The sequence below is a fragment of the Hyla sarda genome, chromosome 9 (genome assembly GCF_029499605.1).
Source record: "Hyla sarda isolate aHylSar1 chromosome 9, aHylSar1.hap1, whole genome shotgun sequence".
Classification (NCBI taxonomy): domain Eukaryota; kingdom Metazoa; phylum Chordata; class Amphibia; order Anura; family Hylidae; genus Hyla; species Hyla sarda.
Window position 1 is genome coordinate 6,979,995 of NC_079197.1, and position 107,071 is coordinate 7,087,065.

Consider the following 107,071-nt stretch of genomic DNA (forward strand, 5'->3'; position numbering starts at 1 on the left):
CTACAAATTTACAGGCAAGTTCCAGGGATCAGACACATGAGATGTGTTACAGGGTATATAATACAAGTGCTATATGTGATCAGAGAAAATCCTATAATTAAAGGGGTTCTCCACCATAAGGTGATTTTAGTATGTACCTGGCAGACAGTAATGAACATACTTAGGAAGGATCTGCGCTTGTCTTGGGGCTAAATGGATATGTCATGAGATTACCACAATTCTATGGCTAGCTGTCTGTGAACTTGTATTTCCTGTTCGACTTTTCTTTTTTTGACTACAAAACCCATAATTCCATTTTCCTCCCTCCCACACATCAGCCACCCCACCCATTGAAACAAAAGACCTGTGGTTTTCAATCAGGGTGCCTACAGCTGTTGCATTAGTTGCAGATTGATCGCTCCACCCATTGAAGCAGACAGGCTCCCTGTCATCAGCTGACTAGTGAGTCAGGTCTCAGCTGCATTGCAAGCTGGGAAAAATCTGAGACAACAGTCATTTTGTATGCTGGTAAAAATAAATATTGTGGTGAAAAACACAGATGAATTGTGAGAAAACTGTCACACACTATATTATAAACTACACTAACTTTACAGCCCCTGTAGCATAGTCAAATAAAAAAAATTCCTGGAATTACCCTAGTATAAGGGGTTGTCCAGCATCAAAATTGTGGAGTCTGGGTCGGGGCATGAAACGGGAAAAAAATGTACAATCACCAGGATTCCAGTGTTCACCGATCCCCCCCCCCCCCTCCCTAAACACTGTTTCCTGCTTTTCCTGATTTTGGGAAAATTACAGCAAAAAACAACAGAAAAAATGCTGCAAAAAAAGCAATGTGTTAGCACAGCCTCAGGAGAGGCGTATAACTACTACACTGCTCAACACCTAAACCACACAATGTAACTCCAAGTCAATGACACTTGTGTGAGATCCCACTGTCCACTCAGGAAGAACACTGATTGACAATCAATTTCACATGGAACAGACAACAGGTGGAAATTATAGGCAATTAGCAAGACACCCCCAATAAAGGAGTGGTTCTGCAGGTGGTGACCACAGACCACTTCTCAGTTCCTATGCTTCCTGGATGATGTTTTGGTCACTTTTGAATGCTGGCGGTGCTTTCACTCTAGTGGTAGCATGAGACAGAGTCTACAACCCATACAAGTGGCTCAGGTAGTGCAGCTCATCAGGGATGGCACATCAATGCGAGCTGTGGCAAGAAGGTTTGCTGTGTCTGTCAGCGTAGTGTCCAGAGCATGGCGGCGCTACCAGGAGACAGGCCAGTACATCAGGAGACGTGGAGGAGGCCGTAGGAGGGCAACAACCCAGCAGCAGGACCGCTACCTTCACCTTTGTGCAAGGAGGAGCAGGAGGAGCACTGCCAGAGCCCTGCAAAATGACCTCCAGCAGGCCACAAATGTGCATGTGTCCACTCAAACTGTCAGAAACAGACTACACGAGGGTGGTATGAGGGCCCGACGTCCACAGGTGGGGGTTGTGCTTACAGCCCAACAATGTGCAGGATGTTTGGCATTTGCCAGAGAACACCAAGATTGGCAAATTTGCCACTGGCGCCCTGTGCTCTTCACAGATGAAAGCAGGTTCACACTGAGCACATGTGACAGATGTGACAGAGTCTGGAGACGCCGTGGAGAACGTTCTGCTGCCTGCAACAACCTCCAGCATGACCGGTTTGGTGGTGGGTCAGTAATGGTGTGGAGTGGCATTTCTTTGGGGGGCCGCACAGCCCTCCATGAGCTTGCCAGAAGTAGCCTGACTGCCATTAGGTACCGAGATGAGATCCTCAGACCCCTTGCGAGACCATATGCTGGTGCGGTTGTCCCTGGGTTCCTCCTAATGCAAGACAATGCTAGGCCTCATGTGGCTGGAGTGTGTCAGCAGTTCCTGCAAGAGGAAGGCATTGATGTTATGGACTGGCCCGCCCGTTCCCCAGACCTAAATCCAATTGAGCACATCTGGGACATTGTTACGCCGAGCGCTCCGGGTCCCCGTTCCTCCCCGGAGCGCTCGCCTCATCTTCGTTGTTGCAGCGCCCCGGTCAGATCCACTGACCGGGTGCGCTGCGGTCCCGCCTTCAGCCGGGGTGCGATTCGCGATGCGGGTAGCGCCCGCTCGCGATGCGCACCCCGGTCCCCGTACCTGACTCGCTCTCCCTCGGTCCTGTCCCGGCGCGCGCGGCCCCGCTCCCTAGGGCGCGCGCGCGCCGGGTCTCTGCGATTTAAAGGGCCAGTGCACCAATAATGGTGCCTGGCCCAATCTTCCCAATTAGCTTAATTGGCTCCCACCTGTGCACTTCCCTATATCACCTCACTTCCCCTGCACTCCCTTGCCGGATCTTGTTGCCTTAGTGCCTAGTGAAAGCGTTCCCTAGTCTGTTCCTAGTCCGTGTTCCTGACCTCCTGCCGTTGCCCCTGACTACGATCCTTGCCGCCTGCCCCCGACCTTCTGCTACGTCCGACCTTGCTTCTGCCTACTCCATTGTACCGCGCCTATCTTCAGCATCTTCAGCAGCCAGAGAGGTAAGCCGTTGCTAGTGGATACGACCTGGTCACTACCGCCGCAGCAAGACCATCCCGCTTTGCGGCGGGCTCTGGTGAAAACCTGTAGTGGCTTAGAACCGGTCCACTAGCGCGGTCCTCGCCATCCCTCTCTGGCACAGGGGATCCACTACCTGCCAGCCGGCATCGTGACAGTAGATCCGGCCATGGATCCCGCTGAGGTTCCCCTGCCAGTTGTCTCTGATATCGCCCGACAGATCGCCCATCTAACCCACCAGCTGTCGGAAGTGTCCACCATTTTGCACCAACATTCGCAACTTCTTCAGCAATCATCTCCTCCGCCAGCTCCTGCACCTCCTCCGCAGCGAGTGGCCACTCCTAGCCTCTGCCTGTCCTTGCCGGACAAATTTAATGGGGACTCTAAGTATTGCCGTGGCTTTCTTTCGCAATGTTCCCAGCACTTGGAGATGATGTCGGACCAGTTTCCTACTGAAAGGTCTAAGGTGGCTTTCGTGTTCTGCCTTCTGTCTGGAAAAGCCCTGTCATGGGCCGCACCGCTCTGGGACCGCAATGACCCCGTCACTGCCTCTGTACACTCCTTCTTCTCGGAAATTCGAAGTGTCTTTGAGGAACCTGCCCGAGCTTCTTCAGCCGAGATTGCCCTGCTGAACCTGGCCCAGGGTGTTTCTTCCGTTGGCGAGTACGCCATTCAGTTCCGTGCTCTTGCTTACGAGTTGTCCTGGAATAGTGAGACTCTCTGCGCGACCTTTAAAAAAGGCCTATCCAGCAACATTAAAGATGTTCTGGCCGCACGAGAGACTCCTGCTGACCTACATGAACTCATTCATCTAGCCACTCGCATTGACATGCGTTCTTCCGGATGGCGTCTGGAGCTCCGCCTGGATATGGACTTTGTTCGCACGAAGCGTTTTTTCTCTCCGGCTCCTCTCTCCTCTGGTCCTCTGCAATCTGTTCCTGTGCTTCCCGCCGCGGAGGCTATGCATGTTGACCGGTCTTGCTTGACACCTCAAGAGAGGACACGACGCCGCATGGAGAATCTTTGCCTGTACTATGCCGGTACCGAACACTTCCTGAAGGATTGTCCTATCCGTCCTCCCCGCCTGGAAAGACGCACGCTGACTCCGCACGAAGGTGACACAGTTCTTGATGTCAACTCTGCTTCTCCACGCCTTACTGTGCCTGTGCGGATATCTGCCTCTACCTTCTCCTTCTCTACTATGCTCTTCTTGGATTCCGGATCTGCAGGAAAATTTTTTTTGGCCTCTCTCATCAACAGGTTCTACGTTCCTGTGACCAGTCTCGCCAGACCCCTCTACATCTATTGTTTTTACAATAAAAGATTGGACTGTCTCGTACGTTTCCACACAGAACCCCTCCTAATTTGCATCGGACCTCTTCACGGAAAAATTGAGTTTTTTTTTCTCAGGTTCTTTGGCCCCAAGAAGAGGGGGAGACCCAAGGGGGGGGGTACTGTTACGCCGAGCGCTCCGGGTCCCCGTTCCTCCCCGGAGCGCTCGCCTCATCTTCGTTGTTGCAGCGCCCCGGTCAGATCCACTGACCGGGTGCGCTGCGGTCCCGCCTTCAGCCGGGGTGCGATTCGCGATGCGGGTAGCGCCCGCTCGCGATGCGCACCCCGGTCCCCGTACCTGACTCGCTCTCCCTCGGTCCTGTCCCGGCGCGCGCGGCCCCGCTCCCTAGGGCGCGCGCGCGCCGGGTCTCTGCGATTTAAAGGGCCAGTGCACCAATAATGGTGCCTGGCCCAATCTTCCCAATTAGCTTAATTGGCTCCCACCTGTGCACTTCCCTATATCACCTCACTTCCCCTGCACTCCCTTGCCGGATCTTGTTGCCTTAGTGCCTAGTGAAAGCGTTCCCTAGTCTGTTCCTAGTCCGTGTTCCTGACCTCCTGCCGTTGCCCCTGACTACGATCCTTGCCGCCTGCCCCCGACCTTCTGCTACGTCCGACCTTGCTTCTGCCTACTCCATTGTACCGCGCCTATCTTCAGCATCTTCAGCAGCCAGAGAGGTAAGCCGTTGCTAGTGGATACGACCTGGTCACTACCGCCGCAGCAAGACCATCCCGCTTTGCGGCGGGCTCTGGTGAAAACCTGTAGTGGCTTAGAACCGGTCCACTAGCGCGGTCCTCGCCATCCCTCTCTGGCACAGGGGATCCACTACCTGCCAGCCGGCATCGTGACAGACATCATGTGCCGCTCCAGCCATCAACGCCACTTTGCATCACAGACTGTCCAGGAGTTGGCGAATGCTTTAGTCCAGGTCTGGGAGGACATCCCTCAGGAGACCATCCTCCACCTCATCAGGAGCATGCCCAGGCATTGTAGGGAGGTCATACGGGCACGTGGAGGCCACACACACTACTGAGCCTCATTTTGACTTGTTTTAAAGGGGTACTCTGGTGGAAAACTTTTATTTTTAAAATCAACTGGTGCCAGAAAGTTAAACAGATTAGTAAATTACTTCTATTAAAAAATCTTAATCCTTCCAGTACTTATTAGCTGCTGAATACTACAGAGGATATTATTTTCTTTTTGGAACACAGAGCTCTCTGCTGACATCACGAGCACAGTGCTCTCTGCTGACACCTCTGTACATTTTAAGAACTGTCCAGAGTAGGAGAAAATCCCCATAGCAGACATAAGCTTCTCTGCACAGTTCCTAAAATGGACAGAGATGTCAGCAGAGAGCACTGTGGTCATGATGTCAGTAGAGAGCTCTGTGTTCCAAAAAGAAAATAATTTCCTCTGTAGTATTCAGCAGCTAATAAGTACTGGAAGGATTAAGATTTTTTTAATAGAAGTAATTTACTAATCTGTTTACCTTTCTGGCACCAGTTGATTTAATTAAAAAAAAAAAAGTTTTCCACCGGAGTACCCCTTTAAGGACATTAAATAAAGTTGGATCAGCCTGTAGTGGGGTTTTCCACTGTGGTTTTGAGTGACTCCATATCCAGACCTCCAGGGGTTGATACATTTCATTTCCATTGATAATTTTTGGTGATTTTGTTGTCAGCGCATTCAACTATGTAAAGGCAAAAGTATTTCACACGATTAGTTCATTCATTCCGATCTAGGATCTGTTATCTTAGTGTTCTCTTTATTTTTATGAGCAGTGTATATATCCGGATCCCATAGAGATAGCAGCAGTATACAGATAGAGCTGGAAGGGGAGGTGTATAACTACTATATATCCTTATACCATATAGATGGCAGCAGCTGGATACAGATAGAGCTGGGGGGGAGGTGTATAACTACTATATATTGTGATCCCGTAGAAATAGCAGCAGTATACAGATAGAGCTGGAAGGGGAGGTGTATAACTATTATATATCCCGATCCCATAGAAATAGTAGCAGCAGTATACAGATAGATCTGGAGGGGAGGGATATAACTACTATACATACTGTGACACTTAGCAGGATTGGGGCAATGAAAGGGTGTTTTTCTCAGTCCTTTATCCTAGGTGAGCTAGCAGAGATGCTCATCAGGTGCCTAATCAACACAGAACAGCAGGAAGGGCAGATATTTAAAGGGGTACTCGGCGCTTAGACATCTTATCCCCTATCCAAAGGATAGGGGATAAGATGCCTGGTTGCGGGGGGCCCGCTGCTGGGGATCCCCGTGATCTTGCACCCCAGTTAAAATCAGTCCCCGGAGCATGTTCGCTCCGGGTCTGATCACCGGCGACCACGGGGCAGGCGGCGTGTGACGTCACGCCTCCTCCCCCGTGTGATGTCACGCTCCGCCCCCTTAATGCAAGCCTATGGGAGGGGGCATGACAGCTGTCATGCCCCCTCCCATAGGCTTGCATTGAGGGGCAGAGTGAACACGCTCCGGGGACTGATTTAAACTGGAGTGCTGCGTGCAAGATAACGGGGGTCCCCAGAGGCAGGACCCCCGCGATCAGGCATCTTATCCCCTATCCTTTGGATAGGGGATAAGATGTCTAAGCACCGGAGTACCCCTTTAAGGGTCCATAAGGTGTAGACTGGACTCTCCCCAGAAGACAGCAAGGTGGCTGTGAGGGAGAGGCAAGGGGTTCTTGCAAGGAGCACACATCCAGGTGCTGTGAGTGACCCACAACAGTGAAGTGGACTGTGACAAGTTGTGGTAACACAGGTGAGGTGTTAGTTCTCCTGTATGAGAAAGACAAGGGGGTCTAAGAAGTAAATGCAACAGGCCGCAAACGCTCTGTGTGAACAGTGAGTAAAGGTTGCAGGATGCATGTTTTAACTGGCAGAGGAAAGCCCACCAGTTAATAGTCAGGGATGCTGTATTATACAGTTAGTCGCTGGACGGCCTAGGTTTTTATTATGATTCCTGTGTTATGTTTTTGTTTATCCTGAAACCGATCTAATAAAGCTGGCGAGGAACCAGACTGCATAAAAAAATTGTTGTTTTCTGCGGAATGAAGTAGAAACGTGTCCTGCGGCTGTGTCAAGGACGATCCCAGAGCTAATCACAGAGAGAAATTCCCACAATACTCATATACAGTGGTCCCTCAACATACGATGGTAATCCGTTCCAAATGAACCATCGTTTGTTGAAACCATCGTATGTTGAGGGATCCGTGCAATGTAAAGTATAGGACAGTGGTCTACAACCAGCGGATCTCCAGATGTTTCAAAACTACCACTCCCAGCATGCCCGGACAGCCAACGGCTGTCAGGGCATACTGGGAGTTGTAGTTTTGAAACATCTGGAGGTCCGCAGGTTGAAGACCACTGGTATTGGAAGTTATACTCACGTGTCCCCGCCGCTCCAGACCGTCACCGCTCGTCACCACTGCCCTGGATGTCGCCGTCCATCGCTGTCGCCGCGTCCGGTTGTCATCTGGTTGACCACGAGCGCAGTGGATTAGTCTTGTGCTGTTCTCTAATTTCCTTTTAGCAGCAGTTTACAGAACGAGCTGGAGGGGAAGTGTATAACTACTATACTGATCCCATAGAGATAGCAGCAGTAGTATACAGATAGAGCTGCAGGGGAGGTTTATAACTACTATATATCCTATACCCGTAGAGATAGCAGCAGTATACAGATAGAGCTGGAGGGGATGGGTATAACTATTATATATTCTGATCCCATAGACAAAGGAGCAGCATACAGATCTGGGTGGGGAGGGGTCTGAGAGCTAGCAGGTGCAATTTACCAGGTGATTACATAATCTGGTAGTTCACAGGGAGTCAGTACTGACTTCTTTTTGAGGTGGTGGGAATTTGCGTAACTCCCATTGACTTTAAAGGGGTACTCCGGTGAAAACCTTTTTTCTTTTAAATCAACTGGTGGCAGAAAGTTAAATTGGGTTCAAATCCCACTAAGGACAACAATAAATAAAGTGTTATTATTATTATTATAATAATGTCTGCAGAGAGAACTGTGCTCGTGATGTCATCAGAGAGCATTCCAAAAAGAAAAGAATTTCCTCTGCAGTATTCAGCAGCTAATAAGTACAGGAAGGATTACGATTTTTTAATAGAAGTAATTTACTAATATGTTTAACTTTCTGCCACCAGTTGATTTAAAAGAAAAAAGGTTTTCACCGGAGTACCCCTTTAACGAGAGTTGATGAAACGGCATTGTCAACGGCTGTCCGGGCATGCTGGGAGTTGTACCAGTTAGGAGTTAGGCTGGGTTCAAATCACGTTTTTCCCCCATACGGGAGCGCATACGGCAGGGGGAGCTAAAAACTTGCGCTCCCATATCCCTGCGTATGCGGTCCCGTATGTAATTAATTTCAATGAGCCGACCGGAGTGAACCGGCTGGCTCATTTTTCACCGTATGCGGTTTTCTACCGGACCTAAAACCGTAGTCTACCATGGTTTTAGAACCAGTAGAAAACCGCATACGGGGAAAAATGAGCCAGCCGGTTCACTCCAGTCGGCTCAATGAAATGAATTACATACGGGACCGCATATGCAGGGATACGGGAGCACAAGTTTTTAGCTCCCCCTGCCGTATGCCCTCCCGTATGGGGAAAAAATGTGATGTGAACCCAGCCGTACCCTGGTTGGGAAACACTGCTATAGTCCTTTCCCTCCTTTTTTGTTACTATGCAAATGAGGCTGAAGCGCTCAAGGGGCGTTCCCCAGCATGGCAAGTGTCCAGGTAAGGCCCCTGCTGTGGCTCAATGTCAAGAACGGCCACGCCCCCTCCTGTAGACTTCCATTGAAGGGACGTGGTGTGACGAAGGGCGGGGCTATGACATTATGACCCCCGCAGCCCGCAACCAGAGTTCGGAACAAAATGTTCCAAATGCTGGGGCAGAAGATCCTGTTCTTTATTGCAGATGAATAAAACAAACACAAATCTTCACATAAAGCCACGAGATAGAACAAAGACGCTTCCAGCCATGTGGTTTTATGTGAAGATTTGTATTTGTTTTATTTATCTGGAATAAAGAAATTGTAAAATACTCCGACACCTAAAAAAGAATTATAGGGGCCAGAGTCCAGTTTGTTCCAGAAATCCGTCAGACTGTGACGTTACAAAAGACGCAGAAACGATATGGACGCCAATTCGTAAAGTCATCAAGTTGCACAATTATATAACGGCATTATAATTAAAAACAATTCATGTGAATAAGTTAATTGAAAAAGAAAAACAAACATCTCTGAAATGATAATCGTGCAAAAGCTTCAGAGGTCTCATTCCTGGGCTTTGTGTAAGAGAATAGCGTCATTAGAAAAAAAACGTAGTGGTACACTGAGGAGTCGGGTTACACACTCAATGAGGTAACTTCAGGGACTACTACCCTCATCATCACCCACAGCATTCTCCCAGGGACCACCAGAGACGGGCACTTGCCATGCTGGGGAACGCCTCTTGGGCTCTTCAGCCTCATTTGCATAGTAAAAGAAAGGCTGGAAAGGTCTATAGAAGTGTTTCCCAGCCAGGGTGCCTCCAGCTGTTGAAAAACTACAACTCCAAGCAAGCCTGGACACTGTCATCACAGCCCCTCCCATAGACATGAATGGAGGGGGCGTGGCATGATCTCACGAACACGGCCACCTGAATCTGGCCCGAAGATCGCGGGGGGTCCAGCATCTGGGATAGGGGATAAGATCTCTAGGAGCGGAGTGCCACTTTAAAATTATATTTTGATAGTTCTGACATTTACACGCGGGCCGATACCAAATATGTTAATTTTTTGACACCTTTTTTGGTACAATAGGAAAAGGGAGAGATTTTAACTTTTATTGGGGCATAGGCTTATTTTTTATTTATATACAGAGATCCCTCAACTTACAGTGGCCTCAACATACAATAGTTTCAACATACAATGGTCTTTTCTGGACCATCGTAAGTTGAAACCAGACTCAACATACAATGCTACAGACAGTCCAGATCTGTGAAATGTGTCAATGGACGGAAGATCTGACCAATCAGGATGGGCATTCACTGGTAAAACCCCTGTATTACTGAAGTGTATGCACTGACTGGTGTCTGGTAGCGCCCCCTACAGTACAGGGAGGTATTACATGTTCTGTACACTTTACCTGTATTACTGAAGTGTATGCACTGACTGGTGTCTGGTAGCACCCCCTACAGTACAGGGAGGTATTACATGTTCTGTACTCTTTACCTGTATTACTGAAGTGTATGCACTGACTGGTGTCTGGTAGCGCCCCCTACAGTACAGGGAGGTATTACATGTTCTGTACTCTTTACCTGTACCAGGGTTAGCTGCTCCTTTGGACACCAGGTGAAGGCGACTCCATTACTTTTTTAGGACATTGCGTGTACTGTATAGGACCCTGAAGAAGCTCCTGTCCTCTACATAGACCAGTGTTTCCCAAGCAGGGTGCCCCCAGCTGTTGCAAAACTACAACTCCCAGCATGCCCTGACAGCCTTTGGCTGTCCGGGCATGCTGAGAGTTGTAGTTTTGCAACAGCTGGAGGCTCCCTGCTTGCAAAACACTGACATAGACAGTGATTACAGCTCCCAGCAGATCTTTCTTACTTTTATATGTAAGGATTTGCTTTATCTGTATTAGTTATCTACTTATTTTTCTTTAATTCTCACTTTTTCCTATTTTTTCCATTTTGGGCCTTTAGAACCAATTACCAGGTTTCCATAGAGTTCTGGTCTCAACATACAATGGTCGTCCCAGAACCAATTAATATTGTAACTTGAGGGACCACTGTACATATATATTTATTTATATATATATATATATATATATATATATATATATATATATAAAATGTATTTTTTTTTTTTTACTTTTTCTTACATTTATTTTACACTTTTTTTTAATTTTTTATTTTTCCCAAGCAGGGTGCCTCCTGGGGGACTATTTATAGCAGTCATTAGATTTTGCATTGCATAGCACTGATCAGTATTATCGGGGATCTACTTCTCTGGCCTGCTGGAAGGCAGACCAAAGAAGCGTCTGGGAGAGCTGGGAGACCTCTGCCCCCCATCTTGGCTGATAGGATCCCTGTGTTGTGCCACAGGTAATCCGATTAGCCATTAGAAGAGCCACATTGCTGAAGATGCTGTTATCAATATGGATCACGGCATCTGAGCGGTTAAAGGGGTACTCCTGTGGAAAACTTTTTTTGTTTTTTTAAATCAACTGGTGCCAGAAAGTTAAACAGATTTGTAAATTACTTCTATTAAAAAAATCTTAATCCTTCCAGTACTTATTAGCTGCTGAATACTACAGAGGAAATGGTTTTCTTTTTTGGAACACAGAGCTCTCTGCTGAAATCACGACCACAGTGCTCTTTGCTGACATCTCTGTCCATTTTAGGAACTGTCCAGAGCAGCATATGTTTGCAATGGGGATTTTCTCCTACTCTGGACAGTTCCTAAAACGGACAGGGATATCAACAGAGAGCACTGTGGTCATGTCAGCAGAGATCTCTGTGTTCCAAAAGAGAAAATAATTTCCTCTGTAGTATTCAGCAGCTAATAAGTACTGGAAGGATTAATATTTTTTAATAGAAGTCATTTACAAATCTGTTTAACTTTGTGGCACCAGATGATTTAAAAAAAAAAAAAAAGTTTTCCACGGGAGTACCCCTTTAGTGGTGGACATCAGTGCGATTGCTGATGTCCACCATTACCAGCGGGTTCCTGGCTTCTGCATGAAGCGAGCGTAGCTCCTGTGTTCGCTTCATTTACGGCACGTAAATGTACATCCTGGTGCGTTAAGTAAAGGGACACCAAAACTTAGGGGTTGAACTAGACAAAGTCTTTGTTTGGTTAAAAACGCCTAATTTCTCTGCTTAAGGGTGCATTCTCACACGGCGTATTTTGCTGCGTATTTGCTGCGTATTTGGTGCTGCGTATTTTCCTACCCATTGACTTCAACAGGGAAAATAAAATACGCAGCAGCAAATACACAGAAAATACGCCGTGTGGGAACGTACCCTTAAGATGAAGTTTTTATGGCTTTTTTGTTTCCAAAATAGTTTGCAATAGGCTAAAATTTCATACAACTTATTTTTTGCGTTTTTATGACCTAAATAAAATTTAAAAAAAACACACTTAAAAAATAAAAACTTCTGCCTTATTTTGCACTCCCTTACTTGATTCCCTTACTGTTAAAATGAAAAATTGTTTATACAATATAAAAATAAACAGTTCTATATATATTAAAAAAAATAAAAACTTCTGCCTTATTTTGCACTCCCAAGATGCAGTTTTTGTGGCCTTTTATTTAAATAAAAATAAATAAATAAAAAAAAATTGTGGATTTTAGTCTTAGCGTTTTTCCTCTGCTTTTTTTAAGTCATGTGATTTATTCATCATGTGACTTTAGAATTTCTATTGAACAATTAGGGGGAAAAAATCCTGCCAATGTTAAAGGGGTTATCCAGGAAAAAACTTTTTTATATATATATATATATATATATATATATATATATATATATATATAAATCAGCTGGCTCCAGAAAGTCAAACAGATTTGTAAATGACTTCTATTAAAAAAAATCTTAATCCTTTCAGTACTTATGAGCTGCTGAAGTTGAATTGTTCTTTTCTGTCTAAGTGCTCTCTGATGACACGTGTCTCGGGAGCTGTCCAGAGTAGAAGCAAATCCCCATAGGAACTGCACAGAGTAGAAGAGGTTTGCTATGTGGATTTGCTTCTACTCTGGGCAGTTCCCGAAACACGTGTCATCAGAGAGCACTTAGACAGAAAAGAACAACTCAACTTCAGCAGCTGATAATTATTGGAAGGATTACAATTTTTTAATAGAAGTAATTTACAAATCTGTTTAACTTTCTGGAGCCAGTTGATCTAAAAAAAACATGGCCTTAGGGAAGTGTTTCCCAAGCAGGGCGCCTCCAGCTGCTGCAAAACTACAACTCCCAGTATGCCCGGACAGCCTTTGGCTGTCCGGGCATACTGGGAGTTGTAGTTTTGCAACAGCTGGAGGCACTCTGCTTGGGGAACACTGCCTTAGGGAGTAAGAACGCCAAGATTCCCAGGAAAAAAAAAAAGCCATAGTCTCAGCACGTTGCGATTTTAGAAAACCAACGCCGATGAGCCAAAAAAATGCCAAAAAAATTTTCAATTTAAGGAAAAATTGCCAGGTGGTTCTGGGCTTGTAACTGGGAAAAAATGGTCTAATTAAAAAACACAACTTTAAAGGAATTCTAAAAAAAAAAAAAGTTCTGGTTCTCAGAAAACAACGAAGACTCCGTCGCCAAAAACCCCTGCGGTGGGAAGGGAGGGGTTAAATCACCTGACTGTGCCCCTGGGGATCATTATAAAGTGATTATAACCAGAATACAATGAGGATCATTGAGAATTGTCAGGATGAAGGATGTGAATAAAAGTGAAGACAGAGCTGCAATACCCAGAAGGGCCAGAGAGGGAGCTCCATCACCCACAACTAACTACCAAATACGTCATCACCAAAACTCCGCCCCTCTGCAGAGTTCTCGGCTAGGAGCAGTTCTCGCGATAGTTGTGCCGTGACTGGTTGCCTTGGTTACACCTCAAGCTTCTGCACACTCTGCTGTACTGTGTGTGACGGGACGCGCGGCCGGGGCTCAGGTGAGGGATCCTACCGGATACAGAGCGGCGGATAGAGGGAGGAGGGTCGGGGGCCGAGTGTCCGGTCAGCACCTGTGACGCCCCCCGAGTACTGGAGGCGAAAGCTTCATCCGGGCATCAGTGTGGGACCCAAAGTCACGTGACACAATTCTTCTCCTCACTGTCATATGACACAAATCGGCGATTTTTCCTCAAAAACGCCGAAAAAAATAAACTGCACTGGGCGGAGCCATAGCTGTATCCTGAGGGAGTGCACTGGGCGGAGCCATAGATGTAACCTGAGGGAGTGCACTGGGCGGAGCCATAGATGTAACCTGAGGTAGTGCACTGGGCGGAGTCATAGATGTAACCTGAGGGAGTGCACTGGGCGGAGCCATAGATGAAACCTGAGGGAGTGCACTGGGCGGAGCCATAGATGTAACCTGAGGGAGTGCACTGGGCGGAGCCATAGATGTAACCTGAGGGAGTGCACTGGGCGGAGTCATAGATGTAACCTGAGGGAGTGCACTGGGCGGAGCCATAGCTGTAACCTGAGGGAGTGCACTGGGCAGAGCCATAGAGGTAACCTGAGGGAGCGCACTGGGCGGAGCCATAGATGTATCCTGAGGGAGTGCACTGGGCGGAGCCATAGCCGTAACCTGATGGCGTGCACTGGGTGGAGCCATAGATGTAACCTGAGGGACTGCACTGGGCGGAGCCATAGCTGTATCCTGAGGGAGTGCACTGGGCGGAGCCATAGATGTAACCTGAGGGAGTGCACTGGGCGGAGCCATAGATGTAACCTGAGGGAGTGCACTGGGCGGAGTCATAGATGTAACCTGAGGGAGTGCACTGGGCGGAGCCATAGATGTAACCTGAGGGAGTGCACTGGGCGGAGCCATAGATGTAACCTGAGGGAGTGCACTGGGCGGAGCCATAGATGTAACCTGAGGGAGTGCACTGGGCGGAGTCATAGATGTAACCTGAGGGAGTGCACTGGGCGGAGCCATAGATGTAACCTGAGGGAGTGCACTGGGCAGAGCCATAGAGGTAACCTGAGGGAGCGCACTGGGCGGAGCCATAGCTGTATCCTGAGGGAGTGCACTGGGCGGAGCCATAGCTGTATCCTGAGGGAGCGCACTTGTTGGAGCCATAGATGTAACCTGAGGGAGTGCACTGGGCAGAGCCATAGAGGTAACCTGAGGGAGCGCACTGGGCGGAGCCATAGATGTATCCTTAGGGAGTGCACTGGGCGGAGCCATAGCCGTAACCTGATGGCGTGCACTGGGTGGAGCCATAGATGTAACCTGAGGGACTGCACTTGTTGGAGCCATAGATGTAACCTGAGGGAGTGCACTGGGCGGAGCCATAGCTGTAACCTGAGGGAGTGCACTGGGCGGAGCCATAGCTGTATCCTGAGGGACAGCACTGGGCGGAGCCATAGCTGTATCCTGAGGGAGTGCACTGGGCGGAGCCATAGCCGTAACCTGATGGCGTGCACTGGGTGGAGCCATAGATGTAACCTGAGGGAGTGCACTGGGCGGAGCCATAGATGTAACCTGAGGGAGTGCACTTGTTGGAGCCATAGATGTAACCTGAGGGAGTGCACTGGGCGGAGCCATAGCTGTATCCTGAGGGAGCACACTGGGCGGAGCCATAGCTGTAACCTGAGGGAGTGCACTTGTTGGAGCCATAGATGTAACCTGAGGGAGTGCACTGGGCGGAGCCATAGCTGTAATCTGAGGGAGTGCACTGGGCAGAGCCATAGCTGTATCCTGAGGGAGCACACTGGGCGGAGCCATAGCTGTAACCTGAGGGAGCGCACTTGTTGGAGCCATAGATGTAACCTGAGGGAGTGCACTGGGCGGAGCCATAGCTGTAACCTGAGGGAATGCACTGGGCAGAGCCATAGCTGTATCCTGAGGGACAGCACTGGGCGGAGCCATAGCTGTATCCTGAGGGAGTGCACTGGGCAGAGCCATAGCCGTAACCTGATGGCGTGCACTGGGTGGAGCCATAGATGTAACCTGAGGGAGTGCACTGGGCGGAGCCATAGATGTAACCTGAGGGAGTGCACTTGTTGGAGCCATAGATGTAACCTGAGGGAGTGCACTGGGCGGAGCCATAGCTGTATCCTGAGGGAGCACACTGGGCGGAGCCATAGCTGTAACCTGAGGGAGTGCACTTGTTGGAGCCATAGATGTAACCTGAGGGAGTGCACTGGGCGGAGCCATAGCTGTAACCTGAGGGAGTGCACTGGGCAGAGCCATAGCTGTATCCTGAGGGAGCACACTGGGCGGAGCCATAGCTGTAACCTGAGGGAGCGCACTTGTTGGAGCCATAGATGTAACCTGAGGGAGCGCACTTGTTGGAGCCATAGATGTAACCTGAGGGAGTGCACTGGGCGGAGCCATAGCTGTAACCTGAGGGAGTGCACTGGGCAGAGCCATAGCTGTATCCTGAGGGACAGCACTGGGCGGAGCCATAGCTGTATCCTGAGGGAGTGCACTGGGCAGAGCCATAGCCGTAACCTGATGGCGTGCACTGGGTGGAGCCATAGATGTAACCTGAGGGAGTGCACTGGGCGGAGCCATAGATGTAACCTGAGGGAGCGCACTGGGCGGAGCCATAGCTGTAACCTGAGGGATCGCACTGGGCGGAGTCATAGATGTAACCTGAGGGAGTGCACTGGGCGGAGCCTTAGCTGTAACCTAAGGGAGCGCACTGGGCGGAGCCATAGATGTAACCTGAGGGAGCGCACTGGGCGGAGCCATAGATGTAACCTGAGGGAGTGCACTGGACGGAGCCATAGCTGTATCCTGAGGGAGTGCCCTGGGCGGAGCCATAGCTGTATCCTGAGGGAGTGCACTGGGCGGAGCCATAGATGTAACCTGAGGGAGCGCACTGGGCGGAGCCATAGCTGTATACTGAGGGAGTGCACTGGGCGGAGCCATAGCTCCCTGTACAATTTATATAATATGTTACCTCCCTGTACACTGTATATGGTCATATTTGACCTCCCTGCACACTGTATATATTAATATGTGACCTGTACACTGTATATAATAATATGTGACCTCCCTGTACACTGTATATAATAATATGTGACCTCCCTGTACACTGTATATAATAATATGTGACCTCCCTGTACACTGTATATAATAATATGTGACCTCCCTGTACACTGTATATAATAATATGTGACCTCCCTGTACACTGTATATAATAATATGTGACCTGTACACTGTATATAATAATATGTGACCTCCCTGTACACTGTATATAATAATATGTGACCTCCCTGTACACTGTATATAATAATATGTGACCTCCCTGTACACTGTATATAATAATATGTGACCTCCCTGTACACTGTATATAATAATATGTGACCTCCCTGTACACTGTATATAATAATATGTGACCTCCCTGTACACTGTATATAATAATATGTGACCTCCCTGTACACTGTATATAATAATATGTGACCTCCCTGTACACTGTATATAATAATATGTGACCTCCCTGTACACTGTATATAATAATATGTGACCTCCCTGTACACTGTATATAATAATATGTGACCTCCCTGTACACTGTATATAATAATATGTGACCTCCCTGTACACTGTATATAATAATATGTGACCTCCCTGTACACTGTATATAATATGTGACCTCCCTGTACACTGTATATAATAATATGTGAACTCCCTGTACACTGTATATAATAATATGTGACCTCCCTGTACACTGTATATAATATGTGACCTCCCTGTACACTGTATATAATAATATGTGAACTCCCTGTACACTGTATATAATAATATGTGACCTCCCTGTACACTGTATATAATAATATGTGACCTCCCTGTACACTGTATATAATAATATGTGACCTCCCTGTACACTGTATATAATAATATGTGACCTCCCTGTACACTGTATATAATAATATGTGACCTCCCTGTACACTGTATATAATAATATGTGACCTCCCTGTACACTGTATATAATATGTGACCTCCCTGTACACTGTATATAATAATATGTGAACTCCCTGTACACTGTATATAATAATATGTGACCTCCCTGTACACTGTACAGTGGGGATCAAAAGTTTGGGCACCCCAGGTAAAAATGTGTATTAATGTGCATAAAGAAGCCAAGGAAAGATGGAAAAATCTCCAAAATCCATCAAATTACAGATTAGACATTCTTATAATATGTCAACAAAAGTTACATTTTATTTCCATCATTTACACTTTCAAAATAACAGAAAACAAAAAAATAGCATCTGCAAAAGTTTGGGCACCCTGCAGAGTTAATATCTTGTACTGCCCCCTTTGGCAAGTATCACAGCTTGTAAACGCTTTTTGTAGCCAGCCAAGAGTCTTTCAATTCTTGTTTGAGGTATCTTTGCCCATTCTTCCTTACAAAAGTCTTCCAGTTCTTTGAGATTTCTGGGCTGTCTGTCACGCACTGCTCTTTTAAGGTCTATCCATAGATTTTCAATTATGTTGAGGTCAGGAGATTGTGAAGGCCATGGCAAAACCTTCAGTTTACGCCTCTTGATGTAATCCCCCGTGGATTTTGAGGTGTGTTTAGGATCATTATCCATTTGTAGAAGTCATCCTCTCTTTAACTTCAGCTTTTTCACAGATGGCATCAAGTTAGCATCCAAAATTTGCTGAAATTTTATTGAATCCATTTTTCCTTCTACTCGTGAGATGTTCCCTGTGCCACTGGCTGCAATACAACCCCAAAGCATGATTGATCCACCCCCATGCTTAACAGTTGGACAGAGGTTCTTTTCATTAAATTCTGTTCCCCTTCTTCTCCAAACGTACCTTTGCTCATTCCGGCCAAAAAGTTCAATTTTAACCTCATCGGTCCATAGAACTTTATAGTTCTTTATAGTGGAATAGTGTACCACAACTCCAGTGTCTGCCAGATCTTTCTGGAGGGATTGTGCAGTCAAACGTAGGTTTTGAATTGTTTTTCTCACAATCCTGCGAGCTGTTCTGTCTTATATTTTTCTTGGTCTTCCAGATCTTGCTTTAACTTCCACTGTTCCTGATGACTGCCATTTCTTAATTACATTCCGAACAGAGGATATTGACATCTGAAAACATGTTGCTATCTTCTTATAGCCTTCTCCAGCTTTGTGAGCGTCAACTATTTTCAGTTTCAGATTTCTAGACAACTGCTTAGAAGAACCCGTGGTGCTGATTGTTGGGGCAAGGTCAGATGAGTCTGGGCATTTAAAACCTTTGAGATTGACATCACCCGGTCTTCCCAGATGATGATTGAGAACAATCCATGACACTGGCAGGTCTCAGCTTTGCAAAGGGGGCAGTATAAGATATTAACTCTGCAGGGTGCCCAAACTTTTGCAGATGCTATTTTTTTGTTTTATGTTATTTTGAAAGTGTAAATGATAGAAATAAAATGTAACTTTTGTTGACATATTATAAGAATGTCTAATCTGTAATTTGATGCCTTTTGGAGATTTTTCCATCTTTCCTTGGCTTCTTTATGCACATTAATACAAATTTTTACCTGGGGTTCCCAAACTTTTGATCCCCACTGTATGTGATCCCCTGCCGGTGGCTTGGGTTTTGAATCTTTCACGCTGATCTTAGTGCCCTAAAGCAGCAGCCTAAGCTGCCTTATGGTAACACCAACCCTTTTCATAATGGTCCTAGGTGAACCTGAGGTTTCAGTTTTTTCGGAGCTGGAGGTAATATGACTTATGGTGATCTGGTTCTGGGTCATTGTGTGTAGCGATTTGTCTTTCTATTTACAAGATGGCGGAGGAGGACTCATTCCCTGGACTGGTATTCCTGAGCTGAGGCTATGGCTCTTGTCGGGGAGGTCCATGTTGTTCCCAGTGGTAAGGTGTACAGACAGATCTTTGATGCGGAGGTGAGGACACAGTTCACCCGGCCATGTTGTCTTTTCTGTGTGTTCCCCTCTGTATTCCTCTGTTCTGATTCCTTTGTTTTTGCCATGGGCCTGAATCTTGAGGCTGCACTACTGAGAGATTCCTACGGTAACATATTCCATTTATTCTGTTCTACACTTCCTCATTCTATCTGCTGCCCGTTATACCTTTTAGACTTGCAGGAGTGTTATAGTGCCACATTGTGTTACCCCCTGCCCTGCTACTATAAGAGTTTGTTTTTTTGTCTCTGATGGGATTGCTATGAAGCCTCTTTCCTATTGTTACAGGTGCAGCTTGTGCGGTCCCTTGGAGAGGTGCGGGCTCGGGGGATCCAGCATGGAGGAGGGTTTGATAGTGGAAAGATTCCCCTCATCAGGGACGAGGACACCCGCTCTGCTGGAATGTTATCCACTCGCCAGCGTCAGTGGGTGGACAGCATGCCCTACGATGGCTTCACCGAGAACCCCACTGTATACAGGTGAGTATAATGTGTGGTGTCATCTGTGTATACTATGATTCCAGTATATTTGTCTGTACTGTTCTCTTCCATTATGCAATTTTCCCTATAGGGATAAAGCTACAGTGGCTATTAGGAAAATTCAGGAAAATGAAGAACTGACTGCAGCACGAGAAGTGAGAGGCCTGTGCGATATTATTGGTAATATATGTTACTTTCAGAGTTGTTTAATAATACAAGGTCGGAGGCTGTTGGTTGATGCTGCGGAAACATTTAGGGGACGTTCACAAGCATATTTTGCTGCAGATTTTGCAGTCTCAAAATCTGCTGCAGAAAATCTGCAGCACAATATGCACGTGCGAATGTACCATATGGTTGTGTTCACACATTCACAGTTTTTTTATTGTAATTGTTGAATATAGAGCCAGAAATGGATCTAAAAAAAAGACAAAGTCTCAGTCTTTACATGTGTCCTCATTTTATGATACATTCCTGGCTTTTACATTTATGATACATTCCTGGCTTTTACATTTATGATACATTCCTGGCTTTGATCCCAGATTTAATCTTTATTATACATAAAGTTGCTTTAAACGAGTACTGCAGCCTAATACCCTATCCTGCAGACCCCCGCGATCTCCCGTATGGGGACCCGGCACTGGAGCGGCTCTGAGCTGCTAATGCTCGTGTCGTCGACCTCACTAAGAGGTCAACGGTCACACCCCCTCCATTCAGCTCTATGGGAGAGGCAGGGATGCACGAACGCTCTCCCATAGAGATACATGGAGGGGGTTTATCGGCTGCGGGTCATCCTGCGGCCGACACGCCTCTTGCACAGGGAGACCTGCGGCAGAGCCAGGGCCCCATACAGGAGATCGCGGAGGGTCCCATTGTTCGGACCCCCCGCTATCAGACACGACACGAGTGTTAGCAGCACAGAGACGCTCCAGTGCCGAGTCCCCATACGGGAGTTCGCGGGGGTCTGCAGGATAGAGGATAAGTTGTATTATGCTGCAGTACTCCTTTAAAGATAAATTGTCATTAGTGTTACCCGCACTAACCTGTTGGTACAGACAGGGAGTGCAGATGACACTGATGACAATACTTACCTGATCCCGTTACATTGTCCCTCTGTCTTCCTCCGTATCTTCCGTTCCAGAGCCAGCTTGAGGCACGGGCGGAGCTACCTGACGTCACCGCTGCTGGTCCCCGCTGAGAGCAGGCTTGGGGAAACAGCAGCGGTGACGTCAGAAAGCTCTGCCCGTGCCCCAAGCCAGCTCCGCAATGGAATATATGAAGGAAGATAACAGGACCACGGAACAGGATCAGGTAAGTATGGTTGTCATCAGTGCCACCTGCACTTACCTGTCTGTACCTACAGGTTAGTTAGTGAACCTTGTAATCCTTTGCCATACAGGGATTTTCATGGCGATCTTTACTTTCAATTATTTTTCCAGTTCCTGAGAAGACAGACAGTGGGATCCTGCAGCGGATCACCTCAAATAGACAAGAGCGCCATGATTCGGCTATCTCCACCCTGCAGAAGGAGTTGGCAGACATTAGTAAGGTGAGGATGAGGCTCACATCAGTGCTTGCTGTATCTGAATCTCTCCTGTATTTTCAGCATCTTCCTTTTCCATCAGGAAATGGAAACCTTTGTTATGGAGGCTGGAAAGAGTCTCCAGGAAAAGATCTGTGAGTCCGACAAGAGGACTGATCTGTTATTCCTGAAGTATGAAGACAGAACCGACAATGCAAACTTCACAATGACTGCAAGTATCTGAAACTCACGGGGGGATTTATCTTCCCAAAAATAACCAATAAAAACATAATTTTTGAACAAGATCCAGCTGTTCACAAAAAATATGCAATAATCTGCCCTTATCTGCCATGTTTGCAAAATAGGTGTGACTTCGCGTGGAGGGGCATTATTGTGATCTAAGCTGGCATGGTTGCCCGAGCTTGGCAAATTAATTTACAGTTTAATTACATATGCTTAAATATCAAGGGTGTGAAACTGCATCCTGCTTATTCTTGTTATGTGTGAGATTTGTTACAGGAAGGTATGTGTTTGTTTGTTTTTTTGTTTTTAACTATATGATCTCTGAGCAGATAAAAAAAAAAATGTGCTGTCCAGACAACCCCTTTAATCACAGTTCCATTCACAGACAGAAGGCAGACATAATGAAATGTATAATAGGAATCGATGGAAGGCAACGTGTTATATTTTGTGTTTTGTTTGTTGGTTTTTTTTTTTTTAACTGAGACAAATAATTATTTTTTTTCCATATAGGCCCTCAGTGAACTGTGGGATCAGGTGGTTGAGGAATCCAGTCACAGGAGAGAGAATATAAGGGACACAGAGAGGACAATGTTGAAAGTGGAGGAAAAACGAGCAGATCGGGTAGGCTGGGACAATCTAGGCCTTGTATGTAAAGTATTGTAGACCCAAGGAGCCAGTTAAGGTGTCCATAAACATAAGACTTAACAATCTAAACAGGACCAGTGATGGGACCATTGTATGTGTATCGGGGTTCGCCGTCTCATCCGACAGGTGTTAGGGGGAGGAGGCTCATGCATAGCGAAATTCAACACCCGATCCTTTTGTTCTCTAGATTAGGCTAGGTTCACACTGCCGAGTTTAGCAGAGAAAAAAATTGTGCATACCCTTTTTTTTTTCATTGATAAACTACGGGACCTAGCAGTTTCCATTGGGCTCAGTCCCATTTCAGGGTACGTTCAGTGCAAGAAAAAAAAAAAAGGTGCTGAACAGACCCTGAACGGAGCGGATGTGAACGACTGTGTGAAAGCAGCCTAAGCTGCCGGCAGAGGTATTTTGCAGCTGCTAAACCCCCTTCTTGTTCAGAACTTTGGCACAACTGGCTGAACAGATCATGTATGTGTCTGGGGAAGATGGTAGGATTAGCTCATTCATTAGCCATCAAAGATGTATGGTCAGCTTTAAATAAATAAAGGACAAAATGTGTGACAATAAAGGACAAAATGTGTGACAATAAAGGACAAAATGTATGACAATAAAGGACAAAATGTGCAGCATCCATCATTGGCAGAATTACTAAAATTATCCAGTGGACAATGCATACAGGAAAAAATGCAACTGCAGTGCGTTGTCTATTATAATATATTAGGGATATATAGACTGTGGTATAAATTAACTGAGCACACATGAAAGGGGACTAGACACTTAACTTTCCCTTATTGGTTATTGGTTAAACTTAGACTAGACAGTCTTAGCATATGCCATATTTATCACCATGGCTAAAGCTGTTTTATAAATTTGGTGCATCTATAGACTTTCCAGTGTAAGGGTATGTTCACACCTACTTTATATGCTGTTATGTTGCAGTAAGTCAGTGACTAAATCTACATTAAACAATCCACAACATATAATGTAGGTGTGAACATACTCTTAGAGTGGTAGTAATTGGGCAGAGTAAGTAGATCGTCGCTTCTTTAAAGAGCCTAGTACATGGCTTAGTAATGGTGCCAGTACGGTTGCTGGATCATTTGTGCGCCTAAGCTTTTATCATTCGTTAGCCGCATGTTCCCTTTTACAGTAGGAGATGTTCGCGGTCCAGGAACAAGAAATTTTAAACATGTCATACGTTACACCGCCTATTGGATGGATTAATTTATGTCAGAATCATGCGTTTAAAGGGGTATTCCAGGCAAAACCTTTTTTTTATATATATATCGACTGGCTCTGGAAAGTTAAACAGATTTGTAAATTACTTCTATAAAAAAAATCGTAATCCTTCCAATAGTTATTAGCTTCTGAAGTTTTCTGTCTAACTGCTCAATGATGATGTCACGTCCCGGGAGCTGTGCATGATGGGAGAATATCCCCATAGGAACTGCACAGCTCCCGGGACGTGAGTCATCAAAGAACAGTTAGACAGAAATAACAACTCAACTTCAGAAGCTAATAACTATTGGAAGGATTAAGATTTTTTAATAGAGTAAAGTAATTTACAAATCTGTTTAACATTCCGGAGCCAGTTGATATATAAAAAAAGTTTTGGCCTGGAATACCCCTTTAAATCCTGGCACAATTTCAGCACACACTTTCACGTTTATCCAGAAAGAGAAAAACAGAGATAATTTCCTATAAACAAAACAGCACCACCCTTGTCCTCAGGTTGTGTCTGGTATTACTAGTTAGCTCCATTCACTTCAATGGAACTGAGTGGCGATATCACAAACAAGTACAGGTGTGGAGCTGTGTTTGGAAGAAATCAGCTTTGTTTTTTTCTTATCCTAGTTAACCCCCTTTTCAGAAGCCATATGAATTTTTGCCAATGCAAGGCCTGTTTGCCAGATGCATCGTAAACAGAAAAATGGTGGTGCACAGTATGTATGCCAATTTTTTTTGGTACAAATTGTGTCAAAAATGTGCCATGTTTTCGGCCATATTTTCCATCTCGGCCAATGTTTCTTTCCTAGGTCTCTGTACAGAGCTATTAATAAAACTTTTAATATGTTGTAGAGACATATCAAAACTTTCAATTGGTCGGGATCTGAGTGTTGAGACTTGAGCCAGGAGAGAAGTGCATGTTTAGTGCGTTTTTTTCCTTCCGCGATGTCATGTGACTAGGAGGGTATAATATTTTAAATCTATGAGTCCGTCTAGGTCCCAGAGACACTGAGCAGGTAGAGAAGTGAATGGCTGCATGCTCCTCTCCCTCTTCATTCTTGTCATCGGTCCCTAGGACATGATTGACAGGTTCACTTTTTAATAAAAAAAATTTCTGAACTGTTTGCACACCACCTCCCCCCATAAAACCTTTTGTCACCATTCTCTTCTTTGTAGATTTCAGAAGTGCTGAAGAAGTTCACTACGCTGTTGCTAAATATCTGCTTTCTCATGGCTCCTGATGTTCATAGATTTATACACAAGGAAGCCATGGTAAGTCCATTGTAAAGCCTTTACATGCAGACGTTGCATAAATCCATGTACCCGCTTATAAATAACAGACCTGCTCATCATAAGATATTCGTGTGCCCACTACACTGTATCTGCCGTCACCATGCACTGATTTGTATGTTTGTATCCTCTTAGATGATAAATCAGGCCATGTTAGCCAACCATCGAGCTATCGCCAAGCTCTCCCTTAACCTGATGGAAGCCGAGCTGAAAAAAGAGGGATTGCAGCGCCTCCGGTGGCAAGATCTGATAAAGGCTTGGAAGTGCTATACAAAAGAAATGATAGTTCAGGAATTCAGGTGAATTGTGTACATCAGTGTTTTCCAAACCGTCTTCCTCCAGCTGTTGCAAAACTACAACTCCCAGCATGCCCAGACAGCCGCAGGCTGTCTGGGCATGCTGGGAGTTGTAGTTTTACAACAGCCAGAGATGCACAGTTTAAAAAACACCATGTAGCTACACTGAAATGAAATAAAAATATGGGAAATATACTAAAAATACTGCATACTGTTATTATGTATTTTACAGAGAGTTTGTTAAACATGAAACGGATGGAATCCCAGGAAGAGTTAAAGCAGAAGCTGAACAGCTGATGGATCTGTACAAACCCCTCAATGAGAAGAGACTGCAGCTTCTCTGCTCAGTCAGGTACTACATGGTGTAACTATAGAGGGTGCAGAGGTAGCAGTCGCATCAGGGCCCAAAGTCACCTCTGCACCATAAGTAGACATCAGTACTAGAAATGGCACATGGGAGACATATGAGGGACTTTTTGCATTGGGGCCCAGAAGCTACAAGTAATTCTGACTACATGACTAGATAGAGCAGTGATGTTCTGGTTTCTGGTTGGCTAGGACAATACAAGCATTTTTCGCTTTGCAAACCACTGTCGATTGAGCCATAGATGCCCCTTAAAATTCAATGCTGTAAACACAGTCTTTGCCTAATTGAATTAAGTGGATTTTTCAGCTAGGAATGGCAGACCCATTTATTTCCCAGACTAGTGTTATTTTTAGACTTGCCTTACAGACATATTTATTCCCGCCATGTACACATTTTGACCTCTTAAAGGGGTATTCCGGTGGAAATTTTTAAAAAAAAATGAACTGGTGCCAGAAAGTTAAACAGATTTGTAAATTACTTCTATTAAAAAATCTTAATCCTTCCAGTACTTATCAGCTGCTGTATACTAGAGGGTATGCTGTGGGAATGGAGTGGTGGTCAAACATGAACACAAATGGTCTCTTCGCTTCCTTTTAAAATTCCAAAGATAATATGGGTTATCGACAGTGACTGACAGTGACTAGAGGAGGAGCACACAAGCTCAACTGCAGCTGCATTCACATGGGAGGGGGCCAAGGACCTCCATTTTTGTGATGGGTTGTGGACCCCGAGGTCGGACCCCCATACTTCTCACGTACCTATGCTGTAATCTTGGGCTAACCCTTCTATCTAAATTTTGTCCCATTTTGTCCACAGAAATAGTTTTATCTAATGAAAACCTTATTTTCTCAGTGATTTTGTGCCCCCAACTTGCACTAAAGTAGCAGTGACTGAGTGGCACACTTCGCTCCTGAACCTAAACAAGCAGATAGGTGAGCGGCTTCACTATGACTGGGTATTTGCTTTTTTTCGATAATATGGTTAATGTTACATAGATGATGTGATGGACATAGAAAAGTTTAAAGGGGTACTCCGCCCTTAGACATCTTATGCTCTATGCAAAGGATAGGGGATAGTTACATAGTTCATAAGGTTGAAAAAAGACCATCAAATTCAACCTATAACCCTAATGAGTCCCTACTGAGTTGATCCAGAGGAGGCAAAAAACCCTCATACTAGAGGTAAAAATTCCTTCCCGACTCCAAATATCATCAGAATAAATTCCTGGATCAACGTTCTGTCCCTATAGATCTAGTATACATAACCTGTAATGTTGTTATTCTCCAAAAATGCATCCAGACCCCTTTAAAATTCTTTTACTGACTTAACCATGACCACCTCCTCAGGCAGAGAATTCCACAGTCTCACTGCTCTTACAGTAAAGAACCCCGTCTGTGCTGGTGTAGAAACCTTCTTTCCTCTAGACGTAGAGGATGCCCCCTTGTTATAGATACAGTCCCTGGGTCCCTAGCTATCATGGAGAGATCTCTGTACGTCCCCTGATATAGTTATTAGGTCGCCCCTAAGCCTTCTTTTTTCCAAACTAAATAACCCTAATTCTGATTATCTTTCTGTGTACTGTCACTGGGACCGAAGCTGGGACCCCCATGATCTCTGTGCAGCATCCAGCATTTGTTTAGAAGGCTGGGTGCCGACAGGGGGGGGGGGTTGTGGCGTCACGGCCACGCCCCCTCGGGATGTCACGTCACCCCCCCTCAATGCAAGTCTATTGGAGGGGGTGTGTTGGTAGCCATGCCCCCTCCCATAGACTTGCATTGAGGGGGCGTGGCCGTGACATCACGACCCCCGCTCCAAGCGTTCGGAACAAAATGTTCCGAACACTGGTGCAACGGAGTACCCCTTTTAATGGTTATACAATGGATTTGCCTTAAAATACCACCTTGATGGAAAAATTAGGGATTTTTATAATAGATATATATTAATTGCACAAACAGCTATTTCTTACCATGTACAGGTTAATTAGAAGTTGATTTGTATTTGTTGCCTCCTAACAAGGCATCATTTATTCCAATGTATTATTTCCTCTTTGTATCTTTATTTTATGAATGTAACAAGTTCACTCATTAATATGTTATTGATCTAACGAATAATTGTTTTTCCCTCGGATGTTTCCTTGCAGACTGTGTGAGTTCACAATTCTTAGACAGACTTCATAACCTTCAGAATGATGTGATCCAGGGATGTATAAGCAAGTCGGAGAAGAGTAAGGTAAGCATTACTGTCTGTTTTTCTACTCTTAAATTTGCATCTTGTACTACTCTTGTATTTGTATAGTTGTCCAGATGTGAAAGATTTGCTTCACAGTTTTGCATTACAAATCTTCAGCAAATTACAGTACACTACAGGTGGATCAAAAACATCCATCCACTTGTAAAAAAACAAGCAGGCATGTAAAATTTGTATAAATTTATATACATGTTATATTATTAGCAATAAAGGCAATGTAGTGTAATATAGTAGCAACGATATTCTCAAATGGCGCTCTGTCCCATTAGTTCACCCTGTCGAATGGCACTAGGCAAGGCTGCCCACTATCACCGATTTTCTTTGTATTGTAAAATAGAACCACTGGTTAAGACTATCTGCTCTCACCCACCCACTAAAGGTGTTCAAATAGGGCATACTAATAATACTTTGGCGATCTTTGAGGACGACCTCATCATTTATGGTCACGACCCCCTCACCTCCCTTCCAGAGGTATTCCACACAAAATTCTCTCTTTTTACAAACTGAGCACCTCGAAATCACAAATCCTCCCCCTCCATATCCCCCCTCACTAGACTGGCAGGATTGTAAAAATTTACTATGTAGGTGTTAAAGGGGTATTCCAGGATTTTTATTTTTTATTTGACTATGCTACAGGGGCTGTAAAGTTAGTGTAGTTCATAATATAGTGTCTGTACTTGTGTGTGACGGTTTTCACACAATTCTTATGGGATCTTTGCCCCAATGTTTATTTTTAACAGCATACAAAATTATTGTCGTCTCAGGTTTTCCTGGGTTGCAGTACAGCCCGAGACATTATATCACTAGTCAGGTGTTCATAGGGTGCCTATCTGCTTCAATAGGTGGAGCGACTGATGGGTGGGAGGGAGATCATTCTGCAGTGAATTGTAGGTTTGCAACAGCTGGAGGCACCCTGGTTAGAAAACACTGGTCTATTGCATTGAAGGGAGCACAGGCGTGTTTCAATGGTTGGGTGGCTGATGTGTAGGAGGAAGAAAAATGACCTCGCGGGAGGGAACTCCAACAGGAAATAGCCAGTTCACAAAAAGATAACCAGTGTTATGGTTGACTCACGACTCAGCTGTTTAGTCCCAAGACAAGCGCAGATCCTTCCTAAGCATGTCCATTACTGTCTGGCAGGTAAGTACTAAAATCACCTTATGGTGGAGAACCCCTTTAAACTCACGATCCCAACTTCACAACTGTATACTCTAAACTTCCCTCTGCTTTTAGAAACAATACAATCAGAGGTTCTCAACCATGCCAAATTAGCAGTTTCTGGGTTGGTCATATAGCCCTCGCAAAGATGCTTTTTCTTCCCAAATTGCTCTACCTCTTCCAAACTCTTTTCGTAAAGGTGCCTGATTGCTTCCTTTAAAGCGCAACTGTCACAAATTTGTACCCCCATAAACTAATCGCAGGGTAACATAGCCACGCCTATCCGACTGTTACTGGCTGTCTTATAAAGCATTTTTTAGCCTGATAAAAGCTGCTAGAAAGCAGTAAAAGGTATACCTGGAGAGTAATTCTAAAGAATTTTGTTACCCTGTAATTAGATTATTGGGGTACAAATTCGTGACCGTTGCGCTTTAAACCGTTTCTGAGGTCCCTACCGTCATATCACAGCACCAGTGGTTGAGCGCTTTCTCTGACATCTATAAAATATTAAAACGTGCGAACAATCAGGAAGCAGCAGCAAAAGCCGATCTCAGATGGTAGTATACTCCCTCTAGACTGTGTAATTTACCCGTATAGGGCACCCTATTGCACATTTTATGGGACTGTCCCCAACTGCAGTCCTTGTGTCGGAATGTTGGATCCCCAATCTCCTCCTTTCTAGGCTTACCGTTCCACCTCAACCCCCAGTATGCTCTCCTCTTTATAGATGTCCCCCAGCTCTCCAAAGCCTTTTAAACACTGTTATCTTCATTCTGGTGTCTCAGTGTTTCCAAACCAGTGTGCCTCCAGCTGTTGCAAAACTACAACTCCCAGCATGCCCGGACAGCCTTTGGCTGTCCGGGCATGCTTGGAGTTGTAGTTTTGCAACAGCTGGAGGCACACTGGTTGGGAAACACTGTGGTGGCTAGTAAACTCATTATCACAAGGCTCACGAAAGAACCTTCAGCCCCCTCCCTCGATCAACCTGTCAGCTTCCCTTGCTTAATGGAAAGGATTAGAGCCCTATGACATCATCATTTATCCATATTTACCAAATCCTGGGAGGCAATGCTTAGAAGTGAGCATTGGTGTTCCTGACCACCCCAATCCCTAGACTTCCAATTTTTAAGGAAAAGATGGCCAACTACAGGCCCTTACAAGGGTGTTGACTCAAATAGTGGGCATCCCAGACATCTGTACATTCATTGTTATGTTAGTTTAGGGTTTATTGTATGGTTTGTAATGGGCCTTCATTATGACCACCCTTATTGTCTGCACACCTGGAGCCTGCTTGTCACCCCATTTACCAAAGGACTGAACTCTCAAGCGGTAAGCTACTCACTGGAGCAACTACCCAGCTGTCCGGAGTCCCAGAGTCGCTCCTCTCTGCCTTAGCTATCTAGCAGAATATTCGTTTGCTTCACTCTCTAAAATAGATGCTCTGCTGTTTGCTGCGTTTACTTAGATTTACATTGTATGTGCTCTTACCATGATAAGTTCTATGGTGCCGGCATTACCAACTTTTTTTTTTTTGGCCCCATGGCTACCATACATTATGCCACCCCACACCGTAATCCTGAGAGTTGAACCAGTGGTTCTCTTTTAAAGGCCTCTTCAAGGCATTGTCCACATGGTTTCTAGGCCAATCTCCTGATATAAATGTGGCCAGGATATAAGCAGGACTCACTGAAAAGGACAGACCTTCATCTCAGCTTCCATTGCCATTTTGTTTTGCCTTTAAAGGGGTACTCCGCCCATAGACATCTTATCCTCTATCCAAAGGATAGGGGATAAGATGTCTGATCGCAGGGGTCCCGCCGCTGGGGACCCCTGCGATCTTGGCTGTGACACCCTAGACATCCGGTGCACAGAGCGAACTATACTATGTGCTGGATGTACTGGCGATGAGGGGTGGAGGCTCGTGACATCATGGTCACGCCCCCCTCAAGACGCCACAGCCATGCCCCCTCAATGCAAGTCTATGAGAGGGTGCGCTGCCCGTGATGTCACAAGCTTTTGGCGCTGAACCCGATGCATTAAACGCTGGGTGCAGCACGGATATCACGGGGGTCCCGCCACTGGGGACCCCCACGATCAGACATCTTATCCCCTATCCTTTGGATAGGGGATAAGATGTCTAGGGGCGGAGTACCCCTTTAAGAGCCATAATGTGAATGTCATGCAGGTGCATCCTGATGGTTTGTGTAGATGCAGCACAACGCCCTTGGCCTGGTATTTGACATTCAAATTCACAATGGATTACTACGCTCCGTTCTTCTAATGTGATGAATTGTCCATGCGGAGTTTCGCCTCTGTGCACCTATTACTGTTATTACAGTTCGTCTTTGGTCTCCTCAACCTCAGGACACGCAACGCTGAACAGTGCTGACACCTCAGGCGTGTAGCGATCTGCTGGAGTGACAAGTGGTGATAACTGGCACGTCGACCAATAGAAAGCATTGTACAATCATACAGTACTGACCTGATCTGATCTCTGAGGTTTCATGTGGCTGGAAAAAAATTGCTTTCTATTTTTCTTTTATACCATTGAAGCTCCTACCACATGCCTCAGATTGGAGCTCATTGCTTAAAAACGTAAGATCTTAGGCTGGGTTCACACTTCGTTTTTGCAATACATTTCCCGCATTAGGTTTTTGATTAAAAAAAAAAAAAACGGATTCCTCAAAACCTGACTAAACTGTATGAAAACGTGTGTACAAATTTTATTCCGTATACAGTTGAAAACCGGTCACAGTTTGAAAAATGATGTCCGTTTGCATCTGTTTTTTAAGAAAAAAACGAAAAGTTTTTAACTTTTCACTCCATTATGAATAAAGTTTCACTTGTTTGATTGAAATTCCATGAAAAAAACTGTGCAAAGCCAACGTTTCACGTATACGTTTCAACACGGTTTTTCACCCAGACCAAAAACCGTGGTAGGCTACGGTTTTGGGTACAGGAAAAAAACTGACAAAACCGTACAGGATGCAAAACGGACACAACCTGATGCATACGGTTTTCAATACGGTTCCGTACGGTTTTCAAATTGAAAACATATACGGGAACTGTATTGCAAAAACGTGGTGTGAACACAGCCTACGGTTTTAGGTCCGATAACAAAACTGGATATGGGTTAAAAATGAGCCAACCGGAGTCACCGTTTGACTCCGGTCGTCTCATTAAAGGGGTACTCCGGTGCTTAGACATCTTATCCCCTATGCAAAGGATAGGGGATAAGATGCCTGACCACGGGAGTCCCGCCGCTGGGGACCCCCGTGATCATGCACGCAGCACCCCGTTTGTAATCAGTCCCCGGAGCGAACACATCTGATTACTGGCAATCACAGGGAGGGCGGCGTCACGGGGATCCCCAGCGGCGGGACTCCCGCGGTCAGGCATCTTATCCCCTATCCTTTGGATAGGGGATGAGATGTCTAAGCACCAGAGTACCCCTTTAAAGTAAATGGAGTTCAGCGCCGTTCCGGGGGACGGGAGAGCCCGGTTTGCCCCTCCCCCAGCTGGATCCGGCACCCATAATGTAAAAATGAAGTGTGAACCCAACTTTAGTGACACAGGCTGCTTGCTCAGTTTGCATAACCTTACAGCTTGTCCTTCTTGGTGTCATTTCTATTGGAGAGTAGATTTGTGTAGATTTGTCTAGATTTGCACAACTTGGATATAACTCAATGGAAGCTTCAGAAATGTGTGGTGATCTCCCCCTAGTGGCTGCTTAGTTAACTCCCGTTGAAAGATACCATATTTATTGGCCTATACACACTTTTAAAAGAAATATATGAAGCAGAAACCCTACCTGTGTCTTAAACGTTGATAAATCCAAACTGGTTGTTGTGTCCAGTACCGCAGCATTCCTTACTGTTCCAAAGTGGCAGCGGCGGGGCTGCTGATCTTGAACAAGTATCTGGCGACACGACCACTTTAAAGGAAACCAATCACTAGTTTTACCCTATATAATCAGTGGCAACACATAATAGAGGTTAATATCACGTGTTCTGCCATGTCTGGATGTCCGCTGGTACATCTATAAATGTGAAATAAACAACTTTTATAAATGGTCACATGCTGTATGTAAATGAGGCTCAGTCTGGCTTGCGGCTGCTAAAGTAGTCATGGCTACCAGAGCAGTAATCAATCAATCAAATAATACCTATCTAGGTATGATTCAGCAGCTCAGTCAGGGTCTGATGTCCTTTCTTAGAGGTAGGCTGTCAATCATGTCTAAATAGGAGGGATTAGAGCCTGAATGAGCGTGAGTACAGCGTGGGGAGCCGTGACTTCTTCAGCAGGCCGCATGGCTGGTGACTACTTGAGCATGCCTGGTGACTACTTAAGCCTCATTTACATACTGCATGTGACAGTTATTAAAGTTGTTTTTGCCACATTTACAAACGTGCCAGCAGACATCCAAACATGGTAGGACACATGATATTAACCTCTATTACGTGTTGCAACTCGTTATATATGGTAAAACTTAATGACGGGTTCCCTTTAAATCAATGACAAGCGGCGACGGCCGGTACTGACAATGATGTGGCACAGGGGGGATCAGACTGAGGAGGGGAAATTATGTGGTACAGGGGAGATCAGACTGAGGAGGAGGGGAAATTATGTGGCACAGGGGGGATCAGACTTGGGGGGGGGGGGGGGTGATGTGGCACAGGGGGGATCAGACTTAGGGGGGGAATGATGTGGCACAGGGGGGATCAGACTGAGGAGGAGGGGAAATTATGTGGCACAGGGGGGATCAGACTGAGGAGGAGGGGAAATTATGTGGCACAGGGGGATCAGACTTGGGGGGGGGGGTGATGTGGCACAGGGGGGATCAGACTGAGGAGGAGGGGAAATTATGTGGCACAGGGCGATCAGACCTGGGGGGGGTGATGTGGCACAGGGGTGATCAGACTTGGGGGGGGGAATGATGTGGCACAGGGGGGATCAGACTGAGGAGGAGGGGAAATGATGTGGCACAGGGGGGATCAGACTGAGGAGGAGGGGAAATGATGTGGCACAGGGGGGATCAGACTTAGGGGGGGAATGATGTGGCACAGGGGGGATCAGACTTAGGGGGGGATGATGTGGCACAGGGGGGATCAGACTTAGGGGGGGGATGATGTGGCACAGGGGGGGGGATCAGACTGAGGAGGAGGGGAAATTATGTGGCACAGGGGGGATCAGACTTGGGGGGGGGGTGATGTGGCACAGGGGGGGGATCAGACTGAGGAGGAGGGGAAATGATGTGGCACAGGGGGGATCAGACTGAGGAGGAGGGGAAATGATGTGGCACAGGGGGGATCAGACTTAGGGGGGGGGTGATGTGGCACAGGGGGGGGATCAGACTGAGGAGGAGGGGAAATGATGTGGCACAGGGGGGATCAGACTGAGGAGGAGGGGAAATGATGTGGCACAGGGGGGATCAGACTTAGGGGGGGAATGATGTGGCACAGGGGGGATCAGACTTAGGGGGGGATGATGTGGCACAGGGGGGATCAGACTTAGGGGGGGGATGATGTGGCACAGGGGGGGATCAGACTGAGGAGGAGGGGAAATTATGTGGCACAGGGGGGATCAGACTTGGGGGGGGTGATGTGGCACAGGGGGATCAGACTTAGGGGGGGAATGATGTGGCACAGGGGGTATCAGACTGAGGAGGAGGGGAAATTATGTGGCATGGGGGGATCAGACTTAGGGGGGGGATGATGTGGCACAGGGGGATCAGACTGAGGAGGAGGGGAAATTATGTGGCATGGGGGGATCAGACTTAGGGGGGAATGATGTGGCACGGGGGGATCAGACTGAGGAGGAGGGGAAATTATGTGGCACAGGGGGGGTCAGACTGGGGGGGGATGGTGTGGCACAGGGGGGATCAGACTTAGGGGGGAATGATGTGGCACTGGGGGGGGATCAGACTGAGGGGTAGGGGAAATTATGTGGCACAGGGGGGATCAGACTTGGGGGGGGGGGGTATGATGTGGCACAGGGGGGATCAGACTTAGGGGGGGAATTATGTGGCACAGGGGGGGATCAGACTGAGGGGCAGGGGAAATTATGTGGCACAGGGGGGATCAGACTTGGGGGGGGGATGATGTGGCACAGGGGGGATCAGACTGAGGAGGAGGGGAAATTATGTGGTACAGGGGGGATCAGACTGAGGAGGAGGGGAAATTATGTGGCACAGGGGGATCAGACTGAGGAGGAGGGGAAATTATGTGGCACAGGGGGGATCAGACTTGGGGGGGGTGATGTGGCACAGGGGGGATCAGACTTAGGGGGGGAATGATGTGGCACAGGGGGGATCAGACTGAGGAGGAGGGGAAATGATGTGGCACAGGGGGGATCAGACTGAGGAGGAGGGGAAATGATGTGGCACAGGGGGGATCAGACTTAGGGGGGGAATGATGTGGCACAGGGGGGATCAGACTTAGGGGGGGGATGATGTGGCACAGGGGGGATCAGACTTAGGGGGGGATGATGTGGCACAGGGGGGGGGGATCAGACTGAGGAGGAGGGGAAATATGTGGCACAGGGGGGATCAGACTTGGGGGGGGGGTGATGTGGCACAGGGGGATCAGACTTAGGGGGGGAATGATGTGGCACAGGGGGGATCAGACTGAGGAGGAGGGGAAATTATGTGGCACAGAGGGGATCAGACTTAGGGGGGGAATGATGTGGCACGGGGGGATCAGACTGAGGAGGAGGGGAAATTATGTGGCATGGGGGGATCAGACTTAGGGGGATGATGTGGCACAGGGGGATCAGACTGAGGAGGAGGGGAAATTATGTGGCATGGGGGGATCAGACTTAGGGGGGAATGATGTGGCACGGGGGGATCAGACTGAGGAGGAGGGGAAATTATGTGGCACAGGGGGGATCAGACTTGGGGGGGGTATGATGTGGCACAGGGGGGATCAGACTTAGGGGGGGAATTATGTGGCACAGGGGGGGATCAGACTGAGGGACAGGGGAAATTATGTGGCACAGGGGGGATCAGACTTGGGGGGGGGGATGATGTGGCACAGGGGGGATCAGACTGAGGAGGAGGGGAAATTATGTGGCACAGGGGGATCAGACTGAGGAGGAGGGGAAATTATATGGCACAGGGGGGATCAGACTTGGGGGGGTGATGTGGCACAGGGGGGATCAGACTTAGGGGGGGAATGATGTGGCACAGGGGGGATCAGACTGAGGAGGAGGGGAAATTATGTGGCACAGGGGGGATCAGACTGAGGAGGAGGGGAAATTATGTGGCACAGGGGGGATCAGACTGAGGAGGAGGGGAAATTATGTGGCACAGGGGGGATCAGACTGAGGAGGAGGGGAAATTATGTGGCACAGGGGGATCAGACCTGGGGGGGGGGGTGTGATGTGGCACAGGGGTGATCAGACTTGGGGGGGGGAATGATGTGGCACAGGGGGGGATCAGACTGAGGAGGAGGGGAAATTATGTGGCACAGGGGGGATCAGACTGAGGAGGAGGGGAAATGATGTGGCACAGGGGGGATCAGACTTAGGGGGGGAATGATGTGGCACAGGGGGGGATCAGACTTAGGGGGGGAATGATGTGGCACGGGCCGATCAAACTTGGGGGGGGGATGATGTGGCACAGGGGATCAGACTTAGGGGGGGGATGATGTGGCACAGGGGGGGGATCAGACTGAGGGACAGGGGAAATTATGTGGCACAGGGGGGATCAGACTGGGGGGGGGGGGGGTGATGTGGCACAGGGGGAATCAGACTTAGGGGGGGGATGATGTGGCACAGGGGGGATCAGACTTAGGGGGGGGTGATGTGGCACAGGGGGGATCAGACTTAGGGGGGGGATGATGTGGCACAGGGGGGATCAGACTTGGGGGGGGGGGGAATGATGTGGCACAGGGGGGGGGATCAGACTGAGGGGGAATGATGTGCGAAATGGTAGGAATCATAGCTGGGGGAAGAATGTGGGGTTAAAGGGGTATTCCAGGCCAAAACTTTTTTTTATATATCAACTGGCTCCGGAAAGTTAAACAGATTTGTAAATTAATTAGAGTAGAATACAGACATAGGGCACATCTACAATCTTGTATAATGATCTGATTGCTTCTCAGCACAATATCAAAAACTAACAGGTTGTTATTATACATTTTTGATCAAAAAGTACAAGCCCACTCGCCACGTCAAGGCCACCTATTCAGAGTGGGTCCCTAACGTCCCTAGCATAAAATGGCGTAGCACCAGGCGGCGACCACCACCGACGCGACACAGGTGCCCACGGCGGCCATTTCACTCCTAGCAGCCTCCCAGTCTGACTGGGAGAGCAAGGTAAGTGAGCCATTACACCTTGTTCACACTGGTGTGGTGCGGGGCGGCGTCCGTTGCTGCCGTGGCGCTGTGTCTGCGGGGAGGTGCGGCCTATTGACTGGTTTGAGAGGCATTGGGGCCGCTCTGCCAGTGGGTCGCTCCCCCCCCCGTGGGCACCTGTGTCGCGGCGGTGGTGGTCGCCGCCTGGTGCTACGCCATTTTATGCTAGGGACGTTAGGGACCCACTCTGAATAGGTGGCCTTGACGTGGCGAGTGGGCTTGTACTTTTTGATCAAAAATGTATACTAACAACCTGTTAGTTTTTGATATTGTGCTGAGAAGCAATCAGATCATTATACAAGATTGTAGATGTGCGCTATGTCTGTATTCTACCCGAATTCAGATTTGTAAATTACTTCTATTAAAAAAATGTTAATCCTTCCAATAGTTGTTAGCTTCTAAAGTTGAGTTGTTGTTTTCTGTCTAACTGCTCTCTGATGACTCACGTCCCGGGAGCTGTGCAGTTCCTATGGGGATATTCTCCCATCATGCACAGCTCCCGGGACGTGATATCATCATTGAGCAGTTAGACAGAAAACTTCTGAAGCTAATAACTATTGGAAGGATTAAGATTTTTTAATAGAAGTAATTTACAAATCTGTTTAAATTTCCGGAGCCAGTTGATATATATAAAAAAAGGTTTTGCCTGGAAAACCCCTTTAAGTTTAGAGCTTCCAAGTAATTTATTTAACTTTTTTTTTTTTCTTGTTAAAATGAGAGTGTTCCTGTTATATGCTGATAAATACATTTGCTTCATGCTTTCTGAAATCATAGATTTATACATAAAGAAGCCATGATCAGTGTTCTGAAGCTTTTATATGTTGTCTTTGTTTGCAGACATTGCATAAATATATACACCCTGCATTAATCTGGTAAATAACAGGTCTACTTATCATAAATTAAATATTTGTGCACTCACCCTTCATGGTCTACAATCATCATGCACTAATGTGTATGCTCCATAGGCTTTTTATTCTGTATAGGGAAGCTCTGTTTTCTGCAAACACCACTAGAAGAGACTGCATATAGATTTGCACAGCTTGGACTGAACTCAATAAGAGCTTCAGAAATTAGTGTGTTGTGAGCGCCCCCTAATGGCTACTGCAGGTACCAGTGCATAAAATGTAGGGCAAGCAGTTCAGCAAGTGGCACCTTCCCACTGCGGTCCCGGTATCATTTGCAAGCTGGCATCTATGGTGAATACACCACTCTACATAGTGTCAGAAATTGAACTTGGTTCTGATAGGGTAAGCAAGTGAAATGTCTCAAGCAGTTAGCAGACCAGCTTCTTTTGTAATAAAATTATTTTATACATGGGCTCAGACGTCTTACGCCTCCTCATACCCCCAACCCCTCCATGTCCTGCAGAATTAATGTACAGGGTTCAGCCGAGACCTGTATGCAGCATTGCACGCCTCCTCACCCCCCCCCCCCCTCTGTTTTGATTGATTGATGTACAGATCTCAGTGTTGTAAGCCAAGCCCTGCAAGTAATCATGTAGAACAGGATGGGGCGCAGCTTGGCCCTGCCTCCAGGACATTTTGAAACAGCTGGCACAGTCAAATAGATGTAAGTGTAATGATACATCTCATACCTTTATATAAGCTGTTGGTGCCTTTATTTTTCGGGGTGGGGTCTCTTTTATGGGCATGGCTGTGAGCCGTCTGTTCCCTCATTGATTGACATACATGGACTGCCTGCCAATAGTAAGCCATATTGAAATCTAGTGAGTGTGCCTTAAATGGGCACCAGGTTAGGAATTAGACTTACAGATTCACCACTCATGCTTAAAGGAGGATAGGGGATAAGATGTCTGATTGCGGGGGTCCTGCCGCTGGGGACCCCCGCAATCTCCGCTTCGGCACCCCAGACATCCGGTGCACAGAGCGAACTTTGCTCCGTGCCGGATTACTGGCGATGCGGGGCCGAGGCTTGTGACGTCACGGCCACGCCCCGCTCGTGACGTCACAGCCATGCCCCCTCAATGCAAGTCCATGGAAGAGGGCGTGGTGGCCGCCACGCCCTCTCCCATAGACTTGCATCGAGGGGGCATGGCTGTGACGTCAAGAGCGGGACACGGCCGTGATGTCACAAGCCTCCGGAGCTGCACCCGATGCTCTAAACGAACGCCGGGTGTGGCAGAGAGATTTGGGGACCCCCGCGATCAGACATCTTATGCCCTATACTTTGAATAGGGGATAAGATGTCAATGGGTGGAGTACCCCTTTAGCAATCCCTATTCCTGGCACATGTGCGGGACCTCATTCGGCTCACCACTAACGTGTCTGACTGTGCTGGCGGTTTCATATGCACAAACTATGTGACGGATGCACTTTAAGTTTTCTTGTCATTACAGAGTAGAATCTCCATTTGTCAGTGTTGCACGTCTCATATAGATATCATGGTGGCTTTATTAAAACCTGCAAAAAAATGAAAAACCCATGCAGGTTACTATTAATTGTTATTTGTGTTTTGTTCCAGGTACAACTAATAGAGATGAACATTTGCAATATCGAAGAGGCAGAGATAATTCTTACCAGGGAACAATCCCCAGTTATCGGACACGTCCAGCTGGAATGTGAGAAGAAGCGTCAGATATTCAGTGTAAGTCTTATGACGTCACTATGTATAACATCGGCTGTTCTGCCTCTTCGGTCACTGATTGAAACCTTTTACCAATAGTCTTTTCTATTTCAATTCTTAGGAATCTCTAGAAGCCGTATCAAAGAAAATGGGCGCACACATTAACACGTTATTTAAATTTGCCAAAAAATCAGTTCACCTGTGGGATGTCTTACAAATCAGACTCTCCCGACAGGAGGAAACCCTGCAAAAAAACCTAGATGACTGTCGCCAGCAGCACAATTCAGAAAACCAGGTTGGCAATCTACCTGCCTTGACTACTATATGCCATTTACGTATATTCTAAGCTGCTTTCACTTTTTTGTTCTTTTCTTTTGAATTACATTTTTATTTTTGTATACAAAAAATGTAATGCAATAAACATTAAAAAAGTATCATGAACAAAAACTTATCCCCTATCTGCAGGATATGGAATAAGCTTTAGATTGCAGGGGGGTCTGAATGCTGGGACCCCCTGCGATCTCCTGTATGGGGCCCCGGCTCTCCCCGGGAACAGAGCACGCACAAAGTGGTGGCCCCTTCTTATATCTGTATGGGAGAGCCAAAGAAAACCAGTGGCTCTCCCATAGAGATATATGGGGGGGGGGGGCATGTTCGTGCGGGTGTCGACACACCTGTCGAGAGCCTGGCCTCGTACAGTAGATACTAAAAAAGTATCCCCTAATCTGCAGATAGGGGGTGAGTTTTTGTGCATGATATATCTACTTTCACTTTCTTGCTGATTTTACTTTTAGGTAAAGGAAGCTGATCTGGATATAATTCTGGACACGCTGCGTCAGGAGAGCACAGTGGAACAGCTCCGTGTATTTATGGGGAAGGCACAGGCGGCTTTGCTCGATATCAAATCTGGGTAGGTACTGTCTCTAGTCTGTATGTGCGCGTGGCTGCGACCGTTCTTTAGGCATGGGCAAGAGCCAGGGCCAGCAACGGGTCAGGGCAACCGTAGCTGGATCTAATCTTACTGCTCTCTATTCTAGCTTGTAGAAAGGTATCCTTGCCCTCCTGTATCCATTTACCTTAATAGAGCATACAGTATACAGAGGGATTGTCTTTATTAGACAAAATCATAAAGGGGATTATAAGGCCCAGGGGAAGTGCTCTAAAATATAACCTTTATTCGAATATCCATTAAAATAAACAGCAAAAAATCTGTGACCCATAAAAGTCAGATTAAATTATGAAACCTATTGTACCAACTGTTTTGGCCCCAAACCACTGATAATCTCCCTCGATCTGGGGCTCCACGCAAGATCTCACCCCGTGGTGTCAAAATGATCACAACAACGGTGAGCAAAAATCCCAGAACCACACGGGGGAACCTAGTGAATGACCTGCAGAGAGCTGGGACCAAAGTAACAAGGGCTACCATCAGTAACACACTACGCCGCCAGGGACTCAAATTATGCAGTGCCAGACGTGTCCCCCTGCTTAAGCCAGTACATGTCTGGGCCCGTCTTTAGTTTTCTAGAGAGCATTTGGATGATCCAGAAGAGGATTGGGAGAATGTCATATGGTCAGATGAAACCAAAGTAGAACTTTTTGGTAAAAACTCAACTCATCATGTTTTAAGGAGAAAGAATGCTGAGTTGCATCCAAAGAACACCATACCTACTGTGAAGCATGGGGGTGTAAACATCATACTTTGGGGCTGTTTTTCTGCTTAGGGACCACAATGACTGATCCGTGTAAAGGAGAGAATGAATGGGGCCATGTATCGTGAGATTTTGAGTGAAAACCTCCTTCCATCAGCAAGAGCATTGAAGATGAAAAGTGGCTGGGTCTTTCAGCATGACAATGATCCCAAACACACCGCCCGGGCAACGAAGCGTTTCAAGGTCCTGGAGTGGCCTAGACAGTCTCCAGATCTCAACCCCATAGAAAACATTTGGAGGGAGTTAAAAGTCTGTGTTGCCCAGCGAAACCCCCAAAACATCACTGCTCTAGAGGAGATATGCATGGAGAAATTGGCCAAAATACCAGCAACAGTGTATGAAAACCTTGTGAAGACAGAAAACGTTTGACCTCTGTCATTGCCAACAAAGGGGATATAGCAAAGTATTGAGATGAACTTTTATTATTGAACAAATACTTATTTTCCAACATTATTTGCAAATAAATTCTTTAAAAATCAGACAATGTGATTTTATGGATTTTATTTCTCATTCTGTCTCATAGTTGAGGTTATAACCTATGATGATAATTACAGCCTCATCTTTATAAGGGGGAGAACTTGCACAATTGGTGGCTGACTAAATACTTTGTGCCCCACTGTATATAGTGACCGGGGCTGCCGACTTCCTGAATACTTTGTACATGCATTATATTGCTGGAAGTCTTTTAGAGAGTAATTATGTTTCCTTTACTGAACAGCTACCAGAACTTTTATCACGATCAAGTCCACATTGTCGATTCCTATCCGGCTCTGGTTCTGAGTGAATTATTGGCTTACAGCGCATCTCTGAGCAAATTCTTTCGTGTAAAGGAAATATATGGAAAGGTAAGGACAATTTTGAAAAAGAAAACACATTGTGTGAGCCTGACCCGTTATGATATCGATCTTGAGTAACCATTTTACTTTGTTCACAAAGGATTTACCTTTAAATACAGAAGCATCTGAAGATATGCCTGCCCTCAGTTCAAACCCCTTGTCCAGTGACTCCATAGCAAGTTCATATGATGTTCCTGTCGAAAAACCAAAGGAGCGTCCAGAAGACATGGTTGAGCTCTCCCAGGATCACAGTAAAAAAGACACAGGTGACACTAATATTCTGCCCCCTAATATAGGGACCACAGTCAATAGTGAAGAGGGAAACACAGTTGTGGAACATGTTGAGGACCCATCACAGATGAACCATGAAGATACGGCTGAAGACACTCTGGTATCTGAACCACAGAATCAGCAGGCTCCTGAAAGAACAACAACAGCAAAGCATGAGGTAGGGGAAGGTTTCTCTGGTATAATCTGATGCTGATATCTAAAAGTAGCTTTTTATGTTTGTTTTTTACCCATACCCTGCACACTCACCGTCACTAGTTTGTTTCAAACTGGGTAATGTGATCACCAGTCTGACCCACAGAAAATCAGTGTCAGAGGAGGTGGTCAGTCCTGGGTCAGCTGACATCCTGTGAACTACAGGGTGGCATCATCACCTGTCAGATTCTGCTGCCTTTAGCCAGATGATTGGCTTGGTTTTAGGTAAATTGCAGTGATGAGACTTCACTTCCTCTCTATGCAAAGCCAAAGGATTCTTGCACTCCAGTCACATCCAAAGCAGCCTTTAGAATTCTGCTTATTCCCTGTTAGGCCATGTTCACACAGTGGAAAATCAGTCCTGAATGGCGCATGAATTTTCAGTGCACAATGCCGCCCGCTTCCTCGGCAGGAGCCGTCTCTCCTAATACAGCTCCCATCATGGACAGTGTCTGTTCCATGAGGGAGAAAGAAACAAAAAAATGCAGTGGACAGCTCCTTGTGTAATTCTGTGGGTCCAAGTGGCTGTCTGTGAGGGTCTGTGATGGGACTCTCACCTGGAAGAAGCCTTGAGGTTAAGCGTATCACCCCTGTAGTTGGGGTACTCTAAGAGACTTGCAAGCCGTCTGGCATTCGACCGGTGCCAGCTGCGTGGTACCGGTAAGGAATATGCAGAGAAAGAAGGATAAAAAGGCTGTTCCCACTAGGCGCTATCTCCAGATGAAGGAATAAAAATGAGGAGAATCCTCTTACTTCAATAAAAACTTGTTTATTAAATAAACAAAATAAAATAACAGACTACATCAAAGCAATACGCGTTTCGGGTGTTGTACCACCCTTCCTCAGTTGCAGATGAGTGGAGTGTGATGGGCATAGGGGCCTCTTCATAGTCCCAAACATAGGGCGCCAAAATTGGTGGATGTGATCATTGAGCAGCAGCTTGTCACATCCAAATATAGAAATGAAGGTGCAAAACGATACATACAATATGTTAAAAGTAACCATATAATGGTAATAACCTCATGGATAAAAGAAAATCATAGAGTTAAAATCAATAAGAAAAGGTTAAATGTTGCAGACCAGCGGTGGGTACATGTAAAAAAACATCCGTGTCATGACTCGGAACATAAAAACCATACTTCAATTGGGGACCAGGCTCAAATCCGCCCAGAATATAAAAAAACGTATAAAATGTAACACAATAAGTAGAGAATAATGTCAGCAGAAAGTTTAGACAAATAGAACAAAGCATTAGTATTGATGTCCAGGATCGTGCTGTGCGATCTGAATTGGGTGAACGGCACTGAGAGGGGATCACGTGGTGGGATAAGCAATTCGGCTTAAAGTAAACACAGAGCACGTGTGCCGGCTCATAGTAAACACAGAGCACGTGTGCCGGCTCTTAGTAAACACAGAGCACGTGTGCCGGCTCTTAGTAAACACAGAGCACGTGTGCCGGCTCATAGTAAACACAGAGCACGTGTAGCGCTGATAGCGGAGATGCAGCTGTCCTTACTGTGAAAGTGAATGGAGGGAGAAGGAGAGGGGGAGGGCCAATCAGCATATGAGGATGATGCTGGTACGGTATAATGAAAGGGAAGGAGAAAATAGAGCAGACAAACAGACTGTAATAGATTAAGTTTAAGTGAAACATAAGTAGGAGGGGGAGAGAAGGAAAGGGAGGGAGAAGGGGGTAAATGAGGAGGGGGAAGGGGGGCACGAAAAGGATGCTTACCGTATGTTTCACTTAAACTTAATCTATTCAGTCTGTTTCTCCTATATTCTCCTTCCCTTTCATTACACCGTACCAGCATCATCCTCATATGCTGATTGGCCCTCCCCCTCTCCTCCCTCCATTCACTTTCACAGTAAGGACAGCTGCATCTCCGCTATCAGCGCTACATGCGCTTGTGTTTACTAAGAGCCGGCACACGCGCTTGTGTTCACAAAGAGCCGGCACACGTGCTCTGTGTTTACTAAGAGCCGGCACACGTGCTCTGTGTTTACTATGAGCCGCCACACGTGCTCTGTGTTTACTTTAAGCCGAATTGCTTATCCCACCACGTGATCCCCTCTCAGTGCCGTTCACCCAATTCAGATCGCACAGCACGATCCTGGACATCAATACTAATGCATTGTTCTATCTGTCTAAACTTTCTGCTGACATTATTCTCTACTTATTGTGTTACATTTTATAAGTTTTTTTATATTCTGAGCGGATTTCAGCCTGGTCCCCAATTGAAGTATGGTTTTTATGTTCCGAGTCATGACCCGGATGTTTTTTTCCATGTACCCACCGCTGGTCTACAACATTTAACCTTTTCTTATTGATTTTAACTCTATTATTTTCTTTTATCCATGAGGTTATTACAATTATATGCTTACTTTTAATATATTGTATGTATCGTTTTGCACCTTCATTTCTATATTTGGATGTGACAAGCTGCTGCTCAGTGATCACATCCACCAATTTTGGCGCCCTATGTTTGGGACTATAAAGAGGGCTCCTATGCCCATCACACTCCATTCATCTGCAACTGAGGAAGGGTGGTACAACACCCGAAATGCGTCTTGCTTTGATGTAGTCTGTTATTTTATTTTTGTTTATTTAATAAACAAGTTTTTATTGAAGTAAGAGGATTCTCCTCATTTTTATTCCTTCATCTGGAGATAGCGCCTAGTGGGGACAGCCTTTTTATCCTTCTTTCTTTGCATGTTCCATGAGGGAGCAGTAGTAGGAGGGTTGGCTCCGGCCGGGGAAGTGGGCAGTATTGCTCCGCGATCCCCGGCCGGCCATCTATATTTAAAAAAAACCTTCATCCGCACAGTAGAATTTTAAAAACTCTGCCGGGAGCCCTGAATGGCCACTTGGTGCCGGCCATATAGGGCTCCCGGGGGTATTTGATATTTGAAGTTATGAATGTGAAATATATCGTTGGGGAGTGAAGCAGTGTGGCATGCCGCCCGCTCCCCAGGTTAATAACTTATGATAGCAGCGGGTCTCAGAATTGAGACCCTAGGCAATCAATCCCTCAGCCCCTGTACTACTTCCCCCAACATGGAACAGACTCTTTAGTACCAGCGCTACAGTAGTCTCCCCAGCCGCCCGCAGACTCCCGCAGCTGTGGAACTACTACTATCATGGAAATGAGTCTGTTCCATGATTGAAATAGTAATACCCTGGCACTGCAGGTATCCCGGGTGGCTGCAGAGTAATGAGATGCAGAATCATGCGGAACCCGTGCGAACATTTCCGCACCAATTCCGCAAGTGTGTGTAAACTCTGCAAAATTCTGCACTGAAACAATGCGGATGCAGAATTGATGCAGATAGGTTGAATTTCTGCCGTGTGAATGCGGCCTCAGGGTGTGTTCACTTGGGGCAGATAACACAGCAGATTTTCCAGATCGGAAAAAAATCTGAATTGAATAAAGACTGGTTCGATCATGGTTTATTTGCTGTAGATTTTTTGACATGGAATTTTAGTGTGAGAAATTTGCTGCATTTACAGTAGTACATCATATCCACATGTCGAAAAAATCCACCTAAAATCTGTGTGGACCATGATAAAATTTATGTTGCGGATGCATCGTGGAGTTGTTGTGAATTTCCAAAACCATAATGAAATGTCATTGTTGCTGTTTTTGATTTGCAACAAAATCTGTAGCTGCAGATTTTAAGTAATTTTTTTTTTATAGACACATTCTGCACTAAATAATTATCATAATTTTTATTATAGACATATTCTGCACTAAAATGCTCAATAGAAATCCGCAACATAATTTGCAAGTGCATATTTTAAAGGGTTACTTCGCTACCCAGCATCCAGAGTATTTAGTTCCGAACGCTGTGTGTGGGCTTCCGTGTTCACGCCCTCCCCCTCGTGACGTCACGCCCCATCATGTGACATCACTTACCGCCCCCTCAATGCAAGGCTATGCGAGGGGGCATGACAGCCGTCAGGCCCCCTTCCCATAGGCTTTCATTGAGGGGGGTAGGCAGTGACGTCACGAGGGGGCGAGCGTGAACACGGAAGCCCGCACACAGCTTTCGGAACTCAATGTTCCGGACGTTGGGGAGCGGAGTAACCCTTTATGTACAATGACTAAACATTCTGCACTAAAATCCACAGCGGCAAATCCTCATCAAAACTGCTCCAAAATCCACCTACCGGTAATTTGTTGATGATTTACCACTACAGAAATTCTGCACCATTTCTATCCCATGTCAACATATTGGCTGTTACCCAGCTGTCATCATTGCGCTTGCCAATTCCCTAAACTGAACTAAAATACACCTTTTTAAAATTTTAAGGAAATCTCCACTTAAGAAATAAATTGTTCTCATTATGTTTATGTATTAGGGAGCCCTTCCGCTAACAAATAAATAATGCTGGATGCTTTCTTTTATTAGAATGGGTCATCAGTAGAGGAAACCCCTGTGATAAGTGAAACTTTCACAACCTCCGAACACAATACATACACAGTGCTAAAAAAGAAAAACCTGAAGCCCGAGTCCTCCACAGAAGACCAGCCGAATAGTGTGTTCTTCACAGAGGCAGCAATAGAGGACGAGAGCCCTTTAAATCTGGACCACATGGTTTTGCCAGATGAGACAATTGCAGACCTTAGAAGAAGGTTGGTGTAGGATATTCCTTCCATACTCCACTTTTATTAGCAGAGTCTTAACACATAATACTTCTCATGTTTTAGTCTCCGTCTTCAATTCTTTGAGCATCTGGAGGGCTGGTTCGATGAAACGGTGTCCAGTTCACATAGTATTGTCCTTGCCAAAAAGGAAGAGCTGAAGTCTGAGTGGGATCTGCGCTGTCACCTGCACCAGCCTCGGAGCCAACGCATAAAGATGGACGTCCACAATGTCAGAGCAGGTATGACCTGGATTACTCTTCTCTATCACGTATTCTAAACGGCATCCATATGCCTCATCTTTCCTGCAGCTCTCTGAAAGTACACATCCTTTAAAGAGGTGCTGCAGAGTTATAGGATAGGACAACTGTTTTGATTCAACTTTATCTAAAATAACTTTAAAGGGTAACTCCGTTCCCCACCGTCCGGAACTCAATGTTCCGAACACTGGGTGCGGGCTTCCGTGTTCATGCCTGCCCCCTCGTGACATCTCGCCGCCCCCTTGTAATGTCACGCCCCGTGACGTCACGTCCCCCCCCCCCCTCAATGCAAGTGTCCCATAGACTTTCATTGAGGGGGCGGGAACGTGCTGTCACGGGGCGGAGCGTGACGTCACGAGGGGGGCGGGCGTGAACACGGAAGCCCGCATCCAGCTGGGGAGCGGAGTAACCCTTTAAAGGGGTACTCCGGTGGAAAACTTTTCTTTTTTAAATCAACTGGTGCCAGAAAGTTCAACAGATTTGTAAATTACTTCTGTTAAAAAATCTTACTCCTTCCAGTACTTATTAGCTGCTGAATACTACAGAGGAAATTATTTTCTTTTTGGAACACAGTGCTCTCTGCTGACATCACAAGCACAGTGCTCTCTGCTGATATCTCTGTCCATTTTAAGAACTGCCCAGAGCAGCATATGTTTTCTATGGGGATTTTCTCCTACTCTGGACAGTTCCTAAAATGGACAGAGATGTCAGCAGAGAGCACTGTGGTCATGATGTCAGCAGAGAGCTCTGTGTTCCAAAAAGAAAAGAATTGAAGTAGGCGTGCCAGAACGTTATGCAAATTTGTAAATTACTTATATTTTTAAATCTTAACCCTTCCAGTACTTATGCTGTATGCTCCACAGGAAGTTGTGTAGTTCTTTCCAGTCTGACCACAGTGCTCTCTGCTGACACCTCTGTCCATGTCAGGAACTGTCCAGAGTAGAAGCAAATCCCTATAGCAAACCTGTCCTGCTCTGGACAGTTCCTGACATGGACAGAGGTGTCAGCAGAGAGCACTGTGGTCAGACTGGAAAGAACTACACAACTTCCTGTGGAGCATACAGCAGCTGATAAGTACTGGAAGTTGCAATTTTTTTTTTATATAAAAGTAATTTACAAATCTGTATAACTTTCTGCCACCAGTTGATTTGAAAACATTTGTTTTCCACTTCTATTTCCAGCGGAGTACCCTTTAATGTAAAATCTATGTATCTTATGTTCCAGCTGAGCTGCGGCTCCATTCAGAACGTGTGGACCGTCACTGCGAGGGAGTGAATCAGGCACTGGCCAACCTTAAGGAAGAGAGCATTGTACTCATTGAGAAGATGAAGAAGGAGACGCAAAACTTCCGCAACAAAATCAGCGGCATGGATAATATGTTTCTGAGCGCCAGGAAATCTGACAAGTGAGCCCTTCTGAATTGTGTATACTGGATTGTGTATACTGATTGTGTATACTGGATTGTGTATACTGGATTGTGTATACTGGATTGTGTATACTGGATTGTGTATACTGATTTGTGTATACTGGATTGTGTATACTGGATTGTGTATACTGGATTGTGTGTACTGGATTGTGTATACTGATTTGTGTATACTGGATTGTGTATACTGGATTGTGTATACTGGATTGTGTATACTGGATTGTGTATACTGGATTGTGTATACTGGATTGTGTATACTGGATTGTGTATACTGGATTGTGTGTACTGGATTGTGTATACTGGATTGTGTGTACTGGATTGTGTATACTGGATTGTGTATACTGGATTGTGTGTACTGGATTGTGTGTACTGGATTGTGTATACTGGATTGTGTGTACTGGATTGTGTGTACTGGATTGTGTGTACTGGATTGTGTATACTGGATTGTGTATACTGGATTGTGTATACTGGATTGTGTATACTGGATTGTGTATACTGGATTGTGTGTACTGGATTGTGTATACTGGATTGTGTGTACTGGATTGTGTATACTGGATTGTGTATACTGGATTGTGTATACTGGATTGTGTGTACTGGATTGTGTGTACTGGATTGTGTATACTGGATTGTGTGTACTGGATTGTGTATACTGGATTGTGTGTACTGGATTGTGTATACTGGATTGTGTATACTGGATTGTGTATACTGGATTGTGTATACTGGATTGTGTATACTGGATTGTGTATACTGGATTGTGTATACTGGATTGTGTATACTGGATTGTGTATACTGGATTGTGTATACTGGATTGTGTATACTGGATTGTGTATACTGGATTGTGTATACTGGATTGTGTATACTGGATTGTGTATACTGGATTGTGTATACTGGATTGTGTATACTGGATTGTGTATACTGGATTGTGTGTACTGGATTGTGTATACTGGATTGTGTGTACTGGATTGTGTGTACTGGATTGTGTGTACTGGATTGTGTGTACTGGATTGTGTGTACTGGATTGTGTATACTGGATTGTGTGTACTGGATTGTGTGTACTGGATTGTGTATACTGGATTGTGTGTACTGGATTGTGTGTACTGGATTGTGTATACTGGATTGTGTGTACTGGATTGTGTATACTGAATTGTGTATGGTGGGGTGTGAGGCTGCAAAGTGGAAAGAATTATACAATCTAAATAAGGCTGGGTTCACACCACGTTTTCTGAAATACGGTTCCCGTATACGGTTTGGAGGAGGGGGGCGGGGCTTAATCGCGGCGCCCGCACTCAGCCGTATTCGGGAACCGTATTTAGTGCAAGTCTATGAGCCGACCGGAGTGAACCGCAGCCTCCGGTCGGCTTCGTTTTCGGCCGTATGCGGTTTCCCGACCGCAGGGAAAAACGTGGTCGACCACGTTTTTGCCTGCGGTCGGGAAACCGCATACGGCCGAAAACGAAGCCGACCGGAGGCTGCGGTTCACTCCGGTCGGCTCATAGACTTGCATTAAATACGGTTCCCGAATACGGCTGAGTGCGGGCGCCGCGATTAAGACCCGCCCCCCTCCTACAAACCGTATACGGGTACCGTATTTAAGAAAACGTGGTGTGAACCCAGCCTAACAGTAAGGTGTGGTAATGGAATAAAGTGACCATACTGGATGGACGGCCCTATGGTCTTGCTTTGTGGCTGGAAATACGCCCAAAAAATTAAACGCTCCTCGCCTTATCATTTAGATAGAGTAGCAAAGGTACCAACCACATTGTGACCACATCCTGACCTCACATTGTAGCAAATGTCACCCCTATTTGCTTAGGTCACTAAAAGCTGCATCCACCGACCATCCAGAGCTTCAGATTCTTTGCTGTTATTTGCATTTCATGACGTCATCATCTATAAGTTAACAGACACATCACGTTTATCCTAATACAGCAGACCTGTTACTGGCCTGAACCCAAGTGTCAAAAGGGGAATACAGGATTAGAAAAACACAGATGCTTTCTTCCAAAAGCAGCACCACACCTGTTCTCAGGTTGTATGTGGTATTACGCCATTAACTTCAGTGGAACTGAACTGCAATATCACGCACAAACTGAACACAAGAGTGGCGCTGTTTCTGGGAGAAAACAACTGTATTTCTCTAATCCTGGGATTAGCTTTATTCCGGCTTTAACCTAACTGGGTGATAGCAGCACAGACAGGATGACAGCGTCCACAGTCTTCTCACACAGGTTCACACAGACGTTTGCGTCCGATCGGCTGTCTTTTTTTTTTTTTTTTTTTTAGCTGATTGGACCCTGAAATGCATTGCATGCAAACGGCTACTGCCAAGTCCAGACGGCCCCCATTCACTTGCATGGGATCTTTCGGTGACCCGGTAATTTTACAGGATTTTAGCGGAGATTCCGACGGCAGTGTGAACGAGGCCTTATCTCTGTCACTGTATTCTTCAGCTGCTAAGTCCTACTGGAGTTTGTGTGGTGCGTGTTGTAGTAAGGAACAAAAACAAATGTGGTTTTGGCCCCAGCTTAGTTGAAAAATGATGTCTAAATACGGTAGAAGAAAAATAATGCAGCCCTCTGCAAATACTTATTTTTCTAATCAGCTTATAAATAGGTACACGGAGCAGCCTTGGCCTGCACTCATGGCCCATAATATCTATGCATTATTTGATGGAGCATCCTGTTCTGTCTATATAGCACCTGTAGTCAGCACAACACTCAGTACCATAGAAACCTCTGCTGGCTACAGGTGCTATGGAAAAAGAGCAAAAAGCTCCGTCTCCTAATGCATAGCTATGAAGGGCTGGGAGCATGGACCACAGCCACTTTGTGCACCTATTCACAAGCTAAATGGAAAGTGAAAATAATTTTGAAAAAAAGATTTTTGTGCACAGCGCTGCACTGTAATAATTTTTAACACTGTTTTTATTTTTTTATTTCAGGCTAGTCGCCCTAAGCAACTCCCTCCCCTCCATCTTGGACAGCCATATTAGCGGAGTGCAGACAGCCATGAGGAACTATCGGCAACACGTGGAGGAGATGCTGGGAAAGTTGTGCGACACCAACTCGGATTTCATCAAGTCATTTAGGTAAATAGTCTTTAAGATGAGTTTGAAGTCACAAGACACTTGCAATAAGAACAGGCTCTCTTCACAGAGAGGGTGAATTCTCACACTACCCCTGACAGACAGATGACAGATGCCTTAAAGCAGTGGTCTCAAACTGTAGCCCTCCAGATGTTGCAAAATGTAATCTCCCAGCATGCCTGAACAGCCGTTTGCTGTCTGGGCATGCTTGGAGTTTAAGTTTTGCAACATCTGGAGGGTCACTGTTTGAGACCACTGCCTTAGAGTGACATAATACATAGGGCCCCATGTTAAATAAAAAATGTACCTTGTGGTATATGATTTATGCTGTATACTGTTCTATCAGTGCACAACAGCATGCCCTATTTCAAGCTGCAGATAACATAAAATCTGACACCCAAAAAGAGCCTAAAATTACACTTTTAATGTTGGCTATTGGGGGTCTACAGATATGTTAAAGAGTACCTGTCATCAAACCATATTTTCTAAACTAACCCAGATTATATTTCCTAACTACTCCTAACACCCCTCCTGCCCTTTAAAAAGCTGTGTATCATACATTTCCCCTTGCTCACATTCTATGAGCTCCCGGCAGGAGAAAGTGGGCGTTCCCCAGCAGGCGCAACATCACTGAAGCCTGCCTTACCATGCCACGCACACACTTCCTGAGTTTGGTCTCCTGCCAGGCCGGGAGGAGACCAAACTAACTGTCTGACTTGCATAGGGAACAGAACAGAGCCACCTAGTGGGCATTTTTTCAATCATATTAAAAACATAAATGTTGAGAATTTTAACAGCAAGTAAATAGCAAAGTGTCTTATAATTACGTAAGGAACTATATATTAAAAGTTTAGTTTGGTGACAGGTACTCTAACCATATATGCAGGGAGATTCCCAGCACATACCCAAATGGTCACCAAAAACGCAGTGTGAAAGGTGCCTTACAGTACAAGTCATAGTGCGTAGATAAAATTCTTTGTCGCCTGCCAGGTTGTTTTCAGAAGGAGGAAACTTCTCTCCAGATGAAATTGAGTTGCTCCGCAAGAGACTGCACAAAGCCTCGGCCACCATCACGTCATTTGAAGGCTCCATCATGGTGGATTTGGAGGGATTGGAATCCCAGTGCTTAGAACAGGTACATCCAGTGCACAGTTGCCGTGTATACATCAGTGGTGAGGAGGGTGGGATAAGTGCTCCCCTTGTGAATAGTGAACTATCAGCCTGTATATTTTCTTAAGCCATCTTAGGCTGGGTTCACATCACGTTTTTCCCAATACGGGACCGCATACGGCTGGGGGGAGCTAAAACTTTGCGCTCCCGTATCTCAGCCGTATGCCGCCCGTATGTAATTCATTTCAATGAGCCGACCGGAGTGAAGCGCTGACTCCGGTCGGCTAATTTTTGCCCTGTAGGCGGTTTTCCCACTGCACCTAAAATCGTGGTCGACTACAATTTTAGGTCCAGTGGAAAACCGCATAAGGTGCAAAAATGAGCCGGCCGCAGTCAGCATTTCACTCCGGTCGGCTCCTTGAAATGAACTACATACAGGCGGCATACGGCTGAGATACGGAAGCGCAAGGTTTTAGCTCCCCCCAGCCGTATGTGGTCCCATATTGGGAAAAACGTGATGTGAACCCAGCCTCAGCCAAATGCTAAATTTTATTTGTTCTTGTTTTTTTGGGTCAGTACAGTGGACCTGGTCCTATACTCCCTTATGATCACAGATCTGCTTTTGGTCTATTGGTTGCCAAATAAAAGTAGCTATCTGAGCGGCTAATGTGGGCTTGTGCTTCACTTTTCACATGCACTAGTTTACACTTGTGCAGTATATTATCTCCCACTCCTTTGGGCCCCTTATGGCTCCTTATGCCCCCTCCTTCAGGCTGCTTTGTGTTGTAATGACTTCATTGTGGGGAGCCCACCCTTAAAGTCTTGCACCGCTCTACAGAAGCAGGGAGTCCAGATAGGACTGAAGTCCCTGTTCCTGTAGTACATTTCATATTGTCGTAGGACTCCCTGCTCCTGTACAGTATAGACCAGTGGTCTCCAACCTGCGGACCTCCAGATGTTGCAAAACTACAACTCCCAGCATGCCTGGACAGCCTTCGGCTGTCCAGGCATGCTGGGAGTTGAAGTTTTGCAACAGCTGGAGGCACCCTGGTTGGGAAACGCTGTGTCAAAGGGTACCCCAGCGTTTGTCAACTGGTTGGGCCATAAGTGCCGTTGGCTGTCCGGGCATGCTGGGAGTTGTAGTTTTGCAACATCTGGAGGTCCGCAGGTTGGAAACCACTGATATAGACTGATGATGCATGCATTGTATACATCACACTCACTTTACATTTATATACCCGGGGTAACTGCCCTCCCATCCCCCCCTATGCTTCACCACTGCATTACAGAAGCATTAAAGTAAATTGTATTGTTTCTTCTAAGGCCACTGAAGTTGTGAAGAAGTTTGAGGACAAGTTCCTTGGCATAACTACAGACATGATTTTCCTTGAGAATATTCAGAAACTCTTGACAAACCTGCAGGTGAAGATTAAAGCTCTGGTAAGTGAGACATCATATGGTGTCATAAAATTTTTTCGTGTTAGTAGGTGACCACAATTAGTATGCAGGTTATCCACAGCAGAAATTCTGCGGGGTATCACAGTAACAGCATAACGGGTAAGATTTTTAGAGGTCTGCAAAGAAAAGTAGAACTTGGTCTGTGGGATAGATAAGGATTCAATGGGGAAGTCCAAATCTGCAATAAATTTTCTGATTATTTTTTTAAATGGGCACTGTTACCAACTTTTTTTTTTTTGATATGTTGTAGTACTTATGTAAAACAACATATCTCTAATATATTTTAATTTTTTTATTAACAGTGTATTTTACATTTGAAATACCGGCCACTAGGGGTCTCCCTCCTAGTGGCCGGCTGCAGCCTGGCGTGATGTCACGCCTGAATTTGGACCGATGCCGGCCGGGCAATCGGTCCGAATTCATTCAGGCTGCGCTCGCTCCCTGCCTGTCAATCAGACAGGCGGGAGCAAGCACTGAGAACAGAAGAAGCGCGCATTGGCTCCCCTGCTCCCTGGCCTCGCATGCCGGCCCGCCTCCCGTCACTGCTGCCGGACTGTCCTGCAGTTTGGTATGAGGGGGGAGCGGGTTGCGCGGTGGGGTTCGGGGGGGGTGGGGGGGTTGGGTATTATCGGACTGTCCTGCAGTTTGGTATGAGGGGGGAGCGGGTTGCGCCGCGGCCATGGAAGGATATTGTTTTCAACACAGGGTGCCTCCAGTTGTTTCACCACTACAAATCCCAGCATGCCCTGACAGCCAATAGCTGTCAGGGCAAGCTGGGAGTTGTAGTGGTGAAACAGTTGGAGGCACCCTGTGTAGAAGAACTAAGGGCGGAATTGTTGTCCCCAGCAGGCATCAGTGATGTTGTGCCTGCTGGAGAAGTCTGCCTGGTAGTGAGCACACTACCAGGCAAACAAAAAAGCATTTTTAATATCTAAAAAAAAAAATGTAAGGCAGGGAGGGGGTTAGGGATAAATGGGCAATAGGCAGGGACAGGAAAAAATAAAAATAAAAGGATGGTGGGAGCTACTCTTTAACATTATTATAAGGTAGTTGTGCTGGCTATTTTTTGTGTGGTTTTTTTTGCAATGCAAGTTATGGGGATGGCACCTGCTTTAGCCATGCACCCCTCCTTGCACCCTTTCATAGGAGGTTTCAGATTGATAGTGCATCCTGCATGTTACCCAGTCAGAGGTTATATTCCCAGCAGAGGTGAGTAGAATGAGCCTTTTTAGGGTCCCAACCGAAGTGAGGCCACCTCCATGTGGTGGATGGGGTACATGTTTTGATCAAAATGTGCGCTAAGAGCATCCATTTTTTGACCAACAACATGTAGTGCTGCAACCTTCTATTTGTATAATATATATATATATATATATATATATATATATATATTCCACTCCATATCCTCTGCCAATCTGCACCAATACTCACCCTCTTTGATGCTTTAAAGGGGTACTCCAGTGGAAAACTTTCTTTTTAAATCAACTGGTGCCAAAAAGTTTAACAGATTTGTAAATGACTTCTATTAAAAAAAATCTTAATCCTTCCAGTACTTATTAGCTGCTGAATACTATAGAGGAAATTCTTTTCTTTTTTGGATTTCTTTTCTGTCTGTCCACAATGCTCTCTGCTGACACTTCTGTCCGTGTCAGGAACTGTCCAGAGTAGGAGAAAATCCCCAAAGGAAACATATTCTGCTCTGGACAGTTCCTGACAACGGACAGAGGTGTCAGCAGAGAGCACTGTGGACAGACAGAAAGAAATAAAAAAATAAAATAAAATAAAAAAATAATTTCCTCTGTAGTATTCAGCAGCTAATAAGTACTGGAAGGATTAAGATTTTTTCAATAGAAGTAATTGACAAATCTGTTTAACTTTTTGGCACCAGTTGATTTAAAAAAAAAATGTTTTCCACCGGAGTACCCCTTAAATGTGGATTTTGTTACAGCAGTGCTGCAGATTTTCCATCCCATGTGGCCTTACCCTCACTATGTCTCCTATGAGCAAAAATACAAATCTAAATAGGTTGAAGAATGATTTTTTTTTTTTTTTTTAATGAAAAATAAAACTTATTCTGAGGTTTACTTCATTCTTCTTATGTGTAGGTTGCAAACAGCAATTCCCAGTCTCAGCAGATCAACTCTGATCTAGAAGAGCTGCGGATGAAGACTGACGCCTGCGCATGTCCAACCATCGACAAAGAAGTAAGATGTTTTTGGTTTAGCAGCTAGGTATTATTATACATGGTTATCTTCTTTTAGTGTACAATGTTTTTGGAGCTATACTGCAATATTTAGCATTTATACATATATACACCCAAACTTGAGAATGATAAGATATAGGCATATAAAACAGAGGTGTTTGGCGGAATTTATGTTTATTATTATACATGGATGTATAGATATTATTATACATGGATATCTATAGTTTTTAGTTACCTTAAAGGAAAACTGTCACCAAATCTCCCCCCCCCCCCCCCCTGCACTAAAGTACCAGAGGTACTGGCTGGTAGTGCAGGGGATGCTGATCAATAAGATGCCTACCATGCCAGGATCTGCCCCGCTGTTCGCCCGTTATCTTCATTATTCCAGATATGCCAATAATCTTCTAACTGGCATGGGCGGGGTTACTGTCTTCATCTGGCACTGGGACGTCAGCGCCGCTCGGCCCGCAGCACCGCCCGGCTTATGCATATTCATGCCCTCCCTCTCCTCCCTGCTCTGTATGTGACTCCACTGCGCATGTGCAGGCTTCCTGTCTACACCCGGAAGCGGCCTCAGCGCAGTGGAGTCACATACAGAGCAGGGAGGAGAGGGAGGGCATGAATATGCATAAGACGGGCGGTGCTGCGGGCCGAGTGGTGCTGATGTCACAGTGCCAGATGAAGGAAGGAACCCCGCCTGTGCCAGTTAGAAGATGATATGCATATCTGGAATAATGAAGATAACGGGCGAACAGCGAGGCGGATCCTGGCATGGTAGGCATCATATTGATCAGCGTCCCCCGCACTACCAGCCAGTACCTCTGGGGTGCCTCCTGCTGTTGCAGAACTACAACTCCCAGCATGCCCGGACAGCCGTTGGCTGTCCGGTCATGCTGGGAGTTGTAGTTTTGCAACAGCTGGAGGCACCCTGGTTGGGAAAAACTGGTATAAACCATGTAGTGATGCTTGTAGTGTGAAATTGTGCTCATTAAAATGCCCTTTGGTATAATACACAGATGAGCTAGATTCTTATTGTTTGTATAGGAAGGGTTCTGAATGTGGATATTCCTCTCCTTTACATTCATATACCCTAATAGATCATGTCGGTATAATAGAGAATTTACTAAGCAGAGAAAATCCTTAAAGGGGTACTCCTCTGGAAAACTTTTATTTTATTTTTTTTTTTTAATCAACCGGTGCCAGAAAGTTAAACAGATCTGTAAATTACTTCTATTTAAAAATCTTAATCCTTCTAGTACTTATCAGCTTCTATTTGCTCCACAGGAAGTTCTTTTCTTTTTAAATGTCCTTTCTGTCTGACCCTCTGCTGACATCTCTGTTCATTTTAGGAACTGTCCAGAGTTGGAGCAAATCCCCATAGCAGATCTCTCTGGACATTACCTAAAATAAACAGAGAGCACTGTGGTAAGACAGAAAGGAAATTCAAAAAGAAAATAACTTCCTGTGGAGCAAATAGAAGCTGATAAGTACTAGAAGGATTGAGATTTTTTTTAAATAGAAGTAATTTACAAATCTTTCTGGCACCAGTTGATTTAAAAAAAAAAAAAAATGTTTTCCAGGGGAGTACCCCATTAAGTCTACTGTAAAACTGATACCATGTGTTTGTGTTTATTATAGGTAGTAACCAGTGAAGATCTGTATGTATTTATGAAGAACGTGATGGAAGAAGTAACCAAGAGAAGCCTTTATCTGTCATGTCTCCTAGTGAGTGATCCCAGTTATAGATAATCTATTACATTATGGTTTATCTCCACATATTATAGTCCTTCCTAAACTATATTCTTACTATCTGCAGGACTCCAGCTCCATTCTACAAGAATCCCCCCTGCAAGGTCCTATTGCCACAGCGTCTCGTGCAGATTCCACAGCAAGACAAGAAGGGAAAGTCACATTTGGGACCCCTGACAGCCTGCAAAATCCAAGCAGGATCGGAAAACTGGCTCTAGATGATGCGGCAGTGGGCGTCATAAAGAACATTATGAAGTGAGTCTGCAAAATAAGTGCAATCACCCTGAACATGGTAGGATGGTACTCTTTGCCTCCTTTAACAAAAGGGTCATGTCTCTGCTTGAAATAAACCCTTAAAGGGGAACCCCTGTACAGGACATCTTATCCCTTATCCACGAAGGCTGTATCTCCGGCTCTCCCATAGAGATACATGGAGGGGCCACGGCTTCATGCTTTGGTTGATAGTAATCCGTACATGGAGAGAGTCGGGGTGCCAGGCAGGAAATCTCGGGGGGGTCAGACATTTGTGGGTAGGGAATAAGATGATCTGTACTGGAGTTCCTCTTTAACTTTTTCATTTCTAAGCAAAGGCAGAAGAGATGAATAGGGGGTGGTTAGTGGTTAGTACTGTTGCCTTCTTGGGGTCCTAGGTTCCAATCCAACCAAAGACAACATCTGCAAGGAGTTTGTATGTTCTCTCCTTGTTCACATGAGTTTCTTTCCACACTCTGTAAAACATACCGATAAGTACATTTGAAAAAGAGATATGTCCAGCACCAAAGGCTTGCAGGTAAAATCAAGGCTTGCTTTATTAAATCTTCGAACAACAGTCACATACAGAGAAAATGTCTGACGCGTTTCGCACCGAGGTGCGAAACGCGTCAGACATTTTCTCTGTATGTGACTGTTGTCTGAAGTTTTAATAAAGCAAGCCTTGATTTTACCTGCAAGCCTTTGGTGCTGGACACATCTCTTTTTCATGTTCGTTTACTAAGCCGGGGGCGGGACCGGCGCGTCCTTGCACAGGTGGACTGGTGCGTGTGAGCGGTACACATACTTGTATTGTTGATGGGTAAATTTGGAATTTAAATAGTGAGTCCCAATAGGGACAGAGTTAAGTGAGAAGTGACAAGCTCTGTAGAGTGCCATGAGTGTGTCTGTGCTATGTAAGTAAAGAAATCATTTTTAGTATTGTTGTTTTTCCCCTAGGACCCAAAGAATATCTGAAGAGGCACATCAAGAGCATGAAGGAAGGAGCCCGCCACAGGCCCCTGCAGCAGGTAAAGAATTTTCAGGTAGACTGTATTACCTGTATAAAGCTGCCTGTGGGATATACACCGCTACAGCAAGCAAAAAAACACTGACAGAGCCTCATGTTATTTACCGCATGCACTTTATACTATTCTCATTGGCACGTTTAAAAAAAACAAAACACAGTTTTAGACAAACATTTCTAGAACAGTTTCTTTGGAATACTAGACGATAGGAAATGTCTAAAGAAAATTCTGAGAAATTCCTTTTAGTTGTCATACAAAATAGAACCTGAATCTAAGAGAGCAAAACAAAGGTGACTTAAAGGGGTACTCCGATGCTCCAGGAGCCTGAGGCCGTGATCGTGACGTCATGGCCACGCCCCCTCGTGATGTTACACCACACCACCTCCATTCATGTCTATGGGAGGGAGCGTGGCGGCGGCGGAGTACCCCTTTAATATCCTGCTGCCTCCTCCATTACTGTATTGTGTCTCAGTGCTATCAATGCTTGGTTGTTGCAGTGTCCCATCAGAACCTGCCAGTAGCACCATATCCTCCATTAAGACCCAACAGTGGAAATAAAAAGAAAGCCGGCTCGACTGAGGGAGAAAATGTCCCAATCAAGTTTACGTCTCCCAGGTATTGTTCTATACAGTCATATACGACAGAGCAGTCAAACCGCTCCTAGACAGGGTGCATTAGGTACAAGTGTGTTTATATTTACTTAGATGTGATTAATTGTAATGTTCCTCCACCATACGTTTTTTTAATGTGTCCTATGTGTATATGTGCCGTAATTGCCACTGGCCCCTGGTTTTGCTTATCACGCACAGGTAGGATTAGCGTTAGGTCCTGTGCCACTTGAAAAACCTTTGTGTTGGTGTGCAGGCTCTGGTATGTCTTTCATATAAGGATATACTGGCTAATGACTCAATTTTAACATCGGTGTTGAGGGTTAGCCAATGTCATTGTCTACATCTACCACAGTAGTGCACCTAAATTCCTGTAATATTCTAATTGTTACACATCCACACCGTTTATCTGGTGTAGGATTCTATTGTGGCACTTGTAGTCCGCTGCAGGCATCCTCCATTATATACATTTTATGCTGGGGATCGCCCCTAGCAACGGATTACAAGGGCAGGATCTGCTCCCCCAGTATAAATGCACAATTGTGAAACTGCATTTGGGGTTGAGCACCTCCGGCCATTTGAGACCACGTTTTTGTTGTTATATATACTGTGTGTATGTATATATATATATATATATATATATATATATATATATATATATTTATAGATTAATGTGCTGTGCTGATTACTTGTCGTTTTTATGTAGGTTTCATATTTAGTGTTAAATCTGTTGCATAGATAAATCTTACTTTGTGGTTATACCATGACAAAATGTGGAAAAGTACAAGGGGGTGAATACTTATGCAGGGCACTTGATGTGAACTTTCAAACTATAGTCGTCCAGATGTTGCAAAACTACAACTTCCAGCATGCCCGGACAGCCTTTGTCATAGAACAGTGGTTTCAAACTGTGGCCCTCCAGACATTTTGTACACTTTAATAGTCCCCATAGGGGACTATTTATAGCAATCACTTGATTGCTAATACTGTTCAGTGCTATCAGCAATCTTCTGCTCTGGTCTGCTCGATGTCAGACCAGAGCAGAAGACCCCTGGAGACGGACGGAGGCAGGTGAGGGGACCTCCGTCCGCCATTATGGACGATCTGATCCCCGCGGCAGCGCTGCGGGCGATCCGATCATCCACATTATGTGCTGTGATCTGTATTTATCAAGGGCATCTGAGGGGTTAATGGCACACATCAGCGCAATCGCTGATGTGCACCATTACCGGTGGATCCCTGGCTGCTGATAGCTGCTGGGACCGGCCGCGCATGACACGAGCACCGCTACAGTGCTCGCGGTCTTGTATAAGACATAAATGTATGACCTGGTGCATTAAGTACTAGGGCACCAGGACGTACATTTACGTCCTATGTCGTTAAGGGGTTAAAGGGGTACTCCAGTGGAAAACTATTTTTTCTCTATCGGCTCCATTGGGGGACACAGACAGTGGGTGTATGCTGCTGTCTCTAGGAGGTGTGACACTATGGTAATAAAAAAAAGTCAGCTCTTCCCAGCGGGAAATACCCACCTTCAGGCCCTGAGGTAATCAGTTTAAGCTTAGTGTCTGAAGGAGGTGGACATGGTCTGGATTTCTCCGGACCAGGTCTTCTGATTTTTTGTTTTCCTAGTATAGGGACGTGTTAGTTTTTTATTCCTTTTTCTTTTATGTTTTCATGGGGACTCAGGGACTCCGGTTCCCTGTTTCCCCATTGCGAGTGAGGGGGCACAGACATTGCGTATATGCGCTGTTAACCCCCCCCTCGCCAACGGTCAGCGCCTGGGTTGGTACCTCATGGGTCCGGGTCCCCTATTTCCCTGCTCGCCTCGCTCGAGCATAGCAGCCATGCGTGATGCAGGTAACTAAAGCTGACTGAATACTTCACTGAAGACTCCATTAAGTAAGTTCTTCTGACTGAGGTAAGTACTTTCCCCCCTTTTCTCCTTGGGTACGGACTTGCAACCTCTGGAGACCCCCTGTTTTTGGCCCACCTTTCAGGTTATGGGACTGACTTATACAGGGGCTGGATTTTTATTCTGGGGAGCAGTGGCATTTCAGGTGGCATGTGGAGCAGTGGCATTTCATGGGGCATGTCATGTTATGGGGCACTTCACTGTATGTGTGTGTGCTTTTCACTGTATGTGTGTGTGTGTGCAGCGCCTTATATGCGGCTGTCAGCCGCGGCGCTGGTACGGGCCGGGCTCTCTCAGTGCCGGCTTACTCTCTCTTCTCCGCCAGCGCCTTATATGCGTCTGACAGCCGCAGCGCTGGTTCGGGCCGGACGCTCTCAGCGGCGGCTCATTTTCACTTTTCATGCAGCGCCTTATATGCGGCTGACAGCCGCGGCGCTGGTTCGGGACGGACGCTCTCAGCGGCGGCTCATTTTCACTTTTCATGCAGCGCCTTATATGCGGCTGACAGCCGCGGCACTGGTACAGGCCGGGCGCTGTCAGCGCTGGCTTACTTTCATTTTCTCCGGCAGTCTCTGCCGGCGTACAGGCCGCCCGCTCTGTTCCCCTGAGCACATATGTGGCTGACATGTGCGCTCGGGACAAGGAGCGGGCGCCATTACTGCTTCTTCTCAGCAGTTCATAGCTCCGCCCACAGCGCGGTCGGAGCTCTTCAGAGGCGCGAAGTAGCCTCCAATCAGCGCCGTGGGCGTGAATTTCAGTTAGGAGGGGCCTAATTAGTTAGTGCCTCTGCTTCAGGCACGCCCCTCTCTCCCTATTGGCTGACACTCTATCTGCATGGAGCCGAGCTCCCCTCTCTGCAGCTGCCTAGGGTCACAGACTAGGGTGAGAAAGTCCCTGTCTTTTTTCTCATTATGTCAGTACCCGGAGCTGTTCCTCCCTCTAAACAGTATCCTGGAACATCAGTGACTTATTTTGCCTGTAGGCACTGTAATACCAAGATGCCTGGCTCTGCTGAGCCCACTTGCCCTGCCTGCTCCACTGCTCTCCCAGACCCCCTAGTACCCCCTGGTGCCCTTTCGGTTCCGGTGGATTCAGCCTCTCCACCAGCCTGGGTTTCTTCCCTGACCATGTATATGGCTGACTTGAGCCAAGTCTCCCGTTCGGTGGCTGAGGCCTCCCGGGAAGTGGTGTCCGCCTTGAAGGGGTCAACCCTGCACAGGGCCTCTGAGAGGGCCTGCTCCTCGTCTCCACATACTTCACGCTCTCACAAGCATACTAGGGGTGCCTTGTTTGACTCTTCCATTGAGTCTTCAGATAGACGTGGGCGTTCCCCTCGTGGGTCCCGCCCCCCCTGTCATTTGGGCACAAACGTCGCTCCTCCAGAGGACGTTTTCGGAGTCGCCGCTCTGCCACTCCAGAGCCGCGTACCCGGTCAGGGTCGTCCCCCTCCAGGACTGCCTCTACTCGTTTACATTCTCCTGGTGAATTGACGGACAAGGCTTCCGAGCCGGCATCTGACTCAGAGGACCGCTCGGATTCAGTTGAAACGGTGTACTCATTGGTGACCGCCATAAGAGACACCTTTCACTTAGAGGACCCAGGATCTTCGAATGTCACTCCAGGAGTATCCTTTCGTCGTACTAAGCCAGCACCTCAAAGGTTCAGCTCTCACGCTGACTTTGACGACATTCTGGAATCTGCATGGAAACATCCAGACAAGAGGTTCCCGTGAATCAAGACGATTCAAGAACGTTATCCATTTGACAAGGCCTTTGTCACCTAGGTGGTTTTCCCTCCCTCTGTGGATCCACCAATCTCCCGGATCTCTAAGGCGACTACACTGCCACTGGCAGATGCCGCTGCCTTTAAGGATTCCACGGACAAGAAGGTAGAATCCTTAGCGAAGTTTGCCTCTGAAGCAGCTGGCTCTTCTTCCCATCTTCGCCTCGACATGGGCATGGCCCTGTCGGAGTGGTGTTCTCTTCCGTCACTTCCGAATGAAATCTCTCCTTTCGGTGGTGGCATCCCTGGAACAAGGGGAGTTTCTTTCATCGGTGGACAACAAGGATACCTACCTCCATGTGCCAATATTTCCAGGCCATCATCGGTACCTCCGCTTTGCGGTTCCTGAGGGGCATTTTCATTTCGTAGCCCTCCCCTTCGGTCTGGCCTCAGCTCCTCGGGTATCTACCAGGATCCTTGCGCCAGTGAATGGCCTGTTACGGTCGAGGGGAGGCTCGGTGATACCCTACCTGGACGACCTTCTCATCAAGGCTCCAACCAGAGCCCAGACTCTAGAGAATGTGGACGTCACTCTCCACACTCTGGATCGCTTCGGGTGGATGGCCAATCGGGACAAGTCAGTCCTCTGTCCTACCCAGTCTATAACCTTATTGGGACTCGACACGACCTCTGCCGAATTTGCCTCCCGCCGGACAAACGTCTGGCGCTTCTTTCGGGGTCCGCTCCTTTCGGACCCAGGTCAGTCCCCATCCGCACTTGTATGGAAGTTCTGGGTCAGATGGCGGCAACTATGGAGGCCGTACCCCTTGCCCAGTTTCTCTACCGCCCCCTTCAACTGGCAATTTTCTCTCGATGGGACAGGTCTCCTCTGTCCCTCAATCGTCAGATTGTTCTCCCTCGCTGGGTCTGTCAGTCTCTGCTCTGGTGGCTCCGCCCCCTTCTTCTCCAAGGGCGGTCATTTCTTTCCCTTCACTGGCAGGGCACTAATTTCTTCCCCTTCACTGGCAGGTAGTTACAACGGATGCCAGCCTGTCGAGCTGGGGCGGCGTGTCAGGGATTGGTCTCCTCGGGAGACCCTTCTTCCGATGAACATATTGGAATTACGGACGATTCTTCTTTGTCTTCTTCATTGGGAGTCCCGGCTTCAGTCCCGTCCTGTCCGCGTCCAGTTGGACAACGCCACGGCCGTGGCGTACATAAATCGACAAGGCGGCACTCGCTGCTCTGCAGCCATGGCCGAGGTGACCAGGATTCTCCTCTGGGCGGAAAGCAAGTTCCGGGATCCTCAGGCTCTGTCGTGGCGCCCTAGTGTTTCCTAGGGCGGGGTTGCCCTACCCTATCTGTTCCCTCCCCTTCCGCTCCTTCCCAGGGCTCTGAGGAAGCTCAAAACAGAGGGCGTCCCCGCCATTCTGGTAGCTCCAGATTGGCCCCGAAGGTCGTGGTACGCCGACATAGTCAGGCTCCTGGACAACGCTCCACTGCGCCTTCCACTCCGTCCGGACCTGCTCTCTCAGGGTCCTCCTTGCCACCCCAATTTACAGTCGCTGCATTTGACGGCGTGGCGGTTGAGACCGCGGTTTTAAGGGCTCGCGGGTTCTCTTCCCAAGTCATTCACACCATGCTCAGGGCTCGTAAGCCCTCCTCCGCAAGAATTTACCACCGTACTTGGCGGTCTTATTTTCGTTGGTGTGAAGCTCAGGACTTATCCCCTGTAACCTTCTCGGTTCCCCGTCTTCTCTCCTTTTTGCAGTCGGGTTTGGAACTGGGGTTGTCTCTCAGTTCCCTTAAAGGTCAGGTTTCGGCCCTTGCTATTCTTTTCCAGCGGCCTCTGGCTTCTAATTCTCATGTCCGGACCTTCCTTCAAGGAGTGGCGCATGCTGTTCCTCCTTATCGGTCACCCTCTCCCCCTTGGGACTTGAATCTGGTTCTGAGTGCCCTCCAGGGTGAACCCTTTGAGCCCCTTAGAGAGGTGTCTCTCCGCCTCCTTTCTTGTTGCTTTCACCTCCATCCGGAGGGTGTCTGAATTGGCAGCTCTCTCCTGCCGTTCTCCGTTTCTGGTGATCCACCAGGACAAGGTTGTTTTCCGGCCAGATCCTTCCTTTTTGCCTAAGGTGGTTTCGGCCTTTCATCTCAATGAGGACATTGTCCTCCCGTCTTTTTGTCCTGCTCCTTCTCATCCTAGGGAGCACTTACTACACAAGCTGGATGTAGTTCGGGCTGTTCGGTCTTATCTCTCCATCACTTCTGCGTTTCGTCAGTGTGATTCCTTTTTCGTCCTTACGGAAGGTCATCACAAGGGACAACCTGATTCCAAGGCCACCATTTCTCGGTGGATTCGGTCCGCCATTTCGGAAGCCTATAGCTGTAAGGGGAAGATTCCTCCTTTCAGGGTTGTGGCTCATTCTACCCGTTCTGTTGGGGCATCCTGGGCTCTCCAGATTAGAACCTCAGCCTCGCAGATTTGCAAGGCGGCTACCTGGTCGTCTTTTCACACTTTCTCGAGGTTCTTCCGAGTTCATACCTTCGCATCGGCTGATGCTAGTCTGGGCCGTAAGTGTTGCAGGAGGCAGTGGAACGTCTGATTACTTATCTGCCCACCCAAGGGACGGCTTTGGTACGTCCCACGGTCTGTGTCCCCCAATGGAGCGGATAGAAAAAAGGAGATTTTTGTTTACTTACCGTAAAATCTCTTTCTCGAAGGATCCATTGGGGGACACAGCTCCTGCCCTTTTTTGGGGGGTTTCCTTTGGTTCTCTGTCCGAGGGTGTGTTCATTTATGTTTTTCTCTTCTGGTCCTCGGACAGTTTGGGTTTTCTTTGACCTGTTGGTCCTCTCCTATTGCTCTGGAACTTAAACTGATTACCTCAGGGCCTGAAGGCGGGTATATCCTGCTGGGAGGAGCTGACTATTTATTACCATAGTGTCACACCTCCTAGAGACAGAAGCATACACCCACGGTCTGTGTCCCCCAATGGATCCTTCGAGAAAGAGATTTTACGGTAAGTAAACAAAAATCTCCTTATTTAAATCAACTGGTGCCAGAAAGTTAAACCAATTTGTAAATGACTTCTATTTGAAAATTGTAATCCTTCCAGTACTTATCAGCTGCTCTATGCTCCATAGGAAGTTCTTTTCTTTTTGAATTTATTTTCTGTCTTAACACAGTGTGCCCCTCTTGACACCTCTGTCCATGTGAGGAACTGTCCAGAGTAGGAGCAAATCCCCGTAGCAAACCTCTCCTGCTCTGGACAGTTCCTGACATGGACAGAGGTGTCAGCAGAGAGCACTGTGGTCAGACTGGAAATACATTTAAAAAGAAAAGAACTTCTTCTGGAGCATACAGCAGCTGATAAGTACTGGAAGGATTAATATTTTTAAATAGAAGTAATTTACAAATCTTTTTAACTTTTTGACACCAGTTGATTTAAAAAAAAAATTGTTTTCTACCAGAGTACCCCTTTAATAGTTTTGTTCAACCCCAGAATGTGTTGCTTGCACTTAACAGACAAGTCCATTGTTTGCCTCTAATCTAAACTAATCTTAATTCAATATTTTTCCCTTTCTTCTCCCTTTCATAGTCTTCGTAAACTGGTGAAGCCCACAAGGTTTGACAAGAAATACCAGATTTTTGGAGAAAGGAAAGAGGAATCTGAGTAAGATCTGCAAAATCTTATGTTACCACGTCCTTTAGATCTATGTCCCTGTTCCGTAGCCTATGGGCAATTGTAACTTTCTATCTCAAATATAAGCCAAATATAGGACAATTATATAGACAATGTATGAGAATGTTGCCTTAAATGCTAAATATATATTTATTGTGCTGATTATTTCTTTCTTTTTTATGCAGTAACTTTAAGGGCATCCTGACTTCTATTCTGTGGGAGAGCAATGATTACTTGCTGTATTTGGCTGAGGTAATGTCAGGGAGCGGCTGTGTGTGTCCTATTGAATCCGTTCTTACTGCAGATATTGCCAAGCTTGTGGAAATACCAGTTTTGCATGGCAGTCTGTGTATATGGGTTCAAGGACCAAAAGGACCAGATTCTTCAATGGTGCTGTACCTCACCCCAGGGTTCTGTCTCTTATGTGGCTGATACAATTCATGTGTTGCAGGAATTCTATAAGAAGAAGGAGCGTCGTCCCATCGCCCGACCAGACTTACTGCAGGAAACATTTGAAGACTGTGCTGACACTTTGGTCCTTAAGCTTCAGTCCTATGAGAAACAAGCCCTGAAGTATCACAATAACTGTATACTGGGTAATGTTCTTATTGTGCAACAAGTAAAATTGTCTCCCAAGGGTATGAGAAAAGACTATAGAAAATAATAAATATAATTCCACCTGTAATTCCAGAGCTCAGGGAGCAGCTCCAACAGCTTGAAATGTTGATGAGTCACGTTCCTCCACTAAAAATAAGGAGCCTGAGGGAAGAGAACTTCAGCTTCATGCAAAACTCTACTGACAGCGTCCGGCAGCTCTTCATGAACAAGATTAACAAGTGGAACCAAACTAAGGTGGTCATCAGCAGCTAAATTATAGTGCAGGATAATGACACGCTAACACTCGGGGTACAGGATGATAACACTTGGGGTACAGGATGATAACACTTGGGGTACAGGATAATGACACTTGGGGTACAGGATGATAACACTTGGGGTACAGGATAATAACACTCGTGGGTACAGGATGATAACACTCGGGGTACAGGATGATGACACTCGGGGTACAGGATGATAACACTCGGGGTACAGGATGATGACACTCGGGGTACAGGATGATAACACTTGGGGTACAGGATGATGACACTTGGGGTACAGGATGATGACACTTGGGGTACAGGATGATGACACTCGGGGTACAGGATGATGACACTTGGGGTACAGGATGATGACACTTGGGGTACAGGATGTTGACTCTTGGGGTACAGGATAATAACTCTTAGGGTACAGGATGATGACTCTTGGGGTACAAGATGATGACACTTGGGGGTACAGGATGATAACACTTGGGGTACAGGAGGATGACACTTGGGGTACAGGATGATAACACTTGGGGTACAGGATAATAACACTTGGGGTACAGGATGATGACACTTGGGGTACAGGATGATGACACGGGGTACAGGATGATGACACGGGGTACAGGATGATGACACTTGGGGTACAGGGGGTGACACTTGGGGTACAGGGGGTGACACTTGGTATACAGGACAGTAACACAGGACATGATATCTGTTCCCCTTTCTGCTTTGTGCAGGGAGAGAAATGACAATTGTTACTTTCACATTATTTATTTTACAGGACACTATTGTCATTCATACTGTATGATGTGAACTGTTAGTCATATCTCGTCTTTCAGGAAGAATTGAAGAATCTGCTGAGACCAAGCTTGGGACATCCTGAGAACGCGCCCATCTTAGAGCAGATCTGCCAACAAGAAGAGAGGAGACAGAGCGAAGAGAGAGAGGGGATTGATCAGAATGCCCAGCGCCTAAAAGTAAGAGAAGCTGTAAAGTGAGAATACAGCCATAAGGATCCTAACAATTGTGGCCCTTGTGTTCAGATGTTCTGAAGAGATTTGTCATCTTTTATGGGTTTTATTTCTTGCTTGTGTCTCATAGCTGTTAAATTAACTTGTGAGTTTTTTTGTTATTTTTTTGCATAGATTTTCTATATTTCACCTGTATTAAAAGTTTAATTTACTTTAACATATATATTTTTTTATCACCAAGTGGTGTTTACAACCGTATGACACCCCACCGATTCTAACTTATTAAAATTGTCCTATTATTATCTAATATACCATGTTATCATTCATAGGAATGTGTTGAGGAGAGTATTCAGCGTTTCGTCACATCTCTGGCCTCCCTGACGGAGCACATGCTGCTGGAATTGGACGAAGCACTTACTGTGGATGACGTGTTACCAGCCAGTAAGTGGTTGTGAAGCAGAGAACATTGCCCAAACTTCATCTTATTTGCCATTTATCTTGATTTATTTTCTCCAGCCCGTCATTAGGCTAGACTTGTATATGTCAGGCTGCAACAAAAAGGGTGCACAAGTGATCTAATGATCATTCGTCGTCCCTCCCAGCACGCCTTGTAATACGCTCTGTACACGAGCGCCGATCTACAGACTCAGCATATCCAATAGGTCCCTAAATCTCTGGGTCTCTGGCTATTGTGAGAGTCTTTGTATAGATGAGGCTCATCCGTGAATAAGGACTAAATAGAAACAGTGTCCTGGTGGCTGCTGTCAACTAGATCTTTTGTTAAAGGGGTACTCCGCCCCTAGACATCTTATCCGCTATCCAAAGGATAGGGGATAAGACGTCTGACCACAGCCTTTGCGCCCCCTCCTATATACTTGAATGGAGGGAACGTGACGTCATGACCACTGCTTCCCGAAGCCGTTGTTCTGAACATAAATTTTTAGAGCACCAGGGTTCCGGGCTGGAGATCCAAAAGATAGGGGATAAGATGTCTGATCGTGGGGGTCCGGCTGCTGGAACTTCAGCGATCAGACATCTTATCCTTTGGATAGAGGATAACATTTCCAGGGGCGGAGTACCCCTAGTAAACTCCAAATAGATGAGCCATAGACAAATACAAATATATTACGCGGTAGTGATAATTTGACCATAATGACATTTGCAGAGACCGAGGTCCCAAAGGAGAAGCTTTCTACATTGATCAGACGCAAGCAAGCTGGCCATCCATTAGAGAACACAGAGTACCAGCCTGTGATAGAGCGCGGCCACAGGTAACACTGATATACGGGGGCACACGTCTCCAGTAATCGATTATCTCTGAGCCTCTTAGCATAACATATCTGTTCAGCCCAAGAGGAATGATGAATACATTGTATGAGACTTTGGGATCTTATGGTGAATTAAAATTACAATTACAAAGCTCCATCTTTATTGTCCTGCAGGGTCTGGCCTGGTATCTCTCTCAAGGACACCATAAAGATTAGAGAGAACTCAACAACTGCATCAGTGACCACCGCTAAGACCACCTTAAGTCACATGTCCACAGTGGAAGCTCGGGATACTGCTTACATGGTAATGTTTGTTTCATAATGAAGTGCTATAGAAGAATCATCAGCTACGTGTATCAAACAATTCCCTAGTTGAAAAATGTAAAGGGATTTTTGGGACTGCAACATAAATGCAAATATAAATCTATGATACCTACTGATATTAATGCATCACATATCGTGGTATAGTGCCCATGTGAAGCCCTATGACTGAAGCCATAACATCTCTGCATGCCCTGGAAGCCATGATTGCCCTGTATGTGTCCCTGTGCATGCCCTGGAAGCCATGACTGCACTGTATGTGTCCCTGTGCATGCCCTGGAAGCCATGACTGGCCTGTATGTGTCCCAGTGCATGCCCTGGAAGCCATGACTGCACTGTATGTGTCCCTGTGCATGCCCTGGAAGCCATGACTGCACTGTATGTGTCCCTATGCATGCCCTGGAAGCCATGACTGCCCTGTATGTGTCCCTGTGCATGCCCTGGAAGCCATGACTGGCCTGTATGTGTCTCTGTGCATGCCCTGGAAGCCATGACGGCACTGTATGTGTCCCTGTGCATGCCCTGGAAGCCATGACTGCACTGTATGTGTCCCTGTGCATGCCCTGGAAGCCATGACTGCACTGTATGTGTCCCTGTGCATGCCCTGGAAGCCATGACTTCACTGTATGTGTCCCTGTGCATGCCCTGGAAGCCATGACTGCACTGTATGAGTTCCTCGGGCTACCGATCGGCAGCCCGAAGAAGTGCACTTGGAGCGCAGGAAACAGTCTGTCACTGTGAGGCTGCTCCACTGCATCTACCCGCTGTACAATTTTAATGCATGTGAATAAAGATTCCTGCCAGCAAACACTTCGGATGAGTGCATCCATTTCTTCTCTTGAACTTTGTGCCATTGCTTATTCTATCCGGAGTGAACCCCCGTGAAGTCCCTCAGGTTACTTTGCTAGTATCTACCATCCCAGCGTGGGCTGGTTTCGGGCAGCAGTGCCGGGCTCACTGGCTTCTATTAGTATCGGATTTCACTGCACTGTATGAGTGTATGTGCATGCCCTGGAAACCATGACTGCACTGTATGTGTCCCTATACATGCCCTGGAAGCCATGACTGCACTGTATGAGTCCCTGTGCATGCCCTGGAAACCATGACGGCACTGTATGTGTCCCTGTGCATGCCCTGGAAACCATGACTGCACTGTATGTGTCCCTGTGCATGCCCTGGAAACCATGACTGCACTGTATGTGTCCCTGTGCATGCCCTGGAAGCCATGACTGCACTGTATGAGTCCCTGTGCATGCCCTGGAAACCATGACGGCACTGTATGTGTCCCTGTGCATGCCCTGGAAACCATGACTGCACTGTATGTGTCCCTGTGCATGCCCTGGAAGCCATGACGGCACTGTATGTGTCCCTGTGCATGCCCTGGAAACCATGACGGCACTGTATGTGTCCCTGTGCATGCCCTGGAAACCATGACGGCACTGTATGAGTCCCTGTGCATGCCCTGGAAACCATGACTGCACTGTATGTGTCCCTGTGCATGCCCTGGAAGCCATGACTGCACTGTATGTGTCCCTGTGCATGCCCTGGAAGCCATGACTGCACTGTATGTGTCCCTGTGCATGCCCTGGAAGCCATGACTGCCCTGTATGTGTCCCTGTGCATGCCCTGGAAGCCATGACTGCACTGTATGTGTCCCTGTGCATGCCCTGGAAGCCATGACTGCACTGTATGTGTCCCTGTGCATGCCCTGGAAGCCATGACTGCACTGTATGAGTCCCTGTGCATGCCCTGGAAGCCAGGACTGCACTGTATGTGTCCCTGTGCATGCCCTGGAAGCCATGACTGCACTGTATGTGTCCCTGTGCATGCCCTGGAAGCCATGACTGCACTGTATGTGTCCCTGTGCATGCCCTGGAAGCCATGGCTGCACTGTATGAGTGTATGTGCATTCCCTCAAAGCTACAGATATCGGCAGATGCTCATACTGCAAGAATTCATGGACAATAAGGTTACATGACCTCACATGAACACCTCATGCCACCTCTCCTGTATCATTAGTGGGCACCCTGGGCAGAGTCTGTAATAGGTTTATATTAAAGCCTTAGAGCATAGTCACTGCATTTGCTGTGTCTTCATGTAATGTGAACCAAGCCCTTAGGTTGACCTTTGCAGCTTCTTTCTCTTGTATACTTTGCTTTCAGACTTTACAAACTTTCACACTGTGTACTGTAGTAAAAAGAAACGTATCCTATAACATGGACAATGTTTATAACATTTTTATTTTTTTTAGAAATTTCTTCAAGACGCAGAATTGGCCTTGACCAGCATAGAAGAGGAGAGGACGGCGCAACATGTGACAGCGCAGCGCTGGGAGGAATGGTGGCGCCAATCTGTCCTTAAGATAAAAGAACTTTATTCACCAAACTGACCCTGACAGACGTTTATCTGTAAATCATACAGGCACATTGTAATGGATCAGCCCATTGTGCATGAATTCTAAATATAACTTTAATTTATCTAAAGTAAATTCTGGCTGTGTATTTCTTTACAATTTATATATATATATATATATATATATATATATATATATATGTTGGCATGGCTGATTAAGTCAGCCTGCATTTGTGGGAGGAGCAGAAGCTCGGCTTAAAAGCTGTCAGCCAGCCTCTGCTACCTCTCGGGACTTTTTTCGTGTCCCACCCTTCTTCCCTCCCTTATTTTTCATTTAATCCTCTACTAGGGTATGCCTCCTTATAGCTTTTACCCTCGACGATGGTTTGGGCACATCTTCAGCCTTCTTTAAGTAGGCTATCAGTATTCACGGTCAGCTAGGTCCATCCGTTCACCCTCTGTTTTAGCCTTAGCCTCACCACAAATATTATATATATATATATATATAAACATGAGTTGTGAAGGTGAACATAGCATTAATGGCTTACCTTCCACAGATGTACATGTATATGTTTAAAGTGGTATACATAATGATAAATGCTGATCATAGACAGGGAAAGGATTAGTGTTAAAAGGGGTACTTAAAGGGATAAAGCAAAAATTTGCTGGGGACCCCTGCAAATCTCTCTGCTGCACCCGGCGTTTGTTTAGAGCGTCGGGTGCAGTGCCGGATGCTTGTGATGTCACAGCCACGCCCCCTCAATGCAAGTCTATGGGAGGGGGCGTCACGGCCATCACGCCCCCTCACATAGACTTGCATTGAGGGGGCGTGGCCATGACGTCACAAGACGAGTGGGGCTTGACTGTGACGTCACAAACCCCTGCTCCGCATCGCCAGTCATCCGGCATGGAGCGAAGTTCACTCCGTGCAATGGATGTCTGAGGTGCTGCAGCCTTTGGATAGAGGATAAGATGTCTAGGGGCGGAGTACCCTTTAAGCATATAGTATTATTTACCTGTCTGCCCCAGCTGTGAAACCACCAAAAATTATTTTGTTTTACTAGTCTTAGTCCTGTACTTCCTGGTTGAGCAGTGTCTCAGAACTACAATCCCCATAATGCATTGCTTTCCCACCCTGCCTATTTCCCTCCCAGAGCACTCCTGCCAGTTTCCAGAGCTGCTGCAAAACATTGCTCTACTCAACAAAACAGTCCACAGTTGCTGCTGCTGCAATCATTCTCTGTCTGCTCCTCTGCCTGTGGCATTGCTTAGAAGAAAACAGCATGCTGTAACCACACCTCATTCTTCCCTAAATATCCCAATAATTATATTTCTATATATATATATATATATATATATATATATATATATATATATATATATGTGTGTATATAGCAGGGAGATAGTGATTTATGATGGAGGGGGCGGGGCTAGAGCTCAGAGACAAGATCCAGCCACATCTCCTGACACAGCAAAGGATGATGCATTGTCTCGGTAGACAGGGAGAAGGCGGGAGCTATACAACATCACACTGACAATGAAAGGACTACACAACTTACTGTAAGGAAAGAGGGGAGAGCTGGAGACAACACTACATTGGCAATGGAAAAACTACATAACTTCCTGTCAGGAGGGAGAAACCAGGAGCTGCTGAGACAACACCATTATGGCAATAAGAGGACTACACAACTTCTTGTCAGGGAGTAATCATGCAAAAAACATTTACAATCTGCAATAGTAAGTTTCATGTCTTGAGGTGATAGTTTTACTTAAATACAATGTTCTGATACCGGAATAACCCTGTAATGTCTGTTATTATGTGTATGTTAAAGAGGTACTCCAGTGAAAAACTATTTTATTTTTATTTTTTCATATCAACTGGCTCCAGAAAGTTAAACAGATTTGTAAACTACTTCTATTAAAAAATCTTAATCTTACCAGTACTTATCAGCTGCTGAAGTTGACTTTTCTGTCTGACCACAGTGCTCTCTGCGGACACCTCTGTCCATGTCAGGAACTGTTCAGAGTAGGAGCAGATCCCTATAGCAAACCTCTTCTGCTCTGTACAGTTCCTGACATGGACAGAGGTGTCAGCAGAGAGCACTGTGGTCTGACTAGAAAGAACTACACAACTTCCTGTGGAGCATACAGCAGCTGATAAGTACTGGAAGGATTAAGATTTTTAAATAGAAGTAATTTACAGATCTGTTTAACTTTCTCGCACCAGTTAATTAAAAAAAAAAAAAAAAACAATTGTTTTCCACCTGATTACCCCTTTAAATAACATTTTCTGATACCGGAATTCCCTTTTATTGTCATTATGTATATGTTAAAATAATAAATTCCAACCAATGTAAATTTGTTCCATCGGGTATTGGATTTGGCTGGTTTGGGGCTCCCTCGCCTCCTGGTCATGATTTTTTTTCCCTCCAATAATGGATCCTCTGTGTAGTTTTCACATCATGGTTGAGATTCAGAATGTAGCTTTAGAATTAGGTGGAGGGGGGTGTTTGTTCTCTATCTCAAAAACAGGTGGACTTCCTGCCTACTGGTGAAATGGAAACGACAAGACTTCCTGTCCAACTTTGCCCACACGCCTCAGACTTATATTAACTAAACTTTTGTAACTCTGATGCCAAGAACATGGGAGGTTTTCTGTGCATCATCTCTGCTGTTCTGCTTCTGTTATCCGGTAAGTAATATATGTATGTATATATATATATATATATATATATATATATATAATAAATATTATAGTAAGAGCTGCACAGGTATATACAGTCATGGCCGTAAATGTTGGCGCCCCTGAAATTTTTCTATAAAATGAAGTATTCCTCACAGGAAAGGATTGCAGTAACACGTTTTGCTATACACATGTTTATTCCCTTTGTGTGTTTTGGAACTAAACCAAAAAAAGGAGGAAAAAAAGCAAATTGGACATAATGAGGGACATTTATCAATATTTGCTTATGTATCTTTTTTTTTAGTAATTTTTTCCTTTTTTTTTTGCTTATGTGTGACTTATTTATCAACTGCTTTCAGCCTGTTGATAATTTTCTTTCACGTAAGCAATTTTTCCTTTTTTACTTTGGTAGTAGCTTTTTCTGCTCCATGTTTGGAGCTGGAGTAAATTTTAGTCAATTTTTTAACCTTGTTGCGACTTTTGTTGCGACTTTTTTTTGCGCAGTTGCAACTGTCGCAGTTGATAAATACCCGACTAAAGAAAATCCATTTTGAAAAATTTACTACGTAAGCAAGTTTGAATTTTCTTGCTTTTCTTGTTCTTCATGCAAATTGTCGCACGAAAACACACGTAGTCGCAGTTGCGACAATTTTGCGACAATTATAGTAAAGAAAACCTGACTAAACCCGTTGATAAATGTCCATCAAAGTCTCCAAAAATGGGCTGGACAAAATTATTGGCACCTTTTCAAAATTGTGGATAAATAAGATTGTTTCAAGCATGTGATGCTCCTTTATACTCACCTGGGGCAAGTACAGTGGTCCCTCAACATACGATGGTAATTCGTTCCAAACGAGCCATCGTTTGTCGAATCCATCGTATGTTGAGGGATTCGTGGAATGTAAAGTATAGGAAGCTGTACTCACCTGTCCCCGCCGCTCGAGATGGTGTCCCTGCTGCTCCCGATGGTGATCCCGGGCCTCCACTGGGCTCTCCTGGTCTTCTCCGGTCCTCCGCTGTCTTCTCCGGTCCTCTTCTGTCTTCTCCAATCCTCTTCTGTCTTCTCCAATCCTCTTCTGTCTTCTCCGGTCCTCTTCTGTCTTCTCCGGTCCTCTTCTGTCTTCTCCGGTCCTCTTCTGTCTTCTCCGGTCCTCTTCTGTCTTCTCCGGTCCTCTTCTGTCTTCTCCGGTCCTCTTCTGTCTTCTCCGGTCCTCTTCTGTCTTCTCCGGTCCTCTTCTGTCTTCTCCGGTCCTCTTCTGTCTTCTCCGGTCCTCTTCTGTCTTCTCCGGTCCTCTTCTGTCTTCTCCGGTCCTCTTCTGTCTTCTCCGAACCTCTTCTGTCTTCTCCGGTCCTCTTCTGTCTTCTCCGGTCCTCTTTTGTCTTCTCCGGTCCTCTTCTGTCTTCTCCGATCCTCTGCTGTCTTCTCCGGTCCTCTTCTGTCTTCTCCGGTCCTCTTCTGTCTTCTCCGGTCCTCTTCTGTCTTCTCCGGTCCTCTTCTGTCTTCTCCGGTCCTCTTCTGTCTTCCGCAAGGCCTTACTGGGCCTGCGTAGCGACGTCATTACACCGCTGCGTACGCCATTCCTATTGGATGACGTGCGCAGCAGCGTATTGACGTCATCGGAGAGGGCCGAGAAGACACCGGAAGACCAGCGCTGGACCCGGAGGGCACCCCGGAGCATCGTGGAGGGGTAAGTAATACTTACCGCACCACACGGGGAACATTAAGCTGCTATCCGGCAGCAGCTTAAGCATTTGGCGCTGTCGTATAGCACTTAATGCGATGGCCCCGACATAAAAAAGCATCGTATGTCGATTTCATCATATGTCGGGACCATCGAAGTTTGGGGGGTTACTGTAACAGGTGTGGGCAATATAAAAATCACACCTGAAAGCAGATAAATAGGAGAGAAGTTCACTTAGTCTTTGCATTGTGTGTCTGTGTGTGTATGTCCAATTAGCTTTTTTTCCTCCCTTTTTTTTGGTTTAGTTCCAATACACACAAAGGGAATAAACATGTGTATAGCAAATCATGTGTTACTGCAATCCTTTCCTGTGAGAAATACTTCATTTTCTAGAAAAATTTCAGGGGTGCCAACATTTACGGACATGACTGTAGGTGCCAAGAGAAGTGAGATGTAGATGTGATAAAGTACAGTGTTTCCTAACTAGGGCGCCTCCAGCTGTTGCAAAACTACAACTCCCAGCATGCCTGGACAGCCTTATAACTATAGAATATAACTACTATAATACTGCCTCCTATATACAAGAATATAACTACTATAATACTGCTCCTATATACAAGAATAGAACTACTATAATACTGCTCCTATATACAAGAATATAACTACTATAATACTGCCCCTATATACAGGAATATAACTACTATAATACTGCTCCTATATACAAGAATATAACTACTATAATACTGCCCCAATGTAGATGAATATAACTACTATAATACTGCCCCCTATATACAAGAATATAACTACTATAATACTGCTCCTATATACAAGAATATAACTACTATAATACTGCCTCCTATATACAAGAATATAACTACTATAATACTGCTTCCTATATACAAGAATATAACTACTATAATACTGCTCCTATATACAAGAATATAACTACTATAATACTGCCTCCTATATACAAGAATATAACTACTATAATACTGCTCCTATATACAAGAATATAACTACTATAATACTGCCCCAATGTAGATGAATATAACTACTATAATACTGCCCCCTATATACAAGAATATAACTACTATAATACTGCTCCTATATACAAGAATATAACTACTATAATACTGCCTCCTATATACAAGAATATAACTACTATAATACTGCCTCCTATATACATGAATATAACTACTATAATACTGCTCCTATATACAAGAATATAACTACTATAATACTGCTCCTATATACAAGAATATAACTACTATAATACTACCTCCTATATACAAGAATATAACTACTATAATACTGCTCCTATATACAAGAATATATGGTAACTACTATAATACTGCCTCCTATATACAAGAATATAACTACTATAATACTGCTCCTATATACAAGAATATACGGTAACTACTATAATACTGCTCCTATATACAAGAATATATGGTAACTACTATAATACTGCCTCCTATATACAAGAATATACCTACTATAATACTGCTCCTATATACAAGAATATAACTACTATAATACTGCTCCTATATACAAGAATATATGGTAACTACTATAGTACTGCCTCCTATATACAAGAATATAACTACTATAATACTGCCTCCTATATACAAGAATATATGGTAACTACTATAGTACTGCCTCCTATATACAAGAATATAACTACTATAATACTGCCCCCTATATACAAGAATATAATTACTATAATACTGCTCCTATATACATGAATATAACTACTATAATACTGCTCCTATATACAAGAATATAACTACTATAATACTGCTCCTATATACAAGAATATAACTACTATAATACTACCTCCTATATACAAGAATATAACTACTATAATACTGCTCCTATATACAAGAATATACGGTAACTACTATAATACTGCTCCTATATACAAGAATATAACTACTATAATACTGCTCCTATATACAAGAATATAACTACTATAATACTACCTCCTATATACAAGAATATAACTACTATAATACTGCCCCTATATACAAGAATATAACTACTATAATACTGCCTCCTATATACAAGAATATAACTACTATAATACTGCCTCCTATATACAAGAATATACCTACTATAATACTGCTCCTATATACAAGAATATAACTACTATAATACTGCCTCCTATATACAAGAATATAACTACTATAATACTGCTCCTATATACAAGAATATAACTACTATAAAACTGCTCCTATATACAAGAATATACGGTAACTACTATAATACTGCTCCTATATACAAGAATATATGGTAACTACTATAATACTGCCTCCTATATACAAGAATATAACTACTATAATACTGCCTCCTATATACAAGACTATACCTACTATAATACTGCTCCTATATACAAGAATATAACTACTATAATACTGCCTCCTATATACAAGAATATATGGTAACTACTATAATACTGCCTCCTATATACAAGAATATAACTACTATAATACTGCTCCTATATACAAGAATATAACTACTATAATACTGCTCCTATATACAAGAATATATGGTAACTACTATAATACTGCTCCTATATACAAGAATATAACTACTATAATACTGCTCCTATATACAAGAATATAACTACTATAATACTGCTCCTATATACAAGAATATAACTACTATAATACTGTCCCTATATACAAGAATATAACTACTATAATACTGCCCCCTATATACAAGAATATATGGTAACTACTATAATACTGCCTTTAATGCATATTATTTCTCATAAGACACCAATGTAGTTCAGAGATTACCAAATAGGACAGTAATATATTCTGACTTCATACTGTAACACTTGGTTTGGTATCTTCCCTATTATATCGGGTTATAATTAGAGATGTGTTATTCGGTGTAACCTTCCTGACTCACCTTAAAGGGGTACTCCAGTTGAAAACATTTTTTTTTTTTTTTTTCAATGAACTGGTGCCAGAAAGTTAAACAGATTTGTAAATTTCTTCTATTAAAAAATCTTTACCCTTCCAGTACTTTTTAGCAGCTGTATGCTACAGAGGAAATTCTTTTCTTTGTGAATTTCTTTTTTTGTCTTGTCCACAGTGCTCTCTGCTGACACCTGATGTCCGTATCAGGAACTGTCCAGAGCAGGAGAAAATCCCCATAGCAAACCTATGCTGCTCTGGACAGTTCCTGACACGGACATCAGGTGTCAGCAGAGAGCTCTGTGGACAAGACAAAAAAAGCAATTCAAAAAGCAAAGAATTTCTTCTGTAGCATACAGCTGCTAATAGGTACTGGAAGGGTAAAGATTTTTTTTTTTTTAGAAGTAATTTACAAATCTGTTTAACTTTCTGGCACCATTTGACTTATAAAGACCTAAAAAAAATATATATATATATATATATATATTTTCCACCGGAGTACCCCTTTAACCTGACATTTCTGTCTCGGTGTGTGGCACTATTAATACTTCTGGCAGCCCTCCCGCTTTCTTGGGGTTACATTAGATTCATTTGTCTTTCTCTTCCTCTATACTTAGTCCCTCAGAATTGTACAGTGCTGCGGTATATGTCGGTGCTTTTTAAGTATTATTATTATTTTCCCCATTCTGTATCTTCCAGGTCAGGTGACCACGCGGCAGACGGTTATCTTCTCGGTCCGTATGACCCTGTGCGTCCTCCTCATCCTCACTCTGGTGTATATAATCCAGCGCTGACATCATCATTGTACGCTCTCGCCATCTGGCGGATGACATCACATGGTGGATTATTGTATATATATTCCATTTAGGGACAACAAGACAGTTTGTAGAAATCCAATACATCTAAAGGTTTGCTACAATTGTATCCAGTCTAGACAATTCTCTATGACAGTGTTTCCCAAGCAGGGTGCCTCCAGCTGTTGCAAAACTACAACTCCCAACATGCAAAACTACAACTCCCAGCATGCCCGGACAGCCGAAGGCTGTCCGGGCATGCTGGGAGTTGTAGTTTTGCAACAGCTGCAGGCACCCTGCTTGGGAAAACTGCTCTAGAAATTGAAACCCATCAGTATTTTAGGCTGCATTCACACCACGCTTTTGCAATACAGTTTCCCGTATCAGTTTTTTGATGAAAAACTGATTCCACCCACCAAACCTGACTAAACTGTATCAAAACGTGTGTATAAAAATTAACCCGTATACGGTTTGAAAAATCATGTCCGGTTGCATCGTTTTTTTTTTTTAAAGAAAAAAAAATGTACACGTTTTAAACTTTAAATAAAGTTTCATTTGTTTGATTGGAATTTCAAGAAAAAAAAAACTTCAGTGAGCGCTGCACATGTGCAAAGTCAAAAACCCGTACGGTGCAAACCGGATGGAACCGTCCGCACATACGGTTCTGTACGGTTCCCATTGACTCCCATGTTAAAAGAACCATATATATACACACGTTTCAATACGGTTTTTCACCCGGAACAAAAAACCGTGGTAGGCTACCGGAAAAAAAAACGGACAAACCCGTACAAGACGCAAAAAGTACACAACCTGATGCATCGTTTCAAATTGAAAACGTATACGGGAAGTGTATTGTAAAAACGCGGTGTGAATGCCGCTTCACAAATCTCCATCCCGACCGCTCTCCGAAAAGTATCAGCGGAGGAGAAGTCTACCTGTCCGGCCTTGTTCACACGACGGAATTTCCGAGCGGAAGCTGGCAGAAAAAATTCCCTCTGAAATTCCGTTGCAGAAATAGGATTCTGCCGCACTGCGCCACACGACGGAATTTCCACAGCGGCAACGATCCTGATTCCGGCCTCTACCAATTCAGGCGATAAAAACTGTCCAGACACTTTCTGCCGGCGCCCACCATTTGCATAATGTCCGCCTGTGCTTTCCGGGCAAAAATTCTGCCGTGTGAACATAGGGGGAGATTTATCATCATTGCCGTCTTGACATTTTACTGCCTGAAATTTGTTGCAAAAGTTTTTGTACCAAAATTTTGGCCAATTTCAAAAAAAGTCAACTTTGGCAAAAGTGACTGTGAAATGGAGAGCTTCATTCTTAAAGGGGTACTCCGGTGAAAACCTTTTTTCTTTTAAATCCACTGGTGCCAGAAAGTTAAACATATTTGTAAATTACTTCTATTAAAAAATCTTAATCCTTCCAGTACTTATTAGCTGCTGAATGCTACAGAGGAAATTCCTTTCTTTTTGGAACATTGATGACATCACGAGCACAGTGCTCTCTGCTGACATCTCTGTCCATTTTAGCAACTGTGCATAGCAGACGTATGCTAAGGGCAGCATGGTGGCTCAGTGGTTTAGGGTAGAGATGAGCGAACTTACAGTAAATTTGATTCGTCACGAACTTCTCGGCTCGGCAGTTGATGACTTTTCCTGCATAATTCAGCCTTCAGGTGCTCCCATGGGCTGGAAAAGGTGGATACATTCCTAGGAAAGAGTCTTCTAGAACTGTATCCACCTTTTCCAGCCCACCGGAGCACCGGAAAGCTGAACTAATTTATGCAGGAAAAGTCATCAAGTGCATGGTCCATGGATAATGGTGGCGCATGGCTCCGCCCTTCTCCCCCGTGCCAGCACGCGATCTGGGGGGTTTATGGCGGCACCCTCCGGGTTCCCTCACGCCACGGCCTCTTCTTACGACCGGGGCATTACCTGCGGCCATATTGCTCCGCCCCTCCACCATGCGGGGGTCGGCCCCCATGAGCTGTGGCACGGTGGGAGCTTAGCCTTGGAGCTGTGCGGCGGCTTAGCAGGTGTTACAAGGCGTGCTGCTCCGTACCGTCACCGCTCCTGGGGCTGCCCGCCTGTGGTTTTTTTCTTCTGTCCCTAGAGTGTCCTTTCTGTCCCTCTGGATGTGGACGTCCTGCCCTCCTCTCTTGGGGACCTCGCGGACAGTCCCAGCACAGGGAGCCTCTCCCCTCCTTCTTCCCTGTTACAAAAAAAAAAAAAAAATTCCCTGGCGACTCAGCCCATTTGGTGTAGTTTGGCGCCCTCTTGTGGCCAAACTTATATTGCACTCTCATTTCTATTGCAGCCTTGGCCGGCCATTTCTGTTCTTATCACGTTAATATCTGCAGGGTCCTTTCCTAGGGTCTGTATTGGGGGCTGCTTAATTTGTTTGTCACCCTGGAAGGTGACCTGCTATACACAAAATACATGAGCCGCTTAAGCTATCCCTCTGGCGTCCCTAATTCTGCATTATTGCAGCACTTGCAGGGTGCCCTGCGCCCAATGTTCCCTTCCACGTTTTTGTGGCATCATATTTTAATACATAGTAAAAAAAGAAAGAAAGAATTATATATATTTCTTGGTCTCGCAGCCCATTTGGTGGTGTTTGTCACCCTCTTGTGGCCAATACTTGGATTGCAATTTTATTTCTATTGCAGCCTTAACCGGCCTTATCTATTCTAATCCGGCATTGTTGCTCCCTGTCGTGGAGCATATGAAAACCGCCGTGGCAGGTTGTTACCAGGGATTCAAGTCCCCTTGGAACCCGGGGGGTCATATTCCAGCAATATGTTCCCTTCTGCCTCTGAGCGCCATATAAGTTGTTTTGCGTTCCTGGCAGACGCTTAGGTTTCTTTTAACACATCACACGGCTGTTGTATCTGCGGTTGGAGTTCCGGTACCTCATCGCTGTGCGAGGTGCCCGAGGGAATAACTCGGTCTACTATGGACCCATACCAGTACGCCAGACAGTGCTCTGCATGTTTTGCCGCCTGTCACACGGCTGATGTATTTGCGGCTGGAGTTCCGGTGCCCCCACTGCTGTGCGCGGTATACGGAGAACTGACCCAGCGTGTCCCACGGACCCTAAACGGGATGTCAGGGATGCATTCCTCCGCTCCTCAGGGTTTCTAAGCCTCCCCACCCTCCCACCGATGACAAAGGGGCACAGTTATCGTCTGTCTGACTCTCTTCCCTTTTCACAAAACGCCTGGAGTGATCTTGTTCAGCCAGACTGTTGGCCGCCCCGTTTTCCACATGGCTTAGTACTACGTCGGGTCAATTACCATACACTTTCATCCCGTGGACGGTAGTTCAGGTTACCCACGGTGTCTGCATGTTTCCTGCTCCACATTCATTCTTCATCATCTCCTGAGTCTGCAGCCTTGGTGTCTGGCACCATTAGGAGATGGGGTGGAGGCTTTTTTTTCTGCAGGTCCCAGGGACTTTCTCAGCATCAGCAGTTATTCCCACCCTAAGGGACTGCTTTGGTACGTCCCATCAGTAAAGTGTCCCCCAACGAAGAGCGACCGAGAAAAGGAGATTTTTTTTTTGCACTCACCATAAAATCTCTTTCTCGTAGCCTTCATTAGGGGACACCGCACCCACCCATTTCTTCATCTTTTTCCGGACTATTTTTTTCTCCGGTTCTTGGGTTGTTATCCGCGATTCCTTTCTTGACTTCTCTTCCTGCTTGGTGACAAAACTGATGACCTCACTTCCAGTGGGCGGGTCTATCCTGCCAGGGAGGAGACGACTTTCTTTCCCTAGTGTCAGCGCCTCCTGGTGGCAAGAGCAAATACCCATCAGTATAGGTGTGTGTGTCCCCCCCCCCCCCCCCCCCCCCCAAATGAGGGCTACGAGAAAGATTTTACGGTGATTACAAAAAAAAACCACACCTTTTTCCTCATTGTGATACTTACTACTTTGTATCCTGGACGCCATTTTGTACGCACATTGGTATCACCACCCTTTGTTCTATGCCTGTATTATCCTAGTGCCATCTTTTCTCGATTTTTTAACTATATTTTGAACAATAAAGTATTGATATGTTTCCAATGTGACTGGTGTATTAGTTTGGTGATATATTGTTAAATTTACCCAGTGCCAGCGAGGAGCTCGGCTTTTTAGTATTTTTGGTGTAATGATTTTTAATTTGTGCCAAATTTATCAAAGTCTTGCGTCGTCGTGATAAATTTGGTGCAAGTCAAAAACAGTAAAGAAAAAAAGGCGGCGGGGGAAGTGGCTGCACATAGATTCATATTGATAAATCTCCCCGATGGCCTCTATCTCAGAGAACATGGTCAATACTGGACGCAATTGTCGCAAACCTCCAGCAGATAGACACGGTGGATTTCACAAGCAAAACGAGCCTTAAATTTACAAGCCTTTTAAAAACGAGTCATTTTATGCAAATCAGATGCAATGTTCCAGCAAAAAAAAAAAAAAATTAAAAATAAATAAATGAATTAAATTATCCAAAAAACCAACATTAACCACCTATCAGTGTTTGTGGTTTTATTCCACATCGCGTGTCCATCCTCCTCTATCTGCAGACTCCACGCTCCCCCTAGTGAACATTTTGCAGAATTCCTTACCATTTATAGCCGACAGCTCAACCAATCCATGATCTTAAAGGGGTTATCCAGGGGAAAAAAAAAGACTGAAAAAAAAGAATCAACTGACTCCAGAAAGTTAAACAGATTTGTAAATTACTTCTATTAAAAAAAATCTTAATCCTTTCAGTACTTATGAGCTGCTGAAGTTGAGTTGTGATTTTCTGTCTAAGTGCTCTCTGATGACGCCTGCCTTGGAAAATGTCCTCTACTCTGTGCAGTTGCCGAGACAAGCAGAGAGCACTGTTGCCAGACAGAAAAGAACAACTCAACTTCAGCAGCTGATAATTATTGGAAGGATTACATTTTTTTTTTAATAGAAGTGATTTACAAGAGATTATGTCCTCTTCTATGCCAGTGTTTCACAACATTGGTGCCTCCAGCTGTTGCGAAACTACAACTCCCAGCATGCCCGGACAGCCTTTGGCTGTCCGGGCATGCTGGGAATTGTAGTTTTGCAACATCTGGAGGTGCCATGGTTGGGAAACATTGTTCTATTGAGACATTACACCCTGCAGACGTTCATCAGTAACCGGGAGTATAATAGTAGTAATGTGAACTGACACCTAACTTTCTATCATGTGACACGGGTGCGACCACAAGGGGTTAATCTACCTCCACACCCCCCCCCCTCCAACTAAGGACGCAGACAGAACATAAAATCACCCCCAGATCCACCCTGCCACCTCTTCTCCAATATGGGCCAATGTGTCCCAATCCACACAATGCTGTCCGGCAGTCACAGGGTTAACATTATGTACAGGCCGTGGATTCTTTGGCGCATATAAAGAAAGGACTAGAGATGAGCGAACTTACAGTAAATTCGATTCGTCACGAACTTCTCGGCTCGGCAGTTGATGACTTTTCCTGCATAAATTAGTTCAGCTTTCCGGTGCTCCGATGGGCTGGAAAAGGTAGATACAGTCCTAGGAAAGAGTCTCCTAGGACTGTATCCACCTTTTCCAGCCCACGGGAGCACCTGAAAGCTGAACTAATTTATGCAGGAAAAGTCATCAACTGCCGAGCCGAGAAGTTTGTGACGAATTGAATTTACTGTAAGTTCGCTCATCTCTAGAAAGGACCAAAACATAAAATGGAAACAGTGTACAACATTTATATAAAATATAATAGAAAATAGGATATTTAACCCATTAGTGACCCCCATATGTGCTTTTCCAGCAGTCCCTAGAGCCATTGGGGTAGGCTGCCTTTTTATGCGCGGTGGCAGCCTGGCTCAGGTCTTCTATAATAAATGTATTTATAAATATTTTGAAGATACAAATAATATAAACAGACATAATATTAAAAGGAAATGTTCAAACAAGAGGAGAGAGAGTGTCCCGGTCCCGAGAGATTACTGGGGGCGGCCATACTTGATAGTAGGGGAGACCGGACGGGGATGTTAGAGGCCTGTATGAAGAGATGAGATTTTAGGGAATGTTTCCAGCTGTGGATGTTGGGTATAAGTAAGGGAACGTTCAGACGAGCGGATTTACAGCGGATTTTACGCTGCGGCTCCACCGCTGAAGGACCTTTATATGCTGCCTTTACATGTGCCTGCTCGGAGTGTCAATACGCTGCTACGTGCAGACACACTGAAGCGAGTCGCCGCACATGCGCGGTGTACTCGCACATATCCGCTGCTCTATGAGCTGGGCCAAGAGCTGCCGCGATGTGCGAGTATACTGCGCATGCGTGCGGCGACTCGAACATCGCAGTTTGTTTGCTCATAGCAGCGTATTGCCGCACCAAACAGGCATATGTAAAGGCAGCATACAGGGGTCCTTCAGTGGCGGATCTGCAGTGATATACACGCTGTAAATCCGCTCGTCTGAACGTACCCTAATGGTCCAGGGTGTTGTATTCTAGACACCCTAATGGTCCAGGGTGTTGTATTCTAGAGACCCTAATGGTCCAGGGTGTTGTATTCTAGAGACCCTAATGGTCCAGGGTGTTGTATTCTAGAGACCCTAATGGTCCAGGGTGTTGTATTCTAGAGACCCTAATGGTCCAGGGTGTTGTATTCTAGAGACCCTAATGGTCCAGGGTGTTGTATTCTAGAGACCCTAATGGTCCAGGGTGTTGTATTCTAGAGACCCTAAAGGTCCAGGGTGTTGTATTCTAGAGACCCTAATGGTCCAGGGTGTTGTATTCTAGAGACCCTAATGGTCCAGGGTGTTGTATTCTAGAGACCCTAAAGGTCCAGGGTGTTGTATTCTAGAGACCCTAATGGTCCAGGGTGTTGTATTCTAGAGACCCTAATGGTCCAGGGTGTTGTATTCTAGAGACCCTAATGGTCCAGGGTGTTGTATTCTAGAGACCCTAATGGTCCAGGGTGTTGTATTCTAGAGACCCTAATGGTCCAGGGTGTTGTATTCTAGAGACCCTAATGGTCCAGGGTGTTGTATTCTAGAGACCCTAATGGTCCAGGGTGTTGTATTCTAGAGACCCTAAAGGTCCAGGGTGTTGTATTCTAGAGAACTGGGGCAGCGAGAGGTTGGGATTATAGAAGATGTTGGTTTCTGATCATTATCGGAGAGCGCATGTAGGGATCAGTCCTGGGTCCTCACAGTCCCAGTCACTGCACCGACACCTCTCCCATCCAGTCACTACACCCACAGAGCTCTCGAGTGCTGCAGCGGATGGGGTCACTGGTGCAGGAAGAGGGGTGAGGAGCCTCATAATAAAGGACACGACCACGAATGGGATCAGAACTTTTGGTGGAGGGAGAGGATTGGGTGACAAATGTCGTCTTTTATTTTCAAGGTATGAGGTCAGGTCTTCAGCACAGAGATCAGTGATCGGCGTCGGCACTTTAGGCCCAAGGAGAGATGAATGTGCTGAAGAGTCGCTTATCAGAACGAGAGGAGACGAGGAGGGGAAATAGGTTTGTTTGGCGACGTGAAGAGCAGTGATAGGATTTGATCAGAAATGTATATTCTAGATAGTCTCAGGACATTCACAGACATTCTGTCGTTGTACCAGCGTTGCCGCTGTCTGTGTTGGGAGCTTTGTATTTTGGTGGGTGCTGCTCTTTGTCCAGGTCGGACTTGAGGGTGTTGTGATAATCAACAGGAGAAAATATATAATCAAAGATAATTATATAACCAGTCCTCAAAAAGTAGTGAAAAAAGAAAAGAACTAGGGACAATAGTGATAGTGATTTGGGGTAATTACTGTATTTATCGGGGTATACCACGCACCGGCCTATAACACGCACCCTCATTTTACCAAGGATATTTGGGTAAAAAAAGTTTTTTTACCCAAATATCCATGATAAAATGAGGGTGCGTGTGTGCGCGTGTATACCCCGATATACCCCCAGGAAAGGCAGGGGGAGAGAGTCTGTCGCTGCCCGCTTCTCTCCCCCTGCCTTTCCTGGGGTCTAGAGCGCTGCTGCCGGCCCTTCTCACCCCCTGGTTATCGGCACCGCTGCCCGTTCTGTCCCCCTGACTATCGGTGCCGATAGCCAGGGGGAGAGAAGCGGCGCCGACAGCCAGGGGGAGAGAAGGGGCAGCAGCACCCATTGCCGGCGCCGCTGCCCCGTTGCCTCCCCCCATCCCCGGTGGCATAATTACCTGAGTCGGGTCCGCGCTGCTCCAGGCCTCCGGCGTGTGTCCCCTGCGTCGTTGCTATGCACGGCGCGGCGCACTGACGTCATGCGCCGCACCGTTCAGCGCATAACAACGACGCCGGGGACGCACGCTGGTGGCCTGCAGCAGCGCGGACCCGACTCAGGTAATTATGCCACCGGGGATGGGGGGAGGCAACGGGGCAGCGGCGCCGGCAATGGGTGCTGCTGCCCCTTCTCTCCCCCTGGCTGTCGGCGCCGCTTCTCTCCCCCTGGCTATCGGCACCGATAGTCAGGGGGACAGAACGGGCAGCAGCGCCGATAGCCAGGGGGTGAGAAGGGCCGACAGCAGCACTCTAGACCCCAGGAAAGGCAGGGGGAGAGAAGCGGGCAGCGACGGCCTCTCTCCCCCTGCCTTTCCTGGGGGTGTATCGGCGTATAACACGCGCACAGACTTTAGGCTAATAATTTTAGCCTAAAAAGTGCGTGTTATACGCCGATAAATATGGTATATACAATAATATGTGAGTGAATGAAAAATGATAAAAAATGAGCTGATAAGGGTGAGTATAAAAGGTTCACAATATCAAAAAGAGTGAATAAGTGCAGAGTAATAAGCAGAAAAATTAGGGGTAATGAAAATATTAATAGTTATTAGACATCGAAAATAATGTATATAGATAATAAGAATACCTGCAAAATATGATCATCTTAAACAATCATATGTATTTATTAAATGATAAGAAAATAATCAATGCCTGAGCAGGGCATGCGACATGCGATCTGAATATTAAATGATTAAGAAGTGCCAACTATCTCAAAATGTGAAATTAAAATAGTCCTTTATAGCCGAAAAAATCTTATAGAATAAATTTGTATAAATGGCAGCAGTATTGAATATATTGTCTGTATAATCCAATGTAAAACAATCACCTTAAACTGTAGCAAATGTTTCATTCAGAAGATACAATGTATTGATCACTGTTATCCACATGAGTCCCACAACAAGTGTTTGTAGGATATCAGTATTAATAGCAAGATATAGTTACAGTTGTTTATATGAGATCAGGCACAGACCTTATGGTTGTGTTCACCGTGATGGTCGGCAGATGAATGTCTCCAGAGTTTTAGGCTCCGGGGACTGTGGGAGCCCAGTGCCCGCACGGACCGAATCGATCACCACCCTGGCATGGGTAGGTAGGTACCTTTAGTGCCGTAATTGGAAGGATGCGAGAGACTGCTGTGCGCGTCGTTGCGTGACATTTAAATATGTCACGTGACAAGTGTGAGCCAATAGGATGTGATGGAGGCGGAGAATCTCATTCTATGGCAATGCACCGGACGGCTAACTACAAATCCCAGCATGCTCAGACGGTCAACTACAAATGTCAGAATGAAAGACGGCCAACTACAGCTCCCAGCATGCCCGGATAGCCAACGGCTGGGAGTTTTAATAGGCTGTCTGGGCATGCTGAGAGTTGTAGTGTTGCAACAGCTTGAGATCCACAGACAGAAAACGTATGCCCCTAATGATAGTTCCACCATTGAGATGTAGCTGAGCTGACTGTGTTATACGCCGTAGTTCTCACCTACCAGGCAGCTGTTCCGTAAGGACCCACAGGGTGATGTTATGGCGGCTGGAGGAGAAGCTCACCCTGTAGATGCCGCTGTCAGTCACCTGGATGTTGTACAGGAGCAGCGATGAGTTAATTTTGTAGAATTGCACCTTGTGCCTGAATTTGGGGTACACGACAAACTCTTCATCTGAAACATTTGCGGGGGACCCACTGTGCAGTTCAGGACCATGTGATAGAGGATCGACTTGTTCCGGAACTCCCACTCCACCGTGTACTTGGCGAACAGCTGGGCCAAGGTGAAGACGGCGGGCAGGAGAACAGCGCCCCCAATGGTGGCATTAATGGTGTTATGGTTCACGGTCATCTGGTCCCCGGCTGTGATACCTGTCCAGATAAAATACCCAGTGATGAAAGAGAGAAACAGACCTGATACTTATCACAGCTGAGCTGGTCAAGGATTGTTGTCACCCTAGGCTAGTGTTTCCCAACCAGGGTGCCTCCAGCTGTTGCAAAAAATAGCTGTCCGGCCATACTGGGAGTTGTAGTTTTGCAACAGCTGGAGGCACCCTAGTTGGGAAACATGGATCTAAAGCTAATTTTGCCGACCCTTGACTCTGCCCATTGTCCCGCCCTTTGACACGCCGCACCTTACTACTGGGGTGACACACTGTAACAAACCTCCTCCTCATGTAATCTCCTTACTACTGGGGTGACACACTGTAACAAACCTCCTCCTCATGTAATCTCCTTACTACTGGGGTGACACACTGTAACAAACCCCCTGCTCATGTATTCTCCTTACTACTGTGGTGACACACTGTAACAAACCTCCTCCTCCTCATGTAATCACCTTACTACTGGGGTGACACACTGTAACAAACCTCCTCCTCATGTAATGTTCTTACTACTGAGGTGACACACTGTAACAAACCCCCTCCTCATGTAATCCCCTTACAACTGGGGTTACACACTGTAACAAACCTCCTCCTCATGTAATCTCCTTACTGCTGGGGTGACACACTGTAACAAACCTCCTCCTCGTGTAATCTCCTTACTACTGGGGTGACACACTGTAACAAACCTCCATCTCATGTAATCTCCTTACTACTGGGGTGACACACTGCAACAAACCTCCTCATGTAATCTCCTTACTACTGGGGTGACACACTGTAACAAACCTCCTCATGTAATCTCCTTACTACTGGGGTGACACACTGTAACAATCCTCCATCTCATGTAATCTCCTTACTACTGGGGTTACACACTGTAACAAACCTCCTCCTCATGTAATCTCCTTACTGCTGGGGTGACACACTGTAACAAACCTCCTCCTCATGTAATCTCCTTACTACTGGGGTGACACACTGTAACAAACCTCCATCTCATGTAATCTCCTTACTACTGGGGTTACACACTGTAACAAACCTCCTCCTCATGTAATCTCCTTACTGCTGGGGTGACACACTGTAACAAACCTCCTCCTCATGTAATCTCCTTACTACTGCGGTGACACACTGTAACAAACCTCCATCTCATGTAATCTCCTTACTACTGGGGTGACACACTGCAACAAACCTCCTCATGTAATCTCCTTACTACTGGGGTGACACACTGTAACAAACCTCCTCATGTAATCTCCTTACTACTGGGGTGACACACTGTAACAAACCTCCATCTCATGTAATCTCCTTACTACTGGGGTGACACACTGTAACAAACCTCCTCCTCATGTAATCTCTTTACTGCTGGGGTGACACACTGTAACAAACCTCCTCCTCATGTAATCTCCTTACTACTGGGGTGACACACTGTAACAAACCTCCATCTCATGTAATCTCCTTACTACTGGGGTTACACACTGTAACAAACCTCCTCCTCATGCAATCTCCTTACTGCTGGGGTGACACACTGTAACAAACCTCCTCCTCATGTAATCTCCTTACTACTGGGGTGACACACTGTAACAAACCTCCATCTCATGTAATCTCCTTACTACTGGGGTTACACACTGTAACAAACCTCCTCCTCATGTAATCTCCTTACTGCTGGGGTGACACACTGTAACAAACCTCCTCCTCATGTAATCTCCTTACTACTGGGGTGACACACTGTAACAAACCTCCATCTCATGTAATCTCCTTACTACTGGGGTGACACACTGTAACAAACCTCCATCTCATGTAATCTCCTTACTATTGGGGTGACACACTGCAACAAACCTCCTCATGTAATCTCCTTACTACTGGGGTGACACGCTGTAACAAACCTCCATCTCATGTAATCTCCTTACTATTGGGGTGACACACTGTAACAAACCCCCTCCTCATGTTATCTCCTTACTACTGGGGTGACACACTGTAACAAACCTCCTCCTCATGTAATCTCCTTACTACTTTGGTGACACACTGTAACAAACCTCCTCCTCATGTAATCCCCTTACTACTGGGGTGACACACTGTAACAAACCTCCTCCTCATGTAATCTCCTTACTACTGGGGTGACACACTGTAACAAACCCCCTCCTCATGTAATCTCCTTACTACTGGGGTGACACACTGTAACAAACCCCCTCCTCATGTAATCTCCTTACTACTGGGGTGACACACTGTAACAAACCTCCATCTCATGTAATCTCCTTACTACTGGGGTGACACACTGTAACAAACCTCCTTATGTAATCTCCTTACTACTGGGGTGATACACTGTAACAAACCTCCTCCTCATGCTGCTGGCTGAGCGATGGTTTGGATGCTGGTTGTCTAAGCGGCTGCCTATTTTGCCTGTAGACAGAACCCTGTGATATTATGGTAAATAATATGTTACACGTAAGTAAAACCAAAGCAAAAAAAAAAAAAAAAAAGACTTCAGAACTCACTTTCCAAAGACAACAATGATAAATGTCCCCAAAATGTATTTATATATATTCCTAAAAATCTGATCATCTGAATTGACAATATAAGAACAAAATAACGAAAACCCTCTGCACAGGTTTGAGAAATCTTCCCTCTATTGTAACTTTACCGAAAGAACGCGGTTACGAACGCCGTATTGGTCCGAAAACATAATTTCACACTGAAAAACGAAAAGAATACCAAATAATGTCAAAGAAACAAAAACGACTGAACCAAAAATGTGCTTACGGTAAACAAACTCAACTTTAAGGGGTACTCTGCCGGAAAACATCTTATCCCCTATCCAAAATATAGTGGATAAAATGTCTGATCACGGGGGTCCCAACGCTGACACGCCCCCTCCATTCATGTCTATGGGAGGGGGCGTGATGGCTAATACGTAGTAGTGTTGAGCATGAATATTCCTAATGCGAATTTTTATCGCGAATATCGGCACTTTGCGATTTCGCAAATATTTACAATACAGTTAAATATATTTGTAATGATGAATATTCGTTTTTTGTTGTTTTTTTCACATGCAAATTTTTATGCTCATTTTTATGCAAATTTTCCATGGAAAAAAAAGTGAATGAACATAGCGAATGTGCGAATTTCGCGAACACAGGACCAGTGATTGTCAATATATTTGTGAAATATCGCCAAATCTAATATGGCCCCTGCCGCTCATCACTAGTACGTAGCCGTCACGCCTCCTCCCATAGATATGAATGGAGGGGGCGTGGCAGTTATAGCCGCTAGTCATCCGGCACGAAGTTTGTTTCGTGCACCAGTTGACTGTGGTGCCGCACCGGAGATTGTGGGGGTCCCCCTGCTGGGGATAAGATGTTTTCCGGCAGAGTATCCCTTTAACAAAAATTTTTAGTTTTTTTGTGGTAGTGTGAATAACAAAAAGGTTCAAAAGACCTGAATAAGGTCGATAAACAAAAACAACGGAATGAAAAAAATGCGCTTAACAAAACCAAACTGAATGAACAGAACCAAATGTTTTCGTCGTGCACATGTGCACAAGCTAAAAGGAGAGGGAGATTATTACATTCAGGAGGCAGCATTGTGTACATAGTAAGAACACAAGGACTTTACATAAGTTGTCCACAACTTGAGTTGTCAGAGATGAGGAGGAAGTCTTGATTTACCTTTAAAGGAGTACTCCAGCGCAAAATAACGTATCCCCTATCCAAAGGATAGGGGATAAGTTATAGATCGCGTGGGGTCCGAGTGCTGGGGCCCCCCGGGATCTCCTGGACAGGGCCGCGGCAGTCTGCCAGAAGTGAAGTTTCGTCTCCAGCAGAAAGCCGCGGCAGACACTCCCCCTCCATGTATCTCTATAGGATTCATGGAGGGGGCGTGTCGGTCGCCGCGTCATGCGGGGACTGAACGCCCCCTTTCCTGTATATTGCCTCGGCCCCTTACCGAAGAACGCGGGGGCCCCAGCGCTCGGACCCCCCGTGATCTATAACTTTTCGGATAGGGGATAAGTAATTTTGCACTATAGATCTCCTTTAAGGCACATGATGGACCCTCTGGAAGAGGCAGACAGATTCAGTCCAAGCTTTTTACAATGCACAATACTATCTAGGCCCCGGCAGTGGGGCAGCAAATTGAGACTTTAGAGATTTTTTTATTTTATTTCTGGGATAAGGGTTAATTTTCGGTAAATAGGATTTTATACAAATATGTTTGGAATCACTCAGGGTATCACATGGCAGTGACCATTTAACTATTTGCAGGACATATACCACTGAGGTGCAGCTGGTAAAAAAAACGCAGAGGCGAAATTTCCATTTCCCCCTCAGTCAGTCAGCACGGCGCTGATCGGTGGTTCGGTCCACATCCTGTTGGTGCAGGGGTCGCATGGTCTGTACCATTAATACGTTTTGCTTGTGAGATATTATAACCCTGACATGTGGGTTGGCGGAAAAATCATCATCATCAAAGGAAGAGCGCGGCCGCAACCGCATAGTGGAGTAAAAGCGGTGTAAACCTACAGCAGTGTTTCCCAACCAGGGTGCCCCCCAGCTGTTGCAAAACTACAACTCCCAGCATGCCCAGACAGCCAAAGGCTGTCTGACCATGCTGGGAGTTATAGTTTTGCAACAGCTGGAGGCTCACTGATTTGAAAACACTGACCTTAGGGGTCAGAGCAGTGTATTGCAACCAGAGAGACTCCGGCTGTTGCAAAACTACAACTCCCAGCATGCCCGGACAGCCGTTGCCTGTCCGGGCATGCTGGGAGTTGTAGTTTTGCAACAGCTGGAGGCTCCCTGGTTGGGAAACACTGACCTTAGGGGTCAGAGCATTGTATCGCAATCAGAGAGCCTCCGGCTGTTGCAAAACTACAACTCCCAGCATGCCCAGACAGCCAAAGGCTGTCTGACCATGCTGGGAGTTATAGTTTTGCAACAGCTGGAGGCTCACTGTTTGAAAATACTGACCTTAGGGGTTAGAGCATTGTATCGCAATCAGAGAGACTCCAGCTGTTGCAAAACTACAACTCCCAGCATGCCCGGACAGCCGTTGGCTGTCCGGGCATGCTGGGAGTTGTAGTTTTGCAACAGCTGGAGGCTCCCTGGTTGGGAAACACTGTTCTAAATACTATATCACAGACAACCTGTTTCTTCTGCACCAGTTCTGCAACTTGTTTATATACATTGGGGGAGATTTATCAAAACCCGTCCAGAGGAAAAGTTACTGAGTTGCCCATAGCAACCAATCAGATCGCAGCTTTCATTTCTGAAAAGGCCTCTGCAAAATGAAAGCAGCGATCTGATTGGTTGCTATGGGCAACTCAGTAACTTTTCCTCTGGACGGGTTTTGATAAATCTCTTCCATTGTATTCCAATTTCTGTTCATTTTTAAAATCTCTGCTTGCTGTCAGCAAATGGGAACCTTTTCACCAATAGTTGGATAGGCTTGGCCAGGGGTTCGTAAACGCCCCCGGGGCCGCCACTGCGCAGCCGCTCTGAGCAGAGACGCATAGGGAACCAGAGGTTGCGGAGGGTGTATATATATATAATCAATCGTATTACTTAATTATTTCCGCCATCTCTATTTAGTTGTGATAGCGTCGAGTTGTCAGCCATTTTTCTTTAGGGCGCGTTCATATGCCCATTGTGCTCCAGTAAGGGCTTTGGTCGGTCCGTCGGCAGGACTGGTGTAAGGGTGCGTTCACACTGCAAAATCTCCGCTCGCTGAATTCAGCGAGCGGAGATTCCGTCTGGCGGCCGCCATCGAAAATACTTCGGCGCTAGGGCCGCGGGGCACTGAGCTGTCACCATTGACGGCTATGCAGTGCTGGCGGGAATCCGCGCAAAGAATGAACATGTTCTTTCTTTGCGCGGAACAATTACAGCGGCGCTGACATTCCGCAGTGTGAACGGATCTCGCGGAGACCCATTCACACTAATGTTCAGTTCACACTATGGAATTCCGCGGGAATTCCGTAGTCTGAACGTTCCCTAAAGCGAAAAAATTAATTGTCAATGTAGAGTATGAGAAGAAGACGGCACTCACCGTACTGTAGTGAAGACTTTATAATGCAGCAGTCGGTGCATAATAGATATCCAGAGACAGTGAGGACGGGGGGTACACGGGACAGACTGTTTCACGCGACACGCGCGCTTCCTCTAGCAGAGATACTACCTCGGCTAGAGGAAGCGCGCGTGTCGAGTGAAACAGTCTGTCCCGTGTACCCCCCGTCCTCACTGTCTCTGGATATCTATTATGCACTGACTGCTGCATTATAAAGTCTTCACTACAGTACGGTGAGTGCCGTCTTCTTTACATACTCTACATTGGAAGTCTCATATACTTTACAGACAGAGCACCAGAGATACTTAGTAATACAAACAGGAAAGTCCAGCACACGGTGTCCGATGCTATTAGGTTTATTTAGGCATAAAAATCTGGATGCAGGATACAGGACAACAGCCTACGCGTTTCGGGCGTTAGCCCTTAATCATGATGCCATGATTAAGGGCTAACGCCCGAAACGCGTAGGCTGTTGTCCTGTATCCTGCATCCAGATTTTTATGCCTAAATAAACCTAATAGCATCGGACACCGTGTGCTGGACTTTCCTGTTCGTATCACTTCACCGGGCGGGTACGCTAACCGCCAGTCCGGGCACAGGTGGGATTGCTGGAGATTTGGAGCTGTCTGCACCTATTCAGAGATACTTAGTAGGTGCGGATTCGATTAGAACATATATGACTACATAGCGGCGTCAGTGCGATTCTTTGTCCTCTACATGAAAAAAAAGTGTTTTTCTTCGCTCAACTCAAATACCGAACACGCAACGGAAGCCATTTAAGTCAATGGGATCTGTCAGGACCCAGCGCTGTCACTTGTGCTTTTCAGGGTCTGTTTAGCGCCAAATAAAAATAGCCAAGTGGACCCTGAACAGGTCAGAGCACCACGGCTGAGCGAAACTTTCACATTGGCGTCGGCAATTCTGCTAAAATAACTAAACGAATGAACCCTTAACGGGACGGAGCACAATGGCCATGTGACCTTAACCGAAGCCTTAGGGTGCGTTCACACTGACGAATAGGAGAGGAATCCTCGCTTAAAAATTCTGCCATGGAATTTTCTTTTTTTTTGCGTGAAATTATTATTATTTATTTTTTTGGGCTGGACTACAACCATTAATTGGAATTTCTTTTTTTAAATTTATTTCTTCAAGCAAAATTTCCGCGCAAATTTCGATTTCAAGCGGAAATTTTTTTACCATTGACTTTAATGGATTTCTACTCATGTATTCCGCAAGAAGAATGAAAATGTTCTTACTTCTAGCGGAAAGGAATTCCGCGAGCGGAAGTTACGCAGTGTGAACAGTGCAGAGTAAAATACATTGAAGCCAATGGCAAAGCAGAGGTTAATTATTTCTAAGCGGAGAATTCAAGAGGAATTACTCAATATTTATCACAACCTGTCCACAGGAAAAGTTGCCCATAACAACCAATCAGATCGCTTCTTTCATTTTTAACAAGGCTTCAGAAAACTGAAAGCAGCGATCTGATTGGTTGCTATGGGTAACGTCTCCTCTGGACAGGTTGGGATATTTCTCCCCCAGAGGGTTATTAGGAGAGGAAAGACTGAGCCGGACGATCCGTGCACAATGACTTCCCGGGGTCTCCGTTGTTTTGCAGATACAGATCCGTTCCCGGATTTAGCTTCAAAAACTACATAAACAAAACCTGAACGTGGAGTCAGATGGCACCATGTGATCAAACACAGCCAATCAGGAGGAGGGTAACACTATTGGCTGGAGCTCCTGTCAGTCATCCCCCTGACCCGGAAGTAGTTACCGAGGTTCGTGAGCTCTACATGCTGGTGAGTGAGGCTGTGATGTCATCACTGTACATTATATACGGTATTATATCCTCTGTATGTTATCACTGTACATTATATACGGTATTATATCCTCTGTATGTTATCACTGTACATTATATACGGTATAACCTCTGTATGTTATCACTGTACATTATATACGGTATTATATCCTCTGTATGTTATCACTGTACATTATATACGGTATTATAATCTCTGTATGTCATCACTGTACATTATATACGGTATTATATCCTCTGTATGTTATCACTGTACATTATATACGGTATTATAATCTCTGTATGTCATCACTGTACATTATATACGGTATTATAACCTCTGTATGTCATCACTGTACATTATATACGGTATTATAATCTCTGTATGTCATCACTGTACATTATATACGGTATAACCTCTGTATGTTATCACTGTACATTATATACGGTATTATAACCTCTGTATGTTATCACTGTACATTATATACGGTATTATAACCTCTGTATGTTATCACTGTACATTATATACGGTATTATATCCTCTGTATGTTATCACTGTACATTATATACGGTATTATAATCTCTGTATGTCATCACTGTACATTATATACGGTATTATATCCTCTGTATGTTATCACTGTACATTATATACGGTATTATAACCTCTGTATGTTATCACTGTACATTATATACGGTATATCCTCTGTATGTTATCACTGTACATTATATACGGTATTATATCCTCTGTATGGTATCACTGTACATTATATACGGTATTATAATCTCTGTATGTCATCACTGTACATTATATACGGTATTATAATCTCTGTATGTCATCACTGTACATTATATACGGTATTATAACCTCTGTATGTTATCACTGTACATTATATACGGTATATCCTCTGTATGTTATCACTGTACATTATATACGGTATTATATCCTCTGTATGGTATCACTGTACATTATATACGGTATTATAATCTCTGTATGTCATCACTGTACATTATATACGGTATTATAACCTCTGTATGTCATCACTGTACATTATATACGGTATTATAACCTCTGTATGTTATCACTGTACATTATATACGGTATTATATCCTCTGTATGTTATCACTGTACATTATATACGGTATTATAACCTCTGTATGTTATCACTGTACATTATATACGGTATTATAACCTCTGTATGTTATCACTGTACATTATATACGGTATTATAACCTCTGTATGGTATCACTGTACATTATATACGGTATTATAATCTCTGTATGGTATCACTGTACATTATATACGGTATTATAACCTCTGTATGGTATCACTGTACATTATATACGGTATTATAACCTCTGTATGTTATCACTGTACATTATATACGGTATTATAACCTCTGTATGTTATCACTGTACATTATATACGGTATTATATCCTCTGTATGTTATCACTGTACATTATATACGGTATTATAACCTCTGTATGTTATCACTGTACATTATATATGGTATTATAACCTCTGTATGTTATCACTGTACATTATATACGGTATTATAACCTCTGTATGTTATCACTGTACATTATATACGGTGTTATAACCTCTGTATGTTATCACTGTACATAACATACAGAGGTTATAATACTGTATATAATGTACAGTGATAACATACAGAGGTTATAATACTGTATATAATGTACAGTGATAACATACAGAGGTTATAATACCGTATATAATGTACAGTGATAACATACAGAGGTTATAATACCGTATATAATGTACAGTGATAACATACAGAGGTTATAATACCGTATATAATGTACAGTGATAACATACAGAGGATATAATACCGTATATAATGTACAGTGATGACATACAGAGGTTATAATACCGTATATAATGTACAGTGATGACATACAGAGGTTATAATACCGTATATAATGTACAGTGATAACATACAGAGGTTATAATACCGTATATAATGTACAGTGATGACATACAGAGATTATAATACCGTATATAATGTACAGTGATGACATACAGAGATTATAATACCGTATATAATGTACAGTGATGACATACAGAGATTATAATACCGTATATAATGTACAGTGATAACATACAGAGGTTATAATACCGTATATGATGTACAGTGATACCATACAGAGGTTATAATACCGTATATGATGTACAGTGATACCATACAGAGGATATAATACCGTATATTATCACTGTACATAATATACGGTATTATAACCTCTGTATGTCATCACTGTACATTATATACGGTATATCCTCTGTATGTTATCACTGTACATTATATACAGTATTATAACCTCTGTATGTTATCACTGTACATTATATACGGTATTATAACCTCTGTATGTTATCACTGTACATTATATACGGTATTATAATCTCTGTATGTCATCACTGTACATTATATACGGTATTATAACCTCTGTATGTTATCATTGTACATTATATACGGTATTATATCCTCTGTATGTTATCACTGTACATTATATACAGTATTATATCCTCTGTATGTTATCACTGTACATTATATACGGTATTTAATCCTCTGTATGTTATCACTGTACATTATATACAGTATTATATCCTCTGTATGTTATCACTGTACATTATATACAGTATTATATCCTCTGTATGTTATCACTGTACATTATATACGGTATTATATCCTCTGTATGGTATCACTGTACATTATATACGGTATTATAACCTCTGTATGGTATCACTGTACATTATATACGGTATTATAACCTCTGTATGTCATCACTGTACATTATATACGGTATATCCTCTGTATGTCATCACTGTACATTATATACGGTATATCCTCTGTATGTTATCACTGTACATTATATACGGTATTATAACCTCTGTATGTTATCACTGTACATTATATACGGTATTATAACCTCTGTATGTTATCACTGTACATTATATACGGTATTATAACCTCTGTATGTTATCACTGTACATTATATACGGTATTATAACCTCTGTATGTTATCACTGTACATTATATACGGTATTATATCCTCTGTATGTTATCACTGTACATTATATACGGTATTATATCCTCTGTATGGTATCACTGTACATTATATACGGTATTATAACCTCTGTATGTTATCACTGTACATTATATACGGTATTATAACCTCTGTATGTCATCACTGTACATTATATACGGTATATCCTCTGTCTGTTATCACTGTACATTATATACGGTATTATAACCTCTGTATGTTATCACTGTACATTATATACGGTATTATAACCTCTGTATGTTATCACTGTACATTATATACGCTATTATATCCTCTGTGTGTTATCACTGTACATTATATACGGTATTATATCCTCTGTATGTTATCACTGTACATTATATACGGTATTATATCCTCTGTATGTTATCACTGTACATTATATACGGTATTATAACCTCTGTATGTTATCACTGTACATTATATACGGTATTATAACCTCTGTATGTTGGTGATGTCATCACTGGATGTCATAGTCAGGATTATAGGAATGTTACTGTAGTAAAATAAGGATGTGTGTGTGTATATATATATATATATATATATATATATATATATATATATATATATTTATTTATTCTCTGGTGTTCTCAGAAGAGGTGATGTGGATACTTGGCAATGGCGGTACACTGCAGAACCCAGACACTACAGGTGTTGGACACGGAGTACAGTGCGGATGCTGTGGAGTGGTGCCCGCTGGATGACTGGGGGACGGTGCTGGCGTGTGGGACGTATCAGCTGAAGAAGCCGGATAGTGAGGTGAGTCCATCAGAGATGTGTGACCGGTGTATGTGTAGCTGTATGACGGGTGTATGTGTAGCTGTATGACGGGTGTATGTGTAGCTGTATGACGGGTGTATGTGTAGCTGTATGACGGGTGTATGTGTAGCTGTATGACGGGTGTATGTGTAGCTGTATGACGGGTGTATGTGTAGCTGTATGACGGGTGTATGTGTAGCTGTATGACGGGTGTATGTGTAGCTGTATGACGGGTGTATGTGTAGCTGTATGACGGGTGTATGTGTAGCTGTATGACGGGTGTATGTGTAGCTGTATGACGGGTGTATGTGTAGCTGTATGACGGGTGTATGTGTGTGTAGCTGTATGGCGGGTGTATGTGTAGCTGTATGACGGGTGTATGTGTAGCTGTATGACGGGTGTATGTGTAGCTGTATGACGGGTGTATGTGTAGCTGTATGACGGGTGTATGTGTGTGTAGCTGTATGGCGGGTGTATGTGTAGCTGTATGACGGGTGTATGTGTAGCTGTATGACGGGTGTGTGTGTGTGTAGCTGTATGGCGGGTGTATGTGTAGCTGTATGACGGGTGTATGTGTGTGTAGCTGTATGACGGGTGTATGTGTAGCTGTATGACGGTGTATGTGTAGCTGTATGACGGGTGTGTGTGTGTGTAGCTGTATGGCGGGTGTATGTGTGGCTGTATGATGGGTGTGTGTGTGTGTAGCTGTATGGCGGGTGTATGTGTGGCTGTATGATGGGTATACGTGTGGATAATGTATGCCGGGTGTATGTGTGTAGCTGTATGACGGGTGTATGACTGGTATGTGTGTAGCTGTTGCCGGGTGTATGTGTGTAGCTGTATGCTGGGCGTGTGCAGCCATAACCATCAGTCACCTGTTGTCCTCTACCCCCTCCTCCCCAGGTCAGCGGAGAGGTCAGCGATGACCCCCACTTGCGGCTCGGACGCCTCTACCTCTATCACTACAACCCCCATCAGTTATTCTCACCCGTGTCCGAGGTTCAGAAGATTGAAACAGCTGCAATATTGGACATGAAATGGTGAGCATACCGCCAATTTATAAAGCCTCTATAACAGTGGTCTCCAAACTGGGCACCTCCAGCTGTTGCATAACTACAACTCCCAGCATGCCCGGACAGCCAACAGCTGGAGGTCCCCAGTTTGGAGACCACTACTCTATATAACTATAGAATCATGCAAATTGTCTCACTCTGTTGCACAACTATTATTCTGTTTTTCGCTTTCTAGGTGCCAAATGCCGCTCTCGGAGACCCCCGTACTGGGAGTTGCTGATGCTAAGGGCGCCCTGGAGCTGTATAGATTACAGGGCAACAGGGTAAGAAATATAGAGGCAAAGCATTATAGGATTTCAACTATAGCCTATGGGGACTGGTATAGGGGTTAATACAATGTTCCCAATCAGTGTGCCTCCAGCTGTTGCCAAACTACAATTCCCAGTATACTTGTAGTTCTAGTTTTTCAACAGCTGGTTTGGGAAGCACCGGGTTAATAAATCCTACAAAGATATCATAATATGCTGCTATCTGTGTGGAATCAGGATATATAGTAGTTATACACATCCCCTCCAGCTCCATCTGTATACTGCTGCTGCTATCTCTATGGGATCAGGATATATAGTAGTTATATACCTCCTCTCCAGCTCTGTCTGTATACTGCTGCTATCTCTATGGGATCAGTATATATAGTAGTTATAAACCTCCCTTCTAGCTCTATCTGTATACTGCTGCTATCTTTATGAGATCAGTATATATAGTAGTTAAACCTCCCCTCAAGGAATTAAATCTGCACATAATGTGAACTGACCCCAACCCACCTATGAGTCTCAGCAGTTTAGGTGTCTGGTTGCTGAAGTCTAGTCAAGTGATCACGTTGGTCTCATTAGGTGAATTGCAGTGATAAGATACCACACCCTCTCTCTGCAAAATAATTTCAGTATTGGTATTATAATCACTATGGGTGAACACTTATGGCTGCCACATTAATGGAAACAGATAAGCACAAGGCATACACTAGAACCTCTACATGATTCTCTGTGCTGCACAATATAAGCTAAAGTATTCCCCTTCTTAAAGGGGTACTCCACTGGAAAACTTTTTTTTATATCAACTGGTGCCAGAAAGTTAAACAGATTTATAAATTTCTTCTATTAAAAAATCTTAATCCTTCCAGTAGTTATCATCTGCTGTATGCTCCACAGGAAGTTCTTTTCTTTTTGAATATCTTTTCAGTCTGACCACAGTGCTCTCTGCTGACACCTCTGTCCATGTCAGGAACTGTCCAGAGCAGCATAAGTTTTCTATGGGGATTTGTTTGCTCCTGCTCTGGACAGTTCCTGACATGGACAAAGGTGTCAGCAGAGAGACCTGTGGTCAGACTGGAAAGAACTACACAACTTCCTGTGGATCATACAGCAGCTGATAAGTACTGGAAGGCTTAAGATTTTTTAATAGAAGTAATTTACAAATCTGTTTAACTTTCTGGCACCAGTTGATAAAAAAAAATAATAATAATGTTTTCCAGTGGAGTGCCCCTTTAAGCTTAACTCTGTAGTGACTCTATGTTCCTCCAGTAGGAGAGCTCCCGGGTGCAGCCGGCATGTAGCGTGGATTTGGGGGACGGTTGTCTGGCTTTATCCCTCGACTGGTCGACCGGGAGAAGAGACAGGTGAGCCGGGCGCCTCCATACCCTGCAGGGATCACTGGTGACCCAGGTCCTGACCTGTCTGATTTCCTGCAGCACTTCTCCGGTGAGGATCGTCTGCAGCGACTCTCTGGGCCGGCTCAGTCTGGTGCAGGTGGAGGAGTCCGCGCCGTCCCTGGACATCGTGTCTCAGTGGAAGGGCCACGGCTTCGAGGCCTGGATCGCCGCCTTCAACTACTGGAGCTGTGACACCATCTACTCGGGTAGGTTCCTTATATCCGCCCTAGTGGTGGACTGAGGGGGGGGGGGATACGTCTCCCTGTAGAGACCCCCTGAACTGGAATAGGGGCCTTATAGGGCCAAACAATGCCCCCTGGGTAAATAAGTATATAGAGCAGTGTTTTCCAACCAGGGTGCCTCCAGCTGTTGCAAAACTACAACTCCCAGCATGCCCGGACAGCCGTTGGCTGTCCGGGCATGCTGGGAGTTGTAGTTTTGCAACAGCTGGAGGCATGCTGGTTGGGAAACAGAAATATAGAGTGACCCAATGTTATCAGAATAATGAAGATACAGATGTCTATATCTCTGGTTACAGGGGGAGACGACTGTCTGCTGAAAGGATGGGACACAA

At 45.3% G+C, this 107,071-nt stretch overlaps 3 protein-coding genes across 5 annotated transcripts in view; all 3 read left to right on the plus strand.

Moving 5' to 3' along the window:
• LOC130290392 (histo-blood group ABO system transferase-like) overlaps positions 1-509 on the plus strand; it is a 10,507-nt gene extending 9,998 nt beyond the window's left edge. Inside the window, exon 5 of the mRNA XM_056537974.1 lies at positions 1-509. This exon is cut by the window's left edge and continues 734 nt beyond it. The gene's annotated coding sequence lies outside the window, so the exon portion shown is untranslated.
• Positions 510-13,426: 12,917 nt separating this feature from the next.
• On the plus strand, positions 13,427-73,971 carry CCDC180 (coiled-coil domain containing 180). Its single transcript, XM_056538862.1, has 37 exons — positions 13,427-13,572; positions 19,362-19,479; positions 19,786-19,976; positions 20,068-20,156; positions 21,413-21,522; positions 21,599-21,727; positions 22,249-22,359; positions 24,787-24,882; positions 25,036-25,199; positions 25,429-25,548; positions 26,416-26,495; positions 27,704-27,792; positions 39,805-39,927; positions 40,028-40,201; positions 40,701-40,816; positions 42,337-42,463; positions 42,555-42,902; positions 47,351-47,574; positions 47,650-47,825; positions 49,068-49,248; positions 52,208-52,354; positions 53,342-53,486; positions 54,785-54,901; positions 57,025-57,123; positions 58,761-58,847; positions 58,939-59,126; positions 60,081-60,151; positions 60,646-60,763; positions 67,993-68,067; positions 68,262-68,328; positions 68,528-68,672; positions 68,768-68,928; positions 69,773-69,910; positions 70,234-70,345; positions 71,070-71,175; positions 71,347-71,476; positions 73,745-73,971. The coding sequence occupies exons 2-37, from the start codon at positions 19,411-19,413 to the stop codon at positions 73,880-73,882; spliced, it is 4,761 nt and encodes a 1,586-aa protein (XP_056394837.1). The 5' UTR covers positions 13,427-13,572; positions 19,362-19,410; the 3' UTR covers positions 73,883-73,971.
• A 25,690-nt stretch (positions 73,972-99,661) lies between these two features.
• On the plus strand, positions 99,662-107,071 carry DPH7 (diphthamide biosynthesis 7; the record flags this gene model as incomplete). Of its 3 annotated transcripts, none has more annotated exon segments than XM_056538863.1 (7): positions 99,662-99,948; positions 103,615-103,779; positions 104,683-104,819; positions 105,028-105,115; positions 106,373-106,464; positions 106,537-106,703; positions 107,036-107,071. In XM_056538863.1, coding segments are annotated over 6 exon segments (661 nt in total), but the record flags the coding sequence as incomplete, so codon positions are not given.

Excerpts from the sequence above, each read along its gene's own strand:
- CCDC180 (XM_056538862.1), top strand. The coding sequence starts at position 19,411 with ATGGCTCTTGTCGGGGAGGTCCATGTTGTTCCCAGTGGTAAGGTGTAC. Across the intron at positions 47,826-49,067 it reads CGTCCACAATGTCAGAGCAG|CTGAGCTGCGGCTCCATTCA; the intron begins GTATGACCTGGA and ends CTTATGTTCCAG. Across the intron at positions 69,911-70,233 it reads AGAATGCCCAGCGCCTAAAA|GAATGTGTTGAGGAGAGTAT; the intron begins GTAAGAGAAGCT and ends TATCATTCATAG.